This window comes from Bubalus kerabau, chromosome 15 (genome assembly GCF_029407905.1).
Source record: "Bubalus kerabau isolate K-KA32 ecotype Philippines breed swamp buffalo chromosome 15, PCC_UOA_SB_1v2, whole genome shotgun sequence".
Lineage (NCBI taxonomy): Eukaryota > Metazoa > Chordata > Mammalia > Artiodactyla > Bovidae > Bubalus > Bubalus kerabau.
The window spans coordinates 60315937-60460115 of record NC_073638.1 but is presented as its reverse complement, the minus strand read 5'-3'; the positions used below and the strand labels follow the sequence as shown (position 1 = coordinate 60460115).

The following is a 144179-nucleotide window of genomic DNA, read 5'->3' as shown; positions in this document are numbered from 1 at the left end:
TTTTGAAACTATAAGATGTCATATATATTACAAAGAATATACTTATATTAAAAGATTTTTATCTGAAACTGAACTTTTAATTCCTGTATTTTTATTCAGTAAATCTGGCAATCCTAGGATCCAGAAGACTAAATTTTTCAAATATATGTTTCTTTCCCTATCTCTAAGCTCTGAAAGGGTGGAGAATATGACTCTTGTGCATCATTTGTTTCCTAGGGTCCATCATAGAACCTGACATATTATAGACACTTGATATGTACCTATGGATTAAACTGAGATTGATGGAAGTCCTCCCTAATCAAAGACACATATGTCATTTGTCTCTGAATGCTTCAGAAAGGAAAACATTTTAAAATTAGAAATTTAGATACACTCAAATGATCATATGACTTTAGGATGAATCCCAGGAAAAGGAAAGGAAGAAATGAATGCCTCTCTTATCAGTGAGATTAGAGAAAAAAATCTCCTCTGGCAATCAGTGGGGTAATGTTTACGAAAGTCATTGGGCCTGTAACCTTCTTGTTAGTTTATAAAATAATGACACTAACTTTTGAATCACATTTTCATCCTCCATTCAAGTATCACTGACTCACCAGCACTTCTTTTTTCTTTACTTGCATGTTAGCAAAATTCATGTTTGTTTTCTAAAAAAGCTTCTGACGTCTACTGTCGTTACAGATATAAGATGAGAAAATATTTTTTCAATATTTTATTAATTTTTTTATAAAATGAAAAGAAACTCCTATGATTGATTAAGGAAGGTAGTTATGGCTGGGGGGTTTGTGGGATATTTTGTTTTGATTTTTGCCTTTCCTTTTAACTTTAAGCTTTAAGTTGAAACATTCTCAAATATCTGTGGGCAAAACATCCTCTTAAAATGGGTCCTGGTGCCTGCCTTCTGGGGAGGTGGTCCTGAGCAGGTGAACTGAGAGAGTATACCTATCTCTTCCCCCTAAAATTTTGCCTCTTGAGTTGTTATGCCGCTCTCCTCCTTAGTTTGTTACATTTCTATAGTTAAGTTGGTTTTACTTGAATGATTCATGTTTAGGGGAAAAAAAAATCAAAATATCCTTAAAATTTGTTTCAACTCCTCCTGCAAATAAAAATTAAATAAATGAAGTGGCAGATGTTAAAAAAAAAAAAATCCGTGGTGCTGATCCATGAATGGCTGTCTCAATTCAAGTGAAAATTTTCAGTGTTATTTTCCAGGATGCTTTTGAAAGTATGTTTAAAGTAAGTCTTTGGCTGCTTCCCTGGTGGCTCAAGGGTTAAAGCATCTGCCTGCAATGCAGGAGACCCGGGTTCAATCCCTGGGTTGGGAAGATCCCCTGGTGATGGAAATGGCAACCCACTCCAGTATTCTTGCCTGGAGAATCCCATGGATGGAGGAGCCTGGTGGGCTACAGTCCATGGGGTCGCAAAGAGTCAGACACGACTAAGCAACTTCACTTTGGCTGGCTATGGTGTTGGCCTTAAATCCAAAAAAAAGAAAAAAGAAATGGGTTGGATCCCTGGGTCAGGAAGATCCACTGGAGAAAGGAATGGCAACCCATTCCAGTATTCTTACCAGAGGAGGCTGGCGGGCTACAGTCCATGGAACCACAAAGAGTGGGACATGACTGAGTGACTGAACATACAGAACAATCAAAAAAAAAAAAAGAAGAAGAAGAAGCAAATTTCTATTTTAAAATATTATTCTTACTTTAAATGGGTGAAGACAAAACTCAGAGTGGATGATTAGAAGAGATGGATCTTTGGTTGTAGTAGTGCAGAAGGTATGAGTATGGGTCATACCAGACTAAACACACCTTATCTGTCTGAGACAGGGGACTGAATCCTAGGGAAAAGGACATAGAAAACGATATGAAAAGTGATTTACAAAGGATATGAGCAGTAAGAGATGCATACATTTGCTTTCCTTTGGGTAATCATGACAAAGTGTGTAATAAGAAAGGGTTAAGTTATTTTTGTCGGATGAGAACAGGTAAGATTCTATCCCCTTTACTTCTGAAAGGAATATCCTGATGTTCCTTAAGGAACCTACACCTCCTCCATTGCATGTTACTTAGCATAGCTCTCACTCAAGGTGTCCTGTTCTCCATGGCCAAAATGCGGGCACATTAACCAGATAAGCCAATCACATTCTCTCCACCTGAAATCTGGATCTTGATTTGTGTAACACAAAGACTGAAATGTATTTATAAATACTATAAATTGACTCATTTCCCATTAGTGCTCTGAAGAGACTCTACCCAGATCCAAGTAAGTTCCTGGGTTTTCCATGTCCTTCTAACACATTCCTCTTTGCCTGAGTTAGCAAGAGTAGTTTTCTGTACTTGGATCTGTGAGTCCTAAATGAGACAAAGTTATTAGTCTAGTGGGGATAGACAATGAGAACTGAGTGGATGGGAATTATCTCTAGCACAGCTGAATAGTATTAGCACACTTGCAATTTCATGGGAGCTTTTAGTAAGAAGTAACACTTCGCCAGGAAACAGTTCCAGTAGCAGAAACATTTGGGAAGCCACTGTTTCCTATTTTCAATTTCAAATGTTTGGGAAAGACCTAGAACAAGAAAGGAAGAGATGTGGATGTCATACAGTAGCTCATAAAATATGTTATCTATTTATAGAACTTTCTAGGGGGACACTTTGAGTGGAGAAAGAGCTGGATGCTCCATGAGGGTCTAACAGTTATTAAGCTATAATATTTAAGTTCCAAACCACCTTCCTTTATAGGATTCTTGGTGAAGCATACGTGTCCAGGTTGTTCCCTAGTAGGTTCTGCTTATAAATGGTGTTAGAGGGAGATGATAAAGATGAAGGGACTTGTTCCTTTCTATCTTGATTTCTAGTTCTTTCTGCATTTCCATACATGTGTTCCTTCACACTAGCAGGACTTATTACTCCAAGTGTTACCAATCAGGCTTCTTGGCCTCCATAATCCAAAGAAATTGATAAGTGGCCAGTAAGAAATTCAGACAAGGGTTTATTGGAGCCTCTGCTGCAGCAGGGGGAAGTGACAACAAGAACCAGGTTCCCTTGCTTGCTTGCTCCCTGAGAGGGGAAGAGCTGCTTCCTCCCATGGGGTAGGGATATGTCCAGGGGTTGGGCTGGAGGGGTGGCTTAGGGGGTTTGTCACCCCTTTGGTGGTGTTTGTGTGCAGGGGGGATGCACAGTATCCTGATTTTGCTCCAAGCTTTTCTGAAGTAGCAGTGGGGTTTTTGGTCTTTTTTGTATCTTGTCCATAATTTACCCCAGCTGCACATGTATGCAGTTATTTTTATACCTTATAGTTTCTTTGTATTTTGTTGCTGGAGAAGATGTTTGAACAGGTGTAAGCACTGCAGCAAAGGGTGCTATGTCCCAAGTCCCAGCCTGTTTCACAAGTTTCCACTTTCTCCTTTGTATTTCCATTAAAAGTTTCAGTCAATTGATGCTTTCAAATTGTGGTGCTGGAAAATGCTCTTGAGAGTCCCTTGGACTACAAGGAGATCAAACCAGTCAACCATAAAGGAAATCAACACTGAATATTTATTGGAAGTGCTGATGCTGAGGCTGCAGCTCCAATACTTTGGCCACCTAATGATGCAAACAGCCGATTCATTGGAAAAGACCCTGATGCTGGCAAAGATTGAGAGTAGGAGACAACAACTGAGAAGGCAACAATTGAAAGATAATAATTGAGTCCCAGTTGAGAAGGGGACAACAGCAGATGAGATGGTTAGATGGCATCACTGACTCAATGGACATGAGTTTGAGCAAACTCCAGGAAATGGTAAAGGACAGGAAAGCCCGGTGTGCTGCAGTCTATGAGGTCACAAGAGTCAGACACGACTGAGTGACTGAACAACAACAAAAAATAATCATTATGCCTGGATGTAGGTATTCTTCCAAGGAGCAAGTGTGTTTTAATTTCATGACTGCAGTCACCATCTGCAGTGATTTTGGAACCCAAAAAGTCTCTCACTGTTTCCATTGCTTTCCCATCTATTTGCCATGAAGTGATAGGACCGGATGTCATGATCTTAGCATTTTGAATGTTGAATTTTAAGCCAGGTTTTTCACTCTGCTCTTTCACTTTCATCAAGAGTCTCTTTAGTTCCTCTTGGCTTTCTGCCATTAGGGTGGTATCATCTGCATATCTGAAGTTATTGATATTTCTCCTGACAATCTTGATTCCAGCTTGAGCTTCATCCAGACTGGCATTTTGCATCACATACTCTACATATAAGTTAAACAAGCAGGATGACGATATACAGCCTTCATGTACACCTTTCCCAATTTGGAACCAGTCTGTTGGTCCATGTCCAGTTCTAACTGTTTCTTCTTGACCTGCATACAGATTTCTCAGGAGGTAGGTAAGTGGTCTGATATTCCCATCTCTTTAAGAATTTTCCAGAGTTTGTTGTGATCCACACAGTCAAAGGCTTTTATGAAGTCAGTGAAGGACAGGTAGATGTTTTTCCTGAATTCCCTTCTTTCTCTATGATCCAATGGATATTGGCAATTTGTCCTTTGGTTCTTCTGCCTTTTCTAAATCCAGATTGTCAATCTGGAAGTTCTTGGTTCATGTACTGCTGAAGCCTGGCTTGAATGATTTTGAGCATAACCTCGGTATAAGTATTAAATTTATACTTATATAAATGGCAGCCTACTCCAGTATTCTTGCTTGGAGAATCCTATGGATGGAGCAACCTGGTAGGCTCCAGGCTCCACGGAGTCACAAAGAGTTGGACATGATTGAGTGACTTCACTTCACTTCATAGTTAAATTTAAATTTATATAAATGTAATTATAGTTGATCTGTAATATTGTATTAGTTTCAAGTGTACAGCTTCAGATTCTTTCCCATCATGGGTTAGTCTAAGATATTGAATATAGTTCTTTGTGCTGTACAGTAAATCCTTGTTCTTACATGTAGTGGCATGTAGAATTCTATATTCAGGAAAAATTAGCCCTCTAAAGTGCCAAAGAAATAAGCATTTTTCTCAGGCAAACAAAAACAACATATTCTGCAAGAAATGTTAAGGGAGTCCTTTCAGGAGAAGGAATATTATACAAGGGTACAACTTAGATCTACATAAAGAAAGGAAGATCATTAAGTAAGGAATAATATAACATAAAACCAAATATTTTATTTTTCTTAATTGATACAAATAATAAGAGCTTAAAGTAATAATAGTAATGATATGTTCAGTGATTATAGCATCAGTTCAGTTCAGTCGCTCAGTTGTGTCTGACTCTTTGCGACCCCATGAATCGCAACATGCCAGGCCTCCCTGTCCATCACCAACTCCCGGAGTTCACTCAGACTCACGTCCATTGAGTCAGTGATGCCATCCAGCCATCTCATCCTCTGTCATCCCCTTCTCCTCCTGCCCCTAATCCCTCCCAGCATCAGAGTCTTTTCCAATAAGTCAACTCTTTGCATGAGGTGGCCAAAGTACTGGAGTTTCAGCTTTAGCATCAGTCCTTCCAAAGAACACCCAGGACTGATCTCCTTTAGAATGGACTGGTCGGATTTCCTTGCAGTCCAAGGGACTCTCAAGAGCCTTCTCCAACACCACAGTTCAAAAGCATCAATTCTTCAGCACTCAGCTTTCTTCACAGTCCAACTCTCACATCCATACATGACTACTGGAAAAACCATAGCCTTGACTAGACAGACCTTTGTTGGCAAAGGAATGTCTCTGCTTTTGAATATGCTATCTAGGTTGGTCATAACTTTCCTTCCAAGGAGTAAGCGTCTTTTAATTTCATGGCTGCAGTCACCATCTGCAGTGATTTTGGAGCCCCCAAAAATGAAGTCTGACACTGTCCACTGTTTCTAGGGATAAGTAAAATTAATAACTGTGATGCTATAAGGGAGGATTTGGAAGTACTATGATATGATATTGTAAGATATATATACTATAGAAGAGGACAGTGTAACAGTAATGTCATTGACGGTGGATATAATCTGGTAAAAATGTATATTCAAAATTCTAAAGCAAGATTTAAAACATTTAAAAAGAAGTATAACTAATATGCTAAGAGGGGAGATAAACTCGAATCACATAAAATGCTAAATTATACCCAGAGAAGAGAAAAATGGAGAAAAAATAAAAAATAAAAAACAAATGTTACAAACAGAAAATAGTTACAAATGTGGCAGACTGTAATCCAACTATACCGATAAACACTTTAAATGTGTATGGCCTAAATACACATATTAAAAGGTAGAGACTGTCAGATTGGATTAAAAAAAAAAAACCCAAAACAAAAAGAAGACCCTTAACTATACATTGTTTACAAGAGACACATTTTAAATATAAATGATCAAATAGGTTGCATATAAAGACACAGAAGAAAGATACCATATTAACACTAAATGAAAGATCTTAAGAGTGTCAGAGTACCTATATTAATTCCAAAGAAAGCAATAGCAGAACAAAGAAAATTCTAAGGTTTAAGAGCAGAATTACACTGTAATAAAAAGGAAAAATTTCCAAGGAGGGCTTCCTAGGTAGTGCAGTGGTAAGGAATCTACCTGCCAATGCAGGAGGTGCAGGAGATGTGGGTTCAATCCCTAGGTTGGGAAGATCCTCTGGTGTAGTAAATGGCAACCCACTCCAGTTTTCTTGCCTGGAAAATTCCATGTAAAATCCATGGGGTCACAAAGAGTAGGACACAACTGAGCAATTAAGTGCACACACATAACAATCCTTAATGTGTATGCCCTGAACAACAGAGTGGCATAATATATGAGCCCAAAATTGGTAGAACTGAAAAGAAGGAGATGAAACCCACTATTATAGTTTGAGTCTTCAGTACTCCTCTTTAAGCAAATGATAGACCAAGCTGTCAGAAAATCAGGAAAGATATAGCTGACCTGAACAGTACTATTAATCAACTTGACCTAACTGACATTTACAGAATATTCCTTTCAACACCAGCAGAATATACATTCAAGCTCCTATGTAATATTCACCAATATAGATCTCATTCTGGGCAAAAAAACACAAAACAAAACAAAAAAACCCCTCATAGTTTAAAATGACAGAAATCATGTAAAGCACATTCTCCACAACGTGATAAACCAGAAATCAACAACAGAAAGCTGAAAAATATTAAAGTATTGGAAATAAAACAACAATCTTTCAAATAATACTTGAGCCAAAGTGGAAGAGAAATATTAATTTTAAAATATTTTAAATTTAAACAAAAATACAAATGCAAGTTATCAAAATGCTGTGAAAGTAGTGTTTAGAGGGAAGTGTACATAATTAAATGCATAGAGCAGAAAGTGAAGAAGAACGAAAGAGCCTCTTGATAAAAGTGAAAGAGGACAGTGGAAAAGTTGGCTTAAAACTCAACATTCAGAAAACTAAGATCATGGCATCTGGTTCCATCACTTCATGGCAAATAGCTGGGGAAACAATGGAAACAGTGAGAGACTTTACTTTTTGGGTTCCAAAATCACTGCAGATGGTGACCGCAGCCATGAAATTAAAAGACTCTTGCTCCTTGGAAGAAAAGCCATGACCAACCTAGACAGTATATTAAAAAGCAGAGGCATAATTTGCGAACAAAGTTCCATCTAGTCAAAGCTATGGTTTTTCCAGTAGTCATGTATGGATGTGAGAGTTGGACTATAAAGAAAGCTGAGGACTGAAGAATTGATGCTTTTGAACTGTGGTGTTGGAGAAGACTCTTGAGAGTCCTTGGACTGCAAGGAGATTCAATCAGTCAATCCTAATGGAAATCAATCCTGAATATTCATCGGAAGGACTGATGCTGAAACTCCAATACTTTGGCCACCTGATGCGAAGAACTGACTCATTGGGAAAGACCTTGATGCTGGGAAATATTGAAGGCAGGAGGAGAAGGGGACGACAGTGGATGAAATGGTTAGATGGTATCACTGACTAAATAGACATGAGTTTGAGTAAATTCCAGGAGTTGGTGATGGACAGGGAGGCCTGGCGTACTGCAGTCCATGGGGTTGCAAAGAGTTGGACACAACTGAGTGACTGAATTGACTGATGAGTAGAAATGAAGAAAGATCTAAAGATCAATAACCTAAGCTTACATTTTAGGACTAATGAAGAAGAGCAATTTAAGCCTAAAATAAGAGAGGAAAAAGCATAATAAAACTTTGGAAATAAATCAATAAAAATAAAGCAGAAATTTAAAACAAAGACAGAGAAAAAAATCAGTGAAACCAAAACAGGTTCATTGCAAAGATCAATATAATTGATAATTCTCTAGCCAGGTTGATCAAAAAAAAAAAAAATAGAGAAGAGATAAATCACCAATAATGAAATGAAAAAAGAGACCATTACTACTGGTCACACTGACCTCAAAAGGATAATAAAAGAATACTGAAAATGACTCCACAAATTTGATAAACTAGATCAAATAGACTAGTTCTTTAAAATACACAATCTACAAAACTTATGTGAAGAGAAACAGATACTATAAGTAAGCTCATACCTGCTAAAGAGATTGAATAAAAAATGAATAAGTTTTCAAAGAGGAAAACACCAGGAAAGACCTGGATAGTTTCTTTGGTAAATTCTACCAAATATTTATGAAGAAATAAGACCAATTCTCCATCATTTTTTCCTAGAAAATAGAAGAGGGAACATGTCTCAAATCATTATGACATCAGTATTACCTGATACCCAAATCAGATAAGAATATTACATGAAAGGAAAAGGACAGACTAACATCTTTCATGGATATAAATGCAAAAGTCTCAAAAATCACAAATCAAATTCAAATTCATATGTGTAGAAAAATATTATACTACAACCAAGTAGAATTTATTCCATGTATGAAAGACTAAGTTAACATTCAAAAGTCAATCAACACAATCTACCATGTCAACAGGCTAAAGAAGAACAATCATATGATTATATCAATCGATACCAATAAGTATTAACATGTGACAAACTACAATATCCATTCATGATTAAAAACTCTTAGCAAATTACAAATAGAGGGAAACATTCTCACATTGATGATAAACATCTACAAATAAAACCTACAGCTGACATCATATTTAATGGTAAGAAATTAGTTGTTTAAAGGGGGAGAGGAGATTTAAAGAGATGAAACAGTAGGTTTGTTTTTTTAGAATACTGAACTATTTTGTGTGATGTTTTAATCACAGATGTAGGTCACTGTCCATTTGTCAATACATTTTATATTAAAGCACAACACTGAGCCTTAATGCATGCATTTTTTTTTCAAAACCATTTAGGAGATGGGGGGAATCTCATGACAAAATGTTGAATACAAAACAATCTACGCTAAAAATGTATATAAGGCCAAAGGTAAAAGAAACTGTTTCATCTCAGTTTGACAAGAATTACAAAGGTTTAGCCCCTCAACATTTTATTGATTTGTTTTTATCAACATTTTATTTTTAAGAAACCTTCCTCAATAGATAATAAATATATCTCTACTACAAATGCTAAAATTTTCCTGTTAGGGTTATTAAACAGTGAAAATAAATGCTGAAAGTATTCCCAATGATACAGGCAAGCTTCTCTGCACCAGAAGACAATCTAGTAAAATATAAGGTAAATCTCTTAGGTGGAGACTACCCTTAGATGGAATTAAATGGTTGCTTAAGTATGGTTTGTATGCTGATAGCTCAGTTGGTAAAGAATCCACCTGTGATGCAGGAGACACTGGTTGGATTCCTGGATCAGGAAGATCCACTGGAGAAGGGACAGGCTACCCACTCCAGTATTCTTGGGTTTCCCTTGTGGCTCAGCTGGTAAAGAATCCGCCTATAATGCAAGAGACCTGGGTTCAGTCCCTGGGTTGGGAAGAACCCCTGGAGAAGGGAAAGGCTACCCACTCCAGTATTCTGGCCTGGAAAATTCCATGGACTGTATAGTCCATGGGACTGCAAAGAGTTGGACAGGACTGAGTGACTTTCACTTTCACTAAGTATAGTTGGGCAATGGTGAAGCCCTTCTTGTGCTGGTCATAGAAATATCTTTTGGTCAAACAGCTGAGTTTCAAAGCTTCTGAGTTGCTTCTGGTGACTTCCATCCCTGGAGACTAATATCCCAAGGATTTGAAAGGAATTTGGCACAACAGAAGCAGCTTGAGAAATGGAAAGTAAATGGACCTTGAAGAGAATCAGAAACAGAATCTGAATGGCTATATAAGCTTGGTTATATATCTTAATTTCTGTGAACCTCAATTCCTTCTTCTGCCAAATGGTGTTAATAAAGAAGCATCTTATAGACTCACACTAAGGATTACACAGGATATATCTAAATATAAACATATGTTAAATTATAAATAATAGACTGCTATTGCTATCACCACTGTCAACAATGAGCCAGCTTGATACCTACAGCTACAAAACATAATTCTTATGTATAGAGTACCACTGAATTATTTCCTTCTAGTGCCTTACCATAATAAAATAATGATAACAGAAATAACAGCACTACTGTAAGGATAACACTAAGAACACTAGCTGAGCACTAACTAAGCAATAAGCACATATATATCACTGTACCAAGTGACATATATGTTTCATGTGTACTTTATCCAGAGCTTTATCATATTCAAAGGACAATTTTGACCAGGGTCTGGTTTCACTGGCTGCTGGGATACGATCATTTAATAGCAACATCTTGTGAGACATAAATAACCCAAGATTAGTGCTAACCACTCCATTTTCCTCCATTAAACCATTACATATAAACCAAAAAAGAGAAATTCATTTTGCAATGCATTATGGTATTCATAAAAGGCTTCTGAGTACCCAAATAGATTAATCTACCTCCAGCTTTGCAAAACAATGTTTAACAATCATGAAGAACCAAGGTTTATATTTCAGATTCATTTAGTGTCCTATGTGCTGTGCTTAGTTGCTGAGTCATGTCTGACTCTTTGTGACCCCATGGACTGTAGCCCACCAGACTCCTCTGTCCATGGGCATTCTCCAGGCAAGAATACCGGAGTGGGCGGCCATGCCCTCCAGGATCTTCCCAACCCAGGGATTGAACCCAGGTCCCCTGCACTGCAGGTGGATTCTTTACTGTCTGAGACATAAATATATATTTTTTCAATTAATGCTCAATCCATAGATGTCATCCAGCTCATATTTACTCTGTAATGTCTATGGATTGAGCATTAATTCAAAGAAAAAATATTGATGTTGTGTAATGCTGCCAGGTTATTTTTAAAGAAGGATAAAAACTGAAAAGACACTTCTTTATCCTGTGATGATATTTATGTTATTTATTTAAAGTAGTTTTTTATCTGAAAATATTTCTGAAATCTTTGTTAAACTTTTCTTGGAAAAGTGATATTATAAATTATTTCTTGTACATTTCAGAAAGTTACTAAAAACAGTGTAAAAGGCTTGTTCTCTTTCTTCAGGAAGTCTTCTAGTTCATTTTCATATAGTAACACAGTATCAAACTGTGTCTAAAGTAGTAGCATCAGAGAGGGAGCAAGGTCGATGGCTCTTAAAGTCAAACGTTTTTGTTTAAGCTTTCATATATATTTTATAATTTTATTGAGATATAATTAATGTACACATGTGTACATTTAAGTTACATATACACAACATAAGGATTTGATAAATATTTCAAAATTATTATGACAAAAAGTTTAATTAACTACCATCATTTCACATATCTACAAACGTATTTTTCCTTGTGATGAGAACTTTTAAGATCTACTCTCTTAGCAACTCTCAAACATACAAGATCGTTAACTGTAGTCATAATGCTATATATTATATTACCCCAAACTTCTTTATCTTATAACTAGAAGTTTGTACCTTTTGATCACCTTCACCCAATGTTCCCACTCCCCCACCTCTGGAAACCACTAATCTACTCTGTTTCTACAAAGTTTTGTTTTTGTTTTTCTTTTCAGATTTCACATATTAGTGAGATCTTGCAACATTTGTCTTTCTATCTGAAAAGTCAGACTTCAATTTTCAATATAAACCAAACCATGTCTGTGCCCTGTGACTGGGTAAATGGTTTAGTCTCATTTTTCTCATCTATAATGTGAGTGTAAGAAGTGTACACATTGATCAGGGGTACTGAGCTGATTAAAAGATACATTTACAAAATGTAAACCTTAGTATGAGGCATAGAGACATTCAATAAAGATCAATTTTCTTTTTTCTTCAATTCATAACTGAACCTTCAGTGTATCTCTTAGAAGAGACAAAAGTGATATTTCTCTGATATCAATCCAAATTACTTTCATTTCAGTTCAGTCGCTCAGTCGTGTCCAACTCTTTGCAACCCCATGAATCGCAGCACGCCAGGCCTTCCTGTCCATCACCAACTCCTGGAGTTCACGCAAACTCATGTCCATTGAGTCAGTGATGCCATCCAGCCATCTCATCCTCTGTCGTCCCCTTCTCCTCCTGCCCCCAATCCCTCCCAGCATCAGAGTCTTTTCCAATGAGTCAACTCTTCTCATGAGGTGGCCAAAGTACTGGAGTTTCAGCTTTAGCATCATTCCTTCCAAAGAAATCCCAGGGCTGATCTGCTTCAGAATGGACTTGTTGGATCTCCTTGCAGTCCAAGGGACTCTCAAGAGTCTACTCCGACACCGCAGTTCAAAAGCATCAATTCTTTGGCACTCAGCTTTCTTTACAGTCCAACTCTCACATCCATACATGACTACTGGAAAAACCATAGCCTTGACTAGACGAACATTTTTTGGCAAAGTAATGTCTCTGCTTTTGAATATGCTGTCTAGGTTGGTTAAAACTTTCCTTCCAAGGAGTAACTGTCTTTTAATTTCATGGCTGCAGTCACCATCTGCAGTGATTTTGGAGCCCCCCCAAATAATTATAAACTATGAGCAAATGCCTTCTCCATAATATTATCCAATGAATATTCATGGGAATACTGAAAGGTATACATTCTTCCTCTCACTGTTGTGTGAGTTGCTCAGTTGTGTCCGACTCTTTGTGACTCCAAGGACTGTAGCCCACCAGGCTCCTCTGTGCATGGAATTTTCCAGGCAAGAATACTAGAGTGGGTTGTCATTTCCTTCTCCACGTGATCTTCCCAACTCAGGGATTGAACTCAGGTCTCTTGCATTACAGGCAGATTCTTTACCATCTGAGCCACCAGGGAAGCCACTATATAACTCAGGAAACCATGCTTCAGAGAGCACTAAACAGTCATTTATGCACATGTGGCACTAGTGGTAAAGAATCTGCCTGCCAATGCAGGAGATGTAAGAGACGTGGATTTGATCCCTGGGTTGGAAAGATACCCTGGAGAAGGAAATGGCAACCCACTCCAGTATTCTTGCCTGGGAAATCCCATGAACAGAGGTGGGCTACAGTCCACGAGGTTGCAAAGAGTTGGACATGACTGAAGTGACTTAGCACAGCACATAGGAAGTGCTGAAGAAGATTTGAAGACGTGCTCCAGAAATTCTGATCTTGAGTCCTCTAACCAGACCTTAAGACCTCTTTAGCTAACCACTTTAACCCTTTCAGATTGATTAGCAATTTGGTTCCTCTTCCATAGGGTCTGAGACCTCAGGAAGCTGGGGTGGCTTCAAGTCTTCTCTGCCTCAGCATCCAGGCTGCCTGTCACCTTATGTGATGATGATCCTGGGAATTCTGTGAACTTATCACTTTCAGAGCTCCAGAAGGAAGTGGAAAACAGGTCTGTTTTACTTTCAACCTTCCACTCATCTGGAGTATTTATTGGCCACTATCTACATGGAGGACACTTGAGTTGCAAAAATAATCAAATTGTAGCAATTCTCAAACACCCACTAACATCTATACTGCAAAACTGCTATAGGCTAACTTGACCACTCACAATTTTCAGGTCATTGTTTTTTGGTAATATTGGGTTACTCTGATATTAAAGACAGAAAAGGCTCTTGTTCCCTGTCCTTCCCACTACCAAGTGTTTCCTTGTAATGTGAACAAGTCTAACATGATATCTGCCACAGAGATAAACATTTCTTAGCACAGGTCCAAAGGCAGTCACACAACCTGTTCTTCATGCTTAGTTCTTCCTGATTTTTGCCAAGTTCAGCCCTGGACAGTCAACTTGAATGAAATGTTTATTACGAGACAAATGCAGAAATGATTCTGTGGCAGGATCAATATATTTGTTGGTAGATCACACAGGAAAACTTTTCTCTAGTCAGGACAAGGGAGTATAAATTTCCAGATGTAATATATAATTTCAAATTTGATTGCTGGGCCTACCAGGTTTCTATAATTTTTCAAATTCCATTCATGCAAGAGCAGACATGCCTGTACAATATTTGTAAACACTGTACATTCAGAATATTTACTTTTAACACAGAAGTTGTTTCTAACATCCCTTAGCCAATTAGTTAGTACATTTTTAGAAAGCTTTTGAAATACTTGCTACAAAGTCTTGGGGAAACATGAAAACCTGATCTTTGTTTTGGTGCTAACCAACAATCTTTGGAAAGTAGATTTATGATTAGGGTGATTTAAAAGCTAACTAACTGCCTTTTGATTGTAAGTTAACACTAATTTACCTACACATGTATCTAGTTCACACTATCAGTGTTTTCTAAACTGCAGGCCTCTGATCATTAACAATTAATGAAAACAATTTGTATATAAAGAGTAGTATTTTTACAAAATGATATATAATAGGAAAAAAAATCAAAATATGGGGACATGGAATGGAAGGATAAATATTTTCCTTAATATGCTTATATCAGTTATATATAATATAACTTACTATGTTTCTATCAGTCATGTCCAACTCTTTGTGTCCCCATGGACTGTAGCCCACAAGGCTCCTCTGTCCATGAAATTTTCCAGGCAAGAATACTGGAGTGGGTTTCTGTTTCCTTCTGCAGTGTAATAGGAAAAAAATATCAAAATATAGACCCATAAAAAGGAAGGATAACTGTTTCCCTTAATATGCTTATATCAGTCATATGTGTATGTGTGCATTCATACATGCATGCATGTTTATATGTATATGTGTGTGTGCATGCATGCTAAATTTCAGTGTACAATATACTTCAAACTATGGGTTAAAGTAATAAAAAAGCTTAAATACAATTCATTTTTCCAGAAGTATTTTAAACTACAGACAACATAACAATCATACTCCTGCTCCCTTCTCTAAATCTCACTTTCCTTTCCAGTTCAGAGTAGATTTATCATTTCTAAAAAGAGAAAAAAGACCAAAAAACCCTCATGAAGTATTCTTATAAAAATTGCATCTCTCTATAACAGAACTTCTGCTTTTGAACACTGAAAATGAAGGGTATGGATCATTGATTCTGCTTTGATGCATCCTCTTGGACAACAGAGGCTTCATGTCTAATGGTCAAAACTGGCAAAGTCACGGATTTAAAGAAATTTCATAGAAAGAAAACCAACCAAACAAAACAATATTGTATTCACATTATCATCTTAGCTCGCTAGCACATAGTACCAGCTTTTTAAGTAACAATTCCAGAAATATTAGGTGGGTATGCACCCCACTCCAGTACTCTTGCCTGGAAAATCCCATAGACGGAGGACGCTGGTGGGCCGCAGTCCATAGGGTCACTAAGAGTCGGACACGACTGAGCGACTTCACTTTCACTTTTCACTTTTCTGCACTGGAGAAAGAAATGGCAACCCACTACAGTGTTCTTGCCTGGAGAATCCCAGGGATGGGGGCACCTGGTGGGCTGCCGCCTATGTGGTTGCACAGAGTCGGACACGACTGAAGTGACTTAGCAGTAGCAGTAGCAATGCCTGTCAGGCTGATTTAAGAGAAGAGTCAGGAAATCTGGACATGAGAAGGTAAAAAAGGGGGAGAGATATGGAATATATTAAAAACCTAGAATTGGTAGAATCAATTAGGTGGGTGGGAAAAGAAGGGTTAGCTTGAGGGACTTCTTAGGAAGGCAATGTCTTTAAGAATGAAAAGGGAAACTTGTGTGTATGTGTCTGTGTGTTTAAGGTGAATGAAAGTAGAGATCGTGTTGACTTTGAGCTATCTATGGGATACCACATTGGAGACACTCAGCAAACAGCTGTCTGAATGAATCCACTGTCTGTGCTGTGCTTAGCCACTCAGTCTTGTACGACTCTTTGTGACCCCGAGGACTGTAGCCCGCCAGGCTCCTCTGTCCATGGAGATCCTCCAGGCAAGAATACTGGAGTGGATTGCCATGCGCTCCTCCAGGGGAACTTCCCAGCCCAGGAACTGAACCAGGTCTCCTGCATTGCAGGTGGATTCTTTGCCAGTTGAGCTACTCAGGAAGCCCTAAAGACAAAGGCCTGTACTAGACATACAGCTCAGTGTCATCAGTATATCTGGTGATTGTTGAAGCTCCGGAAGAAAATGATTTTTCAAGGAGAACTTAGATTATTTGAAGGCTAGTGGGAGGAGAAGGGGACGATGGAGGATGAGATGGTTGGATGGCATCACCGACTCAATGGACATGAGTTTGAGTAAACTTCGAGAGTTGGCAATGGATAAGGAGGTCTGGCGTGCTGCAGTCCATGGGGTTGCAAAGAGTCAGACACAACTGAGTGACTGAACTGAGCTGAACTGAGTGGAACTTGAGATAACATAACCTTTCAGTCATGAACAAAAGAAACTACCCATTTAGAGAAAATGAAAAATAATACTGAGATAGGAGAGAAACACAGGAAGAATCTTCTCATGAATCAAGAAAAATCAATTTCAAGAAGGAGAAAGTGTTCAACACCGTCCCAGGGCACAGTGCATCAAGTAATATACGAACCAAGAACTTTTAGAGTGGTAATGGTTATGTTCTGTTTTAACTGCTGCTTCTGCTGCTAAGTCGCCTCAGTCATGTCCAACTCTGTACAACCCCATGGACAGCAGCCCACCGGGCTCCTCTGCCCACAGGATTCTCCAGGCAAGAATACTGGAGTGGATTGCCATTTCCTTATCCATCTGTTTTAACTGAGGATGATTAATTTTAGGGAAAAGAAAGAAGCCTGACTGTAGCCTGTTGAGGATTATGATCTGTGGTGAAGAAATGAAAATAAATATGAACTATGCTTTCAAAGAATGTGGCTATGAAGGAGAGAAAGAAATCAGTAGCTGAGGTAGCTACAGGATCATGAAGACGTATGGATAACATCTTCCATGATTTTATATGTTCTGGTGCACAGCACAGCTTTGTATATAATACTGATGGCTGATTCATGTTGATGTGTGGCATAAACCAATACAATACCATAAAGCAATTATCCTTCAATTAAAAATAAATTAATTAAAATGTTTAAAAAAAACTAAGACATTAATTTCTGTCTCCCATTCTTAATTAGAATTGGAATTGTCAATGTGACATATTCACGTGATGTCCAAAAATACCTTGTGAAGTGAAAGTCACTCAGTTGTGTCCAACTCTTGACCCCATGGACTATACAGTCCATGGAATTCTCCAGGCCAGAATACTGGAATGGGTAGCAGTTCCCTTCTCTAGGGGATCTTCCAATCCAGGGATTGAACCCTGGTCTCCCGTATTGCAGGTGGATTCTTTACCAGCTGAGCCACAAGGGAAGCCCAAGAATACTGGAGTGGGTAGCCTATCCCTTCTCCAATGGATCTTCCTGGCCCAGGAATTGAACTGGGCTAGGTTCAATTGAACGTGGATTCAACGTGGATTGAATGTGGATTCTTTACCAACTGAGCTATCAGGGAAGCCCCAAAATACCTTAAATGTAACCAATTTATATTCCATCCCTGATCCTATCTATCCCTATCTTGCTTATATGTAGTGATGGCAACATTCATCAGTAAAACAAGCAATAAACAAATGCATCTGAATTTTCACTGATTTTTTTCCTTCTTACTTCTTATATTTCACATCTCTTAGGAGCTATTGTTTCTGTATATGTATTAATAAAATACAGAGAATCTTCCCACCTCTACTTTGACTATCCTGTTCTGACTCACCACTACCTTACTCCTAGATTTTTCTGCAATAGGTTCCAAATAGCATCTGTATAGTCTATTTTCAACCCACAACAGCCAAAGTTCACCTTATAAAATGTAAGTCATATAATGTCACAGAGATACACAAAGCTGCCCAATGGCTTCCCATTTCTCTCAGATTAAAGTTAAAGTAATTAGTATGGCCTTCAAGACTGATTGATCTGGGCTCTGTTAATTATTGTCTGGCCCCATCTCCTGCTCTCTCTGCTTCAGCCATGCCCACCTCCACAATTCTTTGAAGAGTTCAACAAAACCTCTCCTCAGATCCTTTATTCTACCTACTCTCACTTCTAGAAATTCTCTTCTCCAAAACATTCATTAAAGTGAAATCTCTTGCTTCCTTCAAGTCTTTGCTCAGATTTCACCTTAAAACAAGGACTGTCTTGACCACCTTATCTGAAAGTACCAAATCTCCCCAATAATTTTCTGTTTGTTTTGTTCTTTGTTGTGTTCTAAGTACTTAGGGCACTTCCTGGCATATAACAGGTACTCATAAATATTTAATTGTTGAATGAATCTATGAATGTGCAAATTTAGTCTTTTCTGATCACTTCCAGCTTTTGGAAGAATACCACTCTGCATGTTACTGACAAGATATGTATATATAGGTAGTTTGGGACATCTTTACATTTTAAGATAAACATAATTTTAGGGCCAAGAGGCCAATATACTGTCAACTTAGAAAGTACTTTAAAATAAATATCGGGGACCAAAGGCTATTTCTGGGGAAAAGAATATTCACAGGAAATGGAATCAATTCCAATGCAATAATATACATCCTCTTCTCCTGCCCCAAAGGACTATCTGACTCATCTTCATTCAAAGGAGTCCACAGCTTCAAGGCGAATCACTTTGTGTACAAGAGTAAAGCAGTAAGACCCACTCCACAGGAAAGCAGCCACATTGGGAGGCTATTATTATATGCCATATTTCAGAACTTGAGTACCTATTACATTATTTAACTAGATTTGGGAACTGGGAAAAAAAGTTTATATTCTGTCTTCCTGCTCCAACCAGGATTGCCACATTTGTTCAGAATGTCCAATAGATGCAGTAGCCATAAAAGTTATCATCCAATTTAGGGCATTTTTTGTGATTGAAAGGGAGCACTATTAATAATGATAACAGGGTATAAAATAGGAATATGGTCATTCAACTATGGATATGAAGACTCCGATGGGGTAGTGCTATGAAATGTGCTAGTCATTGTCCCTTCATCTGCTGGATCATTGGTTGGTTGGTCTTAACAGTGTGTCCTAGAGGAGGGATTGAAGTCATTCAGAAGCTTTAAAAGATATGTAAGGAACTTAGAGCACTGGGCATTTTCTCACTGGTGTAGATAAAGAACTACATTTTAGCAACTGCACAGGCTAAGTTTTCTCCCAGTGACTTCACATCACCTCAAATTTGCCTAGGATGGTCCTGTTTTATGCTTATTGTCCCAGTGGAATTATGAATGACTTCCCTTAATTTTCAAATTTTCCCAGTTTGGGTTATAAGTTACTGTTATAATTTACTTTGAAAAACTGCTATTTCATCCAAATCTGCAAATTATACTGGAACATTGAAATCTGTCACTTGGTGAGCAAAACAGAAAAAAAGAAGAAGAAGAAGAAGAAGGCTCAAAGATTGTTGTAGTAGGTTGCACCTGGTGCTACAGATTTTAACTCTCCAAAGTCACCAAAGTAATTTGATCAATTTCTCAACTCAGGTCTGCTAAACTAATGTGGTCTTGCCAATAATCAGACTCATGTCTACTTATACTTATTTTCTAATGTATATTACCACCATTTCCTGGTTTTTAAAATTTAAACATATGAGTTTAATCCTAACATGCTCCCAGAACTATAAAATACTTGGGTCAGGTTTATACAGTCAGCCTTCTGTGTGTGAGTTCTGTGACCACAGAGTAAACCAACCAGGGCTCAGTTCATTTCAGTTCAGTTGTTCAGTCCTGTCTGATCCTGCGACCCCATGGACTGTAGCATACCAGGCTTTCCTGTCCATCACTAATTCCCAGAGCTTGCTCAAACTCATGTCCATCAAGTCAGTGATGCCATCCAGCCATCTCATCCTCTGTCATTCCTTTCTCCTCCTGCCTTCAATCTTTCCCAGCAGCAAAGTCTTTTCAAATGAGTCAGTTCTTCACATCAGGTGGCCAAAGTATTGGAGTTTCAGCTTCAGTATCAGTCCTTCCAATGAATATTCAAGACTGATTTCCTTTAGGATGTACTGGTTGGATCTCCTTGCAGTCGAAGGGACTCTCAAGGGTCTTCTCCAACACCACAGTTCAAAGCCTCAGTTCTTCGGCATTCAGCTTTCTTTATAGTCCAATTCTCACATCCATACGTGACTATTGGAAAAACCATAGCTTTGACTAGATGGACCTTTGTTGGAATGAAAACCACAATCACAGAAAACTAACTAAACTGATCACATGGATCACAGCCTTGTCTAACTCAATGAAACTATGAGCCATACCATGTAGGGCCACCCAGACAGACAGGTCATGGTAGAGAGGTCTGACAAAACATGGTCCACTGGAGAAGGGAATGGCAAACCACTTAGTGTTCTTGCCTTGAGAATTCCATGAACCAGGGATCAAAATATTTTTAAAAAATTCCAGAAAGTTCAAAAAAGCAAAACTTAAATTTTCTGCTCACAAGCAATTATTTCTTTCATCTACATTGTATTTACAACTTTTTACATAGCATTTACATTGCATTATGTATTATAAGTCATCTAGAGATCATTTATGGAGAAGGCAATGGCATCCCACTCCAGTACTCTTGCCTGGAAAATCCCATGGACGGAGGAGCCTGGTAGGCTGCAGTCCATGGGGTTTCTAAGAGTCGGACACGACTAAGCTACTTCACTTTCACTTTTCACTTTCATGCATTGGAGGAGGAAATGGCAACCCACTCCAGTGTTCTTGCCTGGAGAATCCCAGGGACGGCGGGGCCTGGTGGGCTGCCATCTATGGGGTCACACAGAGTTGGACACGACTGAAGCAACTTAGCAGCAGAGATCATTTAATACAGAAGGTTGTGTTTTGATTATAGGCAAATACTACGTCATTTTACTATAAAGGATTTGAACATCTGTGGATTTTGATACTCATGGAGGTCATGGCACCACTGTCCCCACAAATAACAAGTTCAGTTCAGTTCAGTCACTCAGTCATGTCCAACTCTTTGCAACCCCATGAATCACAGCATGCCACGCCTCCCTGTCCATCACCAACTCCCGGAGTTCACTCAGACTCACGTCCATCGAGTCAGTGATGCCATCCAGCCATCTCACCCTCTGTGGTCCCCTTTTCCTTCTGCCTCCAATCCCTCCCAGCATCAGAGTCTTTTCCAATGAGTCAACTCTTCGCATGAGGTGGCCAAAGTACTGGAGTTTCAGCTTTAGCATCAGTCCATCCAAAGAACACCCAGGACTGATCTCCTTTAGAATGGACTGGTTGGATCTCCTTGCAGTCCAAGGGACTCTCAAGAGTCTTCTCCAACACCACAGTTCAAAAGCATCAATTCTTTGGCACTCAGCTTTCTTCACAGTCCAGCTCTCACTCATGACTACTGGAAAAGCCATAGCCTTGACTAGACAGACCTTTGTTGGCAAAGCCATGTTTCTGCTTTTCAATATGCTATCTAGGTTGGTCATAACTTTCCTTCCAAGGAGTAAGCGTCTTTTAAATACCAAGAGACAACTGTAAATCCTCTTTGGCATTAATGAAACATTGTTATAAATTGAAACATTTTTACATACTAGATTATAAACCATATATACTAAACAAATTCTATGAATAATCAAAATATGGTTTATACCTCTTTTATAACCTTCTGGGGCTTCCCAGGTGGCACTAATGGTAAAAAGCCATCTGCCAATGCAGGAGACATAAGGGACATGGGTTCTATCCCTGGGTTGGGAAGAACCCCTGGAGGAGGGCATGGCAACCCACCCAGTATTCTTACCTAGAGAATACCATGGATAGAGGAGTCTGGTGGGCTCTCATCCAAAGAGTTGCAGTCAGACACGACTGAAGCGACTTTGCCCATATAACCTTCTAGAACATCAGCACTAAATCATTTTTCTGTGTCTCAGGTAGGCCAGAACAAGGCCTTCTATCATGCTCATATAATAACTACACATTATTTCTCTGACCATCATTTCCCTTTTTCCTGATTTAAAAAAGAAAAATGTATCTTTTTATTTGAACTTCCCAGGTGGCTCAGTGGTAAAAAATCTGTCTGCACTGCAGGAGGCATGGGTTTGATCCCTGGGCTGGGAAGATTCCTCAGAGAAGGAAATGGCAACCCATGCCAGTATTCTTGTCTGGAAAGTCCCACAGGCAGAGGAGCCTGATGGGCTACAGTCCATGAGGTCACATAGGAGTCACACCTGACTCAGCAACTAAAACAAAATCAACAACCTTTTTATTTACCTCACTTAAAATTTACTTTTTTAATCAAATAGATTTTATTAAACTTTCTAACTACAATACTTTAAAATTATTCTATTATTATGTAAACCACATATTCTATATTTATACAAATTGTCATTTAAATAATATATTTATATATTGTTATAATTATATATTTTAATGAGATGTGATATAAATAATTTGTTAAAGATATAAGAAAATTTATATTCATAGCCACAGATTGCCACTAAATTTCTTTAATGTTTTGGACCAGTGGGCAAACTTTCCAAAGACATCTGCACTGAAGAGTCTCTTGAGTCAGAGGTCTCAGCTTGAAGTTTGTTTCCATATTTGATTAATTGTACAATATTGAACAAGTGATTTAACCTTAGTCTCCTATTCTATAAAATGTGGAAAATAGTAACATTTACCTTATAGGGTCGCAGTAAAGATTAAACAAGTCACTTGCACGCAATGGTCTTATAACGGTGCCTGGCTCATAGTAAGCACTTTGTAAGTGTGAGCTTGAAAGCATTTCAAAAGGCAAAGTGGTACATGGTATAATGGGGATGGGGTTAGCAATTTGATGATATGGATTTGGATCCACATCTGTATTTATTAGCTTTGTGACACTGAAGATGTTAGATCTGCCAGAATCCCCTTCCGTCTTTGCTTCCTCCCTCTCTCCCTCCCTCCCTCCTTTCCTTCATTTCTCCACTGTCAATAAAATAGGGATAATAATACCTGTACTGTATGATATAGGTACTGAGTAATGATAAAGACTTGGGATCACTTACTTAAAAACACTTATTAGGGTCTTAATTACAGTTTTACAAACATGCAGTTAAAATCATAGGACTTAATAGGAGTGGGGATTTCTTTAATAGAATCCTCTGCAACAAAATCCTTCCAATTGCACACTTTGATGGATCACTGACTCTTCGGTCTGAAAGCTGAAAAGAATTCAGCCACTTCCCTCAGAAGTCCATTTCAGCAATGAAAACAGAATTGTCACATAACCGAGTTAGTGTTTTTCAAACACTAAGTTGTAATGCATCAGTGCTCATAAAAATCAATCTGGTGGATGGCCATCATCATTAACAAAATAGAATAAAGGCAAATAGTTTTTAAGAAATATATGCAATATAGTAGAAGTAAGCATTTCCTTAAACATGTATTTCTCTCATATGTTTACACATACACACATGCATATACACATGTATTTATGTGTGTACATATGCACATGCATTATATATATACATTTGTGGTAATGGGTCATGCTGATGTATTTTATGCACACATGTACTATGCCTGTGTGATGACTGGTCATGATGTTAAATGTGTTTCTTACACTATGACTTGAGGTCAAGGTTTTTATTTTTAGTTTTTTTTTTTTTTTTTTTTAATTTAGGTATGTGGTAGTGTCTTAGTTGTGACATGGGGGATCTTAGTTGTGTCATACGGGATCTCAACTTGAGAGCGCCCAGACTCTCAAGTTGTGGTGTGCAAGCTTAGTAGTTGTGGCTCTAACTTAGTTGCTCTGCAGCAGTATCCCAGTTTCCAGACAAGGGGAATCCATGTACCCTGCATTGTAAGGCAGATTCGCAACCCCTGGACCCGCAGAGAAGTCCCAAGGTTAAGCTTTTAATGAGATGAATTAGAATCTATTATCTCATTTAACTTTTTCCCTCCCTGAATTTCCATCTTTCCTTTTCTTTCAACAAGGAATTAGCTCTTTATGTACTGATGGAAAAGACAGATGTGACAGGGTAGAACTCAAAAATATTTTTTTATGTTCCAAAACCTGCAATCTTCAAGACAATTTAGAAGACATGTGGAAAAGAGAGACCTTAGACCAAAAATAAGGGGAAAAAATTCTCTTTCTGCTTAAGACATTAGAGAGAGAAAATGAGAAGAAAGGCATTGACTTCTCAGTACTTCCTTGAAAGTAGTCATTATCTGAGAAAGGAAATTGGTCAGCTGAGGTAGATGAAATCATGACAGACTCACAGAATCTCAAGCCCCCAAATGATATAGAAGCTGAGCCAAAAAGTGGCCACCAAATTGGCCACACATAAGGACATTTCAGGGACCCCTGGTGGCTCAGACGGTAAAGCGTCTGCCCGCAATGCGGGAGACCCAGGTTCGATCCCTGGGTCAGGAAAGTCCCCTGGAGAAGGAAATGGCAACCCACTCCAGTATTCTTGCCTGGGAAATCCCATGGACAGAGGAACCTGGTGGGCTACAGTCCATGGGGTCGCAAAGAGTCGGACATGACTTCACTTTCACTTTCAAGGACATGTCAGTAACTACTTCTGTATCTAGATATTTCTAAGAAATATATTCTCTCTCACCTTCTACAAAACCCTCAGATCAGTTCACCCACTCAGTCGTGTCTGACTCTTTGCAACCCCATGAATCGCAGCACACAAGGCCTCCCTGTCCCTCACCAACTCCCAGAGTTAACTCAAACTCATGTCCATCAAGTCGGTCATGCTGACCAGCCATCTCATCCTCTGTCATCCCCTTCTCCTCCTGCCCCAATCCCTCCCAGCATCAGGGTCTTTTCAAATGAGTCAACTCTTCACATGAAGTGACCAGAGTATTGGAGTTTCAGCTTTAACATCATTCCTTCCAAAGAACATCCAGGACTGATCTCCTTTAGAATGGACTGGTTGGATCTCCTTGCAGTCCAAGGACTCTCAAGAGTCTTCTCCAACACCACAGTTCAAAAGCATCAATTTTTCGGTGCTTAGCTTTATTCACAGTCCAACTCTCACATCCATACATGACCACTGGAAAAACCATAGCCTTGACTGCTGCTGCTGCTGCTAAGTCACTTCAGTCAACTAGACTGAACTAGATGGACCTTTGTTGGCAAAACAATGTCTCTGCTTTTGAATATGCTATCTAGGTTTGTCATAACTTTCCTTCCAAGGAGTAAGCATCTTTTAATTTCATGGCTGCAGTCATCATCTACAGTGATTTTGGACCCCAAAAAAATAAAGTCTGACACTGTTTCCACTGTTTCCCCATCTATTTCCCATGAAGTGATGGGACCAGATGCCATGATCTTCGTTTTCTGAATGTTGAGCTTTAAGCCAATTTTTTCACTCTCCTCTTTCACTTTCATCAAGAGGCTTTTTAGTTCCTCTTCACTTTCTGCCATAAGGGTGGTGTCATCTGCATATCTGAGGTTATTGATATTTCTCCCGGCAATCTTGATTCCAGCTTGTGCTTCTTCCAGCCTAGCGTTTCTCATGATGTACTCTGCATATAAGTTAAATAAGCAGGGTGACAATATACACCCTTGACGTACTCCTTTCCCTATTTGGAACCTGTCTGTTGTTCCATGTCCAGTTCTAACTGTTGCTTCCTGACATGCATATAGGTTTCTCAAGAGGCAGGTCAGGTGGTCTGGTATTCCCATCTCTTTCAGAATTTCCCACAGTTTATTGTGATCCACACAGTCAAAGGCTTTGGCATAGTCAATAAAGCAGAAATAGATGTTTTTCTGGAACTCTCTTGCTTTTTTGATGATCCAGTGGATGTTGGCAATTTGATCTCTGGTTCCTCTGCTTTTTCTAAAACCAGCTTGAACATCTGGAAGTTCATGGTTGACGTACTGCTGAAGCCTGGCTTGGAGAATTTTGAGCATTACTTTACTAGAATGTGAAATGAGTGCTATTGTGTGGTAGTTTGAGCATTCTTTGGCATTGCCTTTCTTTGGGATTGGAATGAAAACGGACCTTTTCCAGTCCTGTGGCCACTGCTGAGTTTTCCAAATTTGCTGGCATATTGAGTGCAGCACTTTCACAGTGTCATCTTTCAGGATTTGAAATAGCTCAACTGGAATGCCGTCACCTCCACTAGCTTTGTTCGTAGTGATGCTTTCTAAGGCCCACTTGACTTCACATTCCAGGATGTCTGGCTCTAGGTGAGTGATCACACCATCATGATTATGTGGGTCGTGAAGATCTTTTTTTGTACAGTTCTTCTGTGTATTCTTGCCACCTCTTCTTGATATCTTCTGCTTCTGTTAGGTCCATACCAGTTCTGTCCTTTATCGAGCCCATTTTTGCAATGAAATGTCCCCTTGGTATCTCTAATTTTCTTGAAGAGATTTCTAGTCTTTCCTATTCTGTTGTTTTCCTCTATTTCTTTGCATTGATTGCTGATGAAGGCTTTATTATCTCTCCTTGCTATTCTTTGGAACTCTGCATTCAGATGCTTATATCTTTCCTTTTCTCCTTTGCTTTTTGCTTCTCTTCTTTCCACAGCTATTTGTAAGCCCTCCTCAGATAGCCATTTTGCTTTTCTGCATTTCTTTTTCTTGGGAATGATCTTGATACCTGTCTCCTGTACAATGTCACGAACTTCCATCCATAGATCATCAGGCACTCTGTCTATCAGATCTAGTCCCTTAAATCTATTTCTCACTTCCACTGTATAATCATAAGGGATTTGATTTAGGTCATACCTGAATGGTCTAGTGGTTTTCCCTACTTTCTTAAATTTAAGTCTGAATTTGGCAATAAGGAGTTCATGGTCTGAGTCACAGTCATCTCCCGGTCTTGTTTTTGCTGACTGTATAGAGCTTCTCCATCTTTGGCTGCAAAGAATATAATCAATCTGATTTCAGTGTTGACCATTTGGTGACGTCCATGTGTAGAGTCTTCTCTTGTGCTGTTGGAAGAGGGTGTTTGTTATGACCAGCGCGTTCTCTTGGTAAAACTCTCTTAGCCTTTGCCCTGCATCATTCCGTACTCCAAGGCCAAATTTGCCTGTTACTCCCGGTGTTTCTTGACTTCCTACTTTTGCATTCCAGTCCCCTATAATGAAAAGGACATTTTTTGGGGGTGTTAGTTCTAAAAGGTCTTGTAGGTCTTCATAGAACCATTCAACTTCAGCTTCTTTAGCATTACTGGTTGGGGCATAAGCTTGGATTACCATGATTTTGAATGGTTTGCCTTGGAAATGAAAAGAGATCATTATGTCGTTTTTGAGATTGCATCCAAGTACTGCATTTCAGACTCTTTTGTTGACCATGATGGCTATTCCATTTCTCCTAAGGGATTCCTGCCTGCAGTAGTAGATATAATGGTCATCTGAGTTAAATTCACCCATTCCAGTTCATTTCAGTTCACTGATTCCTAGAATGTCGATGTTCACTCTTGCCATCTTCTGTTTGACCACTTCCGATTTGCCTTGATTCATGGACCTGACATTCCAGGTTCCTATGCAATATTGCTCTTACAGCATCAGACCTTGCTTCTATCATCAGTCCCATTCACAACTGGGTATTGTTTTTTCTTTGGCTCCATCCTTTCATTCTTTCTGGAGTTATTTCTCCACTGATCTCCAGTAGCATACTGGGCACTTACTGACCTGGGGAGTTTCTCTTTCAGTATCTTATCATTTTGCCTTTTCATACTGTTCATAGATTTCTCAAGGCAAGAATATGAAGTGGTTTGCCATTCCCTCCTCCAGTGGACCACGTTCTGTCAGACCTCTCCACCATGACCCATCCATCTTGGGACAAAACCCTAGAACTACATATATGCCCCCTGGAAATCATGATAACATCTCAGGAAGGAGTGATTTAAAATCCTTCCAAGCCTAGCATTCATGAGGTCCTAAATTAGAACACATATTTTTATAAATAAGAAAGTCATATATTTGTAGCCTTGCATTTGAGAATTAAGTTCTTCTCTGATTTGTGACATGACAAACTTACTGTTCTATTCTAGGGAAATGTCGGATTACTGGTCCTAGGATAAAAGTTAGAAAATCCAGGAGGGGTGACAATAAAAAGTCAAAACAAAAATTCTGTTTCCAAAAAAATGATACTAGTTATTCCTATTAACAAACTATTCTGTGTGGTTGCTTAATCAGGTCGTAGATCCAGCTCTGGGAAAGTATGTTTATTCTCTAGCAATGTGTTTAAGGTATATATAGTCTAAGTCATTTGCAAAAGTGGCCATCCTTGGACAGCACAAGCCACAGATAAACCTTGTATATATTAAGAAACGGTTATACCTGTATGGGTTTCTGTAGTGGCTCAGACAGTAAAGAATTTGCCTGCAATGAGGAGACCCAGTTCAATCCCTAGGTCAGGAAGATCCCCTGGAGAAGGGAATGGTTACCCACTCCATTATTCTTGCCTGGAGAATTCTATGGACAGAGGAGCTTGACAGGCTACAGCCATAGGGTCGCAAAGAACTGGATGTGGCTGAGCCACTTTCACATTCACTTTTCATAGCTGTTTAAGTAAAAAAAAAAAAAAAAAAAAAAGAGCAATCATATAAAATCTGTCTTTAAGACCTTAATAATCTGTTCATTCTATCCTACCCCTATCATTACTCAGTTCTGCTCAGTAACAGGGGGAAGGAAATTTATTGCTGTAGTCTCAGGTAGACTCAAAGGTCCTAGGCTCTGGAAAATGAACTTTACAAGAAAATTATCAACTGACCCAAAACATGATTGCTCAGATCCAAATGCAATGGTATTAGCCAAGGGTACAGTTAGAGGCAACATTCTCCACTAGACCACCTTCACCTCTGACACCAAGTTTGGGGAACTCCCAAAACCACCCTCAAGTTTGATAATTCACCAGAAGAACTCACAGGGCTTGCTGAAAGCTATTACACCAATGATTCAATCTAGGGAAAGGACACAGGTTAAAATTAGCCAGAGGAAGAGAGATTCATAGGGTAGATTTGGAGGGGTCCAAATGCCGAGCTTCTGCTTGCCCTTTCTCCATAGAATCATAGATGGTGTTACTTTCTCCTGGCCACACAGTGTGACCATAAATACACTCATAGAATTGCCAACCGGAAAAGCTGTCCTAAGCCTATGATATCCAGAGTTTCTATTGGAGCTTAATTATATACCATCTACATGGCTGATTGCTGGTATCCAGCCTCTCCTAGACAACATCAGGGTATGGGTACCAGTTCTCCTGATAATGTGTGTCTCTAAGCTCTCATTATAAAATCACATTATTAGACCATCTAGTGGCCCAAGCCCTCAGGCAAACAGAGAGGCTCCTATCAGAGACAAGTTCAAGGAACCTAGATATTACCTCTTAGTAGCCAAGGATAAAGGCTAAAGTTCTCTCTGAGTAAGGTTAATTCTTCACTGCACAGAGCCATCCATGGATCTCTGGTCATCTGTCCCGAGAATAGGAGTCTCCACTGAACTCGAATGAATGACATTTATGAAGAATAAGCCATGATGACTTGGGGAAAGATAATTCCTCATGCTTTTCTCACTTTTATTGGTTATCCTATCATGCTTTATCCATGATAGGAATATTCTAGAGAAATCATGATAATTGTTCACTGAGAGGATATTTGCAATAATTAAATTACACAAACACACATGAAACAAGCAACAACTAATGCTAAAGATTCAAACACTAAAGGAAATCAGACCACACAACCACAGAGGTCATTTCAGAAAGGAAAAGGAGTAATCAGACAATTTGAATAGAATGGAGTAAGTTATGAATGGGATAACTTTTATCTATGGTATCACAGAGGACAGGAGCTTAATCCATCCTGGAGGTTTAGGGAAATCTTTCCATTGATGACCCTTGAAGAACAGTTTCTGGCTTTAAAAAGTGAGAGTAGCAGCAACAGCAGCAATTGTAAAGAGACTAGTTAACATTTATACAGAATTATAATGTCAGACACTATTCTAAGCCCTTTGAATACATTAATTCATTTAAATTATTAATTTCAGAGGATTGGCAAAATCTGTTAGTGAACTCTGAGCTTCTGTTCTCTCTAAATTCGTGTCTTAAGGTAAAATTGTCTTGAAAGTCTGTCATCACTTCTCGAAATGGAGCTAGGGGAGTTAAGATAGCCCTATCCAAAAAGAAAGAATGTCATTTGACTAGACATATTACTGAACAAAGGCATGTACAGAAAGTGAAGTGTTTTCAGAATTCACTCATATTGCAGCAATTGTACAAACCAGGAGAGCTTTTCCTTAAACGAAAACATTCCTCTTCTCATTCCTCATTCAGACTCTCCTCCCTCTCACTATGAAGTAAGAAGCTGTGTTTGGAGGCAATGACAAATCCTGGGGCCTGCATTTCACTCATCTTGCATGCAGTGCTCCCGTTGAGGCCACTTAATCCGATTGACGTCAGCTGGCGCTCCGTGCACAGAATGTGCCACTCAGAATCTAGGAGAATCGATCATCCCGCAGTTCGCATTGCCATGACACCTACAGCCTCCAATTTATTTCAGGCTTGTCGTTTCTTTTGTTTTTCTTTTTCTTCCCTCTCCTACCAAGAGAAGGTTATTTTTTTTTTTCTTTCTTCACAGAGAACACTTATGAGAGCCCAAGCCTCACCATTGGAAAATTCTGACTATTATCACTTTGCACTGATAATTAACGTTTTTGAATAAAGCTGTTGTGGAGAGCAAGGTTGGATTGACAAAAAGAAACAAAAACCAAACCAAAACAAACAAACAAAAAAACCCCACACATCTCAGATTAAACATTCACTGAGATGTGGCTGTTAGTAGACATATTTTTTTTTTTTTTTGAGGAAATATAAGTACTTGATAGGGAATTTCAGTAGCCCCATTAAGGAAGGAAAAGAAAAGGAGATTCAAGAAACATCTACTCTGTTCTGGGCATACCACACACATTGTCATATATAAGTTGGTCCTCAATCAGGTGTAATTTCTCATCCACCCCCGATTTCCTGAGGAAATCTGGCAATGTCTGGAGACACTGTTGGCTGTCATGCCTGTTGGGGTAGTTGGTGCTGACATCCAATGGGCAGAGGCCTGGAACACTGCTGAACATCTTGCAATACAAGGGACAGTCCCCACCTCCATCTACACACATACAACATGCAATTGTCCAGCCAAATTCCCAATACTACCAGCATCAAGAAATCCTGAAACTGACTCTCACAAAGCCTATGTGGTGAGTGTAATAGTCTCAGTCTATGGATGAGGCCACTGGTAGGTAACAAATGACTAGCTTGTATTCACAAATTAATAAGTCACAGGATTTGAACATAGGCCGCTTTAGCTGCCAAATCTGGACCCTTCTGCACCATGCTGTGCTGGACTTTGTGGTCAAGGAAATCAGAACTCCAAAAGGCTGGTCTCTGGAGGCATTCACATTTTTCCATGTGTAGAAGTCCCTTTTATAAAGTTTGTTTCATAAAAACAGGAAGGCATCTCTCTGGTACTGAACTATGAAGACTTACTCGGCCAGTGAGAGCTCCATGGAGAATGCAGGCTACACAAACAAAAGATAATCTCACTTAATCCAATATCAAGGGCCTGATTTGCTACATGTATACTGTGAATCAGTGTGCATATATGTATGATTTGTTCTTCTACTTTCTCCCTCCAAAATACATACATGAATATACATCATGATACTGTACCTTAAGCTTGTCCTGTATACTGGAAAAGGGTGGGCAGTATGATATACAAGACTAGTTATACACTAAAGGCCACAATACCAGTAGCTGCTGACTTTCACACCAGAAGACTGAATCATCCATCAGTCATTCATTTGGCAAACAAATGTTTATTAAATTCTTGGTATAGACTTCAGTGAGACATAGAGCAAATAATTACTACATAGAAAACAATGACAGCAACAATCAGCTCCTCATTTTGTTGGTGACACAATACAGGAGGCAGTGATCAAGACCATTCCCAAGAAAAGAAATGTGAAAAGGCCGAATGCTTGTCTGAGGAGGCCTTACAAATACCTGAGAAAAGAAGATAAGCTAAAGGCAAAGAAGAAAACGAATGATGTACCCATTTGAATGCAGACTTCCACAGAATAGCAAGAAGAGATAAGAAAGCCTTACTCAGTGATCAGTGCAAAGAAATAGAGGAAAACAATAGAATGGGAAAGACTAGAGATACCAAGGGAACATTTCATGCAAAAATGGGCACAATAAAGGACAGAAATGGTATGGACCTAACAAGCAGAAAGTATTAAGAAGAGGGGGCAAGAATACACAGAAGAACCATACAAAAATGATCTTCATGATCCAGATAATCATGATGGTGTGATCACTCACCTAGAGCCAGACATCCCAGAATGCAAAGTCAAGAGGGCCTTAGGAAGCATCACTATGAACAAAGCTAGTGGATGTGATGGAATTCCAGTTGAGCTATTGCAAATCCTGAAAGATGATGCTGTGAAAGTGTTGCACTCAATATGCCAGTGAATTTGGAAAACTGAGCAGAGGCCACAGGACTGGAAAAGGTCAGTTTTCAGTCTACTCCCAAAGAAAGGCAATGCCAAAGAATGCTCAAACTACTGCACAATTGTACTCATCTCACACACTAACAAAGTAATGCTCAAAATTCTCCAAGCCAGGCTTCAACAGTACATGAACCATGAACTTCCAGATGTTCAAGCTGGATTTAGAAAAGGCAGAGGAATGAGAAATCAAAATGCCTACATCCACTGGATCATCAGAAAAGCAAGAGAGTTCCAGAAAAACATCTACTTCTGCTTTATTGACTGTGCCAAAGCCTTTGACTGTGTGGGTCACAATAAACTGTGGAAAATTCTTCATAAGATGGGACTACCAGACCACCTGACCTGCCTCTTGAGAAATCTGTATGCAGGTCAAGAAGCAACAGTTAGAACTGGACGTGGAACAACAGACTGGTTCCAAATAGGAAAAGGAGTACGTCAAGGCTGTATATTGTCACCCTGCTTATTTAACGAGTATGCAAGGTACATCATGAGAAATGCTGGGCTGGAAGAAGCACAAGCTGGAATCAAGATTGCCAGGAGAAATATCAATAATGTCAGATATGCAAATGATACCACCCTTATGTCAGAGAGTGAAGAAGAACTAAAGAGCCTCTTGATGAAAGTAAAAGAGGAGAGTCAAAAAGCTGGCTTAAAACTCAACATCCAGAAAACTAAGATCATGGCATCTGGTCCCATAACTTCATGGAAAATATATGGGTAAACAGTGGAAACAGTGGCTGACTTTATTTTGGGGGGCTCCAAAATCACTGCAGATGATGACTGCAGCCATCAAATTAAAAGTTGCTTGCTCCTTGGAAGAAAAGTTATGACCAACCTAGACAGCATATTAAAAAGTAGAGACATTACTTTGCCAATAAAGGTCCGTCTAGTCAAGGCTATGGTTTTTCCAGTAGTCACGTATGGATGTGAGAGTTGGACTATAAAGAAAGCTGAGCACTGAAGAATTGATGCTTTGGAACTGTGGTGTTGGGGAAGGCTCTTAAGAGTCCCTTGGACACAAGGAGATCCAATCAGTCAACCCTAAAGGAAATCAGTCCTGAATATTCATTGGAAGGACTCATGTTGAACCTGAAACTCCAGTACTTTGGCCACCTGATGCAAAGAACTGACTCATTTGAAAAGACCCTGATGCTGGGAAAGGTTGAGGGCGGAAGGAGAAGTAGATGACAGAGGATGAGGTGGTTGGATGGCATCACTGACTCAATGGACATGAGTTTGAGTAAATTCTAGGAGTTGGTGATGGGAGGCCTGGTGTGCTGCAGTCCGTGGGGTCACAAAGAGCTGAACACAACCAAGCAACTGAACTGAAATGAACTGAATTAGAAATACATTTGAGAAAGACCTTTCCATTGTTAGTAGGGATTCAGGGATGTGGGAGAGTGTGGAGCTCAGTTCAGTTCAGTTGCTCAGTCGTGGAGCTCAGAGTGGAGCTAGGAAGACACATTTTGAGTCTGTTATAGTAATCCAGGTAAAAAAGAATGATAAAGGCCTGAATTAAGGCAAGAGCAGTGGAGATGGAAAGGAAAGCCCAGAGTCAAAATAGAGTTAGTGGTAGAGTTTACAGGTCTTGGATGTAGAAATTAAGAGAGGGAAGATTTCTCCCTGGAAGAATGAGAGTACAGAAAAAACAATTTACATTTGGTCAGAGTTAACTTTACAGTACCTATCTGAGTATATAATTTCATGGGTTAACTAAATATCAGAAACCTTACTAGACCCTTCATATATTAATCATTTCAAAATCCAGTGATGTAGGTATTAAATTTTATTTTAATTATGAAGGCTCATATAGATTAACTTGTTCCATTTAATATGGCAAATGGTAAAGTCAAAATGTTATTGTAATTCTAGATATTTCTTCAAGTATATACTTGTTAATCACTATGCAAGACTTCCTCTCATAAATCTGGTACTTTATAAGACTTAAAATAAGACTTAAAATAAGATTTAAAATATGGATTTGAGCTAGAAATACAATTCTGGAGCTAATGTTTCTCTAAGTGGTGGTTAAGATCTTGGATTGATATGAGATCATTTATGGAGAGTATTGATTAGGAATGAGTAAGAAAGAACCAGAGGTCCAGATGGTTGAGGACTGAGTCATTTAAGATGAGTTCTTCAAGGGAGGGGGAGGGAAGGTGGATAGATTGGGAGTTTGGGATTGACATGTACACACTACTATATTTAAAATTGATAACCTACAAGGAACTACCGTATAGTACAGGGAACTCTGCTCAATACTCTGTAATAACCTAAATGTGGAAAAATTTTGAAAAAGAATAGATACATGTACAACTGAATCACTTTCCTTTACACCTGAAACTAATACAACATTGTAAATCAACTCTGGTGGTTTAGTCACTAAGTCGTGTCTGACTCTTATGACCCCGTAGACTGTAGCCCACCAGGCTCCTCTGTCCATGGGATTCTCCAGGCAAGAATACTGGAGTGGGTTGTCATTTCCTTCTCCAGGGGATCTTCCCAACCCAGGGATTGAACTCAGGTCTTCTGCCTTGCAGGCAGATTCTTTACCAACTGAGCTACGAGGGAAGCCCACTCCAATATAAAATGTGTTAAAAGAAAAGATAAATTCTTCAAGGAGGTGACCAGAAAGCAGGCAAAGAAGTGGGAAAGGATGGCTAGGTGAGGATAGTGTCACAATGCAAAGGGAGAAACTGTGAACAGTCTTGATGAGGAGTCACATCTGTTTTGCACACACACACACACACACACACACAAAGCCTCATTGCACAGGCATGGTTAGGATCCCTGCTGGGAAGATCTCAGTTGATTCTATTCCAGAGGAAGTGATGCAATGTCCCTCCTCTTACCACTGTTCAGTTCGGTTCAGTTCAGTCGCTCAGTTGTGTCCGACTCTTTGCGATCCCATGAATCGCAGCACTCCAGGCCTCCCTGTCCATCACCAACTCCCAGAGTTCACTCAAACTCACATCCATCGAGTCAGTGATGCCATCCAGCCATCTCATCCTCTGCCGTCCCCTTCTCCTCCTGCCCCCAATCCCGCCCAGCATCAGAGTCTTTCCCAGTGAGTCAACTCTTCACATGAGGTGGCCAAAGTACTGGAGTTTCAGCTTTAGCATCATTCCTTCCAAAGCAATCCCAGGGCTGATCTCCTTCAGAATGGACTGGTTGGATCTCCTTGCAGTCCAAGGGACTCTCAAGAGTCTTCTCCAACACCACAGTTCAAAAGCATCAATTCTTCGGCACTCAGCCTTCTTCACAGTCCAACCAGAGCCTTGACTAGATGAACATTTGTTGGCAAAGTAATGTCTCTGCTTTTTAATATGCTGTCTACCTTGGTCATAACTTTCCTTCCAAGGAGTAAGCGTCTTTTAATTTCATGGCTGCAGTCACCATCTGCAGTGATCTTACCACTGTAGCCATTCTAATTCAAACTTTATTGATCATGTGAAATGATGGGCATAAAGTCATCAGCACATGTAGACGCTCAAAAATGGTAGACCATTCCTCCCTCACTGTCCCAGATATTAGACAACAGCTCTCACAGCAAGGACCTTCAATTCTAGCAGAGAAGAAAACCTGAAACTTCAGCATTCTTTTAAATGTTGGCACTACTTTCAACCTAATTATTATAAGTCCCATTGCACAGGTGTTGAAAGTTTAATACAGAGAGGTTAAACACATTTTTTAAGGTCTCAGAGCTAATAAGTGGTCAACATTGCATTTGAATTCAGGTCTGTTCAGCACCAAAGTTACTGTCATTTCCTCAGCTTTCTCTTTAAGAAAGGGCTATATCCCAGAGTTGGACAAGACTGAGCAAGGAGCACTTTCACTCTCACTTCTTTTCACATCCCAGAGAGATATCTGTAGCCCATGCTCCTTGCAGCGCTGCAGGCACAGCTTATTTTATAACATTATGCTTTGCAGCTATTGCGTGTCTTTCAAGTTGAATGTTTGTGGCAATCCTGCTTCAGCAAAGTCTATCGGCACCATTTTGTCAACATTTTCTCACTTTGTGTCTGTGTCACAGTTTGGTTTTGTTGCTGTTGTTCAGTCGATAAATTGTGTCCAATTCTTTGCGACCACACAGACTGTAGCCTGCCTGGCTCCTCTGTCCATAGGATTCTCCAGGCAAGAATACTGGAGTGGGTTGTCACTCCCTCCTCCAGGGAATCTTTCCAACCCAGGGATTGAACTCATGTCTCTGGGTCTTCTGCATTAGCAGGTGGGTTCTTTATTCACTGAGCCTTTGGGGAAGCTGACTGCTTGCAATTTTTTAAACCCTCCACCAGCAAAAAGATTAAAATTCACCAAAGGCTCAGATGATAGAATAGTTTTACCAATAAAGTATTTTTTAACTAAGGTATATACACTGTTTTTTTAGACATAATGCTCCTAAATACTTACTAGATTACACCAAAATAAACATAACTTTCATATGCACTGGGAAACCAAAAAACTCAAGACTAGTTCTATTGCAATATTCATTTTATTGAAGTAGTCTAGAACAGAACCCATAGTATCTCTGAGGTATGCCTATATTTAAAATAGTCAGGACACGGAAAAAACCTGTGTCCATCAATGGATGAATAGATAAATTATATAGATAACATAAACATGAAATGTCATACATATATATGTGTGTGTGTGTATATATATATATATATACACACACACGAGTAATTTTCAGCCATAAAAAGGTAGGAAATACTACCATTTACAATAACGTAGATGGACCTTGAATGCAATATGCTGAGTTAAACAAGTCACATAGAGAAAGACAAATACTAAATGATCTCACTTATATGTGGAATAAAAAAGAACAGACTATAGGAACAAAGAACATATTGGTGAAAGTTAAATGTAGGGGTCTTGGGCATGGTGGGAAAACTAGGTGAAGATGGTTAAAGAGGTATAAACTTTCAATCATACAATAGGTACTTCCTGGGAATGTAATGTCATTCACAGCATGGTGACTGTAGTTAACAATCTGTGTGTATGTGTGTGTGTGTGTGTCGTTGCTCAGTCATGTCCAACTCTGCAACTCCATGGACTGTAGCCCACCAGGCTCCTTTGTCCATGGAATTGTCTAGCAAGAATGCTGGAGTGTATTGCCATTCCTTTCTCCAGGGGATCTTCCTGACCCAGATATCTTTACCATCTGAGCTACAAGGAAAGCCCATAGTTAACAATATTGTATTATTTCAAATACTGTATATTTGAAAGTTGTTATCACTGCAGATGGTGACTGCAGCCATGAAATTAAAAGACGCTTACTCCTTGGAAGGAAAGTTATGACCAACCTAGATAGCATATTCAAAAGCAGAGACATTACTTTGCCAACAAAGATTCGTCTAGTCAAGGCTCTGGTTTTTCCTGTGGTCATGTATGGATGTGAGAGTTGGACTGTGAAGAAGGCTGAGCGCCAAAGAATTGATGCTTTTGAACTGTGGTGTTGGAGAAGACTCTTGAGAGTCCCTTGGACTCCAAGGAGATCCAACCAGTCCATTCTAAAGGAGATCAGCCCTGGGATTGCTTTGGAAGGAATGATGCTAAAGCTGAAACTCCAGTACTTTGGCCACCTCATGTGAAGAGTTGACTCATTGGGAAAGACTCTGATGCTGGGAGGGATTGGGGGCAGGAGGAGAAGGGGACGACAGAGGATGAGATGGCTGGATAGCATCACTGACTCGATGGAGATGAGTCTGGGTGAACTCCGGGAGTTGATGATGGACAGGGAGGCCCAGTGTGCTGCGATTCATGGGGTCGCAAAGAGTCAGACGGGACTGAGTGACTGAACTGAAGAGAGTAGATCTTGAAAGTTCTCATCACAAGGAAAAAATTGAACTATTTGAAGTGATAGATACTAACTAAACTTACTGTGTTAAATGTATATGTATGTTTAAGGCTTTAAATTTATGCAATGTTATATGTCAATTCTATCTCAGTAAAACTGGAAAATCTTTTAGCAAGAAAGTGATATATTTTAACTTTGAAGATGAGTACTGCTGGGCAGAAGAAAACATGGGTGTGGCCAAGGGTTGGAGCTCTCAATCACACCCACCCCTCTATCCCTCCACTATGATCCCAAAGTTCAAACTCGAATTCTGAATGGGACTGGGCTCCTTGTCTAGGTTTTAGAGGAGGGTTTCTCAACCTCAGCATGACTCATATTGACCCAGCTAATTCTTTGTTGGGGGTGGGGATGGACTCTCCAGGATATTGTAGAATGCTTAAAAGCATCTTTGGTGTCTACCTACTGAATACAAGTAGCATTACCCCAACCCACCATGTACCCTGTTACGACAGGTAAAAATGGTTCCAGACTTTGCCAAGTGATTCTAAGGGACAAAATGCTCCCAGGTTGAGAACCACAGGTTTAGATGTATGGCATTCCCACTCTAAGATTAATTTACAACCTGAGGTCTGTGCTTATGAGCTCTTTGCTTTTTTTTTTTTTTTTTTTTGAGGCTTCATCTGCTCATGCCCAGACCCTCATCTCCACTCTCTGTATCCCATCCCACCATCCAGCCATCCATGTCTCCCAGCTTTAGAAGGGCTCCAGTACAGGAGCCTGGGCAAAAGACCTGGAACCCCATCCCTGATCTGAGAGCTGAAACAAGTTCCTGGTCTGGAGACCAATGCCATGAAAATGTGCTTCCAAATGCTCTGCAGCATTTGGGTGGAAATGGCCTCATCAATCATCCTATTGTTTTGTGGGCCTCTTAGGGTGCTCCTGGGAACGACAGGGACTGTGACTCATCCTGCTGTACTGCTGTAATATTAAAGAAAATAAATAACGGAACTAAGAAGGCATTAAGTGAGGAAATGAGGCACGGGAGCATGAGGCAGAGGTGATCCTACTGCACTGCTTCTAAGTGAATATCACCCAATTAATGGGAAGCAGAACCCAGGAAAGGAACTGCCAAATCACAGTTCTCTGAATGAACTGCAGAACGTACAGTCAGATGGTAGTGAATTCCCCAGGCCGGCCTTTTCCTGTGAGGTCCCTTTCTGAATAACAAGGAAGTGCATGCAATTGGCTTGTCATGGCTTGTTCTGTCTTAAGTAATAATGGCAATAACAAGACCTTATGTTTGTGCAGTGTTTCCTGTTTTACACAGCATTTTTCCATACAACACATTATTTTATTTACAAGGAATCCTGTAGACACCCAGCCAGGAGGAAGGCAGTGCTCAGAGGGGCATTTCTATAGGTTTGAGACAGTAGAGCATGCTTATGAGAGCATAGGCTCTGGAACCTGAAAATCTAAGAATATTGGTTCTTAGACCAGCTCTGGAACCTTAAATCTTAACTGTCAAAGTTCAGTGTTCTTCTCTATCAGAGTTGATAATAACAGTGTTGCAAGGTATTCAAACAAATCAGATCTATAATTACTGAGCACAATATATTTTTACTATAGGCAAAAGGCTCTTAATAGTTGCATAAGTAATCCTTAACTCACGATGATATGTAGATGGTTGTTGTTCAGTTGCCAAGTCATGTCTCACTCTTCACAACCCCATGGACTGCAGTACACCAAGCTTCCCTGTCCTTTACTATCTTCTGGAGTTTGCCCAAGTTCATGTCCACTGAATTGGTGATGCTATCCAGCCATCTCATCCTGTCACCCTCTTTTCCTTCTGCCTTCAATCTTTCCCAGCATCAGGGTCTTTTCCAGGGAGTTGGCTGTTTGCATCAGGTGGCCAAAGTATTGGAGCTTTAGCTTCAGCATCAGTACTTCCAATGAATATTCAAGGTTGATTTCCTTTAAGATTGACTGGTTTGATGTCCTTGCTTTCCAAGGTAATCTCAAGAGTCTCCTCCAGCACCACAGTTTGAAAGCATCAATTCTTTGGCACTTTGCATTCTTTACTGTCCAGCTCTCATATGCGTGCATGATTACTGGAAAAACCATAGCCTTGACTATATGGACCTTTGTTGGCAAAGGGATGTCTTTGCTCTTCAACACGCTGTCTAGGTTTGTCACAGCTTTCCTGCCAAGAACCAATCACCTTCTAATTTCATGGTTGTAGTCACCATCTGCATTGATTTTAGAGCCTGGAAGAGGAAATCTGTCACTGCTTCCACCTTTTCCCCTTCTGTTTGCCATAAAGTGATAGGACCAGATATAATGATCTTAGTTTTCAAATCTTGAATTTTAAGTTGGCTTTTCATTCTCCTTCTTCACTCTCATCAGGAGGCTCTTTAGTTCCTCTTCACTTTCTGCCATTAGAGTGGTATCATCCATATATCAGACGTTGTTATTTCTCCTGGCAGTCTTGATTCCAGCTTGTAACTCATCCAGCCCAGCATTTCACGATGTACTCTGCATATAAGTTAAATAAACAGGATGACAATAAACAGCCTTGTCATACTCCTTTCTCAATCCTGAACCAGTCAGTTGTTCCATACAGGATTCAGAAGTGTAAACAGCATGATGTTTTGTGTCATAGTCAATAGTAATGACTTTAGAGATAAATGACCCAGGGTTTGAATCTCAGCTCTGTCACTTGAAATTGTATAATTTGAAACAAGTTTCTTAAATTCCCTACACCTCAGTTTTCTCATCCATAAAATAGGTGCTTTGAAGATTAAATGAGTAAGTATATGAAATGCACTCTCTCACTGCCTGAGTCATCTGTACTTGGTTACTCTTTGTTTCAGGCTCTGCTGTCTATTTTCATATTATTTTCACCTCAGTTAATGTGATTACTCAGAACTGATCTTAAGTACTGTACTTTACTGTGGCAAAGAACCTGCCTTCCCGGGCAGGAAACAGGAAACATAAGAGATGAAGGTTTGATCCCTGGGTGTGAAAGGTCCCCTGGAGGAGGGCATTTCCTGGAGGGCAACCCACTCCAGTATTCTTTGCTGGAGTATCCCATGGACAGAGAAGCCTGGCAGAGTATGGTCCATAGGGTCGCAAAGAGTCACTGAAGCAACTTAGCACAGCACAGTATTATTTAAGGGAATTAACACTGGATGCTATTACAGACAAATCTCCATATCTCAATGGCTTACCGCAATTAAACTTCCTACTCATATCACATTCCAATGCCTGGTAGTCAGAGTCTGTGTGTGTTGTTGTTGTTGGGGTATACTCCGTGCAGGTATTTTGAGACCAAAGCTCTTAACAGGCTGTGTCTCTACCCATTCCTGCACCCTCAGTGTTTTCTCCTTTTGGCAGTTGAGGGGAGCACAGGAATGAGGCACAGGAATTTCTATGGGTCAAGACGGGAAATTGAACACATTGCTTTTGCTCTCATTCCTTGTACAGAACTCAATCAAACATAGGGCCATACTTCACTCAAAGAAGTCTGAGAAATGGAGTCTAGCCTTGTGCCCAAAAAAAGGAAAGTTCAGACAGAAGAGGCTTCTAGGACTCTCTGCCACAAGTCCAGAGTACAGGGGTTCTTTGCGTCCCAGCAGCAGGCTCTGTAAAGTGTTGCACTACTAATGTGGGCCGCTGTGTCCTGATGCTCTCTGATCTTCCCTTTCTCCCAAGGCATCATTCTCCCATGATGACCTTGTGAGCAGTGCTTTATACCTTGACAGCAAGATTGGTCCTACTTCTGGTCAGGGTCTAAACTGTAAATAACGTTTCCTTTGAATGGAAACATAGCTCTCTTGACATTAGACTATGTCAAAAATATGCTACTTGAGAGATCAGCTGAGGGCAAGACCCATGATGTAGAAATTCAGTGTCTTGTGACAAGCAGTTCATTTGCTTTCAGAGGCTAAACTTTAGAGCAGTATGTTTTACTTTATCATAGGGACAAGGTCAAGGTGGACCTACAAGTTATAGCAGGCAAATGGAAATGAGCTGAAAGTAAAAAAAAAAAAAAAATTAAAATCAGAGACTAGGAAGCAAAGTACAACTTTAGAGCCAAGAGGAAATTTCAGACACAGTAGAAAACTTTAAAAAACTGGGAACCAGGCACATGAAGAGTTGTTGTCACTGAGTCACCAAGTCGTGTCTGACTCTTTGAGACCCCATAGAATGCAGCACGCAGGGTTCTCTGCCCTTCAGAACCTCCTGGAGTTTTCTCAGACTCATGTCCATTGAGTCAATGATGCCATCCAACCATCTCATCCTCTGTCACCCCTTTCTCCTCCTGCCTTCTATCTTTTCCAGCATCAGGGTCTTTACAATGAGTTGGCTCTTCACATCAGGTGGCCAAAGTATTGGAGCTTCAACATCAGTCCTTAAAATACTCAAGACTGATTTTCTTTAAGACTGACTGGTTTGATCTTGCAGTCCAAGGGACTCTCAAGAGTCTTCTCCAACACCACAGTTCGAAAGCATCAATTATTCAATGTTCAGTCTTCTTTATGGTCCAACTCTCACATCCATACATGGCTAGTGGAAAAATAGCCTTGACTATAGGGACCTTTGTCAGCAAAGTGATGTCTCTGCTTTTAAATACAACCAGGGAACAAGAACCTCTGAAAAAATCATACCTGCATAGATTACAGTAGACTATATATAGATGTACCAGTTGGGTGTCCTCCAACATTGGCTCCAGCTTTCACTGGACCCCCATCCCAACCACTTCAGCAGTGTCTTTGCCTCGACCCCCAGTCTCACGTTGACCAACAACTGACAGCCAGTGAAGGTTTACACACAATGAAGTCCAGCAGTGAGACAACCAGGGCACCAGGCATGCCATCCAGCTACACTGAGTGGCTGAAGGGCACATACTTGCTAGTTAGGGCCTGACAAAAACGTGGTCCACTGGAGAAGCGAATGGCAAATTACTTCAGTATGCTTTCGTTGAGAACCCCATGAATAGTATGAAAAGGCAAAAAGATATGACACTGAAAAATGACCCCCAAGGTCAATAGGTGTCCAATATACTACTGAAGAAGAGTAGAGAAACAGCGCCACCTGGGAAGACCTCAAATAGTCTCCCTTTGATATTTCTTTTTTTTTTTTTTTTTCATTTTTAATTGAAGGATAATTGCTTTACAATATTGGTTTGATTTCTGCCATACATCAACATGAATCAGCCGTAGTTGTGCATATGTCCCCTCCCTCTTCCACCACCCTCCCACCTCCAGCCCTTCCCCACCCTTCTACATTGTTACAGAGCCTTTATTTTGGAGCTTTGGAAAACTATGTGGCAGCCGGGCATCTTAGTTTATATTCTTTAAGAAATACCTGAAATCGAGATATTTCAATTGCTTTAGCAGTTCCTGCAGAGTCAGTAAGTTATACTAGTTTAAAGCATGGACCCTGAAGCAAAATCAGTCTCGGATTGAATCCTGACTAACGGCCGCAGCTGTACAACCCCGAGGAAGTGCATACCTTCTCTGTATCTCAGTTGCTTTATGTGTAAAATGAAGTCAGTGAATAATGTGTATATCACAGGATTGTTGTGATGATTAAATAGGAAGGAAAGCATTTATCCTCGTGCTGCACCTTCAGTAAACATTCAATAAGTGTGCATTGCTGTTGTCTAGAGGTAAGTTTTGACAGTTGGGATGTTTTAATAAGAATGTGCTAAATTGAAGGTCTATACAGAGGTGAGCCAAAAAGATCAAGGTCTTTTGTCTCAATAATTTAAGACTTATTTTGAAATATGTGAGCAGTTAGATAGTCTAGGCCCACAGTAATGCATAGGACCATGGAATTTTTAGCCTGAACATTTTTTTTAAAATCAGAGTACAGCTGCTTTACAATGTTGTGTTAGTTTTTTCTGTACAATAAAGTGAATCAGCTATACGTATACATATATCCCTTCCCTCCTGGATCTCTCTCCCCTCACCCTATCTAGCCCATTTAAGTCACTGCAGAGCACTAAGCTGAGCTCCCTGCACAGTAGCTTCCCACTAGCTATCTGTCTCACATCCAGCAGTGTACATAATCAACCCCAACCTCCCAATTCATCCTACTCTCTACCCCACGTTCACATGTCTGTTTTCTATGTCTTTGTCTCTATTTCTGTCCTGCAAATAGGTTCATCTGTATGATTTTTCTAGATTCCACATTTTTTAAAGGAAATTACCAAATGCTCAAGAAGCCATATATTTAAAATAAAATGAATAAAGTATCTATAGGATAACTAAATTTAAAGTTTTAACTTTATTGTCAGTCTTTCAAGATAAATCACTTGCAAAACGTATGTCTAGGTTAAGCCTGTTGATTTAATTTACTCATCAACTGCTGAGCATCATGGGTGAAGGTCATGTGTGAAGCATCAGTGATAAGCAGAGTCACCAACAAGACGAGGTAGTCTTTGTGTTCAGTGACAAAAAACATCAAGGAAATAATCACTCAATTAATTCTTTCAGCTGTACTACATATGAAGAAAAAAGGAGAAGGTTATGAAGAAATAACACAGAAAGAGTTATTTTAAGGTGAGGGTCCCAGGGAAGTCTTCCCTAAGCAAAGTATATCCATCTAAGCCAAGAGTTCCTGGCTAATTAGAATTTCCAAGACATTCACTAAAGTAGTGATTGTAGTCTAGAGGTGCCCAACACAAATCTATAGAAAATATTTCACTTTCTATCTGCATGTAGACATAGAATTAAAGATCATGCATCTTGTCCATCAAAAGTGCTATCAAGTCATTTATATACATATTAGAGGAAGAGAATAGGAGGGGGAATTGTCAAGTGCAGACATCTATTTTTAAAATTTAATTGGAAATCATGTTGACTATTAAGAGACTATTTCTAATAAGTCTGATGTTTGAAGTGCCATTGATAGGCAAGTTCTAAACATATGTCCTTTTCTATGGGTTATTCTCAGCCATATATTTCACTTAGTAGTCAATACCTATGTTCTGATGAAAATGTCCATAAATGTTGCAAATTCTGTTATGATTTTCCTGTCATATTTTTCCTGCATGTGATAAAATACACAGAAATAATCAATAGAGACATGGCTGTACCTAAATGTGTCTTGCTTCTGTTACGGATTATTGACTTGAGAAACATAGGTATGTGGGCAGAGTAGTAATGGTCTCTCAAAGATGTTCACATCCTATTCCCTGGAATATGTGAATATGTTATGTCACAGGGCAAAGGGGGATTTTGAGGTTGTATATGGAATTAAACTTGCTAATCAACTGAATCAATATTGGGAAACATTCCTGGACTATGTAGGCAGGGCCAATATGGAAGAAAGAGAAACAGAGGAATCAGTTTCAATGCTTGTTCAGTCACTCAGTCATATCTGACTCTTTGTGACCCCATGGACTGTACCCTGCCAGTCTCCTCTGTCCATGGAATTTTCCAGGCGAGAATACTGGAGTGGGTTGCCATTTCCTCCTCCCTCAGTGTCAGAGGGATGTGTTTTGAGAACAACTCAGTCATCATTGCTGGGTCTGAAGACGGGAAGGGCTCATGAGCCAAGGAGTGCCAATAGCCTCTTAGAGACTGAAAGGATGAGAACACAGATGCTCTTTTAGAGCTTCCAGAAAGAACAGCGGCTCTGATGACACTGCTTTTAGAACAGTCTCTTAGCCTTAACCATTTAGCCCAGTTTTGGAGGGAGCTCAGAAGTCTATTCATGTGAGTCTCAGTCACTTCTGCTCATACTTAGGTTACTGCTGGTCCTCCTACACTAGGAGTGACGTCCAGGAACACTTCCACCATGTGGTGTGCCAATCCATGTGGTGTGCCAATCCATGCAGGGCTGTGGTGGCATGGAGGCCTAGGCTCAGAGGTCATGTTGTGATACGAGTATGTCCTAAGCACCAGTTATAGAAAGTATATAAATAGTGGATGAGAAATGAATTTTAAGTGTTTCAAATCAGAAGCCGTATGCAAAATTTTTCTACCAAATATCACAGCTCATATTTAAAGGAATATGAATTACAAAATAACATAAATTGTAAGATAATAAATCTGAGTAATTAAGATGTTAATTTTGTAGTAAATAGAAAAACAACGGGAAACTATTGCAGCATGCCTTTCAGAACAAATGTTTAAACATCTAAGCATTTCAAATTTTGAGAGGATAAATGTTTCCTTCATAAAAAAATGATATATCCTTTGGAACATTCTGAGGCCTATGCTAATCTGTAGCTCTGATTCTTAACAATCAATAATTATACTGATCTGATCCAGGCAGGTTAGGCTTCTCTTCTAGACCCACCATAAAAATGTACATATATTTTTTTTAATTTTATTTTATTTTTAAACTTTACAACATTGTATTAGTTTTGCCAAATATTTTTAAAGACAAAAACGGGTATGGTTTATTTTCCAATGTCCCATATAGTTCAGTTCAGTTCAGTTCAGTCACTCAGTCGTGTCTGACTCTTTGCGACCCCATGAATCACAGCACACCAGGCCTCCCTGTCCATCACCAACTCCCGGAGTTCACTCAAACTCATGTCCATCAAGTCAGCGATGCCATCCAGCCATCTGTAGTCCCCTTCTACTCCTGACCCCAATCCCTCCCAGCATCAGAGTCTTTTCCAATGAATCAACTCTTCACATGAGGTGACCACAGTATTGGAGTTTCAGCTTTAGCATCAGTCCTTCCAAAGAACACCCAGGACTGATCTCCTTTAGAATGGACTGGTTGGATCTCCTTGTAGTCCAAGAGACTCTCAAGAGTCTTCTCCAATACCACAGTTCAAGAGCATCAATTCTTAGGTGCTCAGCTTTCTTCACAGTCCAACTCTCACATCCATACATGACCACTGGAAAAACCATAGCCTTGACTAGACGGACCTTTGTTGGCAAAGTAATGTCTCTGCTTTTTAATAAGCTATCTAGGTTGGTCATAACTTTCCTTCCAAGGAGTAAGCATCTTTTAATTTCATGGCTGCAATCACCATCTACAGTGATTTTGGAGCCCAAAAAAAAAAAGTCTGACACTGTTTCCACTGTTTCCCCATCTATTTGCCATGAAGTGATGGGACCAGATGCCATGATCTTTGTTTTCTGAATGTTGAGATTTGAGCCAACTTTTTCATTCTCCTCTTTCACTTTCATCAAGAGGCTTTTGAGTTCCTCTTCATTTTTCTTCTATAAGGGTGGTGTCATCTGCACATCTGAGGTTATTGATATTTCTCCCGGCAATTTTGATTTCAGCTTGTGCTTCTTCCAGCCCAGCATTTTGCATAATGTACTCTGCATATAAGTTAAATAAACAGGATGAAAATATACACCCTTGACATACTCCTTTTCCTATCTGGAACCAGTCTGTTGTTCCATGTTCAGTTCTAACTGTTGCTTCCTGATCTGCATATAGGTTTCTCAAGAGGCAGATCAGGTGGTCTGGTATTCCCATCTCTTTCAGAATTTTCCACAGTTTATTGTGATCCACACAGTCAAAGGCTTTGGCATCGTCAATAAAGCAGAAATAGATGTTTTTCTGGAACTCTCTTGCTTTTTCCATGAGCCAGGGATGTTGGCAATTTGATCTCTGGTTCCTCTGCCTTTTCTAAAACCAGCTTGAACATCTGGAAGTTCACGATTCAGGTATTGCTGAAGCCTGGCTTGGAGAATTTTGAGCATTACTTTACTAGCATGTGAGATGAGTGCAATTGTGTGGTAGTTTGAGCATTCTTTGGCATTGCCTTTCTTTGGGATTGGAATGAAAACTGACCTTTGGAATGAAAACTGACCATTGGAATGAAAACTGTGGCCACTGCTGAAATTTTCCAAATTTGCTGGCATATTGAGTGCAGCACTTTCACAGCATCATCTTTCAGGATTTGAAATAGCTCAACTGGAATTCTGTAACCTCCACTATCTTTGTTCATAGTGATGCTTTCTAAGGCCCACTTGACTTTACATTCCAGGATGTCTGGCTCTAGGTGATGTCCCATATAAGTAAACACTAAATAATTGTTAAATATGTGGGCTTATTTACTAAACTGCTCTTTGAAAATTTAATTGGATATATAAAAACCAGTACATTTAAGTTTTCACATTGAAAAAAAAACCTAATCCTTCAAAAGTTTTGCTTCCCTCTTCATTTTCTGCAACTCACCTCAGGCTGAAACCTGAGAATCATGCCTGTCCTCTCTTTTCCTTTCCTCTCACCACAAATTCTTAAAAAAAAAAAAAAAAGTCAAGGACTATGCACCAGGAATTGTTCTTGACTCTACAATGGAATCATGAGTTAAATCCATTGGTCTTATCTTCAATAAAAATATCTGAATCTAACCAGTCCCTGCTTCTACCTTCATGACACCATTCCAAAGTACCACAGAGCTCAATTGGAACCATGCAATAGCTTTTTAACTTGCCTCCTGATTGTACTATAATAATATAGTAGATAGTAGATAGTAGAACTGGCCCCAACAATCTATTCTCCACTTAGCAGTTAGAGTGATTTTTTTAAAAGATCAGATCATATCATGTAGTTTTCCTGCTTATAACATTGCAATGGCTTATTAGTATAATCAAATAAAAAGCAGACATCTTCCTGTGATCATGCCACTCTACAATCTGGCCCTTCATTTCTGACCACATCTCTTACTATTCTCTTCCTTGTTCACACCACATCATTCAGGCTAGCTTCCTCGATCCTTGAGCACGATCAATATTTTCTCGACTCAGAACCCTTGCCATTGCTGTTTCCTCACCCAAAGGTGCTTTTTCATCAGATCTTCACACGGTGCGCTCAGTCAGGCTTCAGCTTACCTAAGGACCCTCTCGAGTTCCAAAGTCTTCTCATCTTATCAAATATTTTGATACAATTAAGCCACTGTAAATGTATAGCTCATTATGAACACAGTTGTTTTTAAAGTCCGGTTTGACATCTATTTTGCTAGCAAACCCAGGTTGACACTCTCTATCCTTAATGCTTATCATGCCTGTGCTTAAAAATCCACTCCAGATTTACAGTAATGCTTAACATCAGGTTCATCCATTACATGTGTCACCATTTCCTCCTGTTCTGCCTTTGATCAGTGGGGATATCTGCCTCCACCATGCAGTTCTTTGATTAGTCATTATTTCTCCAAAATTAAGCATCAGTGATACTGAGACTTTAATGCAAAGTTTATTCTTTACACTGTTACAAAACATATCTGGGTCTTTAAACTTGACTAGCTATATGACTCTCTTAACATTCTCATTTACACTGGGTTTTATTAAAGAGAGTTAAAAATAAGGGTATATCAGTGGATACAGAACAGGCTATGCAATCCAGAGGCCTGAACACCAACAGTGTTCCTTGGAAATTTTAGTTCTGCCTCAGTGGCTTGAGCTTCCTGGCCCTGCTGTCGGGACTGCCTTTTAACTATGCAATATGATAACAATCGCAGGTAAAGACTTGCATATGTTGATTAAGTGCCAAATTTTGTGAGATTCTGCATTCCATTTTATTTCTGAGCATTTTAGAGTTCCAGATCATGATCTTAGTGTCCGAGTTAAAATTCTTTACCATCTTGAAATGTGCTGTGTAAGATAAATGTAAGCTTGATGTTTTATCTCTTCTTTAACATTCGAATGTAGTGAAATTGAATAAGCTTGCTCTTTGCAGTGGAGCTTAAGGTATCCCATTGTTTCCTTCTGTGATGTCGCTGACATCATGATGTCAGACAACATTAATCTTCATCCTCACCGTAGTAAACTGGCAGCACCTGGAAGGCCACGCATTTGCCAGGAGATTCTCTATACTATCACAGAGGTCATTTCTTTCTTTAGAATTGTCACGCCCTTCACAGTTAGCAAATGGTTTACTTACACATTCAGAAAATACCTACTGAGTACTTAGGTCAGGGGCCAGCCAGGGCTGAAGTGGATATAACTAAAATCACGATCTATGATGTGTAATAGTACTGATAAAGTAGAAGTAAAACAGCTGTAGTAACAGCAGATGGGTATCCCAAGAAATTCTTGGACATTCGGATGACTTTCTTATAACTAACTTACAGTTATTGATTTAATTTTGATTAGCAGAATCCTTACCTTTTTTCGGCGTGGGTATTTATCAATCAGAATATAAGATGTTTCTCCTTCTATCCAGAGAGATGAAATTGGCCCTTGTGTTTTCAAAACACAGGACTGATTTATAGATATTATTTCATTTGATCCTTGTAACAACCATATGAATTTGATATTACCATTATTTATATTTTATACAGAATAACACTGAGGCTAGTAGAAGTTAAGTAGTTTGTACTTGGTCCCTTGTCTCCAAACACTAGAGCTTCTCACAGTAAAGTTGAAACTAAATAAATTTACCCTATGAGAGTGTAATTTCTTCACATTACTCCATGTTCACCAAACAATGGAATAATTACTTCATTGGTCAGATCAAAACTCACAAAGCCAGTGTTTTTATCAGTTTTTCCCTTTAATATTCAAACCTCATCACCTTACCTTCATGGCCCTTACCTCCCTGAATAAATCTGTGACAATCATACTTGCTTCATCTTTATCCAATGTTTTATTTTAGGTTTTCCTTAAAAGCAGAGTTGGAAATAGGATGGTTTGTTTTTGCTTTTTCTTTTGAGGGGTGATCCCAAAGAATAAGAGCAGAGAACCAAAAGATGGGCAAAAAGAAAGCAAGGAAATTTAACCCAAAGAGTGAGTTATGAGCTGATCCTACTGTGGGTAATGGGGCTTCAGTTTTGCTAGAATTCTCTGAGGATTCATGGAGAATGCATTTCAGAATTCTCTGCCTAAGGATCAGAAGAGGCAGGTGTGAATTATTGGACTGTCTTTGGCACTGGTGAAGCATTGACTTATAACTACCTTATATTTGTTGGCAAATGCATCAGAACGGCTGCATGGGAACCTGGAAGCAGAAAGTGAGTAGCTGTGGTGAGATGCTCCTCATTTATAATTATGCACATCTAGGTTCCACAGCGAAGACTAGAATAAAATGATAGGCTGAGAGTGTGGGGGGATAGATACAAAAGTCATCTAATGACAGCAGTCCCCTGTCTTTTTGGCACCAGGGACCAGTTTCATGGAAGACAACTTTCCATGGACCAGGAGTGGAGACATGGTTTTGGGATGATTCAAGTGCATTACATTTATTGTGCACTTTATTGCCATTATTATTACATCAGTTCCACCTCAGATCATCAACCACTAGATCCCAGCGGTTGGGGACCCCTGATCTAACGCATAACGTCTTTTGTCTTGACTTTAAATCTTATCTCATCTGAATTCTTTTATGTAACCAGAACATCTTCAAACATTTGTATATTATTATCATCATCTCTATACATTTTTATGATGGAAATAATGGTTTCAAACCTTATTAATAAATATACTGCTTAACGTTTTATTGATAGAAACACTACTTAATTTTTAGATCATTCTTTAAGGGCCGCCTTTGTTTTTATGGTCTCTTGACAGTGTGAGAGTTTAAGAACAGCTATTTGTTCTCAGATAGAAGGCTGATGAGTAGAGATGGGCCATGACTCAATGGATGCTTTTCTTGCACCTGGAATATTAGTGATTGCTCCCATATGAGGATGGAAAGTGTTGCAATCAACATCTAAGATTTCCTTTTGGTATCAATCATAAAATTCTGAGATATCCTCAATACCAGAAATTTTATTTTCTATTAGTATCAAAGGAGTTTATAATTTGACATCTACCATTGCCAAAAATTTAAGTATTCACTAGGCTGTATTGTGGTCAGTTTCTTAAACCCTTCTTCCATGACTGCCATTCAACTGGCAAATCCCAGTTGTATTTACCCTGACACCCATCAGTTGTCAACTGTCAATTGATTACATCCTTTCCTTGAATATAGGACTATACCCTATATTTACTCTGCATCTTAGTTTTGTCTTTTTGTATTATCAGTACATTTTTGGTCATCACTTCTCATTTCCCAGTTGCAACAGACAACTGCTGGTATGGGCAGTAAAAGAGCCCTATCTCCAGTCTCCTGGTAACCATATACCCATTACTTTAGTGAAACACTCCAGCCTTCATTTATTTCACATGGGAGCTAACAATCATGGCCTCCCACTCTTACGGTCCAAAAGGCAGACATATGACTGATCTTGCACTAACAACAGGGTCATGTCTCCAGAACAAAATATTGCTACCAGCAATAGGAATATGACTCAAACAACATCATACTGGGCCTTACCTGTCCCACCTTCTAGTCAGAATTACCAGTACCCAGTATTTCACATTCTTGGTAACAAGAGACCTGAAAAACATGAGGCAACATGTCGAGAGAATTAACGATGTGAGACAATGAAAACAGTGACAGAGATTGAGCAGTCTTTGATTCTACTTGCTGCTGCTGCTGCTGCTAAGTCGCTTCAGTCGTGTCCAGCTCTGTGCGACCCCATAGACGGCAGCCCACCAGGCTCCTCAGTCCCTGGGACTCTCCAGGCAAGAACACTGGAGTGGGTTGCCATTGCCTTCTCCATTATATAGTATAATAATATGTTAATATTATAATAGTCTTATACATATTAATATAATAGATTATCAAAATATATATACTTTATAGTTATTATTTATAGATTTATTAGCTTCCCATATCAAACCATAAAGGGATGAGTGTAACCAATATTACATTTGCAGAAATTACCTTAAGTTGAATTTCTGTTACTTCAACCAAAGATTTCTGAATACTTCACTAAACATATGTCTTCCAAATAATGTGTCAAAAATTTCTAAAAATTATTCAGCCCCTACACCACAAGTATTCAGGAGTCATCATTCAGAAGCTTTCAACCTCTGCCTTTACTTATACGAGTAAAATTTTTTTTATTCTAAGAACATATTAAGCTTTGAAAAATTAGAAAGTTTGTCTTCCCCATGCCTAGTTTATTCTGTGCAGACAGAACACTAAGAATTGCATGGACAACAGCCTGTGCTCTCTAATCCCCAGACACTACCGTGTTCATCACTCTTCCCAGAAACCCATCTTTCCAACAGACAGGGCTTTCATTTTCCCATATGGTCTGGAAGCCACTACTTTAATATATTCTCCTTCCAGAGGCAATATTCATATTCTTATTCTCTGAGGTTATAAGCCTCATCTTAAAGGTGGAAAGTCTTCAGGAAAATAAACCTACAGAGATGGGGTCATTTAGAAAGACCACTTGACCTGCCTCCTGAGAAACCTGTATGCAGGTCAAGAAGCAATAGGTAGAACTGAACATGGAACAACAGACTGGTTCCAAATCGGGAAAGGAGTACATCAAGGCTGCATATTGTCACCCTGCTTATTTAACTTATATGCAGAGTACATCATGTGAAATGCCGGGCTAGTTGAAGCACAAGCTGGAATCATGATTGCCAGGAGAAATATCAATAACCTCAGATGTGCAGAAGACACCACCCTTATGGCAGAAAGTGAAGAGGAACTAAAGAGCCTCTTGATGAAAGTGAAAGAGGAGAGTGAAAAAGTTGGCTTAACCTCAACATTCAGAAAACTAAGATCATGGCATCTGGTCCCATCACTTCATGGCAAATATATGGGAAAACAATGGAAAGGGTGACAGACTTTATTTTGGGGGGTTCCAAAATCACTGTAGATGGTGACTGCTGCCATGAAATTAAAAGACACTTGCTTCTTAGAAGAAAAGCTATGACCAAACTAGACAGCATATTAAAAACCAGAGACATTACTTTGCCAACAAAGGTCTATCTAGCAAAGGCTATGGTTTTTCCAATAGTCATGTATGGATGTGAATTGGACTATAAAGAAACCTGAGCATGAAGAATTGATGGTTTTGAACTGTGGTGTTGGAGAAGACTCTTGAAAGTCCCTTGGACTGTAAGGAGTTCCAACCAGTCCATCCTAAAGGAAATCAGTCCTGAATATTCACTGGAAGGACTGATACTGAAGCTGAAACTCCAATACTTTGGCCACCTGATGTGAAGAACTGATTCACTGGAAAAGACTCTGATGCTGGGAAAGATTGAAGGTGGGAGGAGAAGGGGATGACACAGGATGAGATGGTTGGATGGCATCACCAACTCAATGGATATGAGTTTGAGTAAGCTCCAGGAGTTGGTGATGGACAGGGAAGCCTGGCGTGCTACAGTCCATGGAGTCGCAAAGAGTCAGACAAGACTGAGCAACTGAACTGAAGTGAATTAAAAAATACCATCATCACATTTGGGAATCAATGTATTAATAGCAATTCCACTGACTAAAGTGAGTTTCATATTCTTATTTCAATAAGTAACAACAACAAAAAAAGCATTTGAAGCTATTTCATAATCACTTCTGGGTAAAAACGAAAAGAAACATGTAGAAACATCAGAATAGAAACTTACTTTCTTGACATAATAAAGAATTTTTTAAACCAACTGCCAACATCACACTTATGGTGAAAAACTAAGTCTTTCTCATTAAAATCAGGAACAAGACAAAGGTATCATTATTTTTTAACATTATCTGGAAATCCTGTCCCAAGTAATAAAGCATGAGACAGAAATAAGAGATATTACTATTGGAAATGAAAGAAAATTAGCATTACTTGCAAGTGTCAAAATTATACATATATATATATATATATATATATATATAAATGAAAGTGAAAGGAGGCAAGAATATACAATGGATTAAAGACAATCTCTTTAACAAGTGGTGCTGGGAAATCTGGTCAACCACTTGTAAAAGAATGAAACTAGAACACTTTCTAACACCATACACAAAAATAAACTCAAAATGGATTAAAGATCTAAATGTAAGACCAGAAACTATAAAACTCCTAGAGGAGAACATAGGCAAAACACTCTCTGACATACATCACAGCAGGATCCTCTATGACCCACCTCCCAGAATATTGGAAATAAAAGCAAAAATAAACAAATGGGACCTAATTAACCTTAAAAGCTTCTGCACATCAAAGGAAACTATTAGCAAGGTGAAAAGACAGCCTTCAGAATGGGAGAAGATAATAGCAAATGAAGCAACTGACAAACAACTAATCTCGAGAATATACAAGCAACTCCTACAGCTCAACTCCAGAAAAATAAATGACCCAATCAAAAAATGGGCCAAAGAACTAAATAGACATTTCTCCAAAGAAGACATAAAGATGGCTAACAAACACATGAAGAGATGCTCAACATCACTCATTATCAGAGAAATGCAAATCAAAACCACTATGAGGTACCATTTCACACCAGTCAGAATGGCTGCGATCCAAAAGTCTACAAGTAATAAATGCTGGAGAGGGTGTGGAGAAAAGGGAACCCTCTTCCACTGTTGGTGGGAATGCAAACTAGTACAGCCACTATGGAGAACAGTGTGGAGATTCCTTAAAAAACTGGAAATAGACCTCCCTTATGATCCAGCAATCCCACTGCTGGGCATACACACTGAGGAAACCAGAAGGGAAAGAGACACGAGTACCCCAATGTTCATCGCAGCACTGTTTATGATAGCCAGGACATGGAAGCAACCTAGATGTCCATCAGCAGATGAATGGATAAGAAAGCTGTGGTACATATACACAATGGAGTATTATTCAGCCATTAAAAAGAATACATTTGAATCAGTTCTAATGAGGTGGATGAAACTGGAGCCTATTATACAGAGTGAAGTAAGCCAGAAAGAAAAACACCAATACAGTATACTAACGCATATATATGGAATTTAGAAAGATGGTAACAATAACCCTGTGTACGAGACAGCAAAAGAGACACTGATGTATAGAACAGTCTTATGGACTCTGTGGGAGAGGGAGAGGGTGGGAAGATTTGGGAGAATGGCATTGAAACATGTAAAATATCATGTATGAAATGAGTTGCCAGTCCAGGTTCGATGCACGATACTGGAAGCTTGGGGCTGGTGCACTGGGACAACCCAGAGGGATGGAATGGGGAGGGAGGAGGGAGGAGGGTTCAGGATGGGGAACACATGTATACCTGTGGCGGATTCATTTTGATATTTGGCAAAACTAATACAGTTATGTAAAGTTTAAAAATAAAATTAAATTAAAAAATATATATATATATAAATGAAAGTGAAAGAGAAGTGAGGTATAACATCTTAGATTGAATTTATCTTAAGAATAGTAGTTATAGTTAAGATTAATATTAAAAAAAAAACCAGATGCTTCACTGCACTTGAAACACAGTATCTGAAATACATTAAAAACTATTTCAACCAAACATTCTAAAGTCAAAATTATACCATCCTGAAAGCACACAAAATAAAATACACTTCACACACATAAATGCACAGCCATTGCCTAGGAATATCATTGTGTGAATATATATGAAGAAAATTATAAATGCCTGTATCATTCTGAATAGGTTATATCGTAGTGATAAGTAATCTCCCTAAATAACCTTGTTTTGTTTCATGTCCTTCGTCAGCTGGAACGGCAATCTATTCCACACGGTATTTATTCAGGGACCCAAGTATTTGTGTCTCTGCACCATGATTTGGGAAAAATGGAAGATGAAAATTGTTCAACAGATTCTTTCAGCACTTCTGCTTACATTTTATTGGCCAAAGCAAGGCAGATGTAATGTCTAATTTCAAAGGGGGGTTCAGTTCAGTTCAGTCACTCTGTCATGTCCAACTCTTTGCGACCCCATGAACCGCAGGGCTCCAGGCCTCCCTGTCCATCACCAATGCCCGGAGTCCACATAAACCCATGTCCATTGAGTTGGTGATGCCATCCAACCATCTCATCCTCTGTCATCCCCTTCTCCTCCTGCCCTCAATCTTTCCCAGCATCAGGGTCTTTTCAAATGAGTCAGCTCTTCGCATCAGGTGGCCAAAGTACTGGAGTTTCAGCTTCAACATCAGTCCTCCCAATGAACACCCAGGACTGTAAAACAGTGCAATATTAGCCACAATCTGAAGTGGGCTTCCCTGGTGGCTCAGATGGTAAAGAATCTTCCTCCAATGCAGGAGTCCCAAGTTCGATCTCTGGGGCAGAAAGTCCCCTGGAAAAGGGAATGGCAGCCCACTCCAGTATTTTTGCCTGGAGAATTCCATGGACAGAGGAGCCTGGCAGGATACAGTCCATGGGGTCACAAAGAATCAGACACGACTGAACAAATAACACTTTCACTTTTCAACTAAAAAAATACAGTGGTTGATTGCAATACCCAGGTTATAGATTAAAACTTCAGATCCTAGAAGCCATTCCTAGGCTCAAATTCTGGCTCTGGCAGTTGCTCATAAGTATTCTTGGGTTACTTTATCATTATGTGATTTCTTCTTCTCATCTGAAAAGTAGAAATAAGCATGTGGCTTATCAAATTGCATTACTGTTCTATGAATTTATGGAAAGATATTTTTTGAGAAACTATTTTGTGTCAAGAATATACTATTTTGGGTGCTTAGACATGAAAGTGAAAAGTATTAGTCACTCAGTCGTGTCCGACTCTGCAATGCCATGGACTGTAGCCTGACAGTCTCCTCTGTCCATGGAATTCTCCAGGCAAGAATACTGCAGTGAGTAGCCACTCCCTTCTCCAGGGTATCTTCCCAATCCAGGGATTGAACCTGGGTCTCCTGCTTTGCAGGCAAATTCTTTACTGTCTGAGCCATCATGTACGAAACAGACACAGGTCCCTGCTTTGAGGGATCATACATTCTTGGGAGAAAAGCAGAAAATAAAGCACAAGGAAACTAAATAAGTAAATTAAATCCTTGTATAGCCTTTTAGGTTACTGTAAAGACTGTCTTTATTCTAGTTACTCTACTGGGAAAAGACATTAGTGGAACAAGGATCAGAAGAGCAAAGAAACTCCCAAGGAGGATACTGCAGCAACCCAAGTAGAGATGGGTTGGATCAATGTAAAAGTAATGGAAATGCTGAGAAATACATCAGGCAAAAAACATATCTAAATTTAGGACCTAAATATTTTGGATATGTTTTGAGAGTAGAGGTATTGTTAGATATATTTGGGGATATACTATGGAAACAGAGTGTATGATGAATTACACATGGAGTATGAGAGAAAGAGAAGAGTTAATTGATAAAATAAGGTTTTTACATGGAGCCATTAACTGAGATGGAAAGGTAGCAGTGAAATCCAGTTTCAAGTCTGAAATGCTGAGGAGACATCTGAGAACAAGTGTTAAGCAGGAAACAGATACATTTGATAGAGTTCAGGAGGATGCATAACTGGAAAGTCAAATGTGGATACTTTCATAGAAAATGTGTTCAAAGCCCAGCAAGTCAATCAGATCACCAAAGAAGTAAGGATATGTGCTTTAAAATGAGTTAGTGAATGGGAATGACTTCAGATAATAGTATAAAATAAATATCTAATAAATGTTAGTTTTTGCTATTATACATTCCTGGAAGAGACCAATGGTTCAAAACTTAGTTCTTACCAGGTTAATTTACAGTCCTGAATGCATCTCAGTAGAATTCATCTGACAAAAGAAGGTGGCAGAACTATTCTAATGGTAGTTTGGGGATTTCACTGGTGGTCCAGTGGCTAAGATTTCACGATCTCAATATGGGGGGCCCAGGTTCAATCCCTGATCAGGGAATTAGATCCCACATGCTGAAACTAAGACCAAGCACAGTCAAATAAATAAATAAATTTTTAAAAAGGCTGCCTGGAAAAGAAATCAACATGAAATGAATTTGAAAACAGTGAGATGAGTTTGGAATTTTAAGTATAGTGGTATCAAGGAAAGGGGTTGAGAGTGGCAGGCTGTTCAACACCTCATATTACACAGGTTGGATAACTTTATTAAACATGGGACTAGTTCAAGAATTAACAGTAAAATGAAGGGAACAGAAGATATTGCCTCAAAACAGATTATGTGTCAATATTCATATTTGTATCACATTGATGCATTAAAAAATAATATAATTGAAGGGGCAAGCGATGATCTTGTGAGTCAATTAATTGTGATGGATGAGTTGGCTCTCCTTAATTGGTACACTGTTACATCCTTACCTCAGATTTTACAACAAAATATATTTCAGATGGCTCAGAGTTGGTTTTTTTTTTTTTAAAGATGAAGTGAAACACTAAAAGTTTTAAATGAATATCCATCTACTTTTTGGCTAGAGAAATCCATTCAGTGCATAAGAACAACGAAAAAATAAAACATTTAAATGTATGGCTACATAAGGGATTCCCAAGTGTCTCAATCAGGAAAAAATCCACATGCAATGCAGGAGACTGCCTGCAGTGCAGGAGATCCAGGTTCAATCCCTGGGTCAGAAGGATCCCCTGGAGAAGGAAACAGTAACTCATTCCAGTATTCTTGCCCAGGAAATCCCATGGACAGAGGAGCCTGGTGGGCTACAGTCAGTCCATGGGGTCACAAAGAGTCCGACTTGACTGAGCAACTAAATCACCACCACCACCATAAAACTTCAAAGTTACTACATATCATACATCTTATTATTACAAAGACGAATGACAAACTTGGAAATGTACCTGGATTAAAAAACATTAATGTATTAATATATGTTGCAAATCTTTAAGAAAATAAAACCAAATAGCCTGAAAGAAACCTAGGAAGAGACATGAGCAGGTAACTCACAGAATTAGAAACACATGTGGCTCCTCTAACATAAAACTTCCTAGATAACAAAGAAATGAAAATACCAAGAAGAGTCAAGAATTCTTTTTTAATATTGAATGTTTGTAAATTCATAGTGAAGCAAATATTCTCTAAGCCATTAAATTCATAAAACTTTTCTAGAGTGCAATTTAGCCAAATAAATCCCAAGATTTAATAGACATATGCTTTAACCAATTAATTATGCTTTTTGAAATTCATTCTAAGAACATATCAAAAATGTAGGCAATAATTCTATGTTAAAGAATTCATACAGCGGTGTTATTTATAACTGCATGGTTGAAAAGAATTTTAAACCTTAAACAATAGGAAATCGCTTAAGTAATAGTCAATACAAACGATATTATACTATGTAACCATTGAAAATTGTATTTGCAGATTACTTTAATGAAATAAAACACTCTCAGTGATACTAAATGTAAGAAGCAGCATACAAAATGTTAATCAAAATACTACCTACAGCTATATATATATACATAGCATTTACCCATAAATCTATATAGTCATAGGGCTTCCCTGGTGACTCAGAGGTAAAGAATCTGCCTCCAAAGTAGGAGACATAGGAGACGTCGGTTCAATCCCTGGGTGGGGAAGATCCCTTGAAGAAGGGCATGGCAACCCACTCCAGCATTCTTGTCTGGAGAATCCCATGGACTGAGGAGCCTGGTGGGCTACAGTCTGTGGGGTCGCAAAGAGTCAGGCACTACTGAGGTGACTGAGCATGCACACATGCTATATATTCAAAAATAATACATAATAGCAAAATGTTATATCTGCATATTGATGTGATATATTATATACTTAGGGACCTAACAGAAGCAAAAGATACTAAGAAGAGGTGGCAAGAATACACAGGAAAATTGCACAAAAAAGATCTTCATGACCCAGATAATCACAATGGTATAATCACTCACCTAGAGCCAGACATCCTGGAATGTGAAGTCAAGTGGGCCTTAGGAAGCAACACTATGAACAAAGCTAGTGGAGGTGATGGAATTCCAGTTGAGCTATTTCAAATCCTGAAAGATGATGCTGTGAAAGTGCTGCACTCAATATGCCAGCAAACTTGGAAAATTTCAGAAGTGGCCACAGGACTAGAAAAGGTCAGTTTTCATTCCAATCCCAAAGAAAAGCAATGCCAAATAATGCTCAAACTATTGCACAATTGCACTCATCTCACACGCTAGTAAAGTAATGCTCAAAATTCCTCAAGCCAGGCTTCAGTAATACGTGAACCATGAACTTCCAGATGTTCAAGTTGGTTTTAGAAAAGGCAGAGGAACCAGAGATCAAATTGCCAACATCCGCTGGATCATGGAAAAAACAAGAGAGTTCCAGAAAAACATCTATTTCTGCTTTATTGACGATGACAAAGCCTTTGACTATGTGGATCACAATAAACTGTGGAGAGAGATGGGAATACCAGACCACCTGACCTGCCTCTTGAGAAACCTGTATGCAGATCAGGAAGCAACAGTGAGAACTGGACATGGAACAACAGCTGTTTCCAAATAGGAAAAGGAGTACATCAAGGCTGTATATTGTCACCCTGCTTATTTAACTTATATGCAGAGTACATCATGAGAAAAGCTGGGCTGGAAGAAGCACAAGCTGGAATCAAGATTGCTGGGAGAAATATCAATAACTTCAGATATGCAGATGATACTACCCTTATGGCAGAAAGTGAAGAGAAACTCAAAAGCCTCTTGATGAAAGTGAAAGAGGAAAGCGCAAAAGTTGGCTTAAAGCTCAACATTCAAAAAACTAAGATCACGGCATCTGGTCCCATCATTTCATGGGAAATAGATGGGGAAACAGTGGAAACAGTGTCAGACTTTATTTTTTTGGGGCTCCAAAATCAGTGGAGATGGTGATTGCAGCCATGAAATTAAAAGATGCTTACTCCTTGGAAGGAAAGTTATGACCAACCTAGACAGCACATTAAAAAGCAGAGACATTACTTTGCCAACAAAGGTCTGTCTAGTCAACGTTATGGTTTTTCCAGTGATCATGTATGGATGTGAGAGTTGGACTATAAAGAAAGCTGAGCACTGAAGAATTGATGGTTTTGAACTGTGGTGTTGGAGAAGACTCTTGAGAGTCCCTTGGACTGCAATGAGATCCAACCAGTCCATCCTAAAGGAGATCATTCCTGGGTGTTCATTAGAAGGACTGATGTTGAAGCTGAAACTTCAATACTTTGGCCACCTGATGCGAAGAGCTGACTCACTGGAAAAGACCCTGAACCTGGGAAAGATTGAAGGCAGGAGGAGAAGGGGACGACAGGGGATGAGATGGCTGGATGGCATCACCGACTCAATGGACATGGGTTTGGGTGGACTCTGGGAGTTGGTGATGGACAGGGAGGCCTGGTGTGCTGTGGTTCATCAGGTTGCAAAAATTCGGACATGACTGAGCAACTGAACTGAACTGAGTTGTCCCTATATGACATATATATTAATATCATAATAAAATAAAATTAGGTATATACAAGATATAACAAAACATGTAAGAAGCATCTATGTAAACTGTATATCTATGTGTGCATTCTTACACTGTATCAAGTATACTAATACTTGAAATAATATAGAGAGAAAGTTTCTAATTTGCTGAAAATTCAATGCTATGAGGAACTTCTGGCAGGTACTAGTCAGTAATTTTTGCTATTCTCCATCATGGTTGTTCCAAACTTTTAATTTTTCTAATCTGAGCCCTACTGATTTCCATTTCACTCTATTATAGGTAACTAGGCATCCAATGTCACTGACAGACTCAAGGATGTACTGACTCTGGCTGCTGCTGCTGCTAAGTCACTTCAGTCGTGTCCGACTCTGTGCGACCCCATAGATGGCAACCCACCTGGCTCCCCCATCCCTGGGATTCTCCAGGCAAGAACACTGGAGTGGGTTGCCATTTCCTTCTCCAGTGCATGAAAATGAAAAGTGAAAGTGAAGTCGCTCAGTGTGTCCGACACTCAGTGACCCCATGGACTGCAGCCTTCCAGGCTCCTCCGTCCATGGGATTTTCCAGGCAAGAGTACTGGAGTGGGGTGACTGACTCTGGATTATCCCTTAAATACACAAGTTAGTGTCAATCAATCATATGTATGTACTGCTTTCTCTCAATTTGGAATACTGAATAAACTAAAGAACTCCAAATGCATCCTATATTCATACTTGTGAAATCTGGCAGTCCTATAATCATCCACCACCACCTCAACCCCATCGCCATCCTTTTACACTTGTAAAGCCCTATTCATGTTTTAAGATCAACTATAACAATATGCTTGGGCTTCCCAGGTGGCTCTAATAGTAAAGAATTCACCTGCCAATGCAGGAGACACAAGAGACACAGATTCGATCCCTGGGTTGGGAAGATCCCCACAGTGGGGTATGGCAACCCACTCCAGTATTCTTGCCTGGAAAATTCCATGGACCAAGGAGCCTGGCAGGCTACAGTCCATGAAGCTGATAAGAGTCAGACACAACTGAGCATAATAACATGCTTAGGAGTCTTCTTTGATATCTACATATAACATTTCTGGTAAAGCATCTGCCTGCAATATGGGAGATCGGGGTTCAGTCCCTGGGTTGGGAAGATCCCCTGGAGAAGGAAATGGCAACCCACTCCAGTACTCTTGCCTGGAAAACTCCATGGACTGAGGAGCCTGGTAGACTATAGTCCATGGGGTCACAAAGAGCCGGACATGACTGAGTGACTTCACTTTCACTTTCTGTGATGTCATCACTTGTTAATTATTCTATGTGTAAACATTTACACTTTTGTCAGTTTTTTATATGTTAATATACCAAGATTACTATGAACCTTTGAATAAAAGTACTATTTACCCAGAAGTTAATTGAGCATTTACCTCCTGCATGTAGATATTTGGTAAATAGGAATTTGAAACAGCAGAACACTATCGCTGAAAAAACAAAGGAAAAAACCTTATGTTTGACATCTGATTAGATTTTATGATTCACAGTTCAGAACCTGTTTGGCTGTTATACCACCAAGGTACTTAGAAAGATTCCTAAGACTCCATATTTGAAATTTCAGTAACAGTGCTCATAGGTCTGCCTTAAAGCTACTTTGGAATTTCTTTATTTATTTTTATTGAGAGAAAGTCTGGATGAACTTGATAACTACCAGTTATTTCAAAAGTCAGTAATATCAAAACAACTCCACAGTATCCTCAATCACAGTTTAATACTGCTTTTTAAAATGTTTAATTTCTGAATTGTTCATCATTTTCAAAGGTCAGAACATTCATACCAATAGCAATGACAAGAACATAATGGAAGAATTTAATGAATGTGTTCTTTCAAATTTGTTTGGCAATATGAATTTAAACTGGCCACATTTCTTGGCAAAGCATCTTATATAATTAATACAGTTTGATGCTTGAGCTTGGGGCCTTGAATAGAGTTCTACTTAATTACCTCAGAATTTAAAATTTAAAAATTGTCTGTTGAAACTAGGTATTCAGTGTGCAATTGAGCAAGGAAGTAAACATTTAGATTCCTCTCAGAGTTATGAAGATAGCATTAGCACTGGGCCATCCCTATTCAAGTAGCAAGCTTTAGGGTTGGTTTTATATATCGGTGTGTGCACATTACATAAAAGAGTAACATCTAAACTTCAGAGTTGATAAGTGTAATGGAAGTGTTTAGAGTGTCATTTTCCATCTAGTTCTAAATTTGAAAGACGTTTCCCATTTGTCTAAGTGTGATATCGTCACTTTGCTTTTAAAGGGTTTTTCTCTCTTTCTTCCCCTTCTCTAGGTATATTCATAGTAGCGTACATCTAAGACATGAAATGTAGCATTACAGAGATGTAGCATTCTCAAGTACATTCTTTGGGAGATGTTTGTGAAAAAGAATGATATGTTCAGATTAATTTATTAAATGCAGTTTACACTATTCTCACCTCAAGATTCACTCAGTGAAGATTACTACCTTAAAGACTGTGATATTTTGCAATAGAAAACCATAATTAACTCTAAATTATTTAACAGATCATTTTCATTACATATCAACATTTTGACAATATTTAGGTTTTTTGATTTATTTTAAAATAGGTTCTATTTGTAAATATATTTTAGAAGGATCAAATATTTCTCTGGTTTCTCATTTTAATGAATTTAAGGACTTCATGGTCCTTTGCCACCGGTTGAGTTAATTAAAGCTAGACTAGTGATGCTGGCTAAATTAATTGTCACTAACTGTGACTGAACATGTAGCATTTATTTAATAAACATGATAACAGATGTTTTTCCCCATAACAAACATACTGTATCTGCTATGTACTGAATGTTTGTATCCCTCTAAAATCCCTATGTAGAAGCCTGAATCCCCAGTCTGATAGTATTTGGAGGTGGGGCCTTTGGGAGGTAATTAGGTCACTCATTAAGGACAATTAAGGTAATTAAGGACACTCATGAGTGGATTTAAATGAAGAAGAAGTGAACCAAAGTTGCTCAGTCCTGTCTGACTCTTTGCGACCCTGTGGACTGTAGCCTACCAGGCTCCTCCATCCATGGGATTCTCCACCAAAAATACTGGAGTGGGTTGCTATTTCCTTCTCCAGGGGATCTTCCTGACCCAGAGATGAACCTCGGTCTCCCTCTGAGCCACCAGGGAAGCCCCAAGTAGATTAGTGGATTAGTGCCCTTAAATGAAGATCAACTCTCTCTCTCCCTCCCTCCTTCCTCACCCACTTCATGAAGATGAAATGAGCAGACAGGCCAAATTTGCAAACCAAAAAAAAAAAAGTGTCCTCCCAGAGATACCCAATCTGCTGGTGCCTGGATCTGAGACTTCCAACTTCCAGAACTGTGAGAAATAAATGTCTGTTGCTTAAGCCACTCATCTATGGTAATTTATTATAGCAGCCCAAATTGACTGTGACCGTATCCTTAAGGCTATAAATTCAACAGGAACTTACACAAAAATATGCTAATTGTAATGTGAGAAAAATTATATTTTCTGATTTCTAGCATGCAAGCATTTTTGAAACTTCTCCTTACCTATCAATTTCCTAACCATTAGGAGCTCAAACCACCTGTGTGAAAAGACATCCAGTCTTTCAATTCTCTTCATCAACTATCAATTCAGCCTTATGAGCTCATATGCACTTATCTTTTCTAGCCATGGCTGAATTACATAATATGAGGTATATACATTTTTGATTTCTACAAATCCTTATAACGATCCACCAAAAGGTATTAAGCACTTGCTTTATTCCTTACATAGTGTGAGGCACTGGGATATAATAATTTCAGCAAAGTAGACAGTCTCTTTCATTATACAACTTACTGTCCTGCACAGAGCATAGAAAAATCAATAATTGTACACAAATAAAGTAACCTTACAATTGTGATAAATGCAATGAAGAAGAAACATATTTCTGAGGAAACTGAGAGAGAGCTGTGGTGGGGAGAAAGAAAAAGTGCTAATTACAAAAAAGTCGGTAGGGGGTAGGGATAGAGAAAAGAGATCTGGGTAGAGGCTGAACAAAAGCCCCAGGGCAAAGAGTGCTTTCATTAGGAGAAATTCAAAGGCAGGGAGGCCTCTATTCAGAGACTGGGATTGTTTCCTAGAGATTAATCTGGAGAGATAATCAGGGCCAGCCCACAGAGTAGATCCTCTCAAGAGATGTCTGCATCTTTATCCTAAGAAAGCCCAAAGAAAAGGCTCTCTATTGCTTTAAGTAAGGATGGGAGATGATCATGTCAGCTTTTCCAAAATACACAATACCTGCAACATGAAGAAGAGACTGGAAGAGGTCAATGTTAAAACAGGGGCTTCCCTGGTGGCTCAGACGGTAAAGAATCTGCCTGCAATGCGAGAGACCTGGGTTTGAACCCTGGGTTGGAAAGATGCCCTGGAGAAAGGAATGGCAACCCACTCCAGTATTCTTGCCTGGAGAATTCCCTGGACGGAGGAGCCTGGTAGGCTCCAGTCTATGGGGTCACAGGGAGTCAGACACAACTGAGGGACTTTCACTCACTCAATGTAAAAACAGCAAAAACACTCGTGATGCTACTGCAGCTGCCTAAATTGTAACAACTCAGAAATTCAATTTCTTTCTTTAAAAAGTTTATATACTTTCTCGATATGTAGGGAACTGTGAATTTAGATTAATAGGATTCTCTTGTCAGACTGATCCATCTTTAATACCTGATCCTAGGGAACTCTGTAAGACTGCTAGAGAAAATATTCTGGAAATATTGAGAAATCTTTATTTGTTGTACTTTGTTTTTGGACAGACAAAAGTAACAATCAAGAAAATAGCTGGTAAAATGGGCTTGTGAAAAAAATTAAGATTTTGCTCTTGAATCTTGACTTAGTTAGCAATTTACAACTTTATATAACTTTAACCTGTCTTACTAGGCCTCCTAAATGGCTCGCGGTAAAGAATCCACCTGCCAGTGCAGGAGACAAGGATTAGATCCATGGGTCGGGAAGATCCCCTGGAGAAGGAAATGGCAACCCATTCTGGTGTTCTTGCCTGGGAAATCCCATAGACAGAGGAGCCTGGTGGGCTACAGTCCATAGGGTCTCCAAGAGCCAGACATGACTTAATGTATGAGCACACACACACACCACACACAAATTTTTGAGAAAGGAACTATGACTGTGCTCCCTTGTCTCCTCCATAAAATCTTGCCTATGGTCTTGCACACAACACATATTTCCTAAGTAAACATTTATATTTTAACTAGAATAGGTTTAATTTAATTCAGGATAAGGATTTGCCCTGACTTGAGGGAATATGATATAAAAACATATCTTGATATAGACATGACAATGTTGATATCTTGATATAGATATTCATATTTGTATTTATCCATTGGAGGCTAACATCATTAACTACCCATTGTGCAATATATTACCTACATATGGTGTGCATACATAGTGTGTGTGCAAGACATATATCTTAAATTATCATAGATACCAGGTTGCATATGTGCATGCTAAGTCACTTCATTCATTTCCAACTCTTTGCAACCCTATGGACTGTAGCCCACAAGTCTCCTCTGTCCAGGGAATTCTCCAGGTAAGAATACTGGAGGTTACCCTGCTGCAGGGAATCTTCCCAGCCCAGGGATTGAACCTGCATCTCCTGTGTATCCTGCATTGGCCGGCGGGTCTTTACTGAGATTTGAAACAAGGAAGTTTGATTTCAGAGCACTTTCTCTTGGTTCTTCATGGTCTGATGAAAGGAGTAAGGTATTCCAGGCATGTATGAATGTAAGAAACACCACAAAATGTTTTGGAAATTTCCAGTAATCCAATGTGAGGCAAGATATTTTGGCAAAAGGAGAATATGTTGTCTCTTTAGAGGACAAGAATTTATGATAAGAGATCTCTCTTCCAGGTTATTACAGTCCTGGTTTATATAAATAAAACTCAAGTGTACTAAAGTAATTCAAAGAGCTTGTTGAGGCAAAGATGAGATGGTCACATCACAATTATCCTGCTAAAGGTCTAGAAAATTGAAGAAAAACAACCCAGGCAACTTAAAAAAAAATCTGTTTAGTTTATCACAGTGTTTTCAACTCTAAAAATCCAGTATGGGTTAAAAACATTCAATTCTGTGTTCTTTCTCCTAAGTGGTCAATATGCATTTACTTTGGCACCTGTTTCTAATCAAGAATATAAACTGATTAAACCGACTTGTTTTCTCAACAGGTGTTCTCCATGCAGTTCCATTAAACTCGGGAATGCATAGAAATTTTCCAGAAATGAACACTGAAAAACTTTATTGCAACAGTCTACCCTTTTCACATCTTCATTGAGTGTTAAGTAAAACTTAGTCTCAGTTATTGTCCCATTCAAAAAATTCATTTGCTTCCTATTTAGAATAGCCACTGGTGTAACAACTCTTAACTGACTCTGATTTGTTGTTTCTTTTCTGCTATAACTAGAGTAATCCAATTTCATTTATTTATATATTACTTCCAGTCACTACAACCAAGGTTTAATTTTCCCATGACTTGTTTACCAGTATGATAAAAGAAAATACTTCTTTTTTTTTTTTTTTTTTTTGTAAACTGCATTGCCAAGATTCATATATAAGACAGAAGTGTACTTAAATAGAAACTATTCCAAACAGAACAAGCAGAAACAGACTTTATTGATCAGGTCTCTGGGAAAAAAAAATCACTCTAGAGAGGGCAAATATTAGCTGTGACAGAGGCCATGCCCAATTCTGACTTATCAACATATGATCATTGCAGAGATAATATCTTCCCCAGCTTTTGGCTTCCAATCCCTTTCCCTGCTGCTGCTGCTGCTGCTGCTAGGTCGCTTCAGTCGTGTCGCACTCTGTGCGACCCCATAGATGGCAGCCAGCCAGGCTCCCCGTCCCTGGGATTCTCCAGGCAAGAACACTGGAGTGGGGTGCCATCGCCTTCTCTGTGCTCTAAAACTTTATTTTAAGGATCATATGTTACAGACTTGGGACACTCTCTTACCATATAGTTATCAAATTCAGCAACACAAAGGATGTCCTTGTTTCATTATGTGCTTAAAAGGTTACTTTATTCTTGCCCTCTAGAAGTCTTATGAAGAAGTTATAGTGTGTCAGGCTACAAACAAGGATTTTGCAGAGCTGTTATTTATTTCCAGTCACTTTTATTAGACACAGAGAATCTTTCAGTTGTGGTGACTGCGCAGCACTGAAGCAACTGTGAGGAGATACCCTATGTCCACGGGCAAAAGAGAAGTCTCAGCAAGATGGTAGGAGGGGAAAAATTGTGTTTAGAATCAAACCCCATTCCTGCCAGAGATGCTCAGAGGGTTCAAACAAATCTTGTGTGCACAAGGACCCAGAGACCTCACAGAGACTGAGCAGAACTGTGTTTGAGTGTCTCCTGAGGAGGTATGGGTCACCAGTGGACTGCCACAGGGACAGGGGCTATGGGTGCAGCAGACTTGAGTATGACATAAGCCATCTTGGAGGTTGCCATTAACCCCACCATAGAGCTGCCAGAACTTACACAGGACTGGGAAAACAGACTCTTGGAGGGCACAAACAGAACCTTGTGCACACCAGGAGAAAGGAGCAGAGACACCACAAGAGACTGACCTAGACTTGCCTGTGAGTGTCCAGGAGGCTCCAGCAGAAGCGTGGGTTGGTGGTGGCCTGATGCAGGGTTGGGGGCACTGAGTGTAGCAGGGCTTACATGGGACCTTTTGAAGGAGGTCTCCATTATCTTAATTACCTCCACCATAGTTTCAGTTCACTTATGTTCAATTCAGTCACTCACTCATGTCTGACTTTTTGTTACCCCACCGACTGCAGCACACAAGGCCTTCCTGTCAATCACCGACTCCCAGACTTTACTCAAACTCATGTCCATTGAGTCGGTGATGCCATCCAACTATCTCATCCTCTGTCATCCCCTTCTCCTCCTGCCTTCAATCTTTCCAAGCATCAGGGTCTTTTCAAATGAGTCAGCTCTTGGCATCAGGTGGTCAAACTATTTCAGCTTCAACATCAGTCCTTCCAATGAATAGTCAGGACTGATTTCCTTTAGGATGAACTGGTTGGAACTCCTTGAAGTCCAAGCGACTCTCAAGAGTCTTCTCCAACACCATTGAACTCCAACAGTTCAGTTCTTTGGCATCAATTCTTCGGCACCCAGCTTGGTTTATAGTCCAACTCTCACATCCATACATTACCACTGGAAAACCACAGCCTTGACTAGAGAGACCATTTTTGGCAAAGTAATGTCTCTGCTTTTTAATGTGCTGTCTAGGTTGGTCATAACTTTTCTTCCAAGGAAAAAGTGTCTTTTAATTTCATTGCTGTAGTCACCATCTGCAGTGATTTTGGAACTGAAAAAAATAAAGTCTCTCATTGTTTCAAATGTTTCCCCATCTATTTGCCATGAAGTGATGGGACAGATGCCATGATCTTAGTTTTCTGAATGTGGAGCTTTAAACCAAAGTTTTCACTCTCATCTTTCACTTTCATCAAGAGGTTCATAAGTTCTTTTTCACTTTCTGCCATAAATGTGGCATCATCTGCATATCTGAGGTTATTGATATTTCTCCAAGCAATCTTGATTCCAGCTTGTGCTTCATCCAGCCCAGCATTTCTCATGATGTACTCTGCATATAAGTTAAATAAGCAGGGTAACAATATACAGCCTTGATGTACTCCTTTCCCTATTTGGAAGCTGTCTGTTGTTCCATGTCAGGTTCTAATTGTTGCTTCCTGACCTGCATACAGATTTCTCAAGAGGCAGGTCAGGTGGTCTGATAACACAACTCTTTAAGAATTTTCCACAGTTTATGGTGATCCACACAGTCAAAGGCTTTGGCATAGTCAATAGAGTAGAAGAAGACGTTTTTCTAGAATTGCTTTGTGTTTCAATGATCCAACATATGTTAACAATTTGATCTCTGGTTCCTCTGCCTTTTCCAAATCTAGCTTGAATATATGGAAGTTCATAGTTCACATATTGTTGAAGCCTGGCTTGGAAAAAATTGAGCATTATTGTGTCAGTGTGTGAGATGAGTGAGATTGTGCAGTATTTTGAGCATTCTTTGGCATTGCCTTTCTTTGGGATTGGAATGAAAACTGACCTTTTCCAGTCCTTTGGCCACTGCTGAGTTTTCCAAATTTGCTGGCATATTGAGTGCAGCACTTTCACAGCATCATCTTTCAGGATTTGAAAGAGTTCACCTGGAATTCCACCACCTCCACTAACTTTGTTCATAGTGATGCTTCCTAAGGCCAACTTGACTTCACATTCCAGGATGTCTGGCTCTAGGTGAGTGATCACACCATTGTGATTATCTGCGTCATAAAGATCTTTTTTGATAGTTCTTCTGTGTATTATTGCCACCTCTTCTTAATACCTTCTGCTTCTGTTTGGTCCATACCATTTCGGTCCTTTATTGAGCCCATCTTTGCATGAATGTTCCCTTGCGATCTCTAATTTTCTTGAAGAGATCTCTAGTCTTTCCCATTCTATTGTTTTCCCTTATTTCATTGCATTGGTCACTGAGGAAGGCTTTCTTATCTCCCCTTGCTAGTCTTTGGAACTCTGCATTCAAGTGGGTTTATCTTTCCCTTTCTCCTTTGCCTTTCCCATCTCTTCTCTTCTCAGCTATGTGTATGACCTCCTCAGACAACCATTTTACCTTTTTGAATTTCTTTCTCTTGGGGATCGTCTTGATCTCTGCCTCCTGTACAATGTCACGAACCTCTGTCCATAGTTCTTCAGGCACTCTATCTATCAGATCTAATCCCTTGAATCTATTTCTCACTTCCACTCTATAATCATAAGGGATTTGATGTAGGTCATACCTGAATGGTCTAGTGGTTTTCCCTACTTTGTTCAATTTAAGTCTGAATTTGGCAATAAGGAGTTCATGATCTGAGCCTTAGTCAGCTCCTGGTCTTGTTTTGGCTGACTGTATAGAGCTTCTCCATCTTTGGCTACAAAGAATATAAATCAACCTGATTTCAGTGTTGACCATCTGGTGATGTACACGTGTAGAGTCTTCTTTTGTGTTCTTGTAAGAGGGTGTTTGCCATGACCAGTGTGTTCTCTTGGCAAAACCCTGTTAGCCTTTGCCCTGCTTTATGCTGTACTCCAAGGCCAAATTTGCCTGTTACTCCAGGTGTTTCTTGACTTCCTACTTTTGCATTCCAGTCCCCTATAATGAAAAGGACATCTTTTTTGGGTATTCGTTCCAGAAAGTCTTGTAGGTCTTCATAGAACCCTTCAACTTCAGTTTCTTCAGCATTACTGGTTGGGGCATAGACTTAGATTACCGTGATACTGAATGGTTTGCCTTGGAAATGAAAAGAGATCATTCTGTCATTTTGAGATGGCATCCAAGTACTGCATTTTGGACTCTTTTGTTGGCTATGATGGCTACTCCATTTCTTCTAAGGGATTCTTGCCCACAGCAATTGATATAATAGTCATCTGAGTTAAATTCACCCATTCCAGTCCATTTTACTTCACTGATTCATAAAATTTCAATGTTCATTCTTGCCATCTCCTGTTTGACCACTTCCAATTTGCCTTCATTCATGGACCTAACATTCCAGGTTTCTTTGCAATATTGCTCTTTACAACATAGGACTTTGCTTTTATTATCAGCCACATCCACACCATAGTTTGGCCCCAGGTAACTAACAGGGAGGGAAAGGTGTAGCCCCACCATCAGCCCCATCCATCAGCAGCCCCACCCATCAAGAGAAAATTGGATTAAAGATTTACTGAGCATGGCCCTGCCCATCAGAATAAGACCCAGTTTCCTCCTCAGTCAGTCTCTCCCATCAGGAGGCTTCCATAAGCCTCTTATCTTTCTCTAAGAGGACAGACAGAATGAAAGCCACAATCACAGAAAACTAACCAATCTGATCACATGGATCACAGCCTTGTCTAACTCAATGAAACTATGAGGCATGCCCTGCAGGGCCACCCAAGATGGACAGGTCATGGTGGAGACTTCTGATAAAATGTGGTCCACTGGAGAAAGAAATGGCAAACCATTTCAGTATTCTTGCCTTGAAACACCATGAACAGTATGAAAAGGCAAAAAGATAAGACACTGAAAGATGAACTCCCCAGGTTGGTAGGTGCCCAATATACTACTGGAGATCAGTGGAGAAATAACTCCAGAAATACTGAAGAGATGGAGCCAAAGCAAAAACAACACCCAGTTGTGGATATGACTGGTGATGGAAGTAAAGTCCAATGCTTTAAAGAGCAAGATTGCATAGGAATCTGGAATGTTAGGTCCATGAATCAAGGCGAATTGGAAGTGATCAAACAGGAGATGGCAAGAGTGAACATTGACATTTTAGAAATCAGCTAACTAAAATGGACTGGAATGGGTGAATTTAACTCAGATGACTATTATATCAATTGCTGTGGGCAAGAATCCCTTAGAAGAAATGGAGTAGCCATCATAGCCAACAAAAGAGTCCAAAATGCAGTACTTGGATGCCATCTCAAAATGACAGAATGATCTCTTTTCATTTCCAAGGCAAACCATTCAGTATCACGGTAATCTAAGTCTATGCCCCAACCAGTAATGCTGAAGAAACTGAAGTTGAAGGGTTCTATGAAGACCTACAAGACCTTCTGGAACGAATACCCAAAAAAGATGTCCTTTTCATTATAGGGGACTGGAATGCAAAAGTAGGAAGTCAAGAAACACCTGGAGTAACAGGCAAATTTGGCCTTGGAGTACAGCATAAAGCAGGGCAAAGGCTAACAGGGTTTTGCCAAGAGAACACACTGGTCATGGCAAACACCCTCTTACAAGAACACAAAAGAAGACTCTACACGTGTACATCACCAGATGGTCAACACTGAAATCAGGTTGATTTATATTCTTTGTAGCCAAAGATGGAGAAGCTCTATACAGTCAGCCAAAACAAGACCAGGAGCTGACTAAGGCTCAGATCATGAACTCCTTATTGCCAAATTCAGACTTAAATTGAACAAAGTAGGGAAAACCACTAGACCATTCAGGTATGACCTACATCAAATCCCTTATGATTATAGAGTGGAAGTGAGAAATAGATTCAAGGGATTAGATCTGATAGATAGAGTGCCTGAAGAACTATGGACAGAGGTTCGTGACATTGTACAGGAGGCAGAGATCAAGACGATCCCCAAGAGAAAGAAATTCAAAAAGGTAAAATGGTTGTCTGAGGAGGTCATACACATAGCTGAGAAGAGAAGAGATGGGAAAGGCAAAGGAGAAAGGGAAAGATAAACCCACTTGAATGCAGAGTTCCAAAGACTAGCAAGGGGAGATAAGAAAGCCTTCCTCAGTGACCAATGCAATGAAATAAGGGAAAACAATAGAATGGGAAAGACTAGAGATCTCTTCAAGAAAATTAGAGATCGCAAGGGAACATTTCATGCAAAGATGGGCTCAATAAAGGACCGAAATGGTATGGACCAAACAGAAGCAGAAGGTATTAAGAAGAGATTACAAGAATACACAGAAGAACTATACAAAAAAAATCTTTATGACCCAGATTATCATGATGATATGATCACTCACCTAGAGCCAGACATCCTGGAATATGAAGTCAAGTTGGCCTTAGGAAGCATCACTATGAACAAAGCTAGTAGAGGTGATGGAATTCCAGGTGAACTCTTTGAACTCTTTCAAATCCTGAAAGATGATGCTGTGAAAGTGCTGCACTCAATATGCCAGCACATTTGGAAAACGCAGCAGTAGCCACAGGACTGGAAAAGGTCAGTTTTCATTCCAATCCCAAAGAAAGGCAGTGCCAAAGAATGCTCAAAATACTGCACAATTGCACTCATCTCATACGCTGATACAATAATGCTCAAAGTTCTCCAAGCCAGGCTTCAACAGTACATGAACCGTGAACTTCCAAATATTCAAGATGGATTTAGAAAAGGCAGAGGAACCAGAGATCAAATTGCTAACATCTTTTGAATCATTGAAAAAAATAAGAGAGTTCCAGAAAAACATCTACTTCTGCTTTGTTGACTATGCCAAAGTCTTTGACTGTGTGGATTACCACAAATTGTTGAAAATTCTTAAAGTCTTGTGAATACCAAACCACCTGACCTGCCTCTTGAGAAATCTGTATGCAGGTCAGGAAGTAACAGTTAGAATTTGAGATGGAACAACAGACAGGTTCCAAATAGGGAAAGGAGTATGTCAAGGTTGTATGTTGTCACCCTGCTTGTTTAACTTATATGCTAGTACATCATGAGAAATGCTGCACTGGATGAAGCACAAGCTGGAATCAAGATTGGTGGGAGAAATATCAATAACCTCATATATGCAGATGACACCACCCTTATGGAAAAAATCAAAGAAGAATTAAAGAGCCTCTTGATGAAAGTGAAAGAGGAGAGTGAAAAAGTTGGCTTAAAACTCAACATTCAGAATACTGAGATCATGGCATCTGGTCCCATCACTTCATGGCAATTAGATGGGGAAAAAATGGAAACAGTGAGAGACTTTATTTTTTGGGTTCCAAAATCACTGCAGATGGTGATTGCAGCATGAAATTAAAAGACACTTCCTCTTTGGAAGAAAAGTTATGACCAACGTTGACAGCATATTAAAAAGCCGAGACGTTACTTTGTCAACAAGTTTCATCTAGTCAAAGCTATGGTTTTTCCAGTAGTCATGTATGGATGTGAGAGTTGGACTATAAAGAAAGCTGAGCACAGAAGAATTGATGCTTTTGTATCATGGCATTGGAGAAGAGTCTTGAGAGTCCCTTGGACTGCAAAGAGATCAAACCAGTCAATCCTAAAGGAAATCAGTCCTGAACATTCATTGGAAGGACTGATGCTGAAGCTGAAGCTCTAACAGTTTGGCTCCCTGATCTGAAGAAGTGACTCATTGGAAAAGACCCTGATGTTGGGAAAGACTGAAGGCAGGAGAAGAAGGGGACGATGGAAGATGGGATGGTTGGGTGGCATCTTTGACTCAATGGATGTGAGTTTGAGTAAACTCCAGGAGTTGGTCATGAATAGGAAGGTCTGACATGTTGTAGTCCATGGGATTGCAAAGAGTCAGACGTGACTGAGTGCCTGAACTAAATTGAACTGTACTGAACTTTTAAGTTGTCATGTTAACTGTGCCCTACTTACTTTCTGGCAGTCCTCAAGTCTTCTCTATGAAGAGATAGAGAATTGTTGATATTATGGGCTTTGTGATGAAAAGTATGAAATGTTGTTCCCCATTATATCCATTAATTTCAACGTATTTTTATATATTTCCTAAAAAATTGAAATCTAACTCCATAGGGAAAATCCTTTCAGTCAGGTCAAAGCCTGGTGTTCATTGCCTGTGATTAGGAGGCTGATACACAGACTCACATTTCACAATGGAGAGAAAATTGCAAACACATTGGTCCACCTTGCATTTCTTAGGACAGATGTGCCTGTGACTTTGCAGTACTCCTAAATTGTATGATAAGACCTTAACTACACAAATTAAGTATCTCCTAGTGGCATAATATTTTATTGGCTGAAACTCAGAATGTAATAGTCTTACATTCAAATCTTGACTCCAGCTGTGAACAGTCTGTGCTCTTAGACAAGATATTTAACATTTAACTTTTTCTATAAGAGTGGAGATAATAATAGTATCCATGCCATAGGTTCATGTGTGTGTGTGTTAGTCACTCAGCTGTGTCCCACTCTTCAAGACCCTATGGACCGCACCACTGCCAGACTTTCCTGCCCTTCACCACTTTCCAGAGTTTGCTCAAACTCATGTCCATTGAGTCAGTCATGTCCGACGCTGAGACCCCATAGACTGTAGCCTGCCAGGCTCCTCTGTCCATGGGATTCTCCAGTCAAGAATACTGGAGTGGGTTGCTGTGCCCTCCTCCAGGGGATCTTCCCAACCCAGGGATTGAACCCGAGTCTCTTACGTCTCCTGCATTGGCAGGTGGGTTCTTTACTAGTAGCGCCACCTGGGAAGCCCATTCAGGGGATAGTTAGGATTAAACGAGAATATGCATAATCAAATTGGACACAGAGCCCTATGTATTATTATAATAAAATTTTACTTTATATATTTATTTAGTCTAGTGTGGTTATTATTTTTAATTATTTGTAAGTGATCAGAAGGACATAATCCAGGAAATAACTCCAAGTTTTTCCTTCCCTTGGCATATACATATGCACACAGAAACACTAGGGGCCACACACATGCACCTATGAGCATATATCTAAAGACTGAATTTACTTACATCAGACAAATAAAATTTTGGAAAATCTTTGGTCAGGTACCTTGGTTATAAACATAATCAAGCAAAACAGAAAGAAGAAAAATATCACTATTTGAGAAGTAGTATGGTTTTGTTTTCAAGTCATCAAAGAAAGTCACCAAACCAGCATTCAACTCCAAGTGCTAAGTCAAAACCTTTCTAGCAAGTACTGCCTGTTACCATTTTATAGATGTACATCATAGGATGATAGATTGGAAATGGTAAGCATTCTAAGGTGTCAGATACACTAGAAATGAAAAGCGATAATTCTGATGGTAATCTCATCAGAAAAGTTAATTCCTTAATATTTGCTGGAAGATTTCCAAGTTAACTTGGTAAATAAGTAGTTATCTTTTGGATTTGAATAAATAACTCATTTCTTATAGTTTCTCATTCCATAAATCACTAATTTTTCCTCATTTAGTACTTTCTTCTATTAACTCTCAACAAAAGCAGCTGATCTTCATCCAAATCTTTTCCAGCCATCCAAAATCTCCATGCAACGGAATGACAAAAGCTACAATTTTGAAGATTCGGTAAAATTTTTATTGGTACAGAGACAGAGAAAAGGTGAGAAACCTCACCAAGGTTAGTGTTAATATGATCAGAAAACAGTGGAAAGTAGGGAAATGATGCACAAAGAAATGATGAAATTATGCTGAATTCCTTGTTAACAACGCCATCACTGATCTCAGAGATTTGAGGTTAGGTGTCAATTAAGGCATTAATGTCATATTTGAAAGGTGGACAATCCGTCAGTCTTGGGAGGCTGAGATTCACAGTTCACTTCAGGACATATCTCTGACAACTACTCTCTGGGCTGTGTCAGGCTTTGTGAATTTCCTGGGTGACCCTGCAAGAAGCCACCACAGTGGCTTCTACAAACTCTTGACAACCACCCACTGTGGTGCTGAGGCCAAGACTCATGGAGAAAGAGTCTTAGGGTTTCCCAGAGGCAGATCCCAAGTCAAGGATTCAAATGCAACTAGCTCCTAGAGTTACAGTAATCCCAGCAAACACCAATATAGGATTTTAGAAAACAGGGAAGGGAGAGGAAAAAATATTAAGTGTACTGAATCATGTTATACCTATGGATTAATTCTGTTGAAAACTCTGGATTACATGTGGAAGTTGCATCTCCAAGTTAACTTGCCTGAGGAATAAAAGAACTGGGTTATTTTTATACCAACTTCTCTTTGTCCCTGGTTGAGAGCTGCTCCTGAAAGACACTGTTTGTTTGTTTTTTGGACTACTGTGAGCCCAAAAAGAGAGGATTTGGATAACAAAAAGCTTGTGGGTGAACAGAAGTCAGTTCTTACTTACTGTCGTGGTAAGGCCACAGAGGATATGGCCTTACTATATCTATTTGTCAACATTCTATTTATCCTCAATGTCCATCTCAAATAACCTTTATGAAATAAAATCTAACTTTCTCTGCTGCTGCTAAGTCGCGTCAGTCGTGTTTGACTCTGTGCGACCCCATAGACGGCAGCCCACCAGGCTCCGCCGTCCCTGGGATTCTCCAGGCAAGAACACTGGAGTAGGTTGCCATTTCCTTCTCCAATGCATGAAAGTGAAAAGTGAAAATGAAGTCGCTCAGCTGTGTCTGACTCTGTGCGACCCCACAGACGGCAACCCACCAGGCTCCCCCGTCCATGGGATTCTCCAGGCAAGAGTACTGGAGTGGGGTGCCATTGCCTTCTCCGAGTCCTAACTCTACTTGGCACTAATTATGTCCTTAACTCTATTCTCTAGCACATCTCTTAAAAATTGTTCTAAGAGGCCAATCTAATGAAGTATCTGTTGCCCATGTTGTACTGTGAACATCCTTGAGTCAGAAATTGTGGAAACACGCTATTTTATCTCCTAAGTCATCCAGCATAGTCTCTTCATGAGATACTGAACTTGTTGAATTAGAAGGACTTGCAAAAGCAGGGAGTAGAACAGTTAGAAGCACAGATTTCAAGACAAACAGTCCTGTATTCCAACCTCAGATCCTGTGCTTAATAACTGTATGTTTTCAGCTGGCCATTTATCTTTTGAAACATCTATTATTTTTAATTTGTAAAATGGGAATGCTGATGCATACTGTGAAGCACTGTAATGATTTAAATTCCTTTCTTAGTCACATTTTCTTGTTCTTATTTGCTCTAGGAGTCAGAACCCAGATCTAGTGGAGAAAGTTTAAGAAAGGAAGCCTATATTTGAGCAGGGAGGTTGAGTTTAGGTCATGTTTATGGTTCTTTTCAACTCCAAAATTTTACAAAATAACACAATGCATATTTCCCAGGCTTTAGCCAGCCCTGCAGTAAAATTAGTGTCACTTAAATTAATGAAGTTAAATTAATAGTTTCCAAAAATTACTTTGGCTCTAACCTTATAAGCACTTGTACAAACTCTATCTTTTCCATTCTAAAAATTCCCTTGATTACTTCTGGTATGTACCCTTCCTGAAGGCTGAAGTTGAGGAATGTTATTCATTTTGCTCACTATTACATCATTAGCATTTACAACAATGCTTAGAACACGATAGGTGTTCCATAAATACTTGCTACTAAATGAATGACTATGAGAAAGTGTGTGTGTGTGTGTGTGTGTGTCCAGATGTTGAATATCTAATCACATGAATTGACACATTGTACCCAGTTACTAAATCTGCTACTAAAGATATTGCTGGTCCTTCTAAAGACAAAGATATGAGACAAAGCCTAAGCTCAAAGACAAAGACAAAGCCTAAGCTCACATTAAATTTGCCAAAACGTAGAGGGATGCTTTGAAACTACAGAATGATCTTTGAAAATGATGTGGGAGCAGTTCCACTTGAGTAGGAAGTAATCAGGATATTGGCAACAAAAGATGTTACCCAAAGGTATTATAACTTAGAGCAAGGAGAATGCCTGACATAGCAAGTGCACATTAAAATGGGATTTTGGTTTTGATTTATAAGGTTAAACAAGATATTCAAAGTTTCTGTAGATTCTAGAATTCTAATTTTAAGAGTTTAATGTTTTCATTAAAAATTTCTAACTACACTGTTTAGAAAATGCAGTGATGGTAGATATGCAGGGAACAAGTAACTCAGCATGCTAATGATTCCTAGCATTTTAAGGGTTAAAATCATACTCCTAAGAGTTCACAGTAGTGGCTAAGAAAATGAGATTGAGTGTTGGATATACTTTGGGTTGTGTCTTGTGTCTGGCATTAGCTAGGCAAGATGTTTTGGGCAATATAGCCATCCAAACTCTGTACGCAGCTCAAGAAGCAACAGAAAAGAACCAGGCATGGAACAACAGACTAGTTCCAAATTGGGAAATTAGTACATCAAAGCTGTATATTGTCACCCTGCTTATTTAACTTATATGCAGAGTACATCATATGAAATGCCAGGCTGGATGAAGCACAAGCTGGAATCAAGACTGCTGGAAGAAGTATCAATAACCTCAGATATGCAGATGACATCACCCTTATGGCAGAAAGTAAAGAGGAACTAAAGAGCTCCTTGATGAAAGTGAAAGAGGAGAGTGAAAAAGTTGGCTTAAAACTCAATATTCAGAAAACTAAGATCATGGCATCTGGTCCCATCACTTCATGGCAAATACATGGGGAAACAATGGAAACAGTGAGAGACTTTAATTTTGGGGCTCCAAAATCACTACAGATAGTGACTGCAGCTATGAAAATAAAAGACACTTGCTCCTTGGAAGAAAAGCTATGATCAACCTAGACAGTATATTAAAAAGCAGAGACATTACTTTGCTGACAAAGGTCTGTCTAGTCAAAGCTGTGGTTTTTCCAGTAGTCACAAATGGATGTGAGAGTTGGACTTAAAAGAAAGCTTAGTGCTGAAGAATTGATGCTTTTCAACTGTGGTATTGGAAAAGACTCTTGAGAGTCCCTTGGACAGCAAGGAGTTCAAGCCAGTCAATCTTAAAGGAAATCAGTCCTAACTATTCTTTGGAAGGACTGATGCTGAAGCTGAAGCGACAAAAATTTGGCCACCTGATACATAGAGTCAACTCACTGGAAAAGATCCTAGTGCTGGGAAAGACTGAAGCAGGAAGAGAAGGGGATGACAGAGGATGAGATGGTTGTATGGCATCTCTGACCCAATGGACATGAGTTTGAGTAAACTCTGGGAGTTGGTGATAAACAGGGAAGCCTGGCGTGCTACAGTCCATGAGGTCTCAAAGAGTCGGACTCAATTGAGTAACTGAACTGGACTGAACTGAGCCACCCAAACTTAGCTTTTTAAGCTGTAAATTATAAATAATGCCTACTTTATAATGCTATTGCAAAGATTAAAAGTTATACTATGTATCAGTATAATACCTCTGAAACATGGAAATATTCACCAATAAGTATATTGTTTCATTTTGGTTAAAATCAGAGAGATTACAGACTAAAATATCATGCAAAAAATGAAAATATTTGGCCATTAGAATATAATGTAAAATAATAATGTAAAAACATTCTTATTGTGTGTTTTGCACCTTTTGACCCAACAGAAGAAATGAAATGCATTCCTATAACTCCTTACATTTCATAAAGTTAATTTGAATCCAGTAGATTAGAATCTGCCAATACAGGAGACACAAGTGACATTAGTTGAAACCCTGGGTCAGGAAGATCCCCTGGAGTAGGAAACAGAAACCCATTCCAGTATTCTTGCCTAGAAAAATTTGTGGAAACAGGAGCCTGGTGGGCTACAGTTCATGGGGTCTCAAAAAGTTGGCCACAACTGGGCATGCACACACGCTTGCATACAGATTAGAAGCTGATTGCTTTAAGTAAGGCAAGCATTTTGGACAGTGCCTACCTAGATAACAGTAAGAACTTTATTTGCTATATCATCATTAAAATAGTCTATTTCATGATTGACCTCTCAAACACATGTTCTTTAAAAAGTAGATTGCTTCACAAATTTCTTATTTTGAAGAAGAGCTTATTTTTGCTTTCAAATATGCATGCTAATTTATAAAACATGATAAATATGTCTAAGGAAGAATTTTTAAAATTTCATCATAGCAGCACCCAGACACACCCTCACACCATGCTAGTATTTTTCTCTAATTCTCTTCATGTATTAATCCATGTATTTATATTAACTGAAATAACAAAAAGTTCATATTTGCACAGGTTTGCCTCCATTTTTACCACCTTTTATTGTATAAGCATCCTTTGTAGTATTAATTTTTTAAAAGCATGTTTTGTAAAGCCTGTAGAGTATTCACAATTTAATTAATATCCTACTATTGAAACAGTAAGCTGTTTCCAGTTGTTTATTACAATATATTCACTGAAGTTATGGTATTCTTGGACATAAACCATCGTTGCATACCTGATTATATTTTCAGGGTAAATTCTATGAAATTTCATTACTATGGCAATGGATGTGAATATTTTTAAATATCTTCTTTCATTTTATTATATTTCTCTCTAGATATGCTGTTCAAAACCCTAGTGGCTCTCCATTTCGATCAAAGGAAAAGCCAAAATCTTTATAAGGTCTACATTTCTGGCCACCTATTAAAGTTCTGCCTTCTCTTTCACTACTTTTTTTCTCAATTACTCCATGGCAAGCATACATGGGATCCTGGCTGCTCTTTTTACACAGCAAGCATGTTCTAATCTCTCAGAGTGTTTGTTTTCACTAGATCTTCCTTATGGATTACGCTTCTCTCCATTATCTTTTTGGAATCCACCATGTCTCCAGCAACCTTTTTCCTCAGATTTCATCCATTCAATGAAGTGTATCCTTATCATCTTGTTTCTTCTGCAATTTCTACCCTCAAGGTGCTGACTATTTTTTAACTGCCTATTGTGTTATTTTGAATAGTTTGTCTCCTCACTCTAGAAGCTCTATATGGACAGAAAGAATCTTTAAAGTCTTTTGTTCGCTGATGTATTTGATTCATAAATATTAGTATCTTGTACACTGTAGTGCTAAATATTTGTTAGATAAATGAACACTTGACTTATACTGCCAGTAATATTAGTCTATTATGCAACACTTTCATAAACAATATATGCTTTCTGTTATGTCTTTCATACTGATCATGCTTTCTCCCCCAGCTTCCCCAGTTGTGTTGTTCTTTACTTCTGTACAGTATTCTGTGAGTTACTAGTAAGTTATCTCACATATATTCAAACCTGTTTTCTTTAAAACTATTTAAAATAGTGTACTATTTTTAATACTTTTATGTTGTATAGTTTTTGTATCTCCATGAATGTGTAAGTGTCTTTCAACAATCACATGGCTAACATAGCTACCTTTTCATTTCTACTCTCCTTTCAACAAGATCTTTTTGTCCTAGTCTTTTATTTCATCAAAATTTTAATTTAATGAAACCCAAATTGTTTAAATTATATTGCCAAATCGAAGCAAATATTGTCCTTAAATTTGTTTCTTACTTTTACAATATTTTTCAAATCAAATATGTTCTTCTGTTTCTCAAGGACTCTGTTCTTTTTGTGTATGATGTGAGTACAGAGTCCTTTCATGGTCATGTCTTTAGTTGTGTGTTTTTGTTTACACATCCTTGAATGAAAAGAGATAAAGTCATTCCTAACATTTTGCATAAACAGGCATTTATCTTGGTTTCTATCCCTGCTTCCTGGTTACAGGCAGCAGTTTCCTCTCAGGACTTAAGCTCGAAGGCCACAGATGTACACAGCCTCTAGCCAAAACTTGTGTATCCAGCAATAATTTTTCAAATGTGGCTACAGAATTGAGGGAAGGGATCATCTGCTAGCTCTAACTGGAATTAAGAAAATTAAAATTTATTCTTCAATAATTTTAACTAATTCTTAGTTTCTTCTTGCCAAAAAGCCTGAATAAAAATTGAGATGTTTAAGAGAATACCACTCCCATGACTTTTCTATTCACAAAATATTACTAGTCTGATTTTAAATTCAAGAATAAGAACATTAGCATCTACTTATCAATATATCTCTTTGTTACAAGAAACAGAAGGCCCAGATGCATGAATGTATCAACAGATTAATGGAGAAGAAGCACAACTATTTTTCTTCTTAGTAAAGATCCTGAGCTCTGAAACAGAGAAAAGGATGTCTTCTCATCTCCTTCCCCAAGTTGTATTTTCCTTTGGGACATAATTGTGTTTCAGCTTCAATCACTGATGGTGATTTTCATTTCATATCTTAAAAGTCATAATTAGTAAAAATTTTTCTCTGATTTTATTTTCATGGTTGTATATGTTTGTTTAAAAATCTGCTTATAGTTTCCATTTGGTAGAGTATATTCTGCTACTCAGATACCGATTTAAACTAAAAGAGCTGTATAGAAATTTATTCCAGCCTTCTTAATTCTCAATTTTTCTTTCTTGTATTATGACAGTAATTTTAAAATTTTGGTATTATACTTTCAATAATTTCTGGTTTGGAGTCTCATACTGTTTTCTTTACATTTCACCTAATAGTAAGTCTCACTTTCCTTTATAAAAGTCATGCTTTCTTGTTAATAAAGAGGATTTCATAAAATCTTCTTAAATGATTGACTGACATAACAAATTATTTTCAGAGGAATATTAGTCCTCATTTTTGGTAGAGAAAATAGCCTAAATTATGTAATTGGTATTTTCAGGACAGGTGTAAACCTCCCAAAAGACAGAATACACATTCTTTTCAAGTGCACAAGGAGCTGAACCAAAACAGAATGATTACTACAAATGAAATAAAAAATTAAAAAAAAATAAATTTCATGCAAATAAAAGTCCCCAGATTGCTTCACTGGGGAATTCTACTAAACATACAAAGAAGAACTTATATCAATCCTTCTCAAACTCTCCCAAAAGACTGAAGAGGAGAGAACACTCCCAGTCATTCTGGTAGCCATCATCACCTTGATATCGAAACCAAAGATGCTACCAAATAAGAAAATGACAGGCCAATATCTTTGATGGCTATAGATGCATAAACTCTCAAAAAATATTAACAAATCAAAGCCAACAGCACATAAAAAAGATCATGCGCCATGATCAAACTGGATTTATCCTGGTGTTCATAGGGATGGTTCAAGTCAATCAACGTGATACATCATGTTAACAAAGACAAAAACCACATGATCGGCTCAATAGAGGTAGAAAATTTAAATATTTGATAAAATACTAAGTCCATTAATGATAAAAACTCTCACCCAACTTGATACTGAAAGAACATGTTTCAACATCATAAATGCTATTATTTCAAATCCATAGCCAATATAGCACTCAATGGTGAAAAGCTAAAATCTGTTTACCTTTTAGCCTTTCAGTAACATTTTGCAGTTTATGTCTTCAACATTTTGGCTTACAGATGTTCAGCTTAGGAACCAAATGCCTCAAGAGAAAATTACATGCAGAATTCATGGCTTCCCTCCGCCCCCCACCACCGCCCCCCCTGCCCCCCACCCGGCTCTCTTTTCTCTGTTATTACCCTCTTAAATTTAAGTTTCACTTATTTAGTGAAATTTTGATATCCAGACTCAGAAAGTAGATTGTGACTCACCATTAAATCAAAAAATCTCCTAAGAAGAAAATTTAAGCATAAATTCATAGTTCATCTAGATGTGTTTCCATAATCTTTCATCTCTGATATCTTGGCTCATTAACCCTTAGCTGCTATCTGCTCAAACAGATTTTTGTTGTTCTTAATTTTACCCAGCTTTGATAGCTGTTCTTAGGGAAAAGAGGAGCCTAATTACTAGTTACCCGGGTTCCCCTGTAGCTGAGTGGGAAAGAATCTGCCTGCAATGCAGAAGACACAGGTTTGATTCCCAGGTCAGGAAGATGCCCTAGAGTAGGAAATGACAACTCACTCCTCCAGTATTCTTGACTGGGAAATCCCACGGACAGAGGACCACGATGGGCTACAGTCCATAGGGTCTCAAAAGAGTCTGACACAGGGGAGTGACTAAGCAGCAGCAGCAGCAACAATACTAGCTATTGCACCATAACTGGCATATTAATATTGCAAACAGAACTTTATGTTTAAATTCAACTCCTCTAAATCATTCACAGTTGGTTATGAAGATGAGATTTGAACCTGTGATTTCATGTTGCTTGCTTATTTGGTTAACTGCTTTTTCAATTGAGCTATTTACATTAACATTTTTTTCTACTTTTATATGAATTGAAAGTGAAAGGGTTAGTTGCTCAGTCTTGTCTGACTCCGCGACCCTATGGACTGTAGTCCAACAGGCTCCTCTCTCCAAGGGATTCTCTAGGCAGGAATACTGGAGTGGGTTGCCATTCCCTTCTCCAGGGGATCTTCCTCACCCAGGGCTTGAACCCTGGGTTTCCCACATTGCGGGTGGATTCTAAACAAGTACAACAATGAATAGTTAAGGAGCAAAAAGTTCCAGATAATACACTGAATGTATTAAAAACACTCTAAACCTGCATCTATAATTCTTGAGGAAGTAAAATCAATGTTTGCAACAGAGACTCCAAAAGTCTTTAAGAACTCTATTAACTAAAATGTTTCCATGAGAAAAATCTCACTTATATGTTTCTGATATTTCCCTAACTGAATGATCTTTTAAAAATCAACTGATTTCAGTATAATTTTTTTATGTATAAATTTCATTTATCAGACTCGCATTCCCAGAATAATTTTGTGACTTGAAGACATTTTTCCTCATTGAAAATAACAAATTTCTGTTGAAAGTATAAAATTTAAATGACTCTATTCATCTGTGAAATCAATATTTGATCTATATTACATGAAGTATTTTTATAGGTTTCTTTTTTATGTTGTTTCATAAATAATCCATTCCATCAAAATGAATTCAAAAGTCTCTGTAAGAACTATTTAGAGTAAGAGGAAATTAAAAAGGAAATGCTCATTCCTCTTTTTTATATGACCATTTTTTAATGTGCTTTTATGTGCCAAGTTTGGCGATAGTTATTTTGAATAATATAAAAAAAATATTTCTCCCAAGAAGAATACTGTTAACTGTGGTCCAAAAAGAAACCATACATGGACGATATACTGTTATTCATATCATGAGGGCTTAATGTAAGTAAGCCCTGAAATTTTCAAAATTAGGGATAACATTTTTGCATTTTATTGTATTTAGTACATTATGTGAATTTAGAAATGATAAATATTGGTATAGGATGGAGAACTTAAAGAAATCTTATAGAAGTCTAGTTCAGATGAATTTTAAGATATTTGGACAGTCAAAGAAGGAAGGGGATTGAATTCTCATATTTTCAGTTTCTTCTCAGAAAGAATATTTGATGTTCAGTAGTGAATTCAATAGAATCCAATAAGATGCATATTGAAGGTGTAACAGCTGGCTATTCATGTGTAATATTTAATCACTGCATTATACATCAATTTATCAATGTTCAAGAATAATTTCATTTATCTTTATTTCAAGAACTTATATATTTTTCAACATTAATTGAAGGTGCTAAGTGAAGTCTCACTATACTTATAATTTTTTGAAGTATATAATTCAAATAAACCTGAATACTGAATTTGATACACTTTTCCCTTCCTCTTTCTGAGAACTAAATGAAAAAAACAAACAAAAAATATAAAACAAGTGAGAATCTAATTGGGCAAGAATGGAAGATATTGGCTAAAGTTTCTATGAATAAGAGTTGTTAAGAAAATGTATTTTTATTTGCCATTAAATCTTTAATGAAGTTTTGATGTATTGCTTATGAGTAAGTCAGTAGTTTTGCAAGAAACTAAAGAATTTCATTTTACCTTCAAGTATGTCATTTGAGTTACACAAATCACAGATTTATAGAATATTCCAGAATGAAGATATTTTGAAGATCATCTAATCTAGGGATGGCAAATGGTTTTTACGTTGTATATGAACTGTGACTTAGTGGAAAAGAGACCGGTGATACTGTAGCAATGTTTATCATTGTCATAGGAGAGAAATATTATAGCATGAATTGGGTTGGCCAGAAACTTCATTTGGGATTTTTGGAAGACCTCACAGCATTAGTTGCTCAGTCATGTGTGATTCTTTGCCCATGGCAAAGAATGTAGCCCACCAGGCTTCTCTGTCCATGGAATTCTCCAGGCAAGAATATTGGAGTGGGTTGCCATTCCCTTCTCCAGGGGATCTTCCCCACCCAAGGATAGAAACCATGTCTCCTGCATTGCAGGCAGAGTCTTTACTCTCTGAGCCACCATCTCATTGGAATGAAGTTTGTGGCCAACTGAATACACAATATTTGTTATACTTAATCTAATCGCCCCCTACCTCTCTTCGTGGAAATCTGAACACCAGGAGACAAGTTAATGTTCAATAGTCCAAGAGTGCAATAGTTTCTGGTAGAGCTGGAACCATAATCCAGCTTTTTTTCCCCACTGCATCATATTTCCATCATTTTTAGTCTTTACTCTCAACAATTATTTTTAGCTAACCCTTGTATGAATGAAATAAACTCCTTTTCTGTAAAACATAAATTAATTTTGGGAACTTAGTAATGTTTTATATAGTAGGTTTAATTCACTCAGAACTTAGGTTCAAGTCTGATATAAATTGAGCCATGCTGAAAATAGTACAACATTTATATCTTTATTAATGATATTGCTCACAAAATGTATTTTGGAAGGAGTGGAAATGACAACTAATCATATATTTTTGAAATCATAATTACAACAGTTAAAAATAGCAATATAATGTTTTTAATACACGATTCTCTCATTTAAAATGTTATCTCCTCTGGAAGTCTTCTTTGACCTTTTCAGTCAGTTATTTTCCCCTATATCTTTTCACCCACGAGTACTCAGTTCATCTTTTTACCCAAGATAACCTCTAAAGTATGCAAGGCCTCATCTCCCATAAATATATGTGGCTCCTTTCTATATTAACTAGGGGCTGAGGTAGGGTCCCTGTTTGTCCAGGACTAAGGGTAGTACTGGTTCTATCATAGGAAATTCTTTTGTAAGTTTTTCCTCATTAGGGTAATGATTTAAGGTCTACATATATTTAACACTAATATTTGTTCACCAAAAAGTTAGAAATAGACTTTTCATTCTTTTTTGTATCCCTAACACTTGGTACAGGCTTCCTAGGAGGCACAGTGGTGGTAAAGAATCCACCCGTCAATGCAGGAGGTACAGGAGACATGGGTTCGATCCCTGGGTCGGGAAGTTCTCCTAGAGGTGGAAATGGCAACCCACTCCAGTAGTCATGCCTGGAAAATTCCATGGTTAGAGGAGCCTGGCAGGCTACAGTCCATGGGATCGCAAAGAGTCAGACACAACTGAGTGCACACACACACACACACACAATACTTGGTACAGAGCCAGAAATACAGTAGGCATCTATAATTATTTATTAAATAATCTCCAAAAATTGATAAAACAAATAAATATCTCACTGACATGTACTTTCCTTTTTAAAGAAAAATCCCAGCCAAAAATGTGTGCTCTTCCCCAACTTTTACTGAAGATTATACTTTTTCTTTGATATTGATACCTTGCCTTCATTATAATTATTTAAATCATCATCAAATCTCCTCTAAAATAATTCCAGATTCTTAAGGGCAGGATTCATGCCTAATAACCTATATATTTCTCTGGCAAAGGGCACTGTCAGTATTGGAACACAATCAATGCCTGCTGAAAGAATAATTAATTACACAGAGGTGTGTGATTGGAGACAGTATTTGCCTCCTTCTCCAAATGGGTCGCTGTGAAGCTCAAATAAAAACAAAAAGTCTATAGACATTCTTTGTAATATGTGATGTGTTACACAATTTTAAAGGATCAGCATTGTTTCAATGATTTCTTCCATATGTGTATAAGAAAGCATACAGCAGTTTTAGAGATTGTTGGTGTTGCAATATGGATATTCCTCAGAAGCTGCTGAATATTTCTTCCAGTTCAACATGATGTAGGTTAGACATCACTCATGATTGATGGGTAGAGAAAAACTATTTGCTAATGGGAGCCATATTTACAATTGCCTTCAGGATTGTCCTGCCAAATATTTTTATGAGACTCTTTTAAATCAAACTGAAATTATGCAACATCTATCTAAGAAATATTCTTGAATCCCTAGTATATACCAGCAAATATTAGGTAAAGATATAGTGACAAACAAGATGGACATGCCCGTTGCCCTCAGGGAGTTTATTTACCAAAATAATTTATCTCTAACAATATAGCTATACTTTAATAGTTTTCCAACCAAATCTCTTTTAATGATTTTAAAGTAGATATTTTAAAGTAGTATACTTTACTTTATCTTAAAGTATAAAGATACTTTATCTACTTTAAAATAGATACTTTCACAAAGTTTAGTGAGTGCTTCAAAATGAAATTTCTCTGTGTAATCAAGATTCTTTCAGTAATCAAGTTTAACCTTTTGAATCCAATAGGATAATACCCTTGTCACTCAGGGCTAAGTAATTAACATTACCTGGTTAGTTAATCTTTTGATTCTTGGTATAAAGAGGTCTGATTAATTTAGATGGATCAGTCAATATGCTTTGTATACAGTAGAGACAAGTTGTGTGGCTTGTCCACCTACATTCCATCTTACAACTTTGTGTCTAACTGAATGAGAGTACTGAAATTTTGTGTCCTACTCATAAAATAATAAAAGGAGGAAGCTGACAACTTTTGAGAAACATCTGACTGATACTGCCAGACCACAGTCCTTCAATGCCGTCAGTCTAATAAGAAATTTCTGCCCTAATCTTCTGACTCAGCAAACCCAACAAACCCCAAGATTCTCAACAAATATGCTACATTGTTTTTATAGCAGTACTCAACGAAGACAAGTCACACACATGCACTGAAAAAAACCATAATTTTGACTAGATGGACCTTTGTTGGCAAAGTAATGTCTCTGCTTTTAAATATGCTGTCTAGGTTGGTCATGGCTTTTCTTCCAAGGACCAAGCATCTTCTAATTTCATGGCTGCAGTCACCATCTGCAGTGATTTGAGAGCCCCCCAAAATAAAATCTCTCACTGTTTCTGTTATTTCCCCATCTATTTGCCATGAGGTGATGGGACTGGATGCCATGATCTGTTTTCTGAATGTTGAGTTTTAAGCTAATTTTTTCACTCTCTTCGTTCACTTTCAGCAAGAAGCTCTTTAATCAGCAATCTTGATTCCAGCTTGTTCCTCATCCAGCCTCAGAATCAAATAAAATGGTAATGATTCCATGTATAGTTACTAAAATAGCTCTGTGACAGGAACTTTCTTGAACCGGTTTCATGCATTTTACAGAATTTTAGTAAGTCTTTTATTCTGGTATCTTATGTGTCTACTGACCTGCTGAAATATTAGATAGATGAGGAAAATTTTTCTCCACAGACACCAAAAAAATAAATATTTGAAACTGGAAGAGAGGATAAAAAACTCTCTCTCCCCTTAGGATTGATATTAGCAAGAACACTCGGCTGTCCTTTGTGCCACTAAAAAGTGATTATGGTCCATGATACCATCAAAAACCAATTCTTCTAGAAATAATCTCTTCTATGAACTTTTTTACCTGTCCTTCTAGATTTTTTCCCTACCTTTCATGCCACCTGTTTTCATTCTGGCACCTCTTCCTCTGGCCTTTTTTAAACTGTTATGTTTCAGACTATCTTTTTTTTTTTTTATTTTATTTTATTTTTAAACGTTACATAACTGTATTAGTTTTGCCAAATATCAAAATGAATCCGCCACAGGTATACATGTGTTCCCCATCCTGAACCCTCCTCCCTCCTCCCTCCCCATTCCATCCCTCTGGGTCGTCCCAGTGCACCAGCCCCAAGCATCCAGTATCGTGCATCGAACCTGGACTGGCAACTCGTTTCATACATGATATTTTACATGTTTCAATGCCATTCTCCCAAATCTTCCCACCCTCTCCCTCTCCCACAGAGTCCATAAGACTGTTCTATACATCAGTGTCTCTTTTGCTGTCTCGTACACAGGGTTATTGTTACAGACTATCTTTTTTTTTTCCAATCCCAGTATACATCCTCACAATAGTCCATTACTGGCGAGTACTTAATTACCACTCAAGTGTTGACAAGCTCCTAAATTTAGAGTTCCAGTCAATAACTTTCACATATCTATGTTTTAAAATATTTACTACGTTTTCACATGTGAATATCCTATAAGTACCTCAGTCTCAAATATCAAAATTTAACCTCAGTTATCCTCATCCCATTCCTGTTTCTTTCTTTGTAATTTCTATCTCTGTAATGTCACCACTGATCATTGAATTGCCAGGTCAGAAACTGAGGCATGTATTTCTCTCTTTACCGTGACGCTGTTAAATCCATCGTCAATCCAGATAATTATAGCTTTTTATTATTTCTGAAATGCGTTTAGTTCTTACAATGCCGGTTTTACCACTCTAATGCGGGTCATCATTATCTTTTATCTGGATTACTGTATACTACTGTATCATTTTTCTCTTCTAATCTACTCCATTCATTGGACTAGTCTGCTAAAATGCCAATATGTTAAGCCACATCCTTATTTAAAAATCCTTAATAACTTCCCAGTACCCTCCAGACAAAATCTAAGCTCTTTCCTCATAGGGTGTCATGAATTCATTGTTGCTAATTTCCCTCACCCTAGCTGTTTCATCTTTCCCTTTGAACTTTAATAATATTCAATCTCTTTCTCCTCCCTAAAAGCATTGTGCTAACACCAGTTCTGTTTTCTCAAATTTTATACACGCCATTCTCTCTGCCTGGAAAATTCTTCTTTTGGCTTCTTTGCCTTTGTTTGTTTGTTTTCAGGTAACACTTTCCAGGTAACAATTTAGATATAACAACTTTCCTGACCTATGTGTCTTGAGCTCCAACTCAACTCTTTTTCTCCCATCCATACTTCCAAAGCACCACTACTTGCTTCATAATAATTCTTATCGACTTGAACTACAATTTCCTGGCCACTTCATTGCCTTGACCACTAGATTTTTAATTCCATGAAGATCAGGAGTGTTGCATTATCGTTCAACATTATATCTCCAGTACCTAGCATAATTAGCACTTGGAAAAACATTTGTTCATTCCCCAATTTTTCTATTGTCTCTTATTTCCAAAAAATGGGAGATTTTTTGCCCTTTACAAACATATTCTCAGCCTATCCTTACTTTAATCACTGTGTCACTTTTATCCAATTAGCATAATGGACTTTTGACTAAGATTTAATTTAAACCAATGATAAAATAGAATTCGCAATTTTTCCCAGCTAAGAAGAGTTTGCATACCAGGACCTTATCTCCTAATACATTCATGGAAATATATCCCTCTTTCTAGTTACTCTCCTCTCTTTCTTGCTGTACTTTATAGTATAGTCTCTTGGAAATGGCAACTCACTGCAGTATTCTTTCTGGGAAAATCCCATGGACAGGGGATCATAGTGGGCTACAGTGCATAGGGTTGCAAAGAGTTGGACACAACTGAAGCAACTAAATATGGACTTGACTACTTGTCCAGTCCTCTAAGGATAGAATCTGAGATTTATGCCCTTTTTTACATCTCAGAGCATGTACCTATTGTACCTATTCCGCTCTGAAGAAATGTTTGTTCAATTTAATTGGACTGGGGAACTACTAGCCCAATCTTTCATTAGAGAAGATACTTTGGATGATTCTCCAATTGGACCCCTCAGAGGTACTCTCCATCTTGCTCTGTGTGTAGAAAGGCAGACCTCAATGGTCTACATCAAGGAGCTCCCTTGCCCTTTGGTTTCTGGTTGGCTTTGGCCACTGAGAGGCCATGGCAGAAGACGAGAGATAAGAAGACTGAGCTAAGCATATTTCTTCTCCCTGTAGTCTCTCCATGCCAGGTCACCACAGAGTTCCAATAAATGTTTCCCCCATGGCTGCTTCAAGTCTGAGTCCCAGTGGTTGCTTGATGTTATAAGGATACACATACTGAGGATGTGTTGCTCTTGATTGTTTTCTTTAACTCTACCATACCTTTACTAAATTATTCTCAGACTCCCCAACTTAAACATGTTATATTTTCATGCCAAAATCTTAACTGATAAAGTCTTCCCATATATTCTCTGACCACATCCCTCCTCTACTTCCAGGTCTTCTCTCCATCCCCTTTGGATCTGAATTGACTCATTTTTACCCTCACTGTGTTTTGAGACATACGACGCCCATCTAGGCATAGGAAAGAGAAATTGTGAGCAATTAATAGGAAGGCAGTGACCAATTCCTCTGATTCATTAACCAGGCTGGTCTAGCATGAAACCATAGGTAAGCCCAATCACAGGAAGAAATCAACTCTGAGCCACATTCCATCTGAGATTTGCAACCAGTACCCAGCATCCATAATCTTATACTTTTTACTCTTGGTGCAGTTCTTATCCATGAGGGTCTGCTGGTCCCATTAAGTAATATTAGCCACTGCAAGCAAAGTAGTCACCCAGAGAGGAATAGCTTTCTAACATCGTAAACTTTAGCTTTCTTCTTTGTTTTCAGACATTCCACTTTTGCCCACCACCGTGTTTTCATGAACTGATATTTTCTTGTTCCACTGCTATGGATGAATATCCACATTAGGGTAAACTGCCTATTCACAGAACTTTATATATTTTGGGGAGGGAGGCCAGGGGACAAGAGCACACAGATTAACTCCTTGGTACAACTTTGAATAACCTCTCTGTGCTCCAAGCAGAACGGCATGTAACAGACACATAACTATTTCCTACATTAAGTGGGTTTGTAAATAGTCTATTATTTTGCTAAAATGATTGTAACATCTTGCATAATCTTCTGTAGTTTAACCTCAAATGCTAGCGATGTAGTATACTTGATATTCTAGGTCAATTTTTCACTTCAGTCCGTTCAGTTCAGTTCAGTCATTCAGTCGTGTCTGACTCTTTGCGACCCCATGAATCGTACTTAGTTTTCTCCAAATGTCATGTATATGTAAATCTCAAGTCTTCCTTGATTAATTAATTGCTGGGGTACCCAATCTTTATGAACGTTTCCAACAATAAAAACCAGAGACAATTTCAATTTTGTATATGTGCCTCACTTTTGTTAAACTGAAATAGGTTATTGGATTATTGGACCTTCCTAGTCTCTTTTCTCATTTGTAAATAAATATAAATGAGATGAAGCATGTATAGAGCCTAACTTAATGCCTGGCATAAGTGAGTACTGTATCAAGTCGACAATGTAATTCAGGTCACAATACAGTTGGTTAGTTTTTAGTCTATTTCTCCTTTGGCTTTTCTCTAATATCCAGTATTATATATCAATACCTTCCTTATTACAAGAATCTCTTCCTTGGTTTCCACGACCTCGTATTTTCTTCAGTTTCCTTTATCTTTCTAGTCATCTTTTCAGTCTTGTTTCTAGACTCATACTTTATAAGTTTTAAAGTATTGCCTGAGGCCATGTTTTTTCCTTCCTTTGAACTTGGACTTCATCTTTGCCCAAAACTTCAGTTATCATTTATGTCTTAAGGCAGAAAGTTTATCTGCAGTTCAATCATCTCCTCTGAGCTCCGAATCCATGTATCCAACCACCTACATGACATCTCCTCTTAGATATCTAATAATCAAAACTTGTGATCTTAATCCCTAAACTTCATTTTCTTTCAATTGTTGGTCTCCCAATGTATGAAAACAAGAGTATCTATTTCTTCAAACGTGCATATGAACTTGATACATCTCTCTATCTCATTCTCCAAAAATCATCCATCTCCTACCCTATAGATTTTCTCAACTATCTTTTGAATGCACTGATTTTTTTTTCCATCCCACTACAACTGTTTTAATCTAAATTTTTCATCCAGACTACTCAAAAAAAAAAAAATACACTAACTCTTCCACTCATGCCTTCACATGCCTCCAATGTTTGGAATAAACATTACCAAAAAACCTTGTCATATCCTATCCCTGATGAAAGTACATAAATTGTTTCCCAGTAGTATTAGAATAAAACAATGTTTCTTATTATGGACTCCTTTTACCTTCACATTCTGCATTCTAGTTCCAGTGACCATAGTTTAGACCCTTGTATTCACCATGTTCCTTACTTCCAGTCAGGCTTTAACACATTATTCTTGCAGGCTCATGAAATGTTCTTGCAGAAAAGCTGTCCTAATCCCCTAGGCTCATTCAGGTTCCTTGGCAATATGCTTTCATATTTCTGTGGCTACTTCTTTCTTAACATTTGATTTCATTCATTTACCCATTCACCAACTATGGAGTTAGTGTTGTTGCAATAGGTCTTGCAGATAAGACAATAAATGAGATACTATTTCTGTTCTCACTACATATTAACATTCTAGCTTTTGTAATTTGTAATTAGAGCTACAGTTGTCTGTTGTTGTTCAGTTGCTCAGTCACATCTGACTCTTTGTGAGCCCATGGACTGCAGCGTGCCAGGCTTCCTTATCCTTCACCATCTCCCAGAGTTTGCTCAAACTCATGTTCATTGAGTCGGTAATGCCACCCAACCATCTCATCCTCTGTCATCCCCTTCTCCTCCTGCCCTCAATCTTTCTCAGCATCAGGGGCTTTTCTAATGAGTTGACTCTTCTCATCAGATGGCCAAAGGGTTGGAACTTTAGCTTCAGCACCAATCCTTCCAGTGAATATTCAGAACTGATTTTCTTTAGGATTGACTGGTTTGATCTCCCTGCAGTCCAAGAGACCTCAAGAGTCTTTTCCAACACCACAGTTCAAAAACATTAATTCTTTGGTGCTCAGCCTTCTTTAGAGTCCAACTCTCACATCCATACATGACTACTGGAAAAACCATAGCTTTGACTATACAGACCTTTGTCAGCAAAGTAATGTCTCTGCTTTTAAATATGCTGTCTATGTTTTTCATAGCTTTTCTTTCAAGGAAAGAAATTCAATTTCTTTTAAATTCAGTCTTAATTTATATTAATTCAATATAAGTACAATTGTCTGCAGTTATATTGAATTAATATCTGACTCTCAACAAACTATTGTCACCATGAGGACTGTTGTTGTTGTTCAGTCACTAAGTTGTGTCTGACTCTTTGCAACTCTATGGACTGCAGCACGCCAGACTTCCCTGTCCTGCACTATCTCCTGGAGTTTGCTCAAACTCATGTCCATTGAGTCGGTAATGTCATCCACCATCTCATTCTCTGCCATCCTCTTCTCCTCCTGCCCTCAATCTTTCCCAGCATCAGGGTCTCTTCCAATGAATCAGCTCTTCACATCAGGTGGCCAAAATATGGCCACCATGAGGATAAAGGCCTCTTTTCCCCCTTTGTCAAAGTTATTTTGGCCTTACAACAAACTATTCTGAAGTTTAGTGGTGTTACACAGTAATTGTCATTTCTCATCTCTCCTAGTTTCTTTGAATCAAGAGTTTGGACAAGAAAGAGTTAAATCAGAGGATCAAATACACTGAGGGCTTGAGTTATCCTAAGTCTCATACTGGATCGTTAATTCAGACTATTGGCTGAGAATCTCAGTTCCAGTGTTTCTTGGATCACTTCATGTAGACTTGATGCCTACATGGATACCACCAGTGAACTTTCTGAGAGAGAGCCAGGTGGAGCTAGGTCACATTATATGAACATCCCTTAAATGTCATGCACTATCACTTCTGCTATATTTAATTGATTGTGGTAGCTGCAAAAGTTTGCTTAGGTTCAAGGTAGGGGTGTACAGACATCTCCCCCACACATTTCAGTGGGAAGAGTGTCAGTTGCCTTGTAGGAAGAGCATTGTGGAATAGAATATGCACACTTGCATGCACACACGCATTCATCTTTGGAAACCCAAATGTCTACACACATTATTATAATCTTACTACCTTATTTTGTATGTAGTAAGTGCCCATTAAAAACTATTGAATGGAGTAATGGATGAAATTAAGAGGTGAAATCATGAAGGCTAGAATATAAAATGTTGTATGTATAATTCATTCATTTATTCCCAAATATTTTTAACATGTTCTAAGGAGATGTGACTGAGCATACCAAGTCACTGGTTTCCTAACAACTCAGTCACTGTGATTGAGTGACTGAGTGACTGACTTGCATGTGAGTTTTTCTGCTATATAAGCATTGAAGTCTATGAACTAGAGAAAGGGTTAGAGATGGTTAGAAACTTCTCAAACCTGCTCCATTCTCATGAATTTAATTGAGGATAACATATAGTTTGATTCTTAATTGTGCCAGCTTCTTCTACTATCATTCTACAGATATAAGAGATCATTGCTTTGGGGCATGAGCAGGTGGTGATTAGAAGTTAATGCCAGTAAATGATATTTGGAATTACCTCAGTCACTCAAGATTAGTTGAAGCATTCATGCATCCCACAGGATAAGTCACCTGTTAACTATGGAACTTACAAGTGTCACTGAAGCAATGGGCAATGTCTTCTCCCTGCTGTAGAGAAGACGGGGACAAAAACAGAATTGACAGTTCCTGCAACACTGAATTTACAGTCAATGAGAGCTAATCATACTATGGGATTCATAAGGATTTCTCAAATGTGTTCTTTCTAGTCTCTCCTGTGAGAATCAACAGTAAAAAGGAAAAAAAAAAAGTTAAAATGATATTTACTCAAGGCTTTAGATTATTAGTTTTTGTAGTATTCACATATTTCTGACTGTGGAATACATTCCAGTTTCCAGTTTATCAAAATTGTTATAATCTTGTCCTCTGGGTAAGTGGAGTTTTTCTATATTTGGGAAATATTTACTTCTGTTTTATCTATAGATGGAAGAGATGATGACTTAACAAAATCTAGGCAGAGTTAGAGAACTAAATCTCATCAGCCTGGAGTTTAGTCTTTCCACTTCTCTAATGCCAAGAGCAAGTTAGTAACTGGCTGGCCTAATAAGAGATCAGAATTAAGTACTATAACTCATTCTCTTCCTCTTTACCTTTTGAAAACACAGCAAGTATAGGGGTAGGGAGATTTCTTTCCTTGTCAAATTCCTCCTAGCTATTCGTGGACAATCTTGATGGGTTTTCCATGCTCTTGCAACCAGAGATTCTCTACTTGTTTTAAATCCAACAACCCAACAAAAGTAGACCCCATTTAAACTAGAAGAGTCTCAGTAAAATTCAAAGACAGAAATATAACCAGTCTTCCGGAAGAGAGGGAACCAAACACTGGGTCATTTTCTCATCTGCTTCTATATTTATCTATTTCTTTCTGAAAATTCTGTCTCCTCTACTCTCTTTCGTTCTCACTTTCTCTCTCCCTCCCTCTCACATCAGCCTTCTGTGTATGTAAGTATGAATTGCTTATTTTGGCTTATGTTAGGTAAAGGTGACAGGATATGGCTAGTCCTTAACAACAATAAATCAAATTCACATGTCCATGTTAGAGTCACATAAAACTTAATTAGCCATCCCAGTTAAGCTCTCAGTCACAATTCCAAAATCCTGGGAGACAGGTTTGTATCAGCTAGTAATTTTTTTCAAATTGCCTTGAATTTGTTACTCAATTTACTGAGTGATTTGGGTACTTTGCATTTTTAGAAATGAAAAATAGAACAGATAAGACAGTAAGGCGTATAACAGATGCTTTATATATATATATATATATATATATATATATATATATATATATATATATATATACTTGGGCATCCCTGGTGGCTTGGTGGTAAAGATTCTGCCTGCAATGCAAGAGATGCAAGTTTGATCCCTAGGTTGGGAAGATCCCCTGGAGAAGTAAATGGTAACTCCCTCCAGTATTCTTGCCTGGGAAATCCCATGGACAGAGAAATCTGGTGGTCTACAGTCCATAGGGGTCACAAAAGAGTCAGACACGACTTTTTGACTAAGTGTGCATGCATGCATAAATAGATACATAGACTCAGATGCTGGGAAAGATTGAAGGCAGGAGGAGAAGGGGATGACAGAGGACGAGATGGTTGGATAGCATCACCAATTGAACGGACATGAGTTTGAGCAACCTCCAGGAGTTGGTGAATGGCAAGGAAGACTGGACTGCCAGTTACAAACTTGCTCTTGGAATTAGAGAAATGGAAAGACTAAACTCCAGGCTGATGAGATTTAGTTCTCTGACTCTGCCTGGATTTTGTTAAGTTCAGTTCAGCAGTCCAGTTCAGTTCAGTCACTCAATCGTGTTGACTCTTTGCAATCCCATGGACTGTAGCCAGCCAGGCTCCTTTGTCCATAGAATTCTTAAGGTAAGAACACTGGAGTGGGTTGCCATTCCTTCTCTAGAGGATCTTCCTGACCCAGGGATTGAACCCGGGTCTCCTGTGGTTCCTGCATTGCAGGTGGATTCTTTACCACTGAGCTAGCAGGGAAGTATACATATACTTGTATATGAATACTTGATACTGATGTAAAATATACTATACGTCTGAGTCAAAAAGTTTCAAAAACACTTGTAGATCATTTTAGAGGAGACTAGCCTACCTGATTGAACCATATATATATTCTTTGTGAAACGAGCTAATATACCTGGCTATGGGATTCCACCAGGTCTGCGGAAAGGGTGTAGTACAGTTCTTAAAGAAGAGACACATCACACTTAGGTGGTGTAGAAATCCCTGGAGTCATTCATGCCTAAGTCACTCATGCATTCATGGCTTCTGCTTTCAAACCTTGCCTCCACATCCTAACCTTGGCCTGACCTTAGACAAGATAATTAACTCTCTGTATCTCATGTTATCATGTTTTAAATGAGATCTTAATAAATTTACTGTCTCTCCTACAGATTTATTGTGAGGATTCTATCAGATAATTTATACTTTTAGCAGTCTATGGCACAGAGTTTAAAATTTTTCCTCTAATATCAGCTATAATTATTATTTATCATCATTACTATTATCCCTATTGACAAACTGTATTATTCCTATTGACAAATTGTATTAAAAGCATTAATGTCATTTAGAGCCTGAAATATTATTGTTTCTTCTCTTGGTTAGAGGCTCTCACTGCATGAATTTCATACTCCAATGTTAATACCCCAAGACCTTCAATAGTCTTTCCCCTGGTGTGGGACTACTCTTCCTTACACAGGTGATAGATAATGGAAACTTTCACTTCTAAAGTGAAAGGAATGTTGTATAAAGACATCCTTCAACTGATCTGCGCTCACTGTTTAATGTATCAACCTATCAACATTTACTCATCCCTTAGGATAAGTCCATTGATACTGGGTACCTTAGATTCAGATATCTTTAACCTTCAACAATTGTTTGAGCAAAATTTATCTGAATTAATTTATTCTCAATTATTTTTCCCAAGGAATTCCTTTGTCTTCAAGTAACTAGACTGAAGAATTTCTACTCATGGTTTCAGTATATATTCAGGAATGATGGAATACAAAGGTGAACATAATACACAACTTTGGGTCCTCAAATAGAGATTCTTAGTTACCAAGGCAACAAGCAAGAGGGGCCACCTTTATTTGTGTGGTGTACACAAATAATTGAGTACAAAAAAATTGAGTACAATTGTGTAGTCACACAGGGCCTTGAAATCAAAGGGCTTTGTACTTAGTTTAAAGCTCTGTTGTCACCATCTTTCAATTCTTAATGATTTTATCTTTGAACTTGAACTTTGGAAGTGAAATACAATGGGACAATAGAGCAGAGAAGATTCATGTAATCTGTGGGTTCCCTGTTTCTTCTCATCCTTTGTGCATATAGCATTCACGATGCCCCATGAGGACAGAATTCCAGTAGATTCCAAATGTGTGGTAGTTCATTGAGACTCACATAAATAAAAGGTAAACCCATTAAGCTTAGAACTGAATAAGTGGGTGTGGTGACAGCCCTAAGAAGCCACACCTCATTTGCACCAGAACTTGTTTCAAATGTAAAAAAATAGAAAATGGCATTCTTAAGGAATAAGAGAGATCAAGTGACCCTATCACATTCTTCTTACTCATGTTATTTTCACTTAAGGCTGGGAAAGGGAAATTGAGAGTAATCCTAGTTCTTTTCCTTTCTGTCTTTCCTTACTTACCAACAATCCAAAGATAGAGACTACTGGTAGATGAGTATCAAGGAATCCAGAAATTTTATCAAGGAATAAAATGTAAAAGTTGAGTTAGTTTTGTGAAATGTTTCTGTTGTTCTGATAAAAGCAAAACACTTATGAATGTGTGAGCTACAAAAGGCAAATTATATAACTTCAGAAAGTCCACATAGGAGTTATGCTTGTGTAATTGTATTTAAAACTGGCATTGGATAATATTAAGATGAATGGTAAAATCCATGCTAATAGTTTAAAAGTTTAATTTTGTTCACTTAGGATCACATGAAATAACCAATAATAAATGCCACCATGAACTGAGAGACCATAGAAGAAACAAACATTTTTAGTATATTTAACATATTTTTTTTTCATGTTTTTTGTACAAAGAAATTCACATTTTCCTTTTGCACTGGGCCTTGCAAATTATGGATCTGGACCTAAAAGTAGAATTAATTAACTAAGAAATTTGATGTAGGAAATGTGAGCCATTTCTTGACATTTAGTTTCCTTTTCTGAAGTTCTTTTTTTTTCCTTCTCTCTAAATATACACAGCATTTTGCTTTTCTGGGCAATTGAGTTTCTCCGGAGATCTTACTTAAATAGAACTGTTTATTATTTAAATGTTTGTTTAGTTTCTGTGTTGACATGCAGAGAAAAAACACCACTCTCCATATTTCTACTCTGTTTTGCTCCCTTCTCACTGGACCCCACCCCCCACCACTTCACACTTAAATTTCATGGGTGATGACGAGTCAGATGGCATTTGTCGCCAAAGCTCCCTTGGGTATCCTCGCAGTTAAGATCACCTCCACTGCAGACAAAGCTGCTAGAAACACATGCAAAACTCAGTTCCCCTCAGAGTTATTCTGAGAACGTTAATTCACTTGAGAACGGGAGGATGGCAAAGAACTTCAGCCTACTCTCCAACTTAAAAAGCAGAGAAAAACATTGGTTTTTCTGTGATGACAGATCAGAGAAGGCAGTCAGAAACAGCGTTCTAGCATAGATGGTCAGACTATGACAACCTTCACACGTCCCAGGCAATACCATTTCACTCTCAAAAGTGACAGTTTTCCTGAGGTGTGGTTAGAGGTGTAATGAGTGAAATGTAATGTGTGGAATTGCAAGGAAGGGGATGGGAATGTTGATATTGAACCAAATGATGAGCCTAAGGAGGCCCACAAGGAGGAAACATATGGCCATGCATATGCATGGTGATTTGGATCAGGAGCACATGTGGCTAGATGACAGGATGGCAAAGCTGGGGGAGAGCAGTCAGAATCCATCCTAAAAGCTGCTGACTTTCTACTGAGTGCTTCTCCATGGTGGGAAGACAGTTCTCGATTATATTAGAATGGATTTCTTCACTCTCACAAGCTGGGGAATATCTGGATGTGAATATGAGTACAAATAAAATGTATCATGCTTTGTACTTGATTTTGCATGGAGAAGTTGAGTTCTTTATATATATAAAGTAAATATATAAAAATACACACACACATATATATATATATATATAGTCAGTGAAAATTTAAATATCATGAATCTGAGCAAACTCCAGGAGATAGTAAAGGACAGGGAAGCCTGGCACGCTGCAGTCTATGGGGTCACAAAGAGTCAGACACAACTTAGCAACTGAACAACAACAACAATATATGTGTGTGTGTGTGTGTGTGTGTATTGTTGCCATCTGTGTTCTTTTCGGCTGAGCAATTCCTCGTATATGTGATAATGATGATGATGATGTATATAGCATAGCCATTTCATCTGTCTGTATTGTTTGAGCCATAACAATAAAGAAATCACATTGGTCTCAACACAGTCTAGTACAACTAGTGCTACAGGGCAGAAATGAGGTCAAAAACATGTAATAATAAACACAGTCTTCATGCTACTTAGCCAATCAGTTTTATTACATGTGGACCAGGAAAATACAGTGGAGTCTAGATGAATATCCTTTACAGAGGAGATCATCCGGCATCAACGATAACTATAACAGAACGCACTATGTGTGAAGGACTTGATATGAGATGCTGCTGTGTACCTGACCCCAGAAACATTCCTTTTAGAGGTTGTTTCACTGTAAATATAATTTACAACATGATTTTCTATATATAGCTATAGAGTGTACCTTCTGAAAATAGTACATATTAACAATTGACAGTATTTTTTCAGGTAATTTGATTTTCAGAAAAATTGCCAAATTTGAAGACTACCCAAATGGAATTTAAAGACTGGGAAATTTCACCTTTTTTCTATTTTGCAATTCAAAATATGTCTTGCTGTTTTTTATGTATGAAATGCTTCTGTTGTATCCTGTACTGTAATTATGAACTCTCTGAGGCTATTTTGAACTGTGGTGTTGGAGAAGACTCTTGAGAGTCCCTTGGACTGCAAGGAGTTCCAACCAGTCCATTCTAAAGGAGATCAGCCCTGGGTGTTCTTTGGAAGGAATGATGATAAAGCTGAAACTCCAGTGCTTTGGCCACCTCATGCAAAGAGTTGATTCATTGGAAAAGACTCTGATGCTGGGAGGGATTGGGGGCAGGAGGAGAAGGGGACAACAGAGGATGAGATGGCTGGATGGCATCACTGACTTGATGGATGTGAGTCCGAGTGAACTCCGGGAGTTGGTGATGCACAGGGAGGCCTGGCGTGCTGCAGTTCATGGGGTCGCAAAGAGTTGGACACGACTGAGCGACTGAACTGAACTGAACTGAGGCTATTTAGAGTATTATTGCTGAATGCCTGATCCCTATTTTACTATTGTCTCTAAAATGAAGAATATGCATCTTCCAATATTAATTTAAAGAATTTCAAATAATAATACTGGAGAGGGTACAGAGAAAAAGGAACCTTCCTACACTACTGGGAATGTAAATTGGTATAGCCACTATGGACAAAAATATGGAGTTTTCTTTAAAAAAGTAAACATAGTGTTACCATATGATCTGGCAATCCCACTCCTGGGCATATATGTGGAGAAAACTTTAATTCAAAAAGATACATGCACCCCTATGTTCATAGCAGCATTATTCACAATAGCCAAGACATGGAAACAACTTAAAAGGTCCATCAACAGATGAATGGATAAAGAAGATGTGGTACATATATAAGGCAGAATACAACTTAGCCATAAAAAAGGATGAAATAATACTCTTTGCAGCAACATGGATGGACCTAGAGATTATCATACTAAGTGAACTAAGCTAGGCAAAGACAAGTAGCATATGATATTGTTTTTACGTAGTATCTTAAAAAAAAGACACAAACTTATTCACAAAACAGAAAAAGACTCACCAATATAGAAAATAAACTTATAGTTACCAAAGGGGAAAGGGTAAGGGAGGGATAAATTAGGAGGTTGGGATTAACATTATTATATACCCAATAAATTACGAAATATACATTACTATAAATAAATAACCAACAAGGACCTACTGTATAGCACAGTGACCTATATGCAATATTTCACAATAACCTATAAGGGAAAATAATGTGTAAAAGAACATATACTGTGCTGTACGCTTGAGGCTAAGAGGACATTGTAAATCAATTATAAGAACAGTCTTTTGGACTCTGTGGGAGAGGGAGAGGGTGGGATGATTTGGGAGAATGGCATTGAAACTTGTATAATATCATATATGAAATGAGTCGCCAGTCCAGGTTCGATGCACGATACTGGATGCTAGGGGCTGGTGCACTGGGATGACCCAGAGGGATGGTATGGGGAAGGAGGAGGGAGGAGGGTTCAGGATGGGGAACACATGTATACCTGTGGCGGATTCATTTCGATATATGGCAAAACCAATACAATATTGTAAAGTTAAAAAATAAAATAAAATTTAAAAAAAAACAGGTAGAAAACACTTTAAACAATTGAGATAACCACCATTTAAAGATTTTTTAAAAAAGAATTCAACATCCAGCAAAGGCTCAGAAGTAGAGAAAGTACAAAGTTAATTTTTGTTGAATAAATACTCGTGACAGAGCATAATTTTTGCAAGGTGCTTTTAGAGGTGGCACAGATGCAGTAATGAAAGAAACACTTCTTTCATAGCACTTATATTCTAGTGAGAGTATAAAAATAATAATTATATGAACAAATAAGCAAATAGGTAACTTCAGATCAGAATTTTGAAGAAAATAAAACAGGGTACTAAAGAATGGCTATGTGTAGAGGCTTCTTTAACTAGGGTGTAGATAAAAATCCTCTGAGTTATAATTCAGCCAATGAGAAAGGAGTTGGCATTTGGGATCTGAGGGGACGAACTTTGCACTGAGAGTAGGAAGGAAGAAGAACTTAAGATGCAAATCATTTTAGAATGTTTGAAGTTCAGAAGAAAGTTCAGGCTGGTCAGAGCATAGTTAAGCAAGACATTAAAAAGTAGGAGCGTAAGTGAACTAGGAGAGATCACAGGGCAGGGATCTGATGATACTGAGTGGGCCAAAAACTTCATTTGGGGTTTTCCCATAAGATGATTTCCATAATCTTTTCCATAAGATTCCAACCCCAAAATAAGGACACAGTAATGTGTTTCAACTTCTCCTAGGGATTTTATTCTGTTTTGACATGTTTTATATCTGCATTTGGAACCAGTCTGTTCCAAATAGGAAAAAGAGTACGTCAAGGCTGTATATTGTCAGCCTGCTTATTTAACTTATATGCAGAGTATATCATGAGAAACGCTGGGCTGGAAGAAGCACAAGCTGGAATCAAGATTGCCGGGAGAAATATCAATAACCTCAGATATGCAGATGACACCACCCTTATGGCAGAAAGTGAAAAGGAACTAAAAAGCCTCTTGATGAAAGTGAAAGAGGAGAGTGAAAAAGTTGGCTTAAAATTCAACATTAAGAAAACTAAGATCATGGCATCTGGTCCCATCACTTCATGGGAAATAGATGGGGAAACAGTGGAAACAGTGTCAGACTTTATTTTTTTGGGCTCCAAAATCACTGAAGATGGTGACTGCAGCCATGAAATTATAAGACGCTTACTCCTTCAAAGGAAAGTTATGACCAACCTAGACAGCATATTCAAAAGCAGAGACATTACTTTGCCAACAAAGGTCCATCTAGTCAAGGCTGTGGTTTTTCCTGTGGTCATGTATGGATGTGAGAGTTGGACTGTGAAGAAAGCTGAGTGCCGAAGAATTGATGCTTTTAAACTGTGGTGCTGGAGAAGCCTCTTGTGAGTCCCTTGGACTGCAAGGAGATCCAACCAGTCCATTCTGAAGGAGACCAGCCCTGGGTGTTCATTGGAAGGACTGATGCTGAGGCTGAAACTCCAATACTTTGGCCACCTCATGTGAAGAGTTGACTCATTGGAAAAGACCCTGATGCTGGGAGGGATTAGGGGCAGGAGGAGAAGGGGACGACAGAGGATGAGATGGCTGGATGGCATCACCAACTCGATGAACATGAGTTTGGGTGAACTCCAGGAGTTGGTGATGGACAGGGAGGCCTGGTGTGCTGCAATTCATGGGGTCGCCAAGAGTCGGACACGGCTGAGCGACTGAACTGAACTGATATCTGCATTTGCTTTGTCTTAAGGCCTCTGATTCTTGAGGACAAGGCAGTGTCTTAATTCTAATGAAAAGATAACAACTTCATTGTTCTATCCTTTGACATTTAAAAGAGTTTGGCTTAAAATACTCAAATTCTTGTCTGGACAGTCCCATGGATAGAGGAGCTTAGAGGGCTATACTTCATGGGCTTGCAAAGAGTTGGACATGACTGAGCACACAGACACATAAGAAAATCAGTAACTGTAGCAATCCCTTCAAAGATTATTATGGGAGTAAGTGACATCCACTGAATCAGTTTCATTTGAAAATTAATTAATTGAATTAGAAGATTTGAACATTCAGCAGGGAAAAATATTTTAAAAAGAAAAAGAAATCCTCACAATTCCCAGGTGTTAATGATCAAAATGAAACTTCAAATCAGCATTTCAATTTAATGCTGAAACAATTGGATAAGTTTATCATGAATAAATAAATAGGCTTTATATTAAAAAATATATCTACAGAATAAACATCATATCCTGATGTTAGGAGTTTTTTCCAAATATTCAGCGAACAGATAAAATAATCTCTGTTTTATATAACATGTTCAAGAGAATAAGAAACAAGTGAAGATTTTCAAATTTATTTTGAGTTTAGTGTGTAGGACCTTAGTGACAAAGCCCAAAAATGACTGTGCAAGAAAATAAAAATATAGACAAATCTTGCTTATATACATAAAACCTTAAAGTATTAAAAAGTAAATTCACAAATATACATTTTTAAAAATTCACAGCATGACCCAAAACGTATTAATGCAATTAGCCACATTAATAGATAAAAAGAAATGCAAAGTTCAATACTCAATCATGAAAGAAAAATTCCTAGCAAACTAGAAATAGGAAAGTTTTACTTAATATGCTGAATTAAATTCATAGAATTCACTGAAAATATCATAGTTAACATTTCACTGGAAATTCTAGCCAGTGCACTATATAAAAAATACAACTAATGGCTCTACAGATAACAAAAAAAATAATAATAATTGTCTTTATTCATGGACAGTTTAATTTTCGGCAGAGCAGATTTGGAAAAATCTATACAAACATCATTAAAAACAAGTAAAAAATTAAGTAAGGTTGTTTGTTTCATTATAAGATCAATATACAAAAACAAACGCTTTCCCATTTTAACAATAACAAATGATTAGCAAACATAATTTTTATCAAATATTTTTAGCAGCAATAATGTTATTTAAAAAAATTTGTCCCATGAAAACACTCTCATTATTGCCTGTGTCTGTATGTGTGACTGTTTTGCAGCTACAGTTCAGTTCAGTCGCTCAGTCTGTTCGACTCTTTGCGACCCCATGAATCACAGCACGCCAGGCCTCTCTGTCCATCACCAACTCCCGGAGTTTACCCAAACTCATGTGTATCGAGTCCGTGATGCCATCCAGCCATCTCATCCTCTGTCGTCCCCTTCTCCTCCTGCCCCTAATCCCTCCCAGCATCAGGGTCTTTTCCAATGAGTCAACTCTTCACATGAGGTGGCCAAAGTATTGGAGTTTCAGCCTCAGCATCAGTCCTTCCAATACAGACCAGTTCAAATAACTGACATATATATGAAATTAATTCCCCAGTGACACAAGTGGTAAAGAATCCGCCTGCAATGCAGGAGACACAGGAGACGTGGGTTTGATACCTGGGTCAGGAAGATCTCCTGGAGAAAGAAATGGCAACTCACTCCAGTGTTCTTGCCTGAGAAATCCCATGGACAGAGGCTACAGTACATAGGGTCGCAAAGAGTTGGACACAACTGAGCATGTGTGTGCACAGGACGTGATATTAATTATTTCAAGAATAAGAATAATCAAGAACATTGTTCTCGCTATGTTAAATAATAATGAATGTAATCCAATCTACCTTTTCAATTTGACAATTTCAGTGTGAAATTCTGTGAAAATTCTTTATATTGTTTCTTTGATAATTTCTCTTTTGTTCTCTTTCTCTACGGCACCTATTTACATTTTGGGTTTTCTTTTATTTTCCCTTTTTCATCTTTTAAAAATCTGGCTCTAATTTTGGCAATTTTAAAAGCTTTGTGCTTTATAGCATGGTATGGATGTGTTATGTTTTCTTGAGTTAGTTAGACATCCTCAGAAGAGTTCTCTAATATCCATAATTTTGGAGAAAGAACTTGATTCCCAGAATGTAGGAAGGAGGTTAGACACGGGTGTAGATTTAATGGTCTCTATTTTTACTTTCAGTATATATATTTCCTCATCTTCGTCTTTCTCAGGGGGCATCTCCTGATCTCAGCTGTGCCTGGCATCATCAGTTCACAGATGCTCTGAATTACGCTTTCAAGATAGTAAATCTCTAGACATTAACTGGGACAGAGGAAAAGCAGTCATCTTACAAAGCAAAGGCAGGGTAAGTATCTACAAATTTGTCTTTCAAACAGTTATAAAAACAGTAATACCAAATACAACTACTAAATTGAAAATTTTAAATTGGAAAAATGTCATGATATAAATAATAAGAATAAAGTGTGAAATGATTCATATAATTTAAGACCATTTATGGAAAAAAAAGTTTGGAAAAGAATACTGATCGAGAGAGTGAGAGAGTGTGTACAAATTTATGAGAATCTCCATGAATACCACACTGCTTCAAGAGAGTGATTATTTTCTCTCTGGAGAAAGTACATCATGGTATATAAAGAGACGTTGATCATATCTAAATGTATTTCTTTAAAATTATAAAAGTCTGCAGAGCTAATAAATGAAAATACTAACATTGAACCCAGGTTTCCTAGCACAAGTCCCTTTGATCTTTCTATTCAGCCGCAGTCCTATCACTTAAAGAAATTTCAGGAAGCAGAAGTAATGTTTCCAGAGGCAAATACAGCAACTCCCTTAAAGCTTTCATCATCTGTAATAAGATATTAAAATATTAACTCAGTTCAGGAAAAAAGAGCAAAACCATTTGTTTTTTATTATATGTGAAAATATAGCATTTATTAACTGAATGTTTTTTCACTGGTTGCTTCTATGTTATGTAGATCATATTTAAAACTGAGAATAATGATTCTCATACTTCTGTAATTGATTCCACAAATCTCTCCAAAAGTATCTTTATCAGATTTTATATGGCTGCTATCCCTATGTGTGTGTGTGTGTGTGTGTGTGTGTGCATCAATCAAGTAGCAAATATCCGAGGCTGCACTGCATCAGTATTGCAAGGCATACATTCTAGGAGAAGATACATAAATGCAGCTAAGATCTTCCTTTTGAAGAAATGATCCCCCAAGAGTCAGTCTTGCCAAGAGGTTTACAGTGAGTTGCATACATAAGTCCTTTGAGCCCTAAAGCCTTCTGAATCTGTCCATAGGAGATGCTTTCTGTTTGATTTTTAAAAATCCATGATATGTTTTTACATTTTCCTTTTAATTCACTTCACTTATTACTCAAAGAGGGCTTCCATAGTGGCTCAGACTGTAAAGAATCTGCCTGCCAGTGCAGGAGACACAAGAGACGCAGGTTCGAGCTCTGGGTTGGGAAGATCCCCTGGAAAAGGGCATGGCAATCCACTCCAGTACTGTTGCCTGGAGAATTCCCATGAACAGAGAAGCCTGGTGGATTACAGTGCATGGCATTGTAAAGAGCTGGACATGACTGAGTGACTAAACACAGCACACAGCATTACTCAAAGAATTAAAATCAATGAGTAAAACATGTATATTTATACACTCTCAATAACATACTGGGGAAAGGGAGAACTTGGTTTGCCTCATCTCAAATGAGATCTAAATATCAGCATGAGAAGGAGAAGCAAAGCTGCTCACTTGTATAGCCAATAAGATACAGAGCTTAGCTTGCTTTTATAAAATTATAAAATACCATGCTATTGTCAATTCTATAACAAATCATTACCGCTATCTTTAAGGCATTGATTTATTTCATATTGCCTTAAAAGTTCAATGACCCCCAGATTTACACAGGTTGTAGAATATCCTTCTTGCTCACTGATCTATCAATCTATCAACTCACCCATCTATCAATCTTTACACTTCAGAGTTACAGAATATTTATATTTCTTCATCTGCATGATAAGTGCTGTGCTAATTTGCTTCAGGCCAGTGGGACTGCTTGTGACCCTATGGACTGTAGCCTGCCAGGCTCCCCTGTCCATGGAATTCTCCAGGCAAGAATACCCGAGTGGGTTGCCATGCGCTCCTCCAAGGGATCTTCCTCTCCCAGGGATTGAACTCTCAGTCCCTGTGGCTCCTGCATTGCAGGCAGATTCTTTACTGCTGAGCCAATGACAAGTACTAATTCATCTTTAATATCATACCACCCACAAAAGAGGATGAAATATGCAACAGCACCCAATAGTCCTGCTAATGCCAGCATAGCACTATGACAAGAGGGTTTGAAAGTTTCTGAAATGCAAATATTTTTAAGTGTTTAGTAATAAAAGAACGTAGTGTTAACCCCAGGTGCAAGGTGAGGAAAGTATAATTATTTTCCAGCTCTGTAAATAATGAAAAAGCCTATGACGATTTAGGTTTTACACAAATACACAAGTCCATGAGCAATGAATATGTTTTCTAGCACAGTTTTATGAAGGCATATCAGTAAATTATTTGTAAAATAAATAAATGAGTGATTAATGCATTGGAGCATTGCAAAGAGATTATATTTTTTAAAATAAAGAATTCCTAATTTCCATGGTTGCTCACTTGATTGATTGATTCATTCATTAAATGGTTGTTGAATATCAACTAGTTTCCTGATCCCCTTATGACTGACTGGATGTAAAATAGTAGACAAGATAGAAAGACATTACTCTCTTCGTGCTTGGTTTAAACACAAATATATTTTATTGAAATTATGGCAAGAATTAAGAGATCTCCAGACATATTTTTGCACATACCATTGTCAACTAACCTTTTCAGATAAAGAAAGATCTCTCTGTGCAAATGACATTAAAAAGCTTCCTTTAAATGTTAGAGTAATGAACTGGATTAAATGTTTAATATTTCAGTTTCATCTATATGTCTAAGAAAATGTAATTGCTCATACATTTTGCCAACTGAAAAAATTAACTCATAAAGTTAAATTTCATTCACTATGAAATTTTAAAAATTCTCTTAAAGCTTTTCCACCTCTATCTTGTAATCTTTAAAGTGAAGAAGGTAACATTAAGACATTTTCAAGGCATGTTCTAAGAAATCTTGCTATGCAGAATACTGAAATATTATCCCGTAGACAAAGTATTCATTCTGAATATATACCCAACACAAGTTACAGTTAAGAATTTTTAATTTTAGTAAGTGTATTTTATTAATATATCTACAATATTATCATTTCAGCATATAATCCTTACAATATTTAGTAATATTTTACTTTTCTTATTTTTTCATACTGAATATTCAAAACCCTGTGTATATTTTACATTTGTAACACATCTCAGTTTGGATTAACCACAGCTCAAGAGCTCACAACACTCAAATAGTATAAAAGTTCTTGGACAAAGAATAGTAATTCTCAGACCTAGACCTTGGAAAAGACCCTGATGATGGGAAAGATTGAGGGCAGGAGGAGAAGGCGGCAACAGAGGATGAGATGGTTGGATGGCATCTTTGACTCAATGGACATCTGTCTGAGCAAACTCCGGGAGATAGTGAAGGATAGGGAAACCTGGTGTGCTGCAGTCCATGGGGTCGCAAATAGTCAGATGCAGCTGAGCGGCTGAACAACAACAATACCGAGACCTCCGAGTCCCCTCCCCAGATGCATAATTATGAATACTGTCTTGCGAATTCACCCCAAAAATGTTTGTGCCTATGAAATCGTAAGTTTTATACATGACTACAAATATATTGGTGGTGGTTTAGACGCTATGTTGTTTCCGATTCTAGCGACCCCATGGACTGTAGCCTACCAGGCTCCTCTGTCCATGGGATTCTCCAGGTGAGAATACTGGAATGGGAAGCCATTTCCTTCTCCAGAGGATCTTCCCAATGCAGGGATTGAACCTGGGTCTCCTGCATTGCAGGCAGATTCTTTATTGACTTATGTGTGTATATATATAGATATACATATAGATATACACATATATATGCATATATATATAAAACTATGTATATGAACTAAGCTATGGACTACCCTCATAGCTCAGTCAGTAAAGAAAAACTTTCTTTAACATTTCCTGTAGTGAAGTCTTCTGGCAATGAACTGGATCATGTACTTCATTTTCATATGTAAAAAATATTTTTATTGAATATGAAATTCATGTTTAACAGCTTTTGTCCCTCAGTACATTAGTATATTAAAGATGTTACTCACTGTTTTTTGATTGCATTGATTTTGATAAGAAATCTGCCATCATACTTTTCCAAATATTTTTGTCCTTCTCACTCTTTGCTGTTGCTGCTGCTATCACTTCAGTCGTGTCCGACTCTGTGTGACCCCATAGACAGCAGCCCACCAGGCTCCCCCATCCCTGGGATTCTCCAGGCAAGAACACTGGAGTGGGTTGCCATTTCCTTCTCCAATGCATGAAAGTGAAAAGTGAAAGGGAAGTCGCTCAGTCATGTCCGACTCTTCGCAACCCCATGGACTGCAGCCTACCAGGCTCCTCCGTCCATGGGATTTTCCAGGCAAGAGTACTGGAATGGGGTGCCATTGCCTTCTCTGTCTCACTCTTTCAGTTCAGTTCAGTTCAGTTCAGTCGCTCAGTTGTGTCCAACTCTTTGCGACCCCATGAATCGCAGCACGCCAGGCCTCCTTGTCCATCACCAACTCCCAGAGTTCACTAAAACCCATGTCCATCAAGTCAGTGATGCCATTCAGCCATCTCATCCTCTGTCGTCCCCTTCTCCTCCTGCCCCCAATCCCTCCCAGCATCAGAGTCTTTTCCAATGAGTCAACTCTTTGCATGAGGTGGCCAAAGTACTGGAGTTTCAGCTTTAGCATCATTCCTTCCAAAGAAATCCCAGGGCTGATCTCCTTTAGAATGGACTGGTTGGATCTCCTTGCAGTCCAAGGGACTCTTAAGAGTCTTCTCCAACACCACAGTTCAAAAGCATCAATTCTTCGGTGCTCAGCTTTCTTTGTAGTCCAACTCTCACATCCATACATGACCACTGGAAAAACCACAGCCTTGACTAGATGGACCTTTGTTGGCAAAGTAATGTCTCTGCTTTTGAATATGCTATCTAGGTTGGTCATAACTTTTCTTCCAAAGAGTAAGCGTCTTTTAATTTCATGGCTGCAGTCACCATCTGTAGTGATTTTGGAGCCCCAAAAAATAAAGTCTGACACTGTTTCCACTGTTTCCCCATCTATTTCCCATGAAGTGATGGGACCAGATGCCATGATCTTCGTTTTCTGAATGTTGAGCTTTAAGCCAACTTTTTCACTCTCCTCTTTCACTTTCATCAAGAGGCTTTTTAGTTCCTCTTCACTTTCTGCCATAAGGGTGGTGTCATCTGCATATCTGAGGTTATTGTTTCACTCTTTAAGGGATTCCAAATATACATTAGGTCATTTGAAGTTATCTCACAGCTCAGTAATGCTCTCTTCAGTTTTTTTTTCTCTCTCTGTATTTTATTTTGTTTCTATTATTATGTCTTTAAATTCACTTTTTTCTTCTGCACTGTGTAATATGCTATTAATTGTATCTACTCATGTATTGTATATATTTCAACCCACACACTGTAGCTCTCATCTCACAAAGTTTGTCTTAGATCTTTGTCTATATCACTTATAGTTCTGTTTGGACTTCCCTGATGGCTCAGTGGTGAAGAATCCTCCTGCCAATGCGGGAGCCATGGCTTCCATCCTTGGGTCAGGAAGATCCCTGAAGAAGGAAATGGCAACCCATTCCAGTATTATTGCCTGGAGATTCCCATGAACAGAGGGGCCTGGCAGGTTACAGTCCATGGATTTGCAAAGAATAGAACACAATTTAGTGACTAAACCACAGCAACTATAGCTCTATTTAACTTTTTAAACCTATAGAATACATCTATAATAATGGTTTTTAAGGTTCTAGTCTGCTAATTCTAACACATGACTTAGACCGGGAATGGTTTCAACTGATTACTTTTCTCTTCATTGTGTGTAACATTTTCTTACGTATCAGGTAATCTTTGAATGTTAGATGTTACAAATTTCACTTTATTGGATGCTGGGTATTACTGGATGTGGGGTATTCATACAAATACTTTTGAACTTTGTTCTGGGATGCAATTAATTAGAAATAGTTTGATTCTTTCATGTTTTGCTTAACGAGTGTTAGTTGCTTGTGGAAAAATACTTATCCTAAAAATAACTATTCCTGACTAGTGAGGCCAGATCTGCCCAGTTCTCTATGATTCATGAGATTTTTCAATATGCCTAATGCAAACAGGCGCTATTCTTGGTCCGGTGTAAATGCCAGACACTGTTACTCCTAACCGTCCTCAGTAGTTGTTTCTTGGGGCATTTTCTCACCTGCATGTGCAACTGAGCACTTGAGGGAAACCCTGCACAGGCCTCAGGAGCTCTTTCCACCCCTTCTCGCTGGTCATCTATCCTGCACTCTGGCTGCCTCTGGTTGCCTAGACTCTCAAATTTGTTTCCTTAGCTCATTAACTGAGGTCCCCTATAGTTTTCTCTTCCATGTACGAGGGCTCTGACACTTTCTTAAATTAGCAATCTCGGGAAATCATTTGACTCACTTTATTTATTAACCATCTCTTAAGGTTTACTGTCGGAGAAGGCAATGGCACCCCACTCCAGTACTCTTGCCTGGAAAATCCCATGGATGGAGAAGTCTGGTGGGCTGCAGTCCATGGGGTCGCTAAGAGTCGGACATGACTGAGAGACTTCACTTTCACTTTTCACTTTCATGCATTGGAGAAGGAAATGGCAACCCACTCCAGTGTTCTTGCCTGGAGAATCCCAGGGACGGTGGAGCCTGGTGGGCTGCCGTCTCTGGGGTCGCACAGAGCCAGACACAACTGAGCGACTTAGCAGCAGCAGCAGCAAGGTTTACTGTCCTTCATCCCTTCGTGTCCAGTGGTTTTAAAGTATTATTTCAAGTAGGTTGTCTATTTCTTTATTGCCTGAACAATTATAACTTTAATTGGGAAATCACATTGGTTTTCCCCTCACAAGTTAAAACGTAGTTTTTGGCTCTGAAGTCCAAATGGGGTTGGAAAAATAAACTCTTTTTTCCCCCATGTCTTTTCTATAAGGAGGAAATAAAACAAAATAATTACAAATAGGCACTGGATTTTTGTACTTTGGCTCCAAACATTTGATAAACTTAAAAAAATTATGTGCCATAATTTTCTCATGTATAAAATAGTACATACTTTTCCAATTTGGATTCCTTTTATTTCTTTTTCTGCTCTGATTGCTGTGGCCAAAACTTTCAAAACTGTGTTGAATAGTAATGGTGAAAGTGGCACCCTTGTCTTGTTCCTGACTTTAGAGGAAATGCTTTCAATTTTTCACTTATTGGATGTCTATCATATGTCAGACTTAAAAAAAAAATGGTATGTACTTTCTCTCTACCAGTCTACAATATTACTCTATCTACAATATCAAAATTACTCCCACTTTGCTGATATTTATTTTTATTTTTTTAAAGGAGAAATATGGGTTGATCAGATATATGGCACCATTGCTCATGATTACTCGTTTAAGAAGTTACAAGTCAAATAATTGGGGATACCAGTAATGACATTTATTGAGCATTATCTGAGCTAATTCTCTAGAAAACTCTATGTTATATGTATGATTATCTGCTGCTGCTGCTGCTAAGTCGCTTCAGTCATGTCCAACTGTGTGTGACCCCACAGACGGCAGCCCACCAGGCTCCCCAGTCCCTGGGATTCTCCAGGCAAGAACACTGGAGTGGGTTGCCATTTCCTTCTCCAATGCATGAAAGTGAAAAGTGAAAGTGAAGTCGCTCAGTCGTTTCTGACTCTTAGTGACCCTATGGACTGCAGCCTACCAGGCTCCTCCATCCATGGGATTTTCCAGGCAAGAGTACTGGAGTGGGGTGCCATTGCCTTCTCCGATGATTATCTACATGTGCCTTATAAAAACCTGAAGTTTAGGGAAGTTGCTCCAGGCTTATCAATAAAAAGCAGAGGATTATCCTAAAGTTGTCTACGTGTGTGCTTGTCACTCAGTCATGTCCAACTCTTGCAACCCCATGGACTGTAGCCCACCAAGTTCCTCTGTCCATTGGATTTTTTAGGCAAGAATACTAGAGTGAGCTGCCATCTCCTCCTCCAAAGCTAAAGCTGTCTACTTACAACTATTTACAACCTATCACTCCTTATCTGTTACACTTGAAGGCAATGCAGGTGTTTCACATTAAGCCTATACATAGAATATTATTAAGACAGACACAGTGAGAAAGTTCATTCTGAAAGGAAGCTAAATTCATGTTTCTATTTTAAGGTTCCTCTGTCCATGGGATTCTCCATTTTAAGGTTTAGTATTATATTTAATTTGGATTCTACATGACAGGTCTTGGACAGTGGGTACTATCAAATTTTTACCATTTAGGACTTATAAAAGTTTAGGGTATCTAATCTAGCCATGATTTAGAAGCAAAATAGATTCAATTTGAGGCCTTGTTTATAGAGGGACTGGATTGGGGGTGCCAGGAGCAGCGGTGAGAAAGCTATAGTTGGTCACTTCTCTTCTTTATTTTACCACACAGATATCCATGCCAATGTAGAAACCAGAATAATCTTTTTCCTTGATTTTTTTCTCCTTAACTTCACATTTTCCATCCCTCCTTCTAAAATGGTATAAAATATACCAAAATTGCATTTCTGAATCACTAACAGTCAACTGATACTTTCACCCTCCCCTTAGAAGGAGGGCAGTTTGCCAGATTCATGTTCAATATGTTGCTAGCTTTGAGAATCTTTTTTCTTCTCTCTTTCTCTTTGCCAAGAGAGAAAAGGAGGTGAGAAAAGAAGGGATCACTAGACAAATCACTATGGGTATGTTTTTTCCTGAAACATCCTCTAAAATCTCATGACATTTAAGGTTATATGATGAGGCATGGTATCTGACTCAGGAAGAACTGTGTATCATGGTTTAAATCCTTCTGAAATATAATATTTTATATAATCCTACAGGGTTTCCCAGGTGGTGCTAGTGATAAAGAATCTGCCTGCCAATGCAGGAGACACAAGAGACACAGGTTTGATCCCTGGGTTGGGAAGATCCCTTGGAAATGGCAACCTGCTCCATTATTCTTACCTGGAAAATTCCATGGACAGAGGGCCACAGTCCTTGTGGCTGCAAAGAGTTGGACATGACTGAGCAACTGAGCACACACACATAATTCTACTACAATTGTTGTTTATCCCTTTGCTGGCTTGATAAAGAAATTTTAACTTGTATCTGCCTACAAGCCATCTGTCAGTTCAGTCACTCAGTCGTGTCCGACTCTTTGTGACCCCATGAATTGCAGCATGCCAGGCCTCCCTGTCCATTACCAACTCCTGGAGTTCACTCAGACTCACATCCATCGAGTCAGTGATGCCATCCTGCCATCTCATCCTCTGTCGTCCCCTTCTCCTCCTGCCCCCAATCCCTCCCAGCATCAGGGTCTTTTCCAATGAGTCAACTCTTTGCATGAGGTGGCCAAAGTACTGGAGTTTCAGCTTTAGCATCATTCCTTCCAAAGAAATCCCAGGGCTGATCTCCTTTAGAATGGACTGGTTGGATCTCCTTGCAGTCCAAGGGACTCTCAAGAGTTTTCTCCAACACCACAGTTCAAAAGCATCAATTCTTCAGTGCTCAGCCTTCTTCACAGTCCAACTCTCACATCCATACATGACCACAGGAAAAACCATAGCCTTGACTAGACGGACCTTCATTGGCAAAGTAATGTCTCTGCTTTTCAATATACTATCTAGGTTGGTCATAACTTTCCTTCCAAGGAGTAGCGCCATACAAGCAATGAAAATCAGGACCCTGGGGAGAAGTCTCACATGAATATTTTGAATACTCATTTGTTTTTTAAAAGAGTATTTTATAGTGATAATATTCCTTCTGGTCAGTTAGTGAAATTATTCTAAGAACTATTGTGGAAGAATTTTAAGAAATTATTCTCATACTACTTTTGGAAGAAGCAAGGTAGGCAGAGGAGTACTAGATAAACTGACACAAAGGATAATTTAGAAAATATGAGCAGTGGGCCAGCAAAGAGACAGAACTGGGAAATGTGGGGAGCAGGTATCTTCACCAAGGATGGAATATGATATGAATCATGCCTAAGGCTTGACAAATTTGACTACAAATAAATAATTGCTTTAAGCATAAGAAAAATAAACAGCAAAGGAAATGTTTTAATATCACATATCAAACGCCCCCCAGATTTAAATATCAGTAACAGCAATAACAAGTTGAATTTTCTAAGCTTCCTCTCGAAAAGCACATGTTCCTTCTTGAAAAACACTTCTCAAAAAGTTCAGTCATAACCGTGTCCAGCTCTTTTCGACCCCATGGACTGTAGCCCACCAGGCTCCTCTGTCCATGGGATTTTTCAGGCAAGAATACTGGATTGGGTCACCATTTCCTTCTCCAGGGGATCTTCCCGACCCAGGGATCAAACCCATATCTCCTGCATCTCTTGCTTTGGCAGGGAGATTCTTTACCACTGAGCCATCTGGGAAGCACCTGGAAAGCACCTGGGAACATATCATGTTCATATGAGGATGTAGAAATTTAGCCTCAGGGTACTCTAGTGGGTGCTATAGGTATATTTAAGTTTTGCAGGTGAGAAAACAAGAAGGGCTGTGGTAAGAATCATCATGATCACAACAGTGATTTTCACTATTATGAGAGTGATGGTTGGCATACTCTGCAAAGCACTGTGCTAAATTCTTTGTAAGCATAATCTCATTTAATATTTCAAATAACCCCATTAACTTGGTATTTATCACCTCGGAGAAAAGAGTTGGATGTGGTTACAATCCTCACCTAGAGTCAGTAACTTCTACGAGGCAAGGGCAAGATTTGAACCTAGATCTCTAAGATTCTGAATCATTATTGTTAACCACTAGGGAGAAGTACTCCCACTGAAAGCCCTATGTGATGACATACACTTGAGGTCACAGAGTGGACAGACCTACAGAATGCTAACGTTCAGTCTGCAAATCTATATTCAAGAAACAGAGTACCCCATATTCTCCCAAAGCAGCTGCAACAGGCAGTGATGACCACACTGTGGAGAACAGGCTGTCACTCCCTTCATCAGCACAATGTGTCAGGAAAGATGAGTGGGGGCCGGCACAAGTGGTGGATGAAATGGAAGGGTGGTGAGTCATGCTCTCATCTTAACATCTAAAAATAATCTCAGCATATTAAAAGAACACATTTCCTCCCATAAAAATGAATTTTTTTTTTTTTACCTATATGCCTGTAATTTTCCATTTCCAAACTGTAGTCCATTGGCACTGAGATATATCCCTCGAAAATATTAACTATCATTCCAAGAAGCCAGGGAGCCAATTTAAATTGTGGCACCTATACAGGCCATTGATAATGCAGGCTGAGAGATCAGCTGGTTGCCAGGAATGTCCTTTGAAATAACTTTAAGAGAAATGGGCATAGTTCAGAGGCCTTTAGACACAGTTAGTATCTTTTGCTCACAAACTCACTCACCAGAGGTCTTTAGGAGGTAAAATAATTTGTCCAGCTCCATCAAAATCCACATCTAGGCCCTCACATTCATATGAAAGAGAAGCAGACAGATTTCCCCATTCCTTGTAATCACAGCAATAAATCTGCCATTATTGAGGAGATCAAACCCTGGGTGGTTTTTGAAGGGGCACCAAAGGGACAAAGGCATATGCCTGGTAGGATAAAAATACATCTAAGATCTGCATAGTGAATCACTGGTTATTTTTAAAACTGAAACGGAATTGATCTGAAACTTAGTTATATATGCACTCCAGACATGGAAGTCATCTTGAATTTTTTGCTGACATCTGTGGAATCCAACAGAAAAAAAGGAAGGAAAATGCGATATACCAGTTTGTCTCCACTTCCTGTGATTAGTGGTCAAAAATTATACTGATATTCTGACCAATTAAAGCCTCAAGAAGTATAGCTTTACCCCTGACACATCGCCATGTGGTAACTTTGTCAAAATAGCTGCTTGGGAAATGTTTAATCAATAAAAATGAAGGTATTTGAATATGTGGAAAATGTCAGCACCTCGGGGAACAGATAGCAGGATGCAGCTGTTTGTTAATTAAGTTTACAAAGACCATAAAATTAATGAAGCCAATATCTCATATATGTCGTTACTAGAGAAACAGCTGTTTCCCCCACTCTGACTCAATCTATACATGTCCCACCCCCACAATAGCTGTCATGTTTTGTGAATACTTGCTTCATCTACAAACCTTAATCAATCTTAGGAGAATTTACCAAAAAGGTTTTCAGAATTTCATCATGGATCATTGCATTTAATTGGTGACTCAGTTTTTATAGACTGTTACTGTGAGTTATCAGATTCCCATTTCATTTTGGGAAAGCACACAGAGAAAGAGGTGGGTAAGTGAGGAGAGTTACAACCCAATTACTAAGGTGCAGTAGCTCCTAGGACATGCATTTTTTCAGACAAGAAAATAGAAAAACAAAAGATAACACATCACCCAGGGAATGACAGAAGCAGAGTATCTAGTTATAATTGCCATGTAATACTACTGGGCTTCCCAGGTGGTGCAGTGGCAAAGAATCTGTCTGCAATGCAGGAGACATGGGTCTGATCCCTGGGTTAGGAAGATCCTCTGGAGGAGGAAATGGCAACCCACTCAAGTATTCTTGCCAGGAGAATCTCGTGGACAAAGGGGCCTAGTGGGCTATAGTGCATAGGATGGCAAAGAGTCAGAATGTGACTGAGCAACTGTGCATGCATGCATGGTATACTACCATTGTCTAGTCATATATACAGATCAAAGAAACCAAAATCATAGTGCCTTACTTACACCTCACCAGGAGTACTGTGTCCATTTCAAGATACCATTAATTATTTAAAACACTGGCTAATTTGAACACTCTCAAAAAGGAGACTAGGGTTATAACAGACTGAAATCCATCTCTTATTACTAATTCCAACCATGCTTACATGAGAAACTATTATAAGGGCAATCCAAAGTAAAAGATGTGAGAATACTTTTTAAAAATATGGTAGAATAAATCTCATCCTGCTCATGCTCATCATCATTATTAATAATTTCTTTTAATATTTTATAGATGATTCTTAAAGTTATATACTTAATTTTAGTATTTTAGGTGAGATTATAATTATATAATAGGTATTGATTAGTTTCTATTCTAGGAAACTAATTCAAATCATTACACAGACTATTTAAATTTTAAGACTCAGTTCCACTTTGGTCCAAAACTGGTTTTCTTCTTTTTCTCCTCATTTCTTTCCCTTCCATTCCAAGGCTCAGATCTTGCTACAGTTTTTCATGAAGAAAAGTGGTAACACTATACACCAAAGGAACTCACATTTATCTTGATGGTACTGTTGTGACATGGTGACACTGAGAAATAGTGACTCTATGAAATGACACCTATAGCCACTATTATTGCTGTTGTTCAGTCGCTAAGTCATGTCCAACTCTTTGAGACGCCATGGACTGCAGCACTCCAGGCTTTCCTGTCCTTCTCTGTCTTTCGGAGTTTGCTCAGACTCGTGTCCATTTAGTCAGTGATGTTATTCAACCATCTCATCCTGTGTTGCTCCCTTCTCCTCCTGCCCTCAGTATTTCCCAGGGTCTTTTCCAATGAGTCAGCTCTTCACATCAGGTGGCCAAAGCTTCAGCATCAGTCCTTCCAATGAATATTCAGGGTTGATTTGCTTTAGGATGACTGATTTGATCTTGTGGTCTAAGGGACTCCCAAGAGTCTTCTTCAGCCCCACAATGAGAAAGCAACAATTCTTTGGCACTCAGCCTTCTTTATGGTCCAACTCTCATATCCGTATACAACTACTGGAAAATCCATAGGGACCTTTGCCGGCCAAATGATGTCTCCACTTTTGAATACACTGTCTAGGTTTGTCATAGCTTTCCTTCCATGGAGCAAGTTTCTTTTAATTTTGTGGTTGCAGTCATCATCCACAGTGATTTTGGAGCCCAAGAAGATAAAAGTTGTCACTGTTTCCACTTTTTTCCCCTTCTATTTGCCAGAAAGTAATGGGACCAGATGCCAGGATCTTAGTTTTTGGCATGTTGAGTTTTAAGTCATCTTCTTCACTCTTCTCTTTAACCCTCATCAAGAGGTTCTTAGTTTCTGTTCGTTTTCTGCCATTAGCATGGCATTACCTGCTTAATATTTAATTTTCATAAAAAAATCACTGACTTTTATTTTCAATCTTTTTCACTTTTCTTCGAATCAGTAACTTTTTTCAAATTTTGGAAAACATTTTCTTCTGCAAGATTTTTATTCAAAAAATTTCACTCTCATTTCTTTCCATCCTGCTCTTTTCCTTTCTGTACTACAAGTGACTATTTTCACTAGTTTTCTGTTTTATCCAGCCACTGTGTCTTTTAAAAAAGCAAACATGTTTTTGTTTACACATATATATCTTTTATATACATATATACATATCAACTGATATATATATATACAAATATATCTATATTCCCTCATGCAAAAAATATATCTTATATATATTAATTATATATAATCTTATATATAATTGTATATATATTATATCTTATAATATTAAATAACAAGCTACTTTGGCAATCATTCCATATCAGTATTCACAGATCCCCCTGTTACTTTTGCTGCTGATTAGTGCTCCAGTGTGTGGAAAGAGCATAGTCCATTCACAAGACCCCTTACTGCTAGTCCTGTGTGTTGCTGCCAGTCTTTTATACAATCTAGAGTATTTTCTCAATTTGTTCCACCCTCTCCTTCCCCAACTGTGTCCACAAGTCCATTCTCTATGTCTGTGTCTCTATTCCTGCCCTTCAAATAGGCTTACACGTATACACTACCATGTGTAAAATAAATAGCTAGGGGGAAGCAGCTGCATGGTACAGGGAGTTCTCATCAGTATTCTATGGTGACCTAGATGCGTGGGATAGGGGTGGTGGGAGGAAGGCTCAGAGGGAAGGGATGTATGTATACATATAGCTAATTCATGTTGTTGTACAGCAGAAACTAACATAACATTGGAAAGTGACTATGTGTATTTGCCTCTTGTTTGGAAAATCCCATGGATGGAGGAGCCTGGTAGGCTGCAGTCCATGGGGTCGCTAAGAGTCGGACACGACTGAGTGACTTCACTTTCCCTTTTCACTTTCATGCATTGGAGAAGGAAATGGCAACCCACTCCAGTGTTCTTGCCTGGAGAATCCCAGGGACGGGGGAGCCTGGTGGGCTGCCATCTATGGGGTTGCACAGAGTCAGACACGACTGAAGTGACTTAGCAGCAGCTCAGATGTGTCAGAAAGTACACGTCTGTGACCCCATGGACTGTAGCCTAAAAGGCTCCTCTGTCCATGGAATTTTCCAGGAAAGGATAGCAGAGTGGATTGCCATTTCCTACTCCAGGGAATCTTCCTGACCCAGGAATCGAACCTGTGTCTCTTGTATCTCCTGCATTGGCAGTTGGATTCTTTACCACTGTGCCACCTGGGAAGTCTACTCCCACAGGCAAAAAAAAGAAATTAAAAAATAGAGCTGCTGCTGCTGCTAAGTCGCTTCAGTCGTGTCCAACTCTGTGTGACCCCATAGACAGAAGCCCACCAGGCTCTGCTGTCCCTGGGATTCTCCAGGCAAAAACACTGGAGTGGGTTGCCATTTCCTATCTGTAAATCACTTGCTTTTATCACTCTGCTTTATTGTTCTTGAAGCCTGGACCATTCCAACAGTACCTTGATCATTAACTTGCTTATTTCCCAGTATAGATACCAGGAAGCCAGATATTTTGTGTGTTTTACTATACCTGCATTACCTAGAATAGTGCCAGGCATTTTCAGAAGCTCCTTCACTGAATGAGTGCTTTTGCTCTGCCCCTTTAAAATATCTTGGTGGTTAATGACTTTTGAAAAGGAAGATGAGGAAGTAGTCATTATGGTAAAAGGAGATAAGCTGCAAAGGTGGTGATTTTCCATTTCATGAGACGAAGAGGTATCTTCTGCCTGACATAACTTAGCAACAAGCTAGGGCAGACAGTGTGTGGAGTGGGAGGAAGAGAACACTCGAGGAATTGTAGAAGCAAAGTATTGTAAACATTCAGAGTTGGGATTTTTATTCTAATTCTATTACTTAGTAGCCTATGACCTTGGACAGATTAGTTAACTTCTCTGACCTGTGGATTCCTATCTATAAAATTGCAACAATAATAATTACCTCATAGAATTGTTGTAAGGATAAAACAGGATAATCTATTGAAAAGGCTTAACATATAGCATATGATATCAATGAATATTAATCATCATTGCCATTACTATTAGAGGAAAACAATATTTAAGTCCTTCTAGAATCTGGATAAACACAGTGAGAATATTATACTTTGCTGTTGTTGAGGATGTAGGGTCATAATGTAACTAGACACTGACTCGACATTTAGAAAACAAATACAAATCAGAGTTAATAAGCACTGCAGATAAAGAAGCCAAATCTCAAAATGAGACCTGTTCCCAATGTGTTGGCCCAGTGCTTTTTATGACAGAAGAACAACAGTAACGTTAGCTACCTTATTATTTGACAGACATGATATGCTAGATGCTTGCAATGCAATATTTCATGCTATCTAAGTACATTAAAAAACTTCTTTTCAGTACCAGTGCTATTTGAAAGAGAGAACTGGTTAAGTCATTTATTAGCTACTAAGACCAAAATTTGATTTCCCTCCATCCCCAGCTAAACTGTAGTCACATAAGAAAATCTTGAGGGAAAAGAAATGAGCAATAGTAAATTTTGATATTCAATAAGGAGAGCAGGATCTGGAAAGTCTGCATAATGATGGCTGTTTTGGAGACTGGGCTCTCAGGAGGACCACACTGGAAAGGCTCAAGTGACATTGTACGAACTGGGAAAGAAACAGTAAGGCTACATAGGCCCTCAAGGGTGCTGGAATGTAATAGGGTGTCCAATAGGAGAGGTTACAGACACCAACTTTGCAGCTTTGTCCCAAGAGAGGTCACCACAACTGTATGCAAATATTTTGCCCTTGTGAGGCCTAGTCCCATGTGTCTCCCCTCATACACTCTCTCCTAAAAACAGCAGAGCACAGGATAAAAGGGTTTCTGTGTCTGCAATGTTTACACAGAATCTACTAAAGCTGCAATGCTTGATTCATATTTAATCACCAGATAAAAGTCAGTCTTGTAACTTTCAGGAGCTAGACAATGCCCCAAGTGAAAAAATTTAATGAGGCCCACTTTTTACTTTTACTAGGGGGACAAATGATTTTTAAATGTATATATGCACAGTGGCCTCTGAGTGAAAAACTTAGGACCCACTGCTCTGATTACAAGATGCAACCCTCCTCAAATGCAGGGTTTGATGAATAATGCATCAGGATTGAGGGAGAGGTGGTAAGAAAACAGCAGACAACAGTGAAGGAATCAAGGGAATAAAGGGAGAACAGAGCAAGTGGGCTCTATCGTCCCTGATTGTAGGAAGATTGTATCGCTCTTCCATGAGTGTGTTAGGACTGAAGTTAGAACTGCAGAGTCCTAATGGCCTTTTAAAAACATTTTATTTAACACTGTATGTTCAAATACTTAATTAAATGTTTACTAGTAAACAGACATCAGATGCTTCAAAATCTCACTTAATGTAATTAAACTACATATATTGTATGCTCAGACAACTGTGCCTTGGCTTTGAGAATTCTTTAGATACTCATGAAAATCCGTATTTAGCATTCTAGCATACTTTTAAAAGTAGTCTCTTGGTAGCAAGAAACTACTTCCATTTTTTAATGTCTCCCTAAGAGAGAGAAGAGTGATTAAGAGGAATTGAAAAACACAGGAAGGACCATAGAAACGTAGATTTCATCTGTATTCACTATTGGTGTTCTATCTATACCCAGATATCTTTCTTGGCATTTCCTGTGTAATGTCATTAGGACTTTGCCTTTCAGTCATTACAAGTGGGAATGTTATCTATCAACTTTGAATCTCTTTTATTATTATATGACTAAGTATTTGTACAAATGCCAACCCCTTCAATATACCACTGAAAAAGCAATATTACATAAAACATGCACATTATATTAATAATAAAAAATGAGTCATCTTTGCATTGGGTTTTTTATTGTTATTCATATATTTCTCTCTTTTAATTATTCAAGTAATGCAGGAATAAATTCTTTATGTAAAAAATTAAAACAAATTTCAGCAATAGGAAAAAAGCATAGGTCTTGAATTTTTTCATCTTAATTCCTTCCCCCCAACTGCCACTATAATTGTTTTGTTGTGGATTTCTCTAGACCTTTTCCTTTACTTTTACAAAAACAAAACAAACACATAAATGTGCATACAGTCTGGACTTCCCTGGCAGTCCAGTGGTTAAGACTCTGAGCTTCAAATGCAGGGCACATTTTTGATCCCTGGTTGGAACTAAGATCCCACATGTCACTTCTTATGGCAAAAAGTAAAATGCATATATGATATAGTATGCTGATAGCTTATTTTATTTAATAGACAAATAGAATCATGCTAGATATATTGCTCTGTAACTTACTATTTTTACTTCCTAGGATGACTTAGGATCTGTTTATATCACTACACATAATATCTACTATATTTTTGGAGACACACAATACACCAGAGTTTGTATCACTACTCAAGAATCGATGAATTTAGATTATTTATAAATTTTCCCATTAGTGAAAAATCCATGCATGTGACTCATTGTGAGCCATATCATATGTATAATGTATAATGTATACATATGTATAAAGCCTTATCATATATATAATCTTATAAGTGAGGCACACAAATGCAATTACTGGGTCTAACAAAATGCTCATTTTTTTTTTTCCAAAATGCTCATTTTTATTATGAAGAGGCATCATATTTGCCTCCCAAATGGGCTGTACATGCTTACATCTATTTCCCCATATATTACCCATAATTTGATTATGGTAATCATTTTTTAAATGTTTTGTTTTACATTGCATTTTCCTAAATAATACTGAAGTTGAAATTATTTCCATATTTTTTTTAGCCAGTTCTCCTATAAGTTGCTTGATTATAGGTTTTTGGAATATTTAGATATTTCTCTGACCTTTCTTTTTAAAATTTTATTTAAGGGATTTTTTCCTATAACCTAGATAGCTATGCTATGTTTTATTTTATTTTGGCATGTATTTTCCCCGTATACAACTTGTCTTTCTATTTTTCATACTGTAGAAGATTTCAGATTGGTGAAACAAAATTATCTTTCTTTATGCAATTTACAAATTCCCTAGGAAGGCATTTATTTCAAGGTTATAGCCATATTTCTCTACATTTTCTGCTAACACTTTTTAATTAAATATAACATGTAAACAAAAACTTAATAAATCGTTAAGTATATAGTTCAATAAATGATCACAGAATGAACATAACTATGTAACCACAACCCAAGTTGTATCTTTGATAAAAATTATTTATAATTTTACTTGATTATCTACAGATTCTTTGGGGACATTTTAGTGTATAGAATCATTTCTGTGAATGACTAGTCCAATTAATTCCTTTCCAACCTGCATACATTTTATTTATTTTCTTGCCTTATTTCACTGGCATGGTTATGCAGTACAATGTGCAATATGAATGATAACAATCGGCATCTCCTCTCTCCTGCCTGAATTTAGGGGATGAATTTTCAGCATCATTTCATTAAGTAAGATACTTGTTGAAAGATACTCAGTATTAGATGGAGAAATTCCTTTTATTGTTAGTTTTCTATTTTTAAAGTGTGAATTTATGATATTTTTGCTTGAGTGTTTCTTTTGAATCATTTGAAATTATCATTGTCTTTTGTTCTATTAATATGTCATTCCTTATATTCATTTTCAAACATTAAATCAACCTTGCATTCACGGATCAATCCATCTTTATCATAATACCATATATCTCCAAACTTTAAAAAATATATTTCATTGGAATTCTCAAGTATTTTGTTTAGAATTTTTTTATGCATTTGAGTTTGGGAGGGACTAGGATATCTTTTCTTGAAATATTTTTGTCAGGTTTAGTATCAATACTATGATGGCCTCATGAAATTGCTCTCAGTTTTTTTATTTTCAGAAAAATTTTATATACAATTGCTTTCTATAATGGCCAATCTAAGTTTGGAATTTTATTTTTAGGAAGATTTTAAATTACAGATTCAATTTCTTTAGCTAATAATAGTAAGATTCAGATATTCTCTATCTTCTTATGTCAGTTTTAGCAGTTTTTATTCTAGCAGACATATGTTCATTTCCTCTAAATTTTTAAAATTATGATCATAAATTTTTTATAATATCTTTTCTATAAAATTTTCTGTATGATCTAGAATTTTTTTGGTTATTTTTGATATATTTGTATCGGGTCTTTTTTGATCAGACACACCACGAAGTTAACCATTTGTTATGTCACTTTTCAATTTTGAGCAGTACTACTCTCTAATTAGTTTTTATAGTTTGTTATATAACAAATATATCTGTCTGTCTGTCTTTCTGCCTACCTACCTATCTATCCATCCATCCACCATCAGTCTAGATTTTTATCCATTTGTGCAAACTGGAAGACTTTTAAAACTCAAGTCTATCACTTATGGAAAGTTTTTTTTGAATAAATTGTTAATTAATACCCTCTCTTCTTATTTACACTTTTCTCACTTAAAGGTATTCTCAATTAAGTATTTCACCTCCTAAATTGATTGTCTGCTTTTGTTATATTATCTCTTATTTCTAATTATCTAATATCACCCCAGTCAGGGTCCCAGTAGGAAATAAGTATTGAATTAGAATAATTCAAGGAGATTTTAATATAGAAAATGTTTTACATGCAGCACCCTAGAATAATAACATTCAAACTATTACCATTGTTAGGCCCAAGGGATCAAAGAGGGAGTGGCTTATTTAAAAGGTCTTTTCTTTGTTGACTTAAAAGGTCTTTTTCTTTTTCGCTATTTTAAAACTCAACTGTACTTTTTATTCAGATTCCACGAATATGTCCACTAATACTGTTTTAGGACATATCACTAGATTACACATTAAATGTACTTGTCTCCTTAGTCTCCTCAAATCTGTGACAATTCGTCATTCTTTCCTTGTCTTTCATGATTCTGACAACTTTGAGGGTTTGCTCAGTTATTCTGAGGACTGTCTCTCTATCTGAGGACTTGCTTGATAGTTTCTCGTTATTGGACTGAAGTTACACAGTTTTGGAAAGGTAACACAAAGTGATTATTTTTTTTCCCAATACATAGCAAGGGCCACAAATTGTCAATATGTCATTTTACTAGTGACAGTAACACTGATCACTTCATTACGGTGCTGTCTGTCAGGTTTCTCTACTATAAAACGATTCTTTTCCTTTTATAATTAATGGATATCCTGAGGGAGATACTTTGAGCCTATACAAATATCCTATCTCTCCTCACACTTACATTTCCTAATTTTATATTCCTTTGGTAGATCTTGATTGACAATTATTACTGTAAAGTTCTAATTAGATTTTCCATTTCCCTCATTCCACCTACATTTTTTAATTGGATTTCATTTTTAAGATAGCTGTCTCTTACCCCCAATTATATTTAGTCAATTATTTATTTATATCAGCACAAAACCATGGAATTTTTTTTTTTATTCTATGAGTTATAACCCAATATTCCTGTTGTTAATTTTACTCCTCCAATTATTTCAAATTAGCCACTGGGAAAAATAAGAGATCTTTGGCCACTGAGAGAATCTTCTGACTTGTTTTACAAAAATATCCAAAGGGTAAAAAAGAATCTAAATAGCTTTGAGGAAAATTTTCATTATACCTAAGTTTTATGCCATTCTATCATCATTAGTGTATGAGATAAGAGGAAAATATTTGCTATAAAGTTCTCAAAATATATATTACCTAAGGTCATTTTCTTTATGTATTACTCAGGTATTCTGAAAAGAACTGACATAATGAACTTAAGCATGAGTTTGTCGTGACTGCTGGTCAACAGTATCAGTGAACACGGAATAAGTTAACATGATAAAAGGAATACATAATGTAAATAATCATTTACAAGGTAGCAGTAATTTGTATTTGGAAGAAAAAATAATCTGCATAGTTTCAACTTGTAAGAAAGGAGAGATTTGGTTGGGAACAAATAAATGAAAAATTCTAGGAGAAGATTAAGATGGTGGAGTAAGATAACCACATACTACTCTATGTGGAACAATTCTCACTAAAACTAACTGGAAACTTGCAGGAAAACTCCTATGCAACTCAGGGTGTAGGAAAGACACACACTTTATCAGGTAGGAAGGGAAGAAATGTGATCAGGTCAAGATCTGTACCCCTGGGAAAAATCTCATAGAATCAGAAATTTTACAGGCAGACACATACCTTGCGGAGTGAACAGGTCGAGCCACAGATTGGGCGTTCCAGTCCTGGGGTCCTATGCTGAGGAGACAAGCTCCTTCGGCTGGTTGGAAGACAGCTGGGGCAACAGAAGGGCTAGGGCAGGCTGGACTTCATTAGCGAGGAGCACACTTGTTGGCTAGCCCTCAAGGTAGGACAGAGAGAGGTCTGCTCTTTAGCAGATGCCTGGTTTCAAGAGACTGCTTCGCTGCTCTAGTCCAAGTGGACACTCCAGCCCTGCTCACTTCACACCACAGCAGGGCACTGGATCTGAGCAGCCATGACTACGGAAAAGCTAGACCACTGGAAGCAGATGTATCCTGGTCCCAGGGCAGAGCCTGGGTTGGGTAGCACTATCTATTGTTGATGCTTATTCAAGAGTGCCTAAGAAGCTATTCAGATTTCAGACACACCCTGCTCCACCACACTTCACCCCTGTAAATGCAGAGAGATCACAAAAACCCTGGCCGCCCAGCAGAGCAGCTCCACAAAAAGGTGGGAGTGGCAGAGGGTGGAGAGAGTGATCAGCTGTGGGAGACAAATGGGACTTGCCCATGAGAGCTCTGCCCTAGCAGCTACCAATTTCCTGTGACAGCTTTGCAGTGAGCCCCAGCCTGAGCTGAGCTAACACTCTATGGGTTATTCAATCCCATCAGCCTAGTTCAGTCTCTCAGTCGTGAGACGCTTTGCAACCCCATGGACTGCAGCACACTAGGCTTCCCTGTCCATCACCAACTTTCAGAGCTTACTCAAACTCATGTCCATCGAGTCAGTGATTCAATCCCATAGAGGCCCCATTCAATTTATGCCACAGCACAGTACTGGCTCTAGAGTACCTATAACCAAAGAAGAGACTCTCTGTTCAAAACCTTCCCAGTTTCTCTATATGCCAAACTCCTTTATATTCTATAGATGTTGGCTTAGGTACCACATAAGAATTTTTCCCTGATCATACAAGTTCACTTAGGTACCATGATGTACTCTGTATCCCAGGAGATATTTTTGTACTTCACTTATCATAATCTGTAGCATTTTTTGTTTTTTTCTGCTCTATCTGTTCCTAATTAGAATAGAATTTTCAGTAGGGCAGGGACCTAGTCTGTCTTTTTCACATCTGTGTCCCCAAAGGATAGTGCTTCTTAGAAGGTACAAAATAAGTAGTCAATATTGGAATAAAAGAATATATGGATGAATGGTCAAGTATTAAGGTAAAAGACATATGAGGATTTATTGATAATTAAATACAGTATAACCTTGATGATCATGATAACCTTGAGCATCATGATGATCATGATGACCAGCATCCAGTGGATCATGCTAAAAACCCAGGACTTCTGCTTGGTTTCTTTATATTCCTGCCCTTGAAAGTCCAATACAACAGTAAGTTTCTAACTTTAATACATCCCAAATTTCACCACTTCTTCTCTGCCATTGATGTTGCCAAATAACCAAATTACTACTATGATCTACTAACTCTTTTTTCTTGCATAAATCCTTACAAATTCTTTGATATAAATAAACCCCAAACTCTCTACCACAGCCAAGAAGGTCTTGTACAAAATTCTCATTGTCTAGCATTCTCTTGTATATTCATTCTCTCTATATTCACACCAAGTTCTAAGTGCGCTGGTCTTTAAAAATATAAGGTGCAGGCACCTTACAATTATTACTCAAACCTTGTTTACCCTCCTTGCTCCTTACACTAATATTCTCTCATGAATCTCTAACAAATTACCTCCTGTCACATTCACTCTCTAGCCCTTACCTAGGTTTATTTTCTATACAGAATTTAATTAATGTATGAAATTATTTCTTTATTGGTTAACTTGCCTTGGGTTACCAGATGTAAAGCTCTTCAAGGTGAGGAATTTTGTCTTTCTTGGTCATTACCACATTCCAACTATCCAGATGACTTCTTGCTACAACTAGAAAATATTTATTGAAAGTATAATGAAATGAAACTCTTCAGATGGGAATCTTTTTACCAATTTAAAAGTTATCATACTTCCAGTCATGTGTATTTTTTAGTACAGATGAAAATACCAAAGAAGGAATTTTAAAGCTTGTCTTTTTTTGTTGGCCATGCTGCAAAGCCTGTGGGATCTTAGTTCCCCAACCAGGGATCAATCCAGGCCCTGGGGAGTCAAAGCATAGAGTCCTAACCACTGGACTACCAGGGAATTTTCTAAAGCTCATCTCTTAAGAATTTTTTCTCTTCTTTCTTGAACTAACAGTTGAATCCTTCTTAATCTCCTTGTCCTTTGTTGAGAAAGCTTTCACTTACTTTCTTAATTAGGTCAAATGACTCTACTGCATACTCTTAAAGCATCATGTAACTTTCCATACAGAGCTTGACTGAGTTTTAATTTACCTAATCCTTCAAAATAAATTTTTCCTATGTCTATGTCCTTTACTAGCCCCTAGCTCTATGAAGATAGAGATGATATATATTTTAATTCACCATTTAATCCAATGGTGATATGCTCAACATCTGGCATATCTTATGTACTCAGAATATTTCTTCAAAAAATAAAGCACCCCAAGTGTCATTCCACATTGTCTAGTATAGAATACATAAATATGCTTTTAGTAGTATAGATTTACACTTTAGGAATAAACTATCAATCAACAACATGAACCATCAGCTTAGTTCAGTTCAGTGGTTCAGTCGTGTCTGACTCTTTGTGATCTCATGGACTGCAGCATGCCAGGCTTCCCTGTCCATCACCAATTTCCAGAGCTTGCTCAAACTCATGTCCCTCAAGTCGGTAATGACACCCAACCATCTCATCCTCTGTCGTCCCCTTCTCCTCCCACCTTCAATATTACCCAGCATCAGGGTCTTTTCAAATGAGTCAGTTCTTCACATCAGGTGGCCAAAGTATTGGAGTTTCAGCTTCAGCACCAGTCCTTCCAATGAATGTTCAGGACTAAACTCCTTTAGGACGGACTGGTTGGATTTCCTTGCAGTCCAAGGGACTCTCAAGAGTCTTATCCAGCACCACAGTTCAAAAGCATCAGTTCTTTGGTGTTCAGCTTTCTTTATACTCCAACTCTCACATCCAGACGTGACTCCATATAACATCATATCCAGACATGACATCCAACATGAACCCTACATATATTATTTAATTGGTTTGTCATTTTTTAAAAAATTTTTCTCCAAAGTAAAACTGGGAACATAAATCTGCTAACTGAATGCCTCTCATAATTGAATTCTATGTAAGCATGGTTATTATTTCATGCAACTAAAGCTCATAGATTTACAAAAGGAATGAGCTTGTTGTTTCCTCCCATATTGAATTTAATTCCTTTTGAAGTATGTAATGAGTGCTATCATTTCACTTCACAAGAAATCTTTCATCTATTAACTAATGAAGAACCTCCCCTTCCCATTCCCTCTAGGTACCATTTCAGTCATCAATATTTGGGTCCGTTGAAGGAGGAATCAGACAGAACAGGCTCCATCTTGAAAGCAGGACTCCATCTTGGGCCGGACTATAGACTTTGAGCTCTATGCCTAGTATCTATGGAAACGACATACCAACTGGAAAACCAGGCCCCCAGATGGAAGAGCCCCAGGGCTTGTACCTAGCCTCTCTGTCGCCTAAAAGAATACCCTAATTATCTGTGTAACAGAATAGAATCATAAAGTCTATTATGATTATTGGGGTATGACCACAGACCTATTGATAATTGTCCACTGTTAACTACCTAGGCTTAAGGGTAGGGTTAACAAATCACAGGTTAACTTTAACTATATCTTTCTTTTCCTTTGTCCAGACTAGTTTCAGAGAATTTGGGGAGGTGGGTTTGAGCACATACACGTAGGGTATATAAGGTTTTCACAAAAACTGGTCGGGGTCCTTGGCTAAGAGGAGACTCTGCCTTGGGTGTGCCAGTATATTAAACTGCACTCCACTATCTGCATTGTCTCTCTGAGTTTGTTTCCTGGAACGTGTGGCTACAACACTATAGGTATGCAAAATGTTTTTATAAATTGATTCCAACAATTGACAAATACCTTTTCAGTCCTATTATATCCTAGCCATTGAAATATATTCTGTGTATCAAAAAATAGCATTTTTTTTTAAAATAAATGAAGTACTGGGAAAGGACAGTTGATTAAATATTTTTGCATTTAGTCTTCCTCTCACATTTAATGATTCATTCTTAGCAGTGTCAGCATTGAATACAGGAACATAAAGTTAAGTTTTCTCAAAAGGTTGAACATTTTGTCATTTCCTGAAAGACTAAAGAAAATCAAGCCCACCTGGCCACACTAGCTTTCTATCCTGGAAATATTGTAACTTGTACCCAAGTCTTCAAACCAATTGAGAACTCAGAGAAATAAAAATATTTAAAGAAATTAAAGATCCATTATCATTGTTTAAGGTTTTTTTTTTTTTAATTTTCAGTCTGGGAAGGGCTTACTCATCTTACAAGTATTTCTTTGGTCTATCCTATGAAATAAAGTTAATTGAAAATATGAAAATAGTTTGTTTTATAGGTACAAGCTCTTGTGTATTGTAACACTTGTGTATAGTAGAAACAAATGATTAAATCTAATTGTCCAAAGATTTTGGAAATGGCAACATAGTCATGTAACTAGAGGAAGCCATGAGGCATATACTGAAATCTTGGATATAGTCTCTATTTTCAAATCAAAACAGGGATATAGAAAGTCAGCTCAAAGAGACTGTTAATTCTAAGACAAAAAGCTAATTTGAACATGAATCTGAAGATTTATAAAAACACAGACACACACACACACACACACACACATCCTACATATACATACATGTCTGTATGAGGACGTGTATGTGTGTTCATCTTAGCAAGGAAAGGGCAGGAAATATTATGTTTATTTTTTTCATTTTTTTAAATATTATGTTTAAAAATGCAAGTAGTGAAAAATCAGAGAAATTACTATGATTTTACACATATCTAATAAATGCCAAGTACAGAGATTGGTACTGAAGCCACAGTGGTAAATAAGAGATATGGTCCTTCACCTTAGGTAACCTACCACACATATCTTTCCCCTATCCATCATTGAACAATAGAATGGAATCTTCAAAGGCCATGATGTTGAAAAGGGTTTGCTGAGTTCCAAGTTACAGCGTATGGATCATCCTATAGGGCAAGGTAGGAGTAGAAGGAAATTAGACAGATGAGTGGTTAAGAGCACACAATCAGATGTTATATATTAATCCAACAGTGATGGAAAAGCACTAGAGTTTTAAGCAAAGAAACAACAGCTTTCTTTGTGGACAATATTCAAGTCTGGTCTGTTGGGCAGGCATATTCCATGAGAACACCATTATCATTACATAGCTAGCTCTGATGGCTTGGAATCCAAGAGGATCAAAATAAATAATCTGTGTAAAGTGCATATAGTCTTTCCCCAATGACTCAGCAGTAAAGAATCTGCCTGCAATGCAGGAGACCCAGGTTCAATTTCTGGGTCAGGAAGACCTCTGGAGAAGGAAATGGCAACACATTCCAGTATTCTTGCCTGGAGAATTCCATGGAGAGAGGAGGCTTGTGGGTTACAGTCCATAGGGTCTCAAAGAGTCAGACACAAGTGAAGCAAGTGAGCATGCAAAGTGCATATATTATCCCATAATATTCACTCAATAAACATTAGTAACCAGAGAAACAGTTTCATAGGTTATGGAAGATTGGGCTTCCTGGAAAGAAGATTCTGTATTGGAGATTAACATGCAAGAAGCTTAAGGCACCCAGGATCTGCACATAGGGAGGGCAAGGGACAGGAAGGAAGCAATGTTGGGCAGAGAGAAGTTGATTCTTTTTCAGCAAATGGTGCAGCGGTCCCTACAGGGGAGCTGTGAAAGCCCTCCAGAGTTAGCCTTCCCTTCATTAAGGAGCCCTGGCCTCTAGCCTCAGGGATCAACAAGTCATTGATGTTCAATCGCTAAGTAGTATCCGCCTCTTTGAGACCTCAAGGACTACAGAACACCAGGCTTCCCTGTCCTTCACTATCTACCTGAGTCTGCTCAAATTCATGTCTATTGAGTCAGTGATGCCATCCAACCATCTTAACCTCTGTTGCCCTCTTCTCCTGTCCTCAATCTTTCCCAGCATCAGGGTCTTTTCCAGTGAGTTGGCTCTTCACATCAGGTGGCCAAAGTATTAGAGCTTCAGCTTCAGCATCAGTCCTTCCAATGAATATTCAGCTATTCAGTGTGGATTTCCTTTAGATTGACTGGTTTGATCTCCTTGCAGTCCAAGGGACTCTCAAGGAGTCTTCAAACCACAGTTCAAAAGCATCAATTCTTCAGCGTTCAGCTTTCTTTATGGATCCAACTCTCACATCCCTACATGACTACTGGAGAAATCATAGCTTTGACTAGATAGACCTTTGTCAGCAAAGTGATGTCTCTGCTTTTTAATGCACTCTCTAGGTTTGTCATGGGTTTTCTTCCAAGGAGCAAGAGTCTTTTAATTTCATGGCTACAGTCACTGTCTGCAGTGATTTTGGAGCCCCCCAAAATAAAATCAACCAGTCATTGGATACAGGCTGCTCTACTAGAAGCAGCCTTCTCTGGCCTAAGGTGATTTTGGGAAAGGGATTGTCAGGTAAGAGCTGTCAACAGCCATATCCCAGCAAATGAGGGCATCAGCCCTGAAGAGGGACCAGTGTGGCTCAGTACAGTATCGTTTACATTGATTGAAAAGAAAGGTAATATGTCCTGGCATTTCTCTTCTCTCTGGATTCCTCTCCACATTCAGCCTTCTCAAAAGGGACATTTCCCACAATTTAAAAAAGACCCCTTGTCACACTTCCACTGCATTTCCCACCCGATTCATCACAACAATTTTTCTTCTTTATTCCTTCCATGTAAAGGTTTCTGGACTTGGTCTGCTACCATAATTTACACACAATGCAGAGATGATGTGTCCTTTTCAAAAATGTGCTTTTTCTTAATAGCTTCTCACCCTTTTAACCAACTTGACAAACTGCCTCAGGATATTAAAAATGATATATTCTCACCTGGAGGGAAATGTTTAAAATATAATTTGAATAGGTAGTTAAGCATGTTTCCCTGAAGGTGTTATCATTTGGTAATTTGATATTTTAATATCAAATGTAAGTTCTTGACATGGCCTGCCCTTTCCAGAGGAGACCCATAAAAATAACATGTGTCTCTGAACAATTTCCTGGCTGAGGCAGGTTGTATTTTGTGTCCCCAATTATAATTATCTTCACTGCATTGTAAAGAATGTGTTGTACACCAAATTCTCTATTAACAATCACAATGTGTAGAAATTATCTTCATCCTAGAACATCTCAAGGGTCCGGGCTGTTTGTATATGATAACAGCTCATTGAGATATAAATTATGGAAAATTCAAAGAAATGAATAGGAAAAACACTGCTATTTTACTATCAGTTTTTAAAAGAAATGTATTGTAATTAAAATGTAAAACAAGGCTCTTTGAATCAATCTAGTCAGATGAAGAAGGAGGAGGAGGGGGAGGGAAAGTAGGAGGAGAAGGGAAGGAATAATACCAAGGGAAATATGAGTAGAAGCATCCTGAGGTTTTGCCTCAAAAAACAGAATTAGTGAATTAAAAAAATAGACACCCTTTTATGCCATTAAGAATAATCAACAATTGGATAAATAATATTTAAATGTTTAAAAATACATGAATAAACTATAAAACTTTTAGTACTCTAAAATTTAATTTGAAGGGAACTACAAACTTTAAATAATGAGGCAAAAGTCTTGGCAGGCAAGGAAATCAATTCTTGATATTTAGGACACTGAGCTTCTAAAGCTCCCCTCACTCATAATGCAGACATTGATTTTAATTTCCTTCTCAATTAACAAGGCCTTTTTTTTACATTATGTATAAAGGTTAGAGTAAAATGACTGAAAAAGGATATATAAATAAACTAAAAAGGTGTATATAAAAAAAGATATATAAATCAGATAACTAAAAAAGGATATATAAATCAGATAAATAACTTTGAGCAGTTATATGATGAACTAAAGGCTCCTGTGAGTGGAAAAATTCCAATATATGAAATACAGAAATGTGAAGGAATGTGTACTATTATTCTGTCAATCACTTTTTCAGGGTCCAGGGAATACAGTAGTACTTTTTAAAGCATGACATGAGAATGAAGCTAATATGAAGAGGCAATAGAGACAAACAGGTCTATAAGTGTACTTTTTTTACAAAGTTGAAAAACAAATAGCAGATGTTTTTCAATGTTCAGGAAAATGAAGAAGATGTTTTGGGAGGAAAATTATATATAAGGCAGGACTCTTTCATTTGTAAGAGACAGGAAACCTTCCATTTCCAAACCTTTAAACAAAAAAATAGTACTTTAATATATTATGTAGCTCAAGATTCTTAGAAATAAGTGGCTTTAGGAGTAGCTGAATCCAGGTGCTCAAAAGTCCTCATCTAGACTAAGACTTGTTTTTCTGATCCCTAGGCTATGCTTTGTTCTTTGTGGGCTTCCTTCATACTTCCTCCTGCCAGCAAAATAGATGTTAAGGCTTCTAAACTTGCATTATACTGTCTTAGCAACCGCATGAGAAAGAATGTTGCTTCTCTAGTCTTTTTATCAGAAGCGGCCAGTATTAGTTCTAAATGGACCAACTTCAGTCAAGTGTCCATCCCTATACCAATCTCAGTAGGCAGAGGGAAGCCATTCCTATGTTCAATCTTCATCTGGATCCCATAGAGTGAGAAAATGGGAAAGTGGAAGTTTCTCAAGAAAAATCAGGATACAATAACCAGAAAATGGGAACACAAGAGTATCTGTTTACTACCAAAGGTTAGATTAAATAATTAAATCTGAATTCAGTGAAGGATATTTGGGAAGAAAGGGAGGTAAAAATCAAATACCATCTTTCCTAGTGTTGAGTCTTCATTCACTTTCACTCAGAAAAACTAGACCCAGATTTTTAGGAGGGAAGAAATATGCCTAGAAAATATTTCTTCTCTTTTTTCTTTTCTTTCTGACCAATTTGCAGGTAAGTTTTGAAGACAGGGGCTTCCCAGGTGGCACAGTGGTAAAGAATCTGCTTGCCAATGCAGGAGGCGCAAGAGATACGAGTTCAATCCCTGGGTTGGGAAGATCCCCTGGAGTAGGAAAGGGTAACCCACTCCAATCTTCTTGCCTGGGAAATCCCATGGACAGAGAAACCCAGCAGACTACAGTCATGGAATCTTAGAGTCTGACATCACTGAGCACACACACACACACACACTCACTCGGATATAACCTATGCTGATACTTTGTATTCTGTATTTGATGCTTTAGTTGATTGTATCAAAGCTTTAAACTTCCAAGTAGTGACAATGAGTGGCATTATACTTGCATGCATGCTAAGTCACTTTAGTCATGCCTGACTCTTTGTGACCCTTTGGACTGTAGCCCACTAGACTTCTCCGCCCATGGGATTCTTCAGGCAAGAATACTGGAGTGGGTTGCCATGCCCTCCTCCAGGGGATCTTCCCGACCCAGGGATCGAACGTGGGTCTCTTACATGTCCCTGCATTGGCAGGCAGGTTCCTTACCACTAGTGCCACCTGGGAAGCCCAGCATTATACTTGCCCCCTTGTATAATCTGTGGAGGAGGGGAAGCCAGCAGAGAGGTGAAGGAGGTTACAATGGAAGCAGCTCTTCCCCCTCTTTCCTGTTCGCCCATTTCTGTTCCCCTCTAACCTTAAAAGAACATAATAAGGAATATGATCACTAAGCTATTGAAACTGACTCCAGACTTATGCTCTCCTAAATACACACAATGCCTTGGCTAACCTGTTGATTCTTTTCCTAGAAATGAAGAAGTAAGTAACCCCCCAAATCCCCCCAATGCAATCCTGCAGGCAGATCACTGGGGCAAGATAATATCTGAGGAGACAGCCAGTCAGTCTGCACACAGTGGAGATGTAGGACCTAATCTCCTGCCTCCATGATTCACTGGGATCCTTTCCCCTCCATTTTTCCCTTTAAAAATCATCATGGATTGCCTGGTGGGCTGCCGTCTATGGGGTCGCACAGAGTCGGACATGACTGAAGCGACTTAGCAGCAGCAGCAGCAGGATCTTTGGACTTGGTCTCTGGACACAAGTCACCATCTCCTCAGATTGCCAGCTTTTCTGATTAAAGCATCTTTCTTTTCTACCAACACTTGCCTCTGGAACTGGCGTGTGAACAGTGAGCAGCTCAACCTGGGTTAGGTTACAAGATACAAAGAACATAATAATGAGGGGTAATTGTAATTATCCTGAACCCCATTAGCACCCACACCAGGCCACCTGAAAGGATAAAGGAAGAAAAGTGGGGGGAAGCACACAGTCTAATGTACAATAAAAAGTTATCATAATCCTTTCTTAAGATAACTTTAATATATGATTTTGTTGAGTTGTAATTTCATTTTTTTCCCTGTTAGCTCTCTAATATGCACTTAACTTGATTAAAAAAAAAAAGTGTCCTATACGATGAAATACTCCTTTTACTGAGATGTCTAAGGCACCTAGCCTAAACAGAAAGACAGACAATATCAGTTCAGATCAGATCAGATCAGTCGCTCAGTCATGTCCAACTCTTTGCGACCCCATGAATCGCAGCACACCAGGCCTCCCTGTCCATCACCAACTCCTGGAGCTCACTCAGACTCACGTCCATCGAGTCAGTGATGCCATCCAGCCATCTCATCCTCTGTCGTCCCCTTCTCCTCCTGCCCCCAATCCCTTCCAGCATCAGAGTCTTTTCCAATGAGTCAACTCTTCTCATGAGGTGGCCAAAGTACTGGAGTTTCAGCTTTAGCATCATTCCTTCCAAAGAAATCCCAAGGCTGATCTCCTTCAGAATGGACTGGTTGGATCTCCTTGCAGTCCAAGGGACTCTCAAGAGTCTTCTCCAACACCACAGTTCAAAAGCATCAATTCTTCGGCGCTCAGCCTTCTTCACAGTCCAACTCTCACATCCATACATGACCACAGGAAAAACCATAGCCTTGACTAGACGAACCTTTGTTGGCAAAGTAATGTCTCTGCTTTTCAATATACTATCTAGGTTGGTCATAACTTTCCTTCCAAGGAGTAAGCGTCTTTTAATTTCATGGCTGTAGTCACCATCTTCAGTGATTTTGGGGCCCAGAAAAATAAAGTCTGACACTGTTTCCACTGTTTCCCCATCTATTTCCCATGAAGTGGTGGGACCGGATGCCATGATCTTCGTTTTCTGAATGTTGAGCTTTAAGCCAACTTTTTCACTCTCC

At 38.5% G+C, this 144179-nt stretch overlaps 1 long non-coding RNA gene across 1 annotated transcript; it reads right to left on the bottom strand.

The window, feature by feature from the left end:
* Positions 1-39880: 39880 nt before the first annotated feature.
* Positions 39881-133443, bottom strand: LOC129629258 (uncharacterized). The gene is made up of 3 exons (XR_008703111.1): positions 132896-133443; positions 52702-52764; positions 39881-40995 (listed from the first exon to the last, which is right to left on the bottom strand). It is a non-coding gene; the product is annotated as an uncharacterized LOC129629258 (long non-coding RNA).
* Positions 133444-144179: the final 10736 nt, after the last annotated feature.